At 37.8% G+C, this 121,896-nt stretch overlaps 6 protein-coding genes across 9 annotated transcripts; 2 read left to right on the forward strand and 4 right to left on the reverse strand.

Moving 5' to 3' along the window:
- Positions 1-16,465: 16,465 nt before the first annotated feature.
- On the reverse strand, positions 16,466-23,860 carry cxcl12a (chemokine (C-X-C motif) ligand 12a (stromal cell-derived factor 1)). Its single transcript, NM_001200203.1, has 4 exons — positions 23,760-23,860; positions 21,310-21,427; positions 19,207-19,290; positions 16,466-17,105 (listed from the first exon to the last, which is right to left on the reverse strand). The coding sequence occupies exons 1-4, from the start codon at positions 23,824-23,826 to the stop codon at positions 17,075-17,077; spliced, it is 300 nt and encodes a 99-aa protein (NP_001187132.1). The 5' UTR covers positions 23,827-23,860; the 3' UTR covers positions 16,466-17,074.
- A 5,272-nt stretch (positions 23,861-29,132) lies between these two features.
- Positions 29,133-75,308, forward strand: tmem72 (transmembrane protein 72). Of its 3 annotated transcripts, XM_017463224.3 has the most exons (6): positions 29,133-29,211; positions 31,670-31,792; positions 70,105-70,171; positions 71,876-71,947; positions 72,083-72,222; positions 72,972-75,308. In XM_017463224.3, exons 2-6 carry the CDS (start codon positions 31,771-31,773, stop codon positions 73,364-73,366), a joined length of 696 nt encoding a protein of 231 aa, XP_017318713.1. In that variant the 5' UTR covers positions 29,133-29,211; positions 31,670-31,770; the 3' UTR covers positions 73,367-75,308. The 3 variants fall into 3 exon arrangements, with proteins under 3 accessions (XP_017318713.1, XP_047010107.1, XP_047010110.1); XM_047154151.2 differs by lacking the exons at positions 29,133-29,211; positions 31,670-31,792 and adding an exon at positions 54,740-55,044; XM_047154154.2 differs by lacking the exons at positions 29,133-29,211; positions 31,670-31,792; positions 71,876-71,947 and adding an exon at positions 54,740-55,044.
- Positions 75,309-77,467: 2,159 nt separating this feature from the next.
- On the forward strand, positions 77,468-118,550 carry rassf4a (Ras association domain family member 4a). 2 transcript variants are annotated; one of them, XM_017464660.3, is made up of 11 exons: positions 77,468-77,687; positions 97,675-97,757; positions 97,863-97,938; positions 110,304-110,452; positions 111,416-111,492; positions 111,882-112,048; positions 113,227-113,328; positions 113,464-113,515; positions 113,601-113,722; positions 117,864-117,961; positions 118,171-118,550. In XM_017464660.3, exons 2-11 carry the CDS (start codon positions 97,702-97,704, stop codon positions 118,238-118,240), a joined length of 969 nt encoding a protein of 322 aa, XP_017320149.1. In that variant the 5' UTR covers positions 77,468-77,687; positions 97,675-97,701; the 3' UTR covers positions 118,241-118,550. The 2 variants fall into 2 exon arrangements, with proteins under 2 accessions (XP_017320149.1, XP_017320148.1); XM_017464659.3 differs by lacking the exon at positions 77,468-77,687 and adding an exon at positions 78,153-78,293.
- On the reverse strand, positions 79,597-82,228 carry cxcl18a.1 (chemokine (C-X-C motif) ligand 18a, duplicate 1). The gene is made up of 4 exons (XM_047154149.2): positions 82,071-82,228; positions 81,860-81,992; positions 81,579-81,656; positions 79,597-79,821 (listed from the first exon to the last, which is right to left on the reverse strand). The coding sequence occupies exons 1-4, from the start codon at positions 82,138-82,140 to the stop codon at positions 79,731-79,733; spliced, it is 372 nt and encodes a 123-aa protein (XP_047010105.1). The 5' UTR covers positions 82,141-82,228; the 3' UTR covers positions 79,597-79,730.
- LOC108263637 (C-X-C motif chemokine 9) lies at positions 93,685-94,882 on the reverse strand. The gene is made up of 4 exons (XM_017464663.3): positions 94,725-94,882; positions 94,413-94,542; positions 94,236-94,319; positions 93,685-94,045 (listed from the first exon to the last, which is right to left on the reverse strand). Exons 1-4 carry the CDS (start codon positions 94,786-94,788, stop codon positions 93,946-93,948), a joined length of 378 nt encoding a protein of 125 aa, XP_017320152.1. The 5' UTR covers positions 94,789-94,882; the 3' UTR covers positions 93,685-93,945.
- si:ch73-6k14.2 (DEPP1 autophagy regulator) lies at positions 106,743-107,881 on the reverse strand. Its single transcript, XM_017464661.3, has 2 exons — positions 107,724-107,881; positions 106,743-107,571 (listed from the first exon to the last, which is right to left on the reverse strand). The coding sequence occupies exon 2, from the start codon at positions 107,568-107,570 to the stop codon at positions 107,169-107,171; it is 402 nt and encodes a 133-aa protein (XP_017320150.1). The 5' UTR covers position 107,571; positions 107,724-107,881; the 3' UTR covers positions 106,743-107,168.
- Positions 118,551-121,896: the final 3,346 nt, after the last annotated feature.

The following is a 121,896-nucleotide window of genomic DNA, read 5'->3' on the forward strand; positions in this document are numbered from 1 at the left end:
TAATAAAGTGGCCAGCAAATATACACTTGTATTTGAACTTCAGAAGCTACAGCTTTAAATAATAGAATCCTTAAATGTTATCATCTGGTAAGTTATTAGCCTATGACATAAAAGAAAAAAAAACATCGTCCTCGATCTGAAGGCTGTTAAAGGTCATGTCAAAAACCGACCATCCAAATATATCCTATTCTCATTCCACCCCAAGGGAGTAAAATCTGCCAGAGAAAACAATATATGAGACACAATTCCCAAATTAAATAGATTTTTGTTTACTTAAGGACTGGAAAATAGTAGGGACTCTGCCTTGTGAGAATAAATAGCTGTACTGGCTGCTGTTTGCTCTCTTGATCCATAAGTCATTTTGACAATAACATACACAATGATCCAGCACAGTGTTTGAGAACATGCGCGCTGGACACATTTTTGGATGTTGGTGGAGGAAAGAATATATACCTGTACATTTTTTTTTACTGCCAATCATATATGACTATCCTAACCTACAATGATCCTCTTAATACTGCTTTAAAACAAACAAAAAAAACATTAATGTTGCCCCACTGCTCTTCATTATGTTGCTTCAATTCTGACTTCCATCAGATACCTAGATTTCCAGCTTCGCTGCTATTGATTGAGCTGGATCTGAATAAGGATTTCTGTTTAGACACAGACAGTGAAGTAGGCCCAATTTGTGACACAGATAAAAACGTTGAAGCCCCACTGAGCTGTATTTAAGCCAGTCTCTATTATCCTTCACACTTCCAAAACAGCACAGAGCTCTTTCAAGAAAATCTCCCTCTTAGGAAAACAAGACCCTGGTCAGAGCAGCTCGCTAAGTGTGTGAAATCCCTGAACGCTAGTGTTTTTAGAAACTCAGTCGCCCACAGCCAAAGGTCAGGAGCACTCGTCAGGGCTATACATCAAACTGCCCCAGCAATGTTTCTGAGTACCATGAAAAGTGTATAAACTTCCTCCCAATTTCTAAGTCTGTGATAAAAAAGATCCATCTGACAGACGAACAAATGGATCTTTTAGTTATAGAACACCTAATTGCTCATGTGATTTGATTTGTTTAAAATCTTATCAGTTTTACGTACTGATACAAATCTAGTTTAAAGCATTTTGCAGATAGTCATGCTTAACTTTTTAACACATTTTTAAACAATTTTCCAGACCTAGTCCATTTGAGTTTTACCTTGAATCAATTCTTTAGTTTTTATAATGTCACAATTTTGTCAAGTTACAGATGGTGTTTTCACAGGTTTTAAGGGAGCAGGGGAGATTATCTTGTTTAGGTAGCCTACACAAAATCGTCACCAACTGCATTCCAGATTTTCAGTTATTATAAGCTATTTTGTTTTTCATAACAAATAGAGCTGCAGAGAGGATTTTTGTCAACAAGATTTTGAGCAATTAATAAGACCACCTTTTATGTGACTACTCAGGAAGCAGAAAACCCATGTCTCATACTGCTTAGCATGGACATACAGCAACAGTGTTTCATCATATCCAGGGCTTCCTTTATTTGTGTCTGAGTTCTTTGACTCCTGAACCAAACTGCATCCATATTTGCTTAGTATCGTGTCAAGACTACATTTTATATTATATTTGATTATGACATTGAATATCCCCCCATGCCATTTAACTAAATATAATGATAGTGATCACATATACATTACAGCACAGTGAAATTCTTTTCTTCACATACCCCAACGTGTCAGGAAGCTGGGGTCAGAGCACAGGGTCAGCCATAATACAGCACCCCTGGAGCAGAGAAGGTTAAGGGCCTTGCTCAAGGGCCCAAAAGTGGCAGCTTGGCAGTGCTGGGGCTTGAACCCCTGACCTTCCAATCACTAACCCAGAGCCTTGACCGCCAAGCCACCATTGCCCATAAATATAAATTAACCATCCATCCATTTTCTGTACTGCTTATCCTACACAGGGTTATGGGGAGCCTGGAGTCTATCCCAGGGAACTTGGGGAACAAGGCAGGGGACACTCTAGATGGGGTGCCAACCCATCACACACACATTCACACACTATGGACAATTTGGAAATGCCAATCAGCCTACAAAATATGTCTTTGGACTGGGGAAGGAAACTGGATTGCCCGGAGGAAACCCTGAAGCATGGGGAGAACATGAAAACTTGCACACAGGAATCGAACCCCCGACCCTGGAGGTGTGAGGCAAATGAAGTCAGAAGACACAGCCTATTTAAAGACTATTTAATTGGGCTTTTACTGGATTTGTACTCTTATTCCTCTAAACATTTGTAAATACTCTCCGACCACATTTCCAGCAGGAGAATTTGAGATCCGGGCCTAGCTTTCAGACTTTGGGTTGAGTTTTATAGGGCATCATTCCTTAACATTTACAAAATCACCCAATTTGCTTTAATATTGAGCTCAGTTTTCTTGCAACACTACTTATTAAGGCTTTACTGCTCTAAAAATGGTTGCTTTGCAATACACCATGAGTAACGTTCAGAAGCAATATGGTGAGTAGCCCCCATCCTGTTAAAAAAAAAGTGTATTGATTACTCCACTCACATCCACTGAGCTCTTAGTGGGAAAGAACAAGATAAATATACATTCATCCTGACCTCCTGCTGTTCATGGTGAAATGATAACCTTCCTTTATAGCATACATACAGCAATCCAAACAAACTGGACTTTTTTGTCAGGTTCCCACTTAATTTCATACAAATACGCTCTTATTTCTGTGGAGTACAAGTTGTTAACCATTTGAGTATACCATTTGCTTAAAAAACAAATAAATTAATAGCCGACTACGCTATTATGGTTACTGATAGCTAACAGCAACCCCTGCATTACCCTGTTATTACTGTAAACACTCTTGGATGCGCCCCATTTAAAACGAAGCTCCAACACAGACCATATGGCCTTTAAATTGGATTACAGTAGGTAGCTCCATCACACTCTTTGATGTGAGAATGGGGTCTTTAGCTCAGTGAGTAGTGAGATGTTTTCCATCAGCATGTTTCTGAAGTCATGTATCATATCTGATCTCTGTAGTTCTATCTAGGCTTGATGACAAAGAACACAAACATGAACAAAGCGCTGAGTTTCTGACTAACTACAAACTTAAATAGCTTTGATGCTCTCAGTTAGGGCTCTGAATATTTTTCTCTTGGCAGAGCTCAGTGAGTTCTGTAGTCTGAAACCTGTACTCTTTTCACCAGGGTTTCTTTGGCAGCTGACCCAAAGCGCAACCCTGGCAAAGGGCAGATATTTCAGTGTTGATTTACATGTGTCCATCAACGTGACTGTGACAACCTGGGTCTATAAATATACCAGGTTGGCAGAGAGCTGCCCCATGGCCTTACCTAGGTGTCACTGCTAAGAGAGAGTTTTCAACCAGCTCTGCCACAGAGGGATCATATGTGCAGACAGAGGCAAGTGTTTCAGTGCAAGCAGGAAAATAGGTAACAAACTGCCTGTGCACAATATACATGAGGCAATGTCATAGGATCTTACCAGAATGTTATTAGTGCATCTGCATTCAGCAGGCATGTGACCTGGGTTATGAATTCTGAATGCAGTATAGCTGATGGTCCAAAATGCTCTGTTAATGCTTTCATTTAAGTCTTTGTATTGTGCCACAGTGAAACCTTTCATGACCACCTCTATGCGAAAGAGTATTTGGTCCTGTGACTCACCATACAGTCCTTTGACTCACCAAGATGACTGTCATGGCTTGTTCAGAGGCTGCCAGTGGTGCATGAAAGCTGACATAAGCAGGTCTGGCTGCCATTGAATACATTGCACTGTTAGCCTTCTTCTCCCTGAAGAAGCCATAGACATAGCAGAAAGACTGATCCACAGGCTGTAAGGAGATCTCTGATGAAGGACATATGCACTGACTACAGATGGCTTCAGCTGAGCTATATCTGATGTCAGGTCTGAAAAGAGACTTGGATAGCTTTCTTGGCTTCTTGGTCTGCTATGCAGTCAACAGTAAATACAGGAGATCAGAGTCTTCTTCCTTAAGATGGTGAATACTGTGGTACTGAGCACGTAATGGTTCTCATCTTCGGCAATTCAGCTAATGTAGCTGGCTAACCCTGGGAAGTTGCCCAGACCCTGAAGCAGCAAAGCATCCCCATACCATCCCCACCCCATACGTGTTTGGTCTATGCCAGATGTAATTTGACCCCTGTCTTCCAAACAGTTCCACTTTTGACTCATCAGTCCACAGAACATTCTCCCAAAAGGTTTGAGGATCATTAAGGTGTGTTTTGGCAAAATTCCGATGAGCCTTAATGTTCTTCTCGGTTAGCAGTGGTTTTCACCTCGCCACTCTTCCATGGAAGCCATTTTTGCCCAGTGTCTTTCTGATAGTGGACATGAACAGTGACCTTTACTGATGTAAGAGAGCCCTGTAGGCCCTTTGAAGTTGTCCTTGGCTCTTTTGTGACTTCCTGGATGAGTCGTTGCTGTGCTATTGGAGGAATTTTGGAAGGTCGGCCACTTCTGGGAAGGTTCACTACTGTGCTGAGTTTGGAGTCCCAAAGCCTTTTAAATAGCTTTGAAACCCTTCACAGACTGATGTATTTCAATCACCTTCTTCCTAATTATTTCTGGAATTTCTTTCAATTTTGGCATAGTGTGTTACTGGTTAAGACATTTTAACCAACTTCATGCTGTTGAAAAATTTCTATTTAAGTGTTGATTTGATTGAACAGGGTTTGCAGTAATCAGGCCTGGTTGTGTCTAGTCCAGCTGAACCCCATTATGAATGCAGTTTCATAGATTTGGGAAATTAGTAACTATGGGGGCAAATACATTTTCACACAGGCCCAGTTGGTATTGGATAACTTTTTTGCTTCAATAAATAACACTATCATTTAAAAACTATATTTTGTGTTTACTCAGGTTGCCTTTGTTTTATCTTAGACTTTGTTTTAATTATTGAAACAGTTTAGTACTAGACACACACAAAAACTGAAGACATCTGGACTGTATGTATGAGACAAGAAAAGGAAAAGGAAAGATGTCTGGTATGACAGTTTATCTGTTGCAAATACTGTGTGACATATCGTCTTGGGACTTTGTTAAAGGTTGTATCATGCATACACATGCACACAAGACCCGTGCACAAACATGCAGGTAGATTGGAAGGATAAAATAGAACTGCATATTACCAAAAGAATAAAACAATACAAAAAACTACTGTAATTAACTTTCAATCTGTAGAACATATAGCAGACAAACAAAACTGATGTACAAATGTCTTATTTAACAAAACATACACGTCATAAAAATTGTTTTTTAAAAAGCAGAATTGGTTTCAACTGTGTAGTTTGTTTCTGCAACATAAATATTTATGTATTGCACAGTGTCTGTGATAGCAGAGTTGTGTCTGTCTGTTGAGCTAAGCAAATGTCTTAAAAATCCACATACATAACTTAACTTAAATGTCTATAACAAAAGTGAAACCACATCAGAAACCTATTTAATTTGCAAAGCTTATTCCTTAAAGCCTTTTTTTTTTCATATCATACACTATAATTAATACACAGTAGTAAGATTGGCTATTGCACCAAAAAACAATAATCTGAGTTTGGTCTCATGGGTTTGTAATTACACAGAAACTAATATCCCTATAATTTCCCAGGGTCACAATGAACTGCATGCTTCTCACCTTTACAATAACAGACAAAGCAGAGGTGTGAGGTGCTCCTTCGTGGTGTTGTTTCTACTTTTCAAACTGGTCCGTTTTGGACACAAGTTTCAATTTAAAACCCTGAAGCAGCTTTGCTGTCCCTATATCAAATGTTATCTAATAATTACTTATACAAAATTCATTATTGAAATATTGTCATAGATTTTTTTTATTGAGATATTGTGTATTGAATAATCTATAGCATCATTAGCCTTTGCTGCTCATACAAATGTATGCCTTCCTAAATGGGCAAACGCCTCTGAAATAGTTTAGATTTCTTCCAGATGACAACTCATTACAGCCTTTGCAGTCTGGGTCTGGAATCATACTAAAAGAATACATATTCTTTGATTAATATAATCACATCACTTATCTTTTGGCAATTTGTAGTCTGGAAGAGAAGTAATATCAGTCAGAGGCTTCATGTAAAGAATTAAATCATACCTAACTGGCTGAGCTTGTGCTACCATATGGACATCATCAAATTCTCACTTGCCTCTCCTTTTCTTCGTTTATTCTTAAAGTCGTATACAAGATTGTAAAGTCGGATACAAGGATACAAATTCATTGAGAAGTTTTAAATTGCAACAGCACAATGTAGAATTTCAAGCAGATACAGGCCAAGAGCTTCAGTTAATGTTCTCATCAAACATCAGAGTGTGGAAAAAATGCCAGACAGCCATGTTTGAGAGTATTTCAGAAACTGCTGATATATTGGAATTTTCATACAAAACAATCTCTTGAGTTTACACAGAATTGTCAGGAAAACAAAAAAACAAACATTGGCAGAAATGTCTTGTTGGTCACATAATCAGTATTTACAACTGTGGTGAGGAGAAAAGCATCTCCGAAAGTACAACATGCTGAACCCTGAGAAAGATGGGAAAACAAAATGTAATACAAAAGCAACCTCAATAAACACAAGGTACAATTTTCATTTTTTTAATTGAAGCAAAAAAAAGGTTATCCAACATTATTACCAATGTGAAAAACTAATTGCCGCCTTAAACATAAAATCTGGTTGTGCCACCTTTAGCAGCAATAACTGCAAACAAACGCTTCAGATAACTTCTTTCAATTACTTCTAGGACTAGGATTTACTCCTATACTTTGGATCATTGTCTTGCTGCATAATCCAGTTCCTCTTGAGTTTCAATTTACGGACTGAAGACCGGACATTCTCCTGTTTCCTTCAATTATGCAAGTTTCGCAGGCCCTGAAGCAGCAAAGCATCTCCACACCATCACACTACCACCAGTGTTTGGCTGAATAAGTATTCTCTCCTGGGGAAGATGAGGGTGTGTATCTGTATGGGATCTGTTATGCAAATATATTTTTGTGTATTTTGATTAATAATTCTATGTTTGTCAGGAAGACCATTGTATTTGAATTAATATGTCCTAGTGTCAAAGAGCAACAGAAATTGTCTTACAGAGCATTTCCTGTTCCCTACAGTGATCGTCAATATGACTCACTTGTGAACCTGATGGTGTGTTTCTTTGGAGGAAGTAGTTCTCAGAGATTAAAAATAATGATGTACTGACTATTAATTGAACTTACTATTGGTTATGGCTGTGGTTCTTACACAGTTTGGCCTTAAAAGTTTGAAAACCTTTATGATTTAAATGTGAAAGTGAAAAAGAGCTATATATATATTTCTAAACAACAGTCATATCATACAAATCAGTTGCTTGAAATCATGCTCTCTTGGTTATGTGAATGATTGATGACTATGGCCATTTATTACTTTATGCATTGTACTTTATTCCTTGCATCATATGTTGTCTCATCCTAGCTGTGTTAGTGTGGTTCTTGTCATTCATTAAGTCGTATCTGGCATTGTGGTTTGGCTTCAGTTAAAGGTTTTGCTTAATTCTTTTTCACGAAACTCCCTCAGAACATTGTGCAATAAGAATTTCCCCAGAGCATGCTGACATTTGATGACATAGAGAAACAATTTAAAGTTTATTTTCATGTTCTTTCAAGTGTTAGCTTTCACAGTGCATGTGTTGTGTGTTAGAATATGACCACTTGCTTTGATTTATTATTTACACAGTATAGTAGCTGTTTTTCTAAGAATGTACTGCAGGGTGTTTTCTGTATGCTTCAGGGTGTTTCTGAATTAAGGAAGATCTTGATTCTTGTATATGTGGATTACTTGGTTAACCTTAATAAAGCCACTTGGGGAGATGGCATATGAACTTTGACCTGGTATGAGTTACCTCTGCATCTCCACTAGTGGAAAGTTCACCCAGGTCATTTGGAGGGCTCTGAGACTATTTGGGTCAGTTACTTGTGTCCACACACTTCTTGGACACATATAGGCTGTGGCTGGCTTCTGTGTGTTACTAGTGGTGGTTTATGGATGTTGATAGATTTATTGCCCATGGAAGAATCCAGCTGCAGTTTATACACAGCTAAAAATGCCAAGCGTGAAACTTGTGTCAGCTTTCAGTTCCAGTAGGACTACTATAATTTTGATAATCCATGGCAGTGAATTATGGGAAGTCTGATCAACATGACATGAGAGCAGTATAATCCTTCGGGCCTTCTCAGATTAAATAAAAAAAAATTTAAAAAAAAAAAAAAAAAAGGACAGTGAAAAGTCATTTGTATCAGAATGACATGCAGTGGTCTGTGTGTGTGAGTGTGTGTTTGTGTGTGTATATACATAGTTTCTTTTCTACAAGAAAGGAATAATATATAAATTATGATTAAGGCATTAAAAAAGAGAAAGAAACAGGGTCCAAAAGAAAAACTACATCTGCAAAGCCCAGCTTATTAATAGATGACAACATATATTCTCTTTCAGGCTAGTTGTTTTTTTTCATCTCTTATACAGGGTTTTAGGATGCTGGTAGCTTATACAAATTGCAAAATGTATATATTATAAGATTTTAAAGCTAGATTTTGTAGCTTTTATACTATTATTTACTGTTTTTGAGAAGGTTTAAAAAAAAAAAAAAAAAAAATCCAGTACACGTTGCAGATTACTTTACTATGTCAGTGTGTTTGTGTAATCTCAGTCTGTGCTTCTGATTCTGCACTGGGAAACTGTAACGTTGCATTTGTCGAGATGCACTACAGAGTGTGAACGACAGCCTCCAAACCAAATGACGTAAAAGAGAGGAGAAGAATTCTGACAATTCATCCACCATTTACTTTAAAATAAATTACACTGTGGGATCGAGGCTGTGGGTTCTTGGAAATCCTCCAAGTGTAACACATTGTTGACTCAATAGCATGGCACAACAGTACATGAAACATTTTGATAAAGAGTTCAGCTTGTTGGGATCATTAGATAAGTTTCAGAGACTGTTTTGACTTTTTGTTTGCTGTTGTTTTTACACTAATGCTTCTATAAACCCAGACATTCTTAAACATGCTTTATGGTTTGTGCAAGGCATGTAAAATTTTGGTTACTTGAACTGGTGTGCTGTATTTTATTTCCAAGTACTGGCAATAGTAATGTAAGCATTTAGGCATTTCAAATAAATTGTAATTGAATATTATATTTAAACTATTTAATTCATATTTAATATCCATATACTATAATTAATGTATATGTAAATACTGTAACAATGGATATTCAGTATCCCTTACATCAATATGGGCTATGCATTGCTTATATACTAAAGCTGAAAGGATTGTTCCGAAAGGAATCTTTACTCTGATCGCTCTTGTTTTTGCTGTTACAAAGGTTGTTTTTTTTTTTTTAATTATAATTAAATGCACTCAGCCTATAAACAAAATTAACTTCATGCGGGCACACTATTTTTGTGTTGTCAGCCCTTTAAACATTTCCAGTCATTAGTGAGTTGTTTAAAGTTAGATTCAAAGGTCTGCGCCAATTATTTATCCACACTGTCTATGATTCAAGCAGAAAACTGCATGTCTGTAGCTACTCACTCACAGCTGTTAGGTATCTTTGAAAAAAAATATGGAATGACTCAAAGAGTTGCTTAAATGGATCTGTGTACACATAATGCACTCTGTTTAAATATACGCTTGGCTCAGTCGGATTCCAGTACCCCTGATTAATCAAAATGAAGAAAGCTTGACACTGGTTTGGTCAGCCAAATCATTAAAACAAAGCAACATCCTTTGGCAGTTTATTTATCATGCATTTGCATTTTGTTTCCTGTTGATTATTGGCTACAGAGGAGGATTAAATCTCAATTGTTAACATATTCTCTGTGTTTCTGAGATAGAAACCAAGTCCAATAGTAGTGTGGGAGGATTGTCAGAATGTTCAGGAATAAGTGTAGGAATAATCATTAATTCATTCATTCATTCAACTAGAATACACCCTGGATGGGATGTTAGTCCATCAGAGGGCACCAGTCACACATTCATTCACACCTAGGGGCAATTCATTGACCTTATCCACCTACTGGCATGTTTTTGGGAGGTGGGAGGAAACCAGTGAACCCAGAGCAAACCCGCAGAAACTCTACTCTGGAACATCCCCCATGATTTTGGGGTTGGGGTACTGATACATTTCCTCACTCCATAGCAGAGGGAAGCTCTATCACAATAAGTCTAAGTCTCCAACAGAGACTAATGCCATTTATTCTCCTGGGAAACTTAATTTAATTGATTTTTGGATAGTTCTCCTTAGAAATCATATTGCATTTAGATCATGTTGAAAAGCATTACGCACACAATTAAGAACACAATTATTCAATATAAATAAAGGTTAAGTGGCTTAGACGCCACTTGCTTGTGTCCACAGATTTGTTCAGTCTAAACCTAGAGATCTTTACACTTCATGAGACGTGAGAAATGTGGAGCCTACATGCTGTGCATACTGAATCACTCTAAAGTGATGTTATAAGAAGGATTAGACAAAGGAATGTGGGCCCAGACAAGAGGAGCAGCAAGAATTAGTGCACTTATTCAAGATCTATAAATCTTACTTGGTTCTCCCAGTTTCTGTTTTTATTACCAATATAGACATGTGTGCCATGATGTCAGTTGTTTCTCTGTGAAGGGCACATGAACCAGTTCTGCATTGGTCACTGCCCTCTTCGTAGCTTTAAGAAAAAATAAACCACAGTCACTAGAGGGGGGAAAAACTGGCATGATTTTGAATAGAAAGGCCCACTCCATTTGAGGCTAAATAGTGGAAAAAAGATTCAAACCTTCTTAGGCTTTGCCTTGGAGCTAAACCCCATGCTGCCCATGCTGCCCTGGGTGGGCCCTTGTTGAAGTCTATAGATGAATAATCCTTGGATGTTCATGTCCTCTAATAACCTCCTTCTCATATTAACACATGAAAGCTAAAGCAGCCATTGGGGGCCATTTTCTGTGATCGTTCAAATCCTGAAGGCCCCAATAAATCTGTTATGCACTTCTACTCTGTTCATCTTCCCAAAAAATTGATTCTTACAGGTCTTCTGAGACATTCGACCATATTTTGCTCTAAAACAGATTTATGTTTCATTTGGTTGGGAGCACAATTAAAGACATTAAATGACCATTTTAACTCTGCGTAATCAGTGAAACTTTCAAACACAACCATTTTGCAATCATTACTGCCATTTCACAGAAAGTATGTGAACTTTCTCTATTGTGCAAGGTCATCAGATACAGGAACCTTTTGTGAATGTGGCATGATTATCCAGAGGATGCTAGCTGTGTTCCACAAACTCCCCCATGCTTTGACCACATGTTTGCAATATGGAAATAAGCTAAATAACCATGTGCTAAATCACAAAATGCTAGTGACATGGTGCTGAAAAAGTGCAGCAGTCCTTGTTCTGTTTGATCTTTAGAGATGCATTTATAGGAGATTATCTGAAAGATATGATTCATATATGGCTTGAAGCAAGTTAAGATAAATGCATTTAAATGGAATCAAATGGAATTAAATCAATTATTTATATACAGGCATTCTGGCAACATTTTATATCATTATAGTGTTGACATTTTTTAATCACCCTGTATATGTGTACACTGTCTAGCCTTGCCTAACGCCCAACATTTTGACCCACATATTTTGATTACATGCTAATGGATCCCCTGGGCCCTTACACAGTGCTCCAACTTCCCAATGCTCAAAAAAGGACACACACACACACACAAACACACACACACACACACACACACACACACACATACATACATACATACATGTGAGTGGACTGCGTTCTTATATAATAATAAAGCACAGTCTACTACATAATGTATTTGAATTAGATTGCAGAAAGGTCAAGTGCTCAAACATTAAAATGAGGTAATGTGAGAGATGTCGGATATATTTGTCAAGTTGTGTAACTAGTACGTTTGGTCGAAATGAATTTTACGTTGTCTATAATGTTTATAAAGTATAAAGTGTTTTCTGAAGTGTTACAGCCTTAGCATATGTTGTAATTTCCCCTTGGCTCCACATCTCATTTGAAATACAACTCAATGTTCTTTAAACACTTCATTACCTAATGAGTAATTCTAAACAGTTTTCACTGGGTAGTAACAGCCATACAGCAATAATTTGCAGGAAAAAAGCACTGATCAAAAAGCATGTACAAAGCATACAATAATGGTGGCTAAATTACAATGGATATAAAAAGTCTACACCCCTGTTAAAATGGCAGGCTTTTGTGAAGTAAAAGAATGACAATAAGATAAATGATGTCAGAACGTTTCACACCTTTAATGTGAAATTGTATCGTATACAGATACAGTGAAAAATGATCAGAATCTTTTTAGGGAGAAAAAGAATAATAACAAATTTGTAATAACCTAGTTGCAGTAAGTGTGCACACCCGTAAACTGATACTTTGATGAAGAACCTTGTGATTTTATTACACCACTCAGTCGTTTTGGGTAAGAGTATCACATCAGTGGCACATCTTGACTTAGCAATATTTTCCCACTCTTTCTTCCAGAAACATTCCAGACCCATCAAATTGTAAGGGCATCTCCTGTACACAGCCCACTTCAGGTCATCCCACAGATTTTTAGCTGGATTCAGGTCTGGGCTCTGGCTAGGTCATTCAAAAACATTTATCTTCTTTTGGTTACGCCATACATTTGTTGATTTGGATGTAGGCTTTGGGTCACTGTTGCACGGAAAGGTGAAATTCATTTTCATCTTCAGTTTACTATCAGATGACTGAACATTTTGCACTAAAATTGACTGGTATTTGTAGCTATTCATGATTCAGGAAAAGTACTCCTAAAGCATGATGCTGCCACCACCATGCTTCACTGTGGTTATGGTGTTCTTTTTGGTGATTTTTTTGCACCAAATATACCTTTTGGAATTATGGAATTATTATACTTTTTGGAATTGTTTTCATCAGACCATAACACATTTTGCCACATGGTTTGGGGTGACTTAGTTGAGCTTGGACGTTTTTTGTGAGAAGGGGCTTCTATCTAGCCACCCTAGCCCATAGCCCAGACATGTGAAGAATATGAAAGATTGTTGTCATGTGCAGAGAGTAATCAGTAATTGTCAGATATTCCTGCAGCTACTTTAATGTTACTGTAGGTCTCTTGATAGCCCTCCTGGTAAATTTTTGTCTTTTGTCATTTTTGGAGGGGGTGTCCTAGTCTTGGTAATGTCACTGTGGTGCACACTGGGGTGTGTAGAATTTTTATATCCACTGTATATGTGTATCTAATACACAGGTAATATCTAATACACAGGGTGTATTTTCGCCTTAATGCCCAGTGGTCCCAGTATAGCCTCTGGATCCACCATGTCCCCGACCACGATAAAGCAGTTACTGAAAATGAGTGGGTGAGTAAATGACCACTTTTTTCCCTCTGTTCATAGCTTTTCTTTGTACAATATACCTAAATATGTCAATAAGATCATGAAATAAAATTTATCAAGTGGCACTACATGTGGACAATGTTATAGTATTGTAGTGTCATGCTACACCACATTATTGACCTTATTCAAAACTTTTGAAACTATTATACAGGTTATTTACTCAACAGTTCATGGGAATGTGGCATCAAGGGGGCCAAACAGTGGCTAAAAATAATAAAACTGTCCTTAGTGAAATGAGTGAGGTAGATCCTGAATAGAAAGTTGCACTTTTCCCTATTCTTTACCTTCTGTCAATTTGCCATAATTTTACATTAGGATTAAGACTATAGTAGAACACATGATGTCCTGAGGTTGTGTATTCACATTAAGTATAATGTCATCCATGGTGAAGTGTAAACTGTGTCTAATAAAACTCGCTTGTCGGCTGTTAGATCATTCTAACCCATATATATTGAAAGATGTGTGACTTGGTGGTATATGAAGGTGCTGGAATGTACCTCATGTGGTCATGTGGAATTGTCTGACAACATGTCTATCACTATGCATTAAAGAAACATTTCAGACAGAGTTCATACATCCAAGATGATTTATTTTTAAAATAACCAGTTTATAAATGAAATTAAACATGGGTACAGATACAAAATATGTAATAGAAAAAGCTGCCATCTATAAAGTAATGTCCTTCACATTATTTGGGAGGTATGAGGGGAAAATGTACATATTATCAAATGCCTCAATCACATGTTGATGACTATAGCATCTTATTTTATAAAGTGATAGATCAACACACAGATCTCATCTGTTTACAGAAAGTGCCATGGCTAGGTGTAGTGTTTATTCTTTAAATAACAAAAAAAAAAAGCCCATTAATGTTAAGATGGTAAAGTATTATTCGAATGTGTGGTCAACTGATTGCTACTGATAATTTTCATTATCGTTATCATTTTGAGACACTCCCCATAATTTTGTTATTCTGTTTCTCTCATTGTTAGTTGGGTAAACATTTTTGTCTAGCAAGTATAATAACCCTTGTAATGGGCAGGATTTACTGACATCTTCCTTTACATATCCAGTACGTAACCTCCCAGTGTTGCTTCATTCAAGTTAAATTGATCCTGAATTTGATGTTGCATAGTTCATGCTATTCACTGACACTACAGAAATGTATTGTTAATGCCCAATAAGTGAGATAATCAAGTTATAAGTTATCAAGCTCACTGTTTAGATTTTCTTGTATAAGCACAAGTATTTTCTCGATATGTATGCTCTTAGTCAGTATGAACCAGGGGTGGAAATGGGTAATTAATCATTAGGGTCTGTTAGATTTTTACTTCTTTTTTTTCACCTCACTGTATGAAATGGAGTGTAACTGTTGGCCTAACCCCCACAACATTGCCTACAGCCTTCCTCCCTAATGCTGATTGGGCATTATGTTTCCTGGCCTGTGTGCCTGCAGGCTGCCAGTGTAAAAGAGGCCTGGCTGCTTTAATGACTGCTTTAAATCGCTTGACAAGATCATTTTGGCAGTCATGTTACTGACAAATTTCATATACTAATTTCCTTCAGAGGTGTCTGGCTGACAGAAATATAGGTTAGTTTTATAGTACACTGAATGTTTTTTACTCGTCAGAATAGCTGTACACACTGCTGTGAAACAATATTTTTCTATTTGGAATCGCTGTGTAAAATTAATTGTTATAAGGGCTTGTTTTCCCAAAATCAAAAGTACATTTGTCCAATCTAACTACTGCTTAACCAAAGAAAAGTGAACTATTTGCTGTGGATGGTATTCCTTATAATAGATCAGCTCCCTTTTTACAACAGGACACAGTAAATAAAGTGCATTATTATACCATTAATGAAAGGTATTAAGTATTTTAGTACAGTAATTTAAAATTTCTACCTCTACCTCTTTTTAATCAATCTCATTGTATTGTGTGTAACAATATTCTAATCTAGTTAGCACATTAGTATGATTTCTGTAGAAGCTTGTTTCCCTGACATTGAGAACATATTATACAGATTTATCTCATAATTGCGAGTTAATATTACACAATTACAACTTCTTATCTTGCAGGCGAGAGATATCATGCAATTGAGACTTTTTATCCTGCAATTGAGATTTTAGATCACAAAATTGAGACTTTTTATCCTGCCGTTGAGATTTTAGATCACAAAATTGAGACTTTTTATCCTGCAATTGCAAGTTAATATCTCACAGTTGTGAGCTGACTTCATGCTTCCGCTTATTAAGTTGTCCCCCTACCCCTAACCAAGCCACAGCAACACCACAGGCACGCTATACTGTTCAGCCTAAGAAATGGAGTGGAGAGAGATCAAAAGTCACAGATGTGATTTATCTTAAAATTATGAGACAAATAGAGTATGATATTAACTCACAATTGTGAGAATGATTGTGTGGCAGCCAGTTCTGAAATTTAAAAAAAGTAATTGCAATTACTTTCACGCAACTACAACTTTTCTTTCTCAGGGTTCCATGATATTTATTAACTCACATCTGTTTGGTAAAAGCTGCCATTGCAAGAAAAAAAATTGCATGTTTTCTTTTTTATACATGGTGGAAAAAAACTTCCGTATATTTCATATCTTCTGTGTCGACTGTTTATTTTTATATCGTGTTTAATTTTATGTGCATTTAATGAAATTATTCTGGTTAATTCGAAATAATTTGGGTTAATTCTCAATGATTCTGCTTGCATGTGAATCTGTTTTATGTTTTTTTTGCCTTCTATACACTGCCTGCTCAATTAAGTTAGTTTGACTCCAGATGTTTCTTTGCTTACACAATGATAAAAATGAGAAAAAAGAGCATTCCTTTCCATTTCTTTTCTCACAAACTGTTTCAAGGGGAGTATGTTCCTTGAAGGAATTCAGATTGCTTAGGTTGATCTAAGTTCAAGGTTTTTTTTTGGTTTACGTTTGTATAAAATAACACCCTGTTAGTCATAGAACAAAAACACAAGCAAGTTTTCACTTTTCGTGTATATATACATGTAATATTACATTCACATGCAATATGCAGTGTTACATTTTTTTTTAAAGATATGGGTTAATTAAATATGATTATTAAATGAGTGGAGAAAGTTGACTCCCTTCCTATTTGTTCTCCTGTCAGGTATTCTGCCATTGGGACTCAGCTCTGCACCAGTGTGTGATTCCTACTTTACTATTTCCTATTGTATGATATAGTGTAAGAATACTGTAAGTTTGCAGAGTTTCGGATGTTTGCTCCAAAATCATCAGTACTACATTCAGGTCTACCTAACTCTGTAACAGACAGGCAAGGAGCAAACACAACTCCAAAAATATCTCTTTACTGTTTAACGTTGATATAAAAAAACATTTTATATACATCTCATACGTATAAAAACACACTCATACATATATATAATTGCACATTGTGCTAACACAGGAGGTGCCTATAGCGGCGGCAGACGTGGTGATGATGACGTGGCGAATCATTGAGAGGCAAGCAAGGTTTGCAGGTTAAGTGCTGGTTCAGCAAGCATGCCAGAGCAGTATATGGTACAGGTACATATCTGTGGTGGTGGCTCACAAATGGGCTTGCCATCCAGCTGCTTCCTTAGTTGCCCTGTTGCTTGGCCTTCTTCATTCTGAAAAAGAGACAAAGAAAAAAATCCCATTAATATAACATTGAACTTGCATGTACATATATTTTCCACTACATCCTACCAAAATTACGAAGACCTAAGTAAGCACTTTAGGTAGTGAGCAGCACCATGATATTAATAGCCAGTTGTTAATATTGAGTGCTAAAGCAATGTGACAGTGAATGGAAACAGGACCATTTCATAGTCTGCCAAACTCTGAACAGGGAAAGCACTTAGAACATGGAGCCAGTGATGTTGGCCATGCTGCACAGCAGACATGTCAATGGGTTTTACAAGCAGTTTATACTTGTAAACTGTAACTACATAGTTAGCGAAAGGTTTTGGCTTTCCCCATGAGAACCTGTCTGCGTCCAAATATCCCTACTACCTTACTATACTGTAGGCGAAAAGCAGTACGCCAAAGAAGTAGTATATCTGAATTCTCAGTATTCATAAAACTGGACGTTTCAAAATACCCGGATGACCAACTGCTTCCACTGAGAGTCTGCAGTATGAAACTCATGGACATTGCACTATACCAAAAGACAATCGGACTGGTGCGGAAGAGCTGTCCAAATCAAAATGGCAGAAGGCAAAACGTCGGCCCTTTTTTTGTTAACTTGTTGAAAAACAGCTGCAGTGCAGGTTCTCTAATCTCTTAAAGTTTTTGCGGTTATGATGGCGTCGTAGGTTACATGACAATGCCAACACGGCGGACGTCATATGTACGGATTGTATTGTTACTACACACATATACTGATCAGTACGCACTGTATCAACAGCCGAGGACTAGGTGCTGAATTGAATGCAGTACATACTGTCACAGTATGTGATTTCCGATGCAGCCACTATCATGACAGTGATCTACCTATTAAAACATTGACCCACAATTCAGCAGTCAGTTCAACAGCAAATCTAATAAATCTGAAAACTATAATACAAATGTGGTACATCTCACATATCTAATATATCAGGAGTATGCCAACTTCAGTTCCCTTTATTTAAGGCAAATGTACAACTTCCCCTCTCTCTGAATGAACACTGGTCCTGATTGCACAGTATGAGCTCATCAGCACCTAGCAGCTTTTCAGAGGAACTTGTGTCCATTGTCCACTGGACATCTAGGACTGTTTTGTTGTGCAGACTAGACTGTTCACACCTTTTACATAGTGTTTATATCAGATGCCCAGTGGACACTTTTAAAATGTGTGTGTCATCTGTGGATGTAGTAGTATACAAACATTCTTTTACCTAGAAGGATCCCTGGCAAAATATGATTAACAATTGTTTGTGTTAGAAAAAAAATCAGGACTGACAGTGTAGTGTGCACTTAGGAAAATTTAGTGCTGTACAGTAACTTAAATGAGGCCTTCCTGGGACACACAGAAAAAATGTATGCCTTTTCAACTTTCCTGTATTTTCCTGAACTGTATTTCATAAAAATCTAAATATCAAGTATATATAACTTCATGTGGTTTAAGGTAAGTATACACTAATTTCAGCATGCCATTATCTTGATGCTATTTGGTGGTTTAGAAAGGCATCCAACTGGAAATCCTAATCCTTCACTGCTTGCTAGCTATGCTCATGTTGTAGTTCCCAGAAATCCTATAAAACCTACATTTGGACACCAAGCATGTCTTGTCTGATTAAAAATATCTGCAGTAAGTGAAAAATCTGTATAAATGTGAATTTTCCTTGAACGAGGCCATGACATGAGAGCATGTTTTGCATTAGGACTGTAGACATGGGCTGGTAAGCATTAAAATTATGTTCAGCAACCAAAGGTATACATATTTCACAGCTGCTTTTGAAGTATGAAACCAGGTTTCATGACTAAAAAACACATGGACAAGGGCATTTGTGGAAATGTGAGAAACAGGAAAGCATGAAATATCACTGTATCTTCAGTTACCTGTTTTAATGCGAGTACTATGCATACCGTATATTTAGGAAAAACTGAGGGTGTGTTTATAGATCTGGTTGATCACGATGTAGACATGCTGATCATGTTTGGCAAGTCTGATTGGCAATATGTTAAAAGACGTGAAAAAAGTGCAGTATTTCAGTATTTCTTTCCTCATGCAAAAGATTTCCTACTTACTTTTCAAGGGCTTTGTCAAGGTACTGCTGTAGCCATTTTGTCTCCGGATTGAGGCACACCTCTTTATTGCTCTTCAGTTTGGCACTGTGGGGGAAAAAATACATAAAATAATTCAACTATATTTATTCAATCATACTTATTCATCCGTACAACTCATCCATGTAATTATTGCATGTCTTTTAAAGCATTAAAGCATTTGGTCCATTGTAAAGAAGGTTTGAATGCAACACAATAGATATGCCATAGTCAGCATTAGCTATACAAAGGCACACATAAACAAGGGCTGAAGCAGCCGAAAAGCTCACTGCCGCTCACTGAAGCAGTTATTTTCTCTTCTAGTAAGTGATATACCGTGGCAGGCTTTTATTGTCTGTTATTGTTTTTCTTTGTCTCCTTTCCACATCCACTTTCCCATCTTGGCAGACTGTCTTACAGATCACCTTTCAAGCCTTCAACAAGGACTGCTAAAGCTTTGTCAGATTCATGTGTGCTCTAGTAAGCAAGCACAAAGTTATGGATGCAAACAAACTACCAAACTGTGTATCTATATTTAGTTTATATTTTGAATTCCTTTTTTATATATAAAGGGTGCTCTAGTTTCTCAAGATATGTAGGATTATGGTTAATATTTTATTACACATAATTACCAATGATCAATAATCAAACATCCTACTTAACCCTCCTATTTTGTTCGGGGGAAAAAAGTTACATCCATTATGTTACGGATCAAGGTGACTTCCACAGTTTAAATACAAACCTAAAAAAAACATTTAAAAAAAAACCCATCTTAAAACAGTAAACCTTTTTATGGCTTGTCCAAGACATATTTGCATAAGTTCATGACCCTAAAAGAGGAAAATTATTCCTCAATGATTGAAAGAGAGATTAACCAGTATTTCAGACATCTCAAATGTGGAAATGGGTTAACCACATACATTAAGTATAAAACTTCCACTGAAGGTCACACATTCAGGACAGAAGCATTTCTAACCCCTTGAGGATCCAGAACCGACTGGCAGATCCATACGTACATTTCTGCCTCTCAAAATCACATATTTTCCCAGACTTCCCACCTTAGTTGAATTATCTTATCACTTAGCACTTTGTCATACTGCTGTATCATCATGCCGTGCACTCTTAACAGAAGCTATAGGTATCTTTGCTGATATTTTCTGTTTATAGGAGTGCATCAGAGACTGGTATTTGAAGGTGTGTCTAGATTTTACTAAGAGGAGTTATGCATGTCAGGTCTCTGGACAGCAGGTAGTAATTACTTCACAGCAAGTGACGGCCAATAAAAAACTGTGGCATATAATGTTACCAGTTTCACTCATCAGGACAGTTTTATGGTATAAAGGATCCCTGGGTTTTGAGTACTGCTTCTGATCTGTCCTCTGGGGATTTCACGATAAGTCCTGTGTCAGTTACATAGATCCATGTATCTGTCCATGTGTGCACAGCTGTTTTGTTTATCCTTGCATTGCTGACTTGGTTTGAATGCTATAGATTTTTTTTTTTGAAGTTGTAGATTGGAGACATGTCATAATATATTACAGTTAAATTTTACAGTGTTGTTGTGTTTGTTTGGTAACTATATTGAACCTCCAAAGAATGTGCTTTATTCCTAAATGTTTTATTTGAGCACCGTTTAAGGTAAGTTTTAGGTGACTGGTTGGTAATTGCTGGATGTTTTAAGTGTTTCCTGTCAACTGAGATGGAAACAAAAGATTATAGAAGATTCTCATCAGCATGCAATAATATGGCATGTGAGAAGGATTTTCAGGCACAATAGATGAGAAAATCCTTCAAGTGGAACCCTGTGACATCTTCCTGTACGAAACAAAACTACATCGATGTCTAGAAGACCCCCCCCATGCACACATACATAACATTTCCTCTGCATGTGTGCAATTGTGAGAGCGTGACCCACAGCATAATGCCAGAAAGGGGAAGCCTATTCCGTCTCCATTCACTGCTCCTTCAGCAGCAGGAGATTGATGGTGTGAAATGATGGGTCGAGGGGTTCCGTAAGACACCCCCCAAGAAGCAGTGCTGCATCAGGATCAGTGGGTGTGTGAGAAAGGCAACAAGGTTGATACTCACATGACTTGGAAAGGACAGTTGGGTGTGTGGACGAACTTTAGTTCACGGATGTTTCTCTGTGGGATTGTGCTGACTGTAGAACGGCACCAACACCTCTCGACCAGGCTGATAGGCTTGGCTGTACAGTGTTAAATAGTAAAATAAAGACGCATTTAAAAACCCACCTTTAAATTTACTGTGTATAATACCCACCAAAGCTAAAACAGAAATCACAGCTTGAACAAAACCAATATTTCAACATCTTTGTGCATTATAACAATTCTAAGGAAGTTAAGTGCATTCCTGATTTATTAGATCGTGAAACATATATGAAATATTACCACTTTGAATTTGTATAATCCCATGTTATTGGTGGAGAATATATATATATTTTTTTTAAATAAAAATATAAAAAGCACAAATACATCACAATATTCTGATACCAGTGTTGGTTGGCGAACAATACTATTTCCTTATTCTAATGTAACCTAACATTTGTAGCAGAGGAATATTTTAACACAATTTGTAGGTGTTCACAAAATGTTTATAGAACATTCATCTATAAATTTAGCACAAATTACACCATGTACAATGTAGCCACCTCTTAGTCATTGACATTCAGCTCTAGTGAGAGCTTCTGCATTGCAAGACATTTGAAAGTGTGTTAGTAACATAGACTGATAATTATTAGCCTACATTTTCATTTTTGTTTCTACAGTATTCTTTTTTTTTTTCAGGTTTTGGGTTGTTTTTTTGTTTTGCTTTTTTTTTGTTTTTTTTTTGCTCCTCAGACATGTTTGGAGACCTGCAACACTAATTACTGAGTTTTACAGAGGTATTTGGCCTTTTGCTTTTAAAGTGTGATGCAAAACAGATGTGCTCAATCACAGAAAATCATAATGATGTTTCAAAATCTTCGCTGCAGGTAGTTAGGTTGAATAATGAAAAAATATCATATCGCACCTTTCCAGCATCATAATTAGTTATGCAAGGTAAGACTTCTTAAATTCCTATAAAGCCTTTCAGTTTGCTCGTTAAAAGTTCTTCACTGCTGTGAGACATTAAAATGAGGAAAACAACTTAATGTTATAAAAAAAAAAAAAGCAGCTTTGTTGGGAAGTAAATAAATAAATGACCGGCAAGCAGTTTTTTAATGGTGTTTGTTTGTGCAGGCGCTTTGACTTTGGATTTGATGTGTAGATGTTTATTGTCCAATCCACATGTTCTGGGAATGGAATTTTTTTATTTGCACAAATAGGAAAATGTGTGATTGGACCTTAAAACAGTGGGGGAAACGATGACAGGTTCAACTAATTACAACGATTTCCCACGGTGTAGTAGAAATAGCATAATTGTTATGTCAGCACTGCAAGGTGTTGATTCATCACATGCTTTTTTGGCAATATTTCCCTCACATTCATGCTGAATGGATTTTTTAAGCAATTTTATTGAGCTCCTAGAGGGAGCTTGGTGCCCCAGTTGCAAACGTGCGCGCATAATAAACAATGATTACTTTTGATTATAGGCTACACAGTCATGGCGCAATATACGTCAGTGGAAAACATGGACAATGCGCACTAAGACAATGTATGCATCCAAACTCCTAGCACGATGTGAGCCCTTAGGGTGTTAAATTAACTCTTGCAGTGTTCGTTTGTCCCTATACAAACACTGTAGGTGTGAACTGAACACAGGGATTTTTTTTATTTTATTTTATTTTTTTAATATTGTTTTACTACGTGCAGGAGGAGGCGCACGTAGCCCAAACGGACATTGCCCACTCTCACAGAGGCTCAAGGGTGAGAATTACCTGCACTGAATCGACTGCTTTAAGATATGCAAACACCATTCCAGGTAATCTGTCAGCATTGTTATGCTAAAGAGAGATGGATAGAGCCCCTGAGCTTTTGTTCCACTTAAGTGCAGTCTGGCTCTATCTCTCACTTTCTCCCTCTCTGCTGTTTATGTCCTGGTCCCTCATTTGTGGGTAATTAAAGGAAAACAAAGAGAGTGACAAATACACATATTAATCAACCACATGTTGCATGTGCAGGCTGTTCCGCAACACGTTGGGTGCGTTGGAATATGATGCGGGAGGATTTATGTACAAATAAATTGCACTGAACTATTTTGGGAACTATTTATGAGTCGGACAAGAAATAAAAGTGAAAGAGTTTATACTGATTGAAAAGACAAGCTGGATTTAATAATAGCATGTTTGCATTCATTACAGTCGCAAAAAAATAATGGTATAATCTGACAGACTATTTAGACTTTTCCAAATTTTGCGTTTATGCACAGGATTACGCATATCAGCAGCCGCCAGATTAAATGAAAGGATTAGGATTATTTTACTTTAAATTATGATTAGGATTATTTTACTTTAAATTCAACATGTTTGATGGCAAAGTATCCTTATGAATAAGAATTTGCGCATGAATTATTTCTATAAATAAGCATGGGTAACTTACCGTCTGAAACAGATCCGTAGATAGTCACCGTTACCAGAACTGCCACTAAGATCACTCTCACATCCATGTTGCGTGTGAAGAAGAGAACCGCACTGCAGAATCCCGCAATGAGGAGAGAAGTGACCGCGTGCGCGTGTTAAACTCATCCATAGCCTCTCTACACCCCTATCCTGCCCCCTTTTCACCGACAGAGTAGGCGTTCACTCTGTGATTTACCGCCTCCTGGCATCCTCCACACTATTAAACATTTTTTGGCTTTGCTTATTGATCTTGGCTTTGCTTACTTATTATGAACCGTGACGTTAGATTTTTATTCTCATTTTTATATCTTGCTATGCACCCCTGACTGTAAACCAGATCCCAGCTCTGTCATTGCATTATTTCATTATTTGAATTTTTCCCATCACAATGTTTTTTTTTTCATGTTCACTTTCCAAAGAAGAACAAGGGTTGCCAAACAGCTCTGCATCCTTCAGAGGAATAAATAAAAGCAGGAAAGCTTATTCATCACCCCCCCACCACCACCACCACATTTAGTCTGTACATCAAATAAGATTTGTCACTTAATGTTGTGCTTTACTGAAATTCACTTGCTTTACTGAAACTTAACTTGCTGTGGTAAACCATGTCAGTGTTCAAACATGTTTTTGCAAACACGTGTGAGAGAAGTCCTGTGGTTTCTTTTTTTTTTTCTTTTTAAAAAAAATAACAATTAGATTTTCACTGGGCTAGAACTTTCCATTAAGTTATCCAGCCTAATCTCTGATGAGGTGGAATGAAGCAGTATGGGTATATTAGGATGTGCTGCATAACAGGACACAGATGTGAGCTCGGTTTCCAGGAGTATGACTCGAGCGTGCCAAGTCACTCACCTAAAATAAAGCTGAAGAGAAGAAAAGAGAGACCAGAACAACACAACCGTGCATTACCCATAGAAAAACCAGCATTTCATGCGGCTCAGTCTTTACACAGCCTTCTCAGAGTGCTTGCATGAATTACCAGCTTTTAGAGGTTGATGAGGCAAACACAGTGCTTTTTTTTTGCATACAGATCTATCCAAAGTGAACCATTGGTCTGATTACAGTTTGCACCTTAATGCCATTCAGAGTTTCTAATTAACCAACAGTTTTCATCGAAAATTCTAAATGGCTGTCTGTAAATGTTTTTGCATCTCCTTCATTTGTATGTGTTGATGGTTTACCATCACTTCATTGCCTTTAAAGTACTTTGAGTTATTAGCTTTCCTCTCTTCAAAAGCCAGGCACTGAATGGAGATTTCATTTTACAAGGTGGCACTAGTGGGAGAGTTCACACCCGCTCTGAGATTCTGCAGACCCGTTCCCAGTTGGCCCTGGCTAACGAGAGCGAGTCAGAATGGGAAGAAAATGAGACGAGGAGGCACAACTGTGGGTGGAAAGCACTAGGAGTAATTCATCAGATCCCAATTATTAAAGAGACAGAGCGAGAGACAAGGCTCAATGTTCTGGCGCTGCACAGTGTGTACATTCGCTTATCTGTGAATTAGCCCTGAAGGCTGGCAGATCAGCACCTCTGGTGGTTTAAAAGCCTGGCCATATGCTGACCCAGACAAAAGAAGCTGTCTATTATCACACCAAAGCACACCACAAACTCACTAGTAAGGATTTCATTTTTAGCTGTTTTCCAATTTATGTTTATTTGTGTGTTTGTTTCTTTGCCAATAATGTTATTCTTGTGCAGTATAGTTCTCAGGGGTCATATGTAAAACAACCCCAAGCATGTATGTAACCATGACTAATAAACACCATGGATTACGCAGCCCAATCTTTCATCTAAGCATATTTTTTATCTGAAATGTTAGAATGCAGCAGATTTGCTGTGATAACCTGGCAGCCACACTAATAAGTAGTTTGATGGAGATGATGAAAAGTCATAACTCTTGTGATTTTTCTTATCCAAACATAACTTTGAAAGCTAATACACATATTAAACTGGCCCAGTCTGAAACCACTGCTTCATTTTCAAATGGCAAATTCCTTTACTCTTTACATGGCTTCAAACAGCCCAGTGTTTTAATGTTAGAGATTTGCTTTGTGATTCAAATAAGCTGAGTTTACTTTGTAGAGGGGAAGTTAGATTTAACATAATGTGGAGATGGAAACCATTTAAAATGGACAATACACTGGATCGAGTAACTGTATAAAGTTTTGGTTTATGGTTTAGTCTTTCAGTGGCATGACCTAACAACATTTCTGTTTTCCTTTCAAAGTCTTTTAGATCAGCAACGCATTTCAAATGACTTTGGAAGGAACGTCATTATGGTAATGTGGTATTTATCAGGAATTTCTGGATTAAAGCTCATTAACTATTCTGCCTATCATCTACTTGTAATGAGGGAAATGCCATTTACAATGAAGTGTGAGGTCAGTCTTTGATTACCCTCTCTCCCTGTAAGTCCTGCATATGAAGATGAGTCTTGCTGAGCAACACTCCTGAGATAAGTAAACACGGGGCCAAAGGGAGTATAGGAGTTGAAGGTGTTATCACTGACGCTGGCATGGCCTGTTGGGATTTTGCTGAGCCCCGCTGACTCCAAGTATCCTGAGATCCTGTAGAGTGATGGAGCTCTGCTCAGACCGCAGGGCAGCAAGCCCAGGCTCCTTCGAAATAAAACAATCAACCCCCGTGCCCACTGTAAGGAACTGACAAAGTAAATCAAGAGTTTATATTATACCATTCCTGTTTGCAATAAAAAAAATGAGCTAAACAGATGCGTGTCATTCTCCAATCAGTGCATTCAAAATATGAAAAATCTACTTTTCAGACACTGCTTCAAAACTGGATACATGTGTCTAGCTAAAAAAAACAAAAAAACATTAAATATATATTCCGGAAGAAATTGTAGTGCAAGACAATTAAGAACAGGCTGTGTAAAAGGTCTGTCTCCAGTCAGTGAATGCTCCTTATAGTGACATTCTTTGTATTTTTTTGCTGAATGATTGATGATTTCATTAATTGGCAATGATGGTAGATTGTTTTCTTTTTTAAAAAAAAAAAAAACATACTGAGACAGTCTTTCTCGTAACGCAAGGGTTTATTTTTTTATTTTTGTTTGCCTGTTTTTTAAACAACGCTTGTCAGAAAGATTCACATGACATGGTGAGTGGTCACATATGAAGCTCTCAGGACAGAAATACATTAACATGAGCTCTTTTACAGTGTTTATTCTATCATCCTTAATAACTGCCTGGTCAGGGTCATGGTGGTTGGCTGCCAGTTTATTTATATTTTGTCAACTACAACTAACTAAATTTGTAAGAAATGTCACAAGTGGGAACAAACAAAAGTAATAACTTTGTGAGGGGGGGGGCAGTCCCACAATCATCTATTGCTTAATCCGTCCAGTTTAGGTCACACACACTACAGATTTAAATACGAATATAGAGTCCAGTATATACAGATATTTGGAGGACTAAACAAATTTAGATACAGATTGCTTGGCATTTCATTACACAGATGATTTAAACGGGTTAGAGATTTTCTCAGATTTATTCATTATATCTATATGTATCACATAGATCATTTTAAGTTTTAAAAATTGTGGTATGAATGTCATCCCCAATTAAATATATTTACCCCTTCCACTGGCAGATGAGAGAATGCAAATGTGGTTGCTTTAGTATGAATTGTATTTTCATAGCAAGTCAGGAGTGTAAATGCCTCTTTAATAGGTTCCCCACAGGAAGCCTCTATGCTGTTTGTCCTGTACATTTTGCGCTGTAATCATCGACCGACACTCTGACTGAGATGGAAATGAGGGTCCGACTGCAGTTAAGCCCCGACGAGGGTGCTCAGAGGGGGCAGGGGTTGCTGATGGCCCAAAGTTGAGCGGCAGGCATGTTCACTCAGTGGACAACATCTAACATGCATGCCACAGGTTTCAATATCACAGGGTTTAATTTTGAGTGCAAAGGAAGTAATAAATAATTGTGAAGACAGTGTAAACATGCACTTATGTTTATTTTTAGTGTGTTGATCCTTTCTTAATTGTACCCCCACTGCCTCCCTTAATCATTTCACTTTTATTAGAGGTTTATTGATTGGTTTGTCTGATCCTTGATTCTTCTTGTGGCCTTGTGCAGCTGTTGAGACATTGTGTGGGGTTGTGTGCATGACAACTGCTATTGCTCTTTTTTTCCAAATGAAGAATCCATTTTTTTTGGTCAATGCCTCTATGGCAACTACAGTTTGACTATGATGATTCTTGGGGGAGTGAAATCAATTGAACCAGAGATCAAGAGCAAACTGAAAGAACTAAAAGCACCACACATATTTACTTATCTCACAGCCCGAGAAGAGGCCATGTTTGTGCAGCCGATCGTCTGCAGAAAATCACATGCATGAGAGAATGGCCACGTCACTTTGCCAGAAGGCATCGTATGTGACACAGATCAAAGCGGGCTTTGATTACTAGGACAAATAGAACACTTTCTTTCCACCTTAACATCCCTGATAAGTTTCATATCTTAGACTGAGCTCACCCTGAGTCCCATTTTTGTAAATCAGTGTGCATCTTATATCTACTGGCCTGAAGTCAGAAACTTGACTTAGTTAAAGTCGGCCTTGGTTCTCACTGTTAGATTGATATAGCTAATTCAGGCTGTATGTGTGCTGAAAGGAGACAACCCTTACGGAAAAATCACATACAAATTCATGTGATCATACGTTTTTCACATGTGAAACACCTGTGAAGGTGCATTTCACTATGCATGACTATGCATGTGAATTCAAGAGAATATGTGACATCGTGTGAAAAATGTGATCAAACATGCAAAAGAATCACCTTCGAAAAATTGAAACCACACACCCCACATATGAAAAATGTGAAAATAAAGTATACTGTGAAAAAATCATGTGTGTGTGTATGGGGGGGTGGCTGATTATGTGAACATAAATGAATCATGTAAAATCACATTAAAAAATGACTCATAAAAGAAATTGTGAATAAAGAAACCATGTGCAATACATGTGAAAAGGTAACGTGAAAATGAATGCACCATGTGGTAAAATATATATATATATATATATATATATATATATATATATATATATATATATATATATATATATATATATATATATATATTAAACAAATAAAAACATACACGACATTTGAAAAATGTGTGAAACATAACAGTGTCTAAAACCCATGTGTATATTTCTTTTGTGAATCATGCAATTATTCATGTGAAACATTTCTGTAAGATTTCAGCAGTGCTGTCTCACACCACCTTGTAGGGATTAAATACAGAGTAGAGGGTCCATATGTTCAGTCTGGAATGTCATCAGATTGTGTATGAAACTATTGTGGTCACCATGAATGGCAGATGATGTGAGAGCCTGACTGAGTTACTCAGTTACTCTGTGTGAAAATGTTTCTGTCATGTGGGAGACGGCGCAGTTCTCAGAAAGGGTAAGGACTCTTTTCTTTTGCTTTGTTCTTATTTTTTAATGGTGAATATAAAGAGGTATTTTGTCTTAGATGAGGACTGACCCAGTAAGGAATATTTCCTGGTTTCTTCTGTTTCATATATCAGATGTTAGGAAAGATGTTGAGGTCATAAACTATACATCAACCAGATCTCCAGAATTTCTCTAAAAAGTGGTTACATGATCATATTTATTAAGGTTAAGTTTTAAGTTTGAATCATTTTAAAGCCACCATATGGGATACCTTGGCACATCACATAGAATTGCAAATGAATGTGTGAAGAATTTTATCTAATCTCATATCTTTTGTCAGATAAAAAGGTGAAGTATGATAGGGTCTGTTATTTTTGTTTGCAGATTGAAGCCAGTGTTACGAGTGTGTTACTTTAATGTCTACACTACTATAATACTTTTTTCACTATTAAATTATTGAATTTCAAATTGATGTATACGTGCATGAAGATTTTTTTTTTTTAAATATTATTTGGATCGGGCGCACGTTAGCACGTTAGTGGTTAGCACGTTCGCCTCACACCTCCAAGGTTGGGGGTTTGATTCCCACCGCTGCTCTGTGTGCGGAGTTTACATGTTCTCCCCGTGCTGCGGGGGTTTCCTCCGGGTACTGCGGTTTCCTCCCTCAGTCTAAAGACATGCATGGTAGGCTGATTGGCATGTCTAAAGTGTCCGTAGTGTATGAATGGGTGTGTGAATGTGTGTGTGATTGTGTCCTGCAATGGATTGGCACCCTGTCCAGGGTGTACCCCGCCTTGCGCCCGATGCTCCCGGGGATATGCTCCAGGTTCCCCGTGACTCTGAAAAGGATAAGCAGTATAGAAGATGTATGGATGGATGGATAATTGGATTTCCCTAAGCACTGATAAAATTTTGCTATGCAAATTAGGTTATGCAAGCTATTTTGGCACAACAATTTGGAATCTGTTATCAGTGTTCTGTCTTAACAAGTCTACTGTATTCATGGTACAGTGCAAAAAAAAGAAACATGGTGTTCTTCGTTGTCAGTAACTGCTCTTTTTAAGCGTTTCATATTCTGATCGCTTTCTCTCAGGCGTTTCAGTGACGTTAAAAAAAACGTCAGCAGGATCTGCATCCCGTTTATACAGCAACAAAGTAAGAAGTGTTAGTCTTGAACATTGCACAATTGACATTGAGATCTGTATATAATGCCACCACCAGACTTTTTGGACCCAGTGCCAACTGTAGTTACATAACCTCCTGAATTAGGAGACAGTTTATAGTAGAACACACAAGAAGCTTATTATACTGGAGTACAATGTTTACCAGACACGAATGAATTCCTAACTCTGTTTTGTGTGAATTTATTTATCTGAACTTGTGAATACTAGCCTGTTGCTAATCTATCATTTCATTCTGACTGTTGCGTGGCAGTGTTTCAAAGCTTTAGCAGAAAGACCAATGGGAGGTTTGATATAGTAGACCTGTTATTCTTCTGAGGATTTGTTGCACTTCTCTCGAGGACACTGACGTCTTTCGCTCTTCTGCATATACATTAACCTAGAGGGGAGACGAAACATTTACAGTTCACCTTAATCATTCACAACTGTTACACCACACTCGAATATATGTCTGACTTATAAATCTACACCGTTGGAAAGGATTGTAACTCCAAACCTTGACTTCACTAAGCAATTTGATCATAATGTGCTCAGATTTATTTGCCCTGCTTACATACTGAAGGATATTCTTAGTAGTTCTTTGTTAAAAAAAAAAAAGAAAAAAAAAAAAAAGTATATGTAAAATTATAGTCTCTATATGAACAATGTTTAGACGAGCACATGACACAGCTTGGCACTGTGGTTCAGTAGCATCTGAATGGTGGTACACATAATAAGAGGGAAGTCTTCTGGGCTCAGATAAAGGCCCACATGTAAGGTTCACCCTGGGGAGAGGGCGGCACTGAAGTATCAGACCCAGCGGGGATGACTACCGCTGGCTTATTGTGGATCTGAAGTGGCGAGAATTGCGCCTTTGTGCTTCTTCCTTTACTTCCTCTGCTCCAACGCAAGCTTTTCCTACATGTGTTACCAGATGGGCTAATCAACAGATGGTACAGCACTTCACTGATTGAGGAAAAGGGTTCTTTCATGGTTGAGGCAGTGAAAGCACAAGACAATGCACAGTTGCACAAGGTCTTGACTTCAGTAACGCATGGGGGGAAGAGAGTGATTGAGCTTCTTATTGAGTGCAGACAACAAGTAAAATCTACATATAGAAACCAAATGCTGTTGGTTACTGAATCCAGGAATCCAAGAGTTAAAAATGATTACTGTGTTTTGTTATGTGTTGCTGCTTCAATTCCCAATTCCTTTAGATGTTATACTTTCACTTTATGAACAGCTCATTCTTCAAATAAGCTGGAGGGCTAATGTGCTTTTCTTTCTGACTTTCTTCTGAAATCATAGGCCAGCGACCTCTGTTGTGAAATAAGAATTCCTGGAAATTCCGAAAGACCTGAAATGTACTGGTGTTTGCTGGGAAGAGGACGTCACAATTAACTCATGTCATGTCTCAGCATAAAACACAAAGTAAGTCATGAACCCTTACAGTAAAGATATACAAAGCTTTGCAAGTGAATAATCACATGTGGAATTTACACAACATAATACATTATTTAAATAACTTCACACGTTAGGGTTTACACATTTTTCACATATATAGGGTATCGCAAAAGTCCCCATATATACAGGATTATGTTTGCCAGCACCGCGTCAGTTTTGTCTTCGTAAGATGATGTTCCCTGACGTCCACTTCTCAGCTGGTCCGCAACATATATGTGTGTGTGTGTGTGTATATATATATATATATATATATATATATATATATATATATATATATATATATATATATATATACAGTACTGTGCAAAAGTCTTAGGCACATGCAAATAAATGATGTACAGCAAAGATGCCTTCTAAAATAAATAAATAAAATTGTTCTACATTTCAGTAATAAACAATAATAAATGAAACAAAGTCACTATTTAGTTTGACAACCCTTTCTTTAAAAAAATATTTAGTAGTCTCAGGTACACTTTCTGCATTTTTATAAGGAAATGAGCTGTAAGTTTTTTTGAGCATCTTGCAGAACTAGCCACGGTTCTTCTGGAGATTTTGACTGTCAAACTTGCTTCTTATTTTTGCAGCAAAATCCAGCAGCCTTCATTGTGGTTTTTTCTTCTGAAAAGTGTCTCTTACTTAATATACTGCTTTCTTTACTGACATACAAACATTTTTCTGTAACATTTAACTTTGTGCTGGAAAATTTGAAATCTAAAATGTTTTTGTACTGACTCGATAATGTAGAAGTCATAAAATAAAAAATCTGTAACAAAGTTTGTACTAAAAAAATAGGGTGCCTAAAACTTTTGCACAATACAGTACAGAGTGTGTATATATAAGTATGAAAAATTTTGGAAGACATTTTGCTAAAAAGTGTTAATTTCCCCTATGTATGAGTCTTTTGGGACCTCATGTAGTGCATGTGATTTAAAAAAAAAAAAAAAAAAAAACCTGATTCACGTCAGATTTTTGCCATGATTTATTTATTTTTATGTCTTTTTTTTTCACATTTTAATTCTTCACATGTAAGACATGTGGTTTTATTTATCAGCTTATTTGCATGATATCATGTGTTCACATGATTACACATTACGTTCACATGTGTAATTTCAAGGCACAGCATGTTTACACATTTTCACATGACCATTCACAGTCACATATGAAATGAATGTGATTTATATCCATAAAGGAAATCTGATTTTTTTTTTTTTTTTAAAAGTAGCTATATATATATTTCCTTGTCAAATAAACTCTGAACATTATTTTCCTTAGAAAACACATCATAGTGCAGGACGTAATTGAATTCTGTTTTTCTGTGTGTGTGCCCTGTCAACTGATAATGATAAGCTCATTTCCTATAGGCTTTGATGTATTTGTTGCTCAAATCAAAGAAATTGAGTGTTGACATAAACAGTGTTTACATCGGTGTGATGACAACATGCTAAGTGTAGACTGATCTGTTGAAAGTAGCAGTCAACATGGTATAGGAGTTCTGTGTTGTGAGTGCCTTTTCTGAGCGTAAAACAGGACTAAATGTTTGCTTGAACAAATCAGTCAGTAGTATCAGTCCCTAAAGGCTTACCGAAAACACTGACCAGCTCATTGGAATGGATGTCAGTCAGCTCCAGTCATTAAGTCGGGTTATATCCTGCTGTAAGAGAACAACGTCCTCCTTCCTTTCCTGAGGCCAGTGAGAATGATATCAATAATTCAACACCGCAGAGGTTGTGCTGAACAAATGTTAATCATATTAACAAATTATAACCTATGAAGAGTTCAACGAATTCAATTCTGATTCATTCATTTGTCATATTCATTTCTTAACTAGGCAGTGATGGGCTTGAGAGGGAAGGTGGGATACTTGTGGGCTGTGATCATTCTTTATTCAACATAAAAATTTAAAAAAGAGAGAAACAGTGGTCAGACAAGAAACACAAACATTTTGCTTCTGAAGCATAAACAGTTTAACTGTTCAGACAATGTTCAAACTATAGTTTGTAGCAGAAATTTAAAACCCATACCACAACAGACTGCATCAGGCATAAAATCAGACCACAGCATTCCTCCTCCTAACACTATCCATTAACTCTTTCGGTTTGGGATTACTGTGGACAGCACCGGTGCGAGATTGGTTTAGTCAGATTGCAGGAAAGCTTGTGGAACGTCATTCACTGAGCTCTGAGAGGGAAAGCAGTCAAGCATGGCCAGGACAAGTATGGAACATATATAGACTGGGTGTCACAAAATGGTGGCCAACAGTTAAGTGGCTTTCCTCATGCCTTCCAGAATCATAAGGAGCACACAACAATCCTGACTATTTAATTCTCCAAGGAAAAAAAAAATCACAAGCAGCTGTCGTTTAAAACCCTTTGACTCACAGGTTTGAGTTGCTTCCTGCTGGAAACGTGTAATACTCTTATTTGCTTTAATCAGTTAATGGACTCCCTCATCTGGCACAACATTAGAGAAAATGTGTCTTTTATCCTTTTTCTTTCGTTTTACTGTAGATAATTATGATCAGGCAAAGGAAATCAGAGCCCGGTAATTTAGAGGAAGTCAAACATTGATTTTATCTTAATATATATCAATATAAATCCATTTTACAAATGCCTTTAAAGACATTGTTGAACATTTCTTTTCATTATTTGCCTTTGCTTTTACAGCTTCTTATGCTGCTTTATTGGCTGGTTTTATTACAGCAGCTTGTTTCATTAATACTTGCTTTATCAGTTTTTACTCCTTCGTGCATTTTAATTGTAAAAAGTTAATTGGAAAATGGAAATTTTTATCTTAAAATGTGTGTGTGTGGGGGGGGGTAATTAAAGCTGTAATTAAAGTCTTCGAGCTTTGAGATCAGCGTAGACTAATTTCGGTTAAGATCACAGGTAAAGCAGCATGGCTGATCCCTCTGACAGACCTTGTTGACACAGTTGATGGGCTCTGCATGTGTCAGTGAAAGTGCATAGGTAAAGCTTTTTCTCTCAGAGAACATTACAGAGTCTTTTTCAGGGTTGTGTGTTGCTGTCCATCACACCTTTTTTTTCTCAGAGCTGACACTCAGGCTTTAGTGCTGTGTGCTCCATAAACTGGCATCTGTTAACACTTTACAGCACTATTTGGCATCATCATAAAGAATAAAAGAGTTTATGAGTGTATTATAGGTGCATCTGTATCTAGGCAGTAGCTGTCCATCAAGACAGTAGATAAGAGCACTCAGCTTTTTTCCATTTTCTTCAGTTCTTCCATTTTTTGCATGAATTTGCTGTATTTACAAACTAGAAGCATTAAATTTTCCCCATTTTTTTAAATGAAAATTTCTTAATTGGTTACTGGACAAACTGTTGTTGCTTTTATATACAATTTATAGAACTCTGCTTCAGTGTGTGCTGGGAGCAGGCTGCTTTATAAAATGATTTGAACTTCTCAGGACACCACTCCATTTTTCTGAATTTGCCTCTGCGTCATAGAGCACTTTGGGCAATGCCAACAGTCATTTTGGGCAGCGCTGTTTACCCAAAATGGCTTCATTGTTTAATTTGACTTGATTGTTTTTGCTCCAGTTTTGTGTGGTTCCTAATTTTGCATGCATAACAGGCTTCTGCGTTTAAAAACATGGAAGTGTTGCAAAGTTGTGGTAGTTTCTCTGCTCATTCCTCTACCGTGGAGCCGAGCACTCTGGTTACTTCACCAAATGCCAGACCATCCAGACTCAACTCCATAGAGAGAGACTGCGAGAGAGAGTGTGTGTGAGAGAGAGAGATAGAGACAAAGAAAGGAGAGAGGAATGAGGGTAAACGGAGGTTGTCTCCAGTGTTTCCAGAGCTGTGTTTGATTAGCCGCTCATGGCCATGCTCTGTTCTCAATTAACTCCGCTGCCTTAATGCATTACTCCAATGACTTTTCACTTTTTTTTTCTTTTTTTTATTTTAAGTCACCATTCTGGGTGGGTTAGGAAAATGCATGAGATTTCATCAGCCATGTCATTTACATCCTGAGAGAGATAGAAAACGTGTAATTGCCTCAATGGTGTATACACATATGTATTCACATTTCTCAATGTGTTATTCTATGATTTATCAGCAGATCATTATTATTAGTACAGAAAACAAAAGCTATCACATTTCATTTTGTTTGGAAAATGATTCCACAAATAAAGTTTCCAAAATCACCATTAGTACCATTAGTACCATGTGTAGTACCATTCCATTCCTGTGACACAGATTCCTTTAGTCTGCAATATTTCGGTATGTATTAGATAATTAATCACAATGTTTATATGACCCACATTCATTCTTAAATCATTTTATTAGGGAAAAAATTATTACTTTTTAAAAGCCACTTCACTTCAATATTCACGTAATTTGCATTTAAACAACCATCACTGCTCATTGTATAATATCACTGTTATAACATTGGCCATTTGGTAGAGGCAGATGAGAAAGAAAAACGGTTTGGCTGTCAAGGTCCAGGTGATGTGGTATGACTATATAGCTGGCACGACTCTGATGTTTAGGCAGCTGTGCATGTTAGGTATGCGAGAATGCACTTCAGCATGAATCAGCAATCTGGTATGGTTGAAGCCCCCTGCTCCTGTGTGGTGGCCTCCATAAAATCCCATCCAGATTTCCTCATGTTCTTATCATGATGGAGAGGGCAGGAATCCACAGGAGGTTCTCCACTTAACACCAATTTGCATCCCTGCATGTGCTCTTTGATGTAGCTATTGTAGAAGAGAGGGGGAGGCTTAAATATGTGCACTTTTCAACTTGCCCCTCTGCTGCGCAGGCACAGGGACCAGACCTGGCAACATTTCCGATCCAGAGGTCATAAACCAACCAGACAAGACAACCAGGCACCACCAACCACCAACAGCCTCAGTACACACAGTTCTACATTAAATTCAGCCTTATATCGTAATCCGAGTTATACAGTAAAATATGTACAATTCATCAAATGTTTAATAATCCATATTGTTTAGCTAATATTCATTTGTTTTTTACCTGATGAGTTCAGTTTATTATGTATTTTAACAATAATTGTTATCTTGTCTGAATTATTATTTCAGGAAGCAAAAGAAAGAAAACAAATTTTAATATTTCAAATAATAGTTAGATCTTAGTCAACGTTTTTCAAAATCATTATTAATCAAATGTTTCATAATCACCTACATTATTTTGCAAATATTACTTTATTCATTATCTGCTGAGTTCAGTATACAATATCTCAGAGTGTATATCACTCAAAACAAATCCAAAAGAAAGACCATAGTGTCTAAGCCAAAGTACGTTTTATGAGCAATTTAAAAATTTTGTCATGTAGCCATATCCTGAAAAGATGATGATGCCAACTGGCAGCCAGAAGGTGTTGACAGTGCCCACTCCTCTCACACAGCAAGAGCTCTGACCAGAGCAACGAAGATCCTTGACCTGGTACTGCAATGCAAACTTGAATTATGCAGCGCTGACAAGGCAGTACAAAGAAAAGCAGACTGTTGTGGGAAGTACAGAATATATGGTTTGCATGGTTAGAGTGTAAATACATCAATCAATATTGTGGGCAGGCACTTTTTGTGGGAGGAATTTACAACAAGTGTCTATTCCTCAAAATCATTCCCATCTTTTCCCAGTGCTTCCATGCTGATAAATAACAAACAGAGAGTAGATGATGGCCTTTGGATGTTCAGAGAGCTGGGGAAATCCATCTGGCTGGCAAGGTTTTGTTCAAAAGAGTGTCGATGTTGCCCTGTTGCACACAAAAAGGGGCCTTCTTGTTAGGCCTCAAAGACGAACACAAGAATGAAATGCTTGGAGACCACTTCAGTGGATGGAGAAGGGTCGTCTCCGGATACTGACAGAATTCTGTTAACCCCTGACTTACAACACAAAAGCTGTCATTGTAGCAGCGGGCTGGATGTGCATTTTTGGGGCGCTGTGAGTGAATGTAAAATAAGGCTTTCTTCCTTTTTGGCATTTTCTTTCACTCTCCTGCTTTTATTTCAGACAAATGTAAGGAAAAGCCATTTATTTCAAATTCAGCCCCATTAAAACAAATTATAATAGTCCAGAAAGCCTGCTGGGAAAATAATCTGCTGTTTTCAGTAATGGGCCTGTCTTTGAAGCACAGGCCTGTGAAAGCCTGGGTTTCAGCTGTTGTTCTCTGACTTGAATCCCATTAACACAACACGGGGAATAAACCTGTTTGCAGAGGGTCACAGGCCTTGAGTGAACTCCTGCTTTTCTTCCCCCACTGCAGGCTGCCCAGTGACACAATGCAATTTACTGGGGAACAAAAAAGAACGGCTTGGCAATGCTCTAAATGAAACAGAATTCAGCTTTTATCAAGCACAGGCAGGCTGTGGCTCCATGTGGTATGAATTACAGCATGGTGAGAACCAACAGGCTGTGCTGCGGATGGTGGAAGTGGCCTCTGCAATGTCATTGCAGCATTTTAACTGGCCAGTAATCTGTAACACAAGCAGCCAGCGTTGATGGAGAACGCTTTATATTGTGGAGTGCCATTGTGAGAATCGTATTAAAACCATCTGTACTGAGGATCACCTCCAGCACCTCGGATTGCTTCTACAAACGTAACAGAATGCCACAGGAAGCACAAGAAATGTCTCTCAGTGACCTCAGTCCAGGTGTTAGATTCAGCCGCGACAGGAGTGACTTCGATAAATGCCTGAAATCAGAAAATCGGTAATGAGAGAGATGTATAAATCTAATATAGAAACCTTTGTTGTAATTTTATCTGTAATGAGATAAATGATACATAATTTTCAATCAATAGAATGTTACCATACGTAAAGTATGTATTAAATGACACACATTTATTCAGGCACAGTACAGATCCACTTGTTAAGGAGAATTCCCTACTCTCTCAGTGTGTGGCACACATTTAAGTGTAGTTAGGGACTGCGTTATGTAAGCATGTTCTCACAACGTGTGGTGTGTGGATGCAATGCTGAAGGAGCTGTTTTCAATAATGCAGTCGTGATTTGGCAAACGTTTTTGAATCTGGAGCAAGTTATATTTACTAAACAATGCCAGTTTTCTGTTACAGAGACAATAGCACATCTCCCAAGCACTGTAATTTAAATGAATGTTTTAAGAGGATGTTTTTGATGATTGATGGTGGTAAACCAAATCTATATACTTTGGAAAAGTGATTTGGTACTTAGATAAAATGTCCATATTTTTTATGCTGTTGTTGATTCAATCCTTATTCCCTGCTGGTAATGTTCTTTTAAGAGTGAAATGGTCCCATCCCCAGCATTAATGAGCTCTTTATTGTGCAGCTGTTTTCTAGCCTGGGACTTGTGTAGCTGTTTGCATCTATCTGCTTGTCTGATTCCCTGCTGTTCTGTGGCTGTGGGAGCAAACAAACCTCAGTATGCTTTCTCGCACTGGACAGTGGGCTCTGCTGAGCAACCATAAGCCCTATTTCCAGGATCAATCTCAGATAAAGCGGGATACCAGGTGACAGACCACAGATCTGCGGTTTGTGAAGCCCTTTGTTTATGTGTGCCTCTTCAGAAACGACTCTTGATGATGGGTCAGTGAGGAGATAAGCACTCCTGGTGAAAGGGGGAAAGTGGCAGGGGAAGAGGCTATGATCATTACATGAGACATAAAGCCATAAACTAAGTGAGTGACAACATAAAAGGTCTGTTTAACCTCACATTCCACAACAGTTGTTTAGACATGAAAACTCATGTTTGCACGAAGAAGGCTTGTGGTGGAAACACAAAACAGGAAAATGGTCGTTGTTTACTCACCCATGTTTTATAACTCTGATGAGTTGCTCTGTACTCATGTAATAAGCTCAGGTGTTAAATGTGATTCATTTGGTTTCCTGTTTCACTCTATAGTCTCGTTTGAAACATACATTATCACTGCAATTCCTGTTCTTTGTGAATGATTCCATGGGAATTCAACATCAAGAGTTACATGTTGATATAAATAGCACAGATATCCATGAATAAATTTGTTCTCCATAAAACTAAATATATCTCTGTTAGTCATTTATAACTGCCATGTCTGTATCCAAGAAAAACATGCTTTTCTATTTTCCTAATACCCCTTTAATTTTCTGTTGAAAAGCATACTAAATTAACATCCAACTTTTTTCGAAAGCGCTTCCGAGAACACACATTGAAAGTAAACCTCTGGCTGGACGAGGACTCCTCAGCCATTGACACTGCGCTTGCACAAGAATTGAAATACATATTCCCTTTGGGTCGACCAATTCATATTTGTGCAGCTGGTGGAATGAAGATGGGACATGCTAAAGGTGTTTACAAAACTAAGCAAATATAACGAAAGATCTATTAACATTCCATGGTGGCAAAGGTTATGTCAGAATGTTCTGACATCTCACATATGCAAAAAGGGGTTTAAACCATTTTCTCTTCTGAACCAGAACTATAATGGCGCTTTAGGAGTGGAGAAACTTTACTTAAGTAAACATATGTGTACTGTGTCATAAGCGTACTGAATTAAAGGTATGGAGGCAAAAATCTATTTGAGTGAAAGTCAAATTGTATCTACACTTAAATATAATCAAGTATTCAAGGTGTTCCCTTTGCTATAGAGGTGTATGGTGTCATCATGCCAAGATCTAAAGAGTTCTATAAGGCTTTCAAAAAAAAGGTTGTGGATGCCTATGAGTCTGGCAAGGGATTTAAAAAGATCTCCAGATTATTTGAAAAACCTCATTCTACTGTAAGGAAAAATAATCTACTAGTGGTGCAGATTTCAAACGATTGACAATTTGTCCATGACTGGCCGTCCCAGCAAATTCAGCCCAAGAGCAGACCGTCTGATGCAAAATAAGTCTCCAAGAACCACAAAATTTCATCCCAGGATCTGCTAGTACGTCAAAGTGCATGCTTTTACAATCAGAAAGAGATTGTACAAATTTGACCTGCATGGGAGGCGTGCCAGGAAAAAGCATTTGCTGTCTAATAAGAACATTAGAGTAAGACTACAGTTTGCCAATGTGCATATAGGCAAAGACCGGTCCTTTTGGAATAATGTGTTCTGGACAGATGTATCAAAGATAGAGTTGTTTTGCCACAGTAACAGCAGACATGTTTGGCGCAGACCAAAGATAGCTTTTCAGGTGAAGCACCTCACACTAACTGTGAAGCACGGTGGTGGAAATGTTATGGTTTGGGGCTGCTTCACTGCCTCAGGGACTGGACAGTGTCACGTACCGTGAGGAGCACGGAAGCAGAAGCGGGCGGCAGGATCAGTACGTAAGTCCAAGGCTGTTCAAAGTTCGTGGTCGTAAGGCGGGCAGAGGTCAGGCGATCGGGCGAACAAAACAATAAAGGGCAAGGCAGAATGTGTGGTCGGGAACGTGAGCAAAGGTCAAGGAAACTAAGCGAACAAACACTAGAAACAACGGCTTGGAATATCGACAGAGAACAAGTCTACTGAACGTATTCTTCGCAAAGTGAGATGCGTTCAAGGTCTCTAAATAGTTGTGGTGCGAGAGTGACGTGAGTGGCTGCAGGTGTGTGTGATTAGAACTCCGGGGAAGGTGAGCGCATGCGTGTGTGTGGGGGGGTGCTTCTTGGGAAACTGAGTCATGGCTGGACTGGGATATGACAGACAGCTTGCATTCATTGATTCAGCTATGAATTCTGCATCATATCAAAGAGTACTTGAAGATAGTGTATCGGAAGTGGACCTTTCAACAGGATAATGATCCTAAGCACACTAGCAAATCCAACTGAAATAGCTATTTTTCCATGTGGTTTGTTCAAGTATATCAGCTTTATTAATAGTCACTGTTTCAAAGATGATCAAATGTTTGCTTGTCCAAATATGTCAAAAAAGCCATATTTTTTTATTTTTCACATGACTAGGTGTTTATGGAAGTAATTAATGTTAGGTTTGAGTAATGAAATCCCTGACTGTTAATTGCACAAAGAAACTACTTGGTTCCTTAACTGGTGTTAGGCTTCAATTTCCTCTGTAAACCATGGCGCTCTTAGCTGTCCACATGGTTCCCTATTAAACCACATTAAAGAGCGAGGAATGCTGCAACTCTGAGGGATGTTAACATTCCCCTCTAGCTGATGAGGGGAAGATAGGGCACAGCCTGATTGTTTTACTGCCCTGTGAATGAGGGTGGCTTTTAAGAGACCCAGAGGACAGAAGCTTTACTTAGTGTCCTGTCAGTCAGTGAACCCAAACATGAAGGTTCATCTCACCATTCATTGTTTATCACTGTTTGCTTTACTGCTAAGCATTTCTGACAGTGTTTTGTCTTGATAACCATGCAGATAAAATGTTATAAGCTTTTCTGCTTATATAAAGGAGTGCACAAGTTAATCTCTTACAATGACAAATCCATCTACACTCGCAAATCAGAACCTTAACACTTAACAGAAGAGACCGTTTTTAACCTAAAGGATCAAAGAGCTTCACATCTCTCAGCGTAGATGTCAGTCAAAGAAGTGGAGTGTTTTATGTGTTGTGTTTAGGGGCCTCCAGGAGCTTATAGGGTTTCAGGGCATAGAGTCTTGGGCCAGGAAATGCGCACCATAGGCACAGGTTTCAGCACTTTAGTACATGAGGGAGGCATGATGGGTTTGTCTGCTGCTTGGTGTTTTATAGCCGTATAAAAACCACATGGATAAATAAACCTTATCCTTATCAGTACTAATGTCACTTTGCACCATGTGTTGAGGTTTAAGGAGACTGTTTCTTATAAACTTTTCATATAGTTATTTTCCCTTGTCCTTGTGTTGTTGTTCTTCTAACCCTTATATACTGTATGTATATTGTATGTATATTTTATATATATATATATATATATATATATATATATATATATATATATATATATATATATATATATACACACACACACACACACACACACACACACACACACACACACACACACACACACGCACACACACCTTGGTCCACATTATAAGGCATGTCATGAATGCAGCAAAAACATTAAATAAAGTTTTGTGTGGATCATGAGATGAGATCATGCTCTTAAATCATGCCAGGATATGTTTGTGCTTTACTCCAATGTCTGAGTATTAGTGTATTGTATTGAATACCCAACTTCACAAAAACCTACACTATTGTTATAAAGGAATTATCATTCCATCAATACATTATCCAATAACAGTAAAAATTCAATAACAAATAGCAATTTCTTTCTTTCTTTCTTTCTTTCTTTACATTTCTTTCATTCTTTACATTCAGACTACTACCACCAACAGCTGCTTGCTTTATGTGTCTTGAAGGAGACTCAGTAAGTGGTGAGTGATTAAGTGACTACCATTACATAGAGAGGAGATGTGGAAATATTTAATTTTCTTTAAAAAAATTAGCCATGATTTATATTTTACCACGTAAGATCTAAAAAGAGCTTCAGACTGTGGTAATTTTAAATATTTAAACAGAAGAAAAGCCAGTAGACAATCCCAGTAGATGTTTGGCTTGAAATGTTCTCACTGTGTAATATCAACCACTGGAACTAAAACAACACTATATCATGTTTGTACACAGCCTAAAGACAACTGAACCCTGGCCAGAAAATATGCCGCAAAATGAGTAGTGTGACCTGTCAATCAGAGACTGAGTGGCTCTTCTGTTCTTATATTCCCTCAGCGTGTGAGACTGATTATCACACTCTAGCAGGATTCACTGCATATGTCTGAGCAGCATTTCTCATGTAAGTAAAGAAAGGCCATATAATGTCTGATTTCTCAGAGAAATATCTGGTCTTATAGAAAAATGTGTCCACAGTTATCCTGGAAAGATGGATGGAAAATTGTCAGGATTTAAAAAATTTTGACAGCAAGCTGGCAGCGAATATGAACTTTGTAAGAATGTTGTATATTATACTCATTATATTATTATATATTATATTTAATTAGCACTTTAAAGTGGTTTGTAGCATAATCAAAAGTTGGATATAGCATTAATACTCAATTCTTCAAAAAAATCTGTAATGATAATTTGAAGACAACTAGTTATCAGGGGTGTGGCTGCAGATGCCATCCTTTAAATAAGTTCTGCCACCCCAACTCTAACCTCAAATCACATTTCTCAGAGATTTATTACTTTGGTGCAATTCATGCACATTTAATTGAGAATATCTAGCTCAGGTTTTTTGACATAATCACTCAGTACGTTTACATGGACAACAATAATTTGATATTAACCGGATGAAGACAATACTCTAATTAAGAAACTACCATGTAAGCAGCGATTTCTGATGACCTTAATCCGACTAAAGTCATACTTGAAGTAATCACTAATCGAATTAAGACATGTGGAGTATTCCTATTGTAGTCGCATTATTGAAGTGCATTATAGACATATAAAGACCTTAATCACACTATTAACATCGTGTGGGAGTTTTCGCTGCATTTGCGACAGGACACATACACACACAGCAGTGCTCAACCGTTTGACGGCAAACAAGAGAGCACGGCTGCGTCCGAAACTGCGTACTTACCTGCTATATAGTAGGTGAAATACATGTATATCGGCTACTATATAGTAGGTAAGTATATGGTTTTGGACGCAACCCACGGCTTCAAGCAGTCGTCTATTTGCACATATAGCATAACAAATAATTAACTGCACTTGAAGCTTTCATAAAATTAAAAATGAAACACCCAAAACTGTATACCATAATGAAGACGAACTGTATGTTGATATATGATATTGTGGAGGGAAAATCGGAAGGCATGGCGCGGTGACGTAATGACGTGTGCTGTTAATCATTCTATGTTCTACAACATGTAAAACAGGAACATGAAAGGAATATTCTAAAAGCAACTCGTGTAAAGACCTTAATCACAATATTGTCTTATTCAGAATAAGGTCAATAATTAGATTACTGCTGTCCATGTAAACATAGTCAATGTAGTGTTGTAGGAATTGTAAACACATCTCTCAAGGTGGCCTCTCACTTGCTTCTCTAATCCCCTTTTAACGCAGTCACTGGCTTTGGTGGACAGCCTGCTCTAGGCCAAGTCGTGATTGTGTTGTTTTTTGTTTGTTTGTTTTTAAATAATGTATTTAATGGTACGCTAGGGCATGAGTAATGTTTATGCTATTTTTTAAATAGCCAAACACTGATTGTTACTTTCCAGAACTTTCCTAGACTTGTTTTGATAGTTCTTTGGTCTTCATGATGCTATTTGTTTTGTTGTTGTTGTTTGCCTTCTTGGAACAGGTGTATTTATACTGAGATCACATGACATAATTGCACTGAAATCACATGACATAAATGACTTAATTGCACTCAAGGTGTACTCCATTCAACTAATCACATAAAAGTTACAAAAGACGCTTAAACATCACAGTCATATGTGGGTTTTTCCCAAATGGTTGCCACAAAGTTAAAAGCACACAGTTGTCTTTGTATGCTTTAGCATTATGCTTTCCTGTCACTGGAAAGAAGCACAAAGCTATTTTATCATGACGCTGTTCACAATGCAAGGTATATAAATACATGGTTTGCCAAGGTTGAGTGGAAGAACTCGCTTGGCCTGCACAGAGCCCTGACCTCAACCCCACTGAGCACCTTTCGGGTTAATTGGAACACTAACTACGTGCCATGACTCTTTGTCCAACAATAGTGCCTGACTTCACTAATGCTCTTGTGGCTGAATGGGCAAATCCCCACAGCCATGTTCCAAAATCTAGTGGAAAGCCTTCCCAGAACAGTGGTGATTATTATAACAGTAAAGAGTGGGATTAACTCTTGAATGGGATGTTCAACAAGCACAAATGATTGCAATTTTAAATAATAATTTATTTAACATCTGATTAGCACATTAACTAATTTAAGCGTTTTCCATTACCTTTACCATTACCTTTTTTTGTGAATAACTTTGCAAATAATATCGTTTTTCTTCCCTCCACATACAACATTGTAAGTTATTTTGTGCAGATTCATGGCACCTAATCCCAATTAAGTCCACTTCTATTCCAGGTTGTAACTTTACAAAATGTGGAAACATTCAAGGGGATACTTATGCAAAGCACTGTATAAAGCAATACAATTGTGTTGACCTTTGACCGTTAATTTTGCACCAAAGAACAAATCAGATATTCTGCAAATGTCACCTTTTCCTGCATAATTTGGTAGACATGCCTTGATCGTAAATGAACAATGCAAAAATATATTGACACTCAAACTCAAAGGTCATAAATAATTGCATATAATAATCTGGTTATCAACCAGTACATGTCGATTTACACCTGACTAGACGGTTTAATCTTACTCAGAACTAAATGGTTCTGTTGTCCTCTTGACATGACCACACAGGAAATGAATTTTTTTAAAAAAAGGTTCTGTTAAAATCTGTAATCTACAGCAAACCACCAGCAGTCTGACATCAAGTGAGCATGGCCTATGTTTTATTTATCTTGCATGTAATAACAGGCTGGCTGTCCTGTACAGAAGAACTCCACTTTATCCTGTTCAGGCTGGTGTTGCACAAGTGTGAGAGATGAGCGGTGGAGAACCGTAGTGCACCCTCAGCTCCACATGCTCCTGATCGCCTGTTTATTTCTCTTGGCTCCCTATATACGTATTTCATCCATTCATATTATTTTAGCCTGCATAATGCTAGAACAAATGCTTGCATGTCAGTGAATCTCCACTGTGCATTCACCATATGGATTCAATTACGTCGGACTCTTTCTGCATTCCTTAAAATATAATTGGTTGATAAACTACCAATATGAAAACTCTAAAAGCAATGCAAACAAGGCTCTTGGATTATTTTCTGAGACACAGATGGTCAAATTTGTGGCTTTTTGTTATGGAATACTGGTTTACATTAATCTTTGTGTGGACCTCAGGGTTTTGTTGTTCCTGGTCTCCAGGGCTGTGACATTTCTTTATTTAATGGTTAAAATGTTGGTCTTACTATGAACACATAGTGAAACAAGGATTTCTGTGATCACACCCTAAAGCAAATATTATCCCAGTATGTTAATGCTTTGTAATATGTAAGTGCTTTGTTTCGCCTGAACTTAATTTCCACACCTGAAGGCAAGGTTCACTGCCACACTGGGATTGGAAACCTGCCAGTACCAATAGGTTATTCCCCTGCAGGTTTTTATATTAAGCTGAACATTTTTTATTATTATAAATTATTATTAATCCATTCATTTACATTTTTTGTGGATTTTTTTTTCGTGATGTCAAAGTCAGTTTTGAAGTTATCTAATCCATTAAATTCCAGGATTTCTCTTCTGTTTTTGCCCATAACTCTTCAAACACAGTATGAAGTTGACAAGATGTGTCAGATTTTCAGTTTACTACAATTTTATGAGGATCATATGCTCTCAGTGATCCAGGAAAGAATATGCAAGCCCTCAAACCGAAATATAATCCATGTTTATATGGAAGCCCAGTGGTTAACTGCATCCAGTGAGCCTCTGTTGGGTCACTGAGCAAGCCTTAATCAAGCCATAAAGTACTAGAAATTTGCAGAAATTCCTCTAATGCTCTGCAGAATGCAACCCTTAAAAATATCTAGCTATTGTCAGATTTCATATGGTGTGTCTTGCTTGGCAAACTAGAGTTTCTAGTTCTACAGCACTGTTTACCTAATGTCTGAATGTAAGCAATAACTACTATTTATATCATCAGTATATTTTCATTTATAAACAGAGTGTCAGAGTGGTGCTGGCGTAAGACCTGCCAAGAAAAACTCACTTTAGAAAAGCAGACATCACAACTAATTAAATCAGCAGTTTGTAACTACCAAGAAAGCAATCAGAACAATATGGGGTGAGCAGCACTCAAGGAGACTATGGAGATTTGGTTTCCAGAACCTTTCCTCAGATCAGAGCTTTGTGTGAAAAGGGCAAAATGTTCCTTGGTGTGTGAGGTATAAATATTTATTTTCAACACTTTCTCTCTAGAAACAGAAACAACGAAGGCCTTGAATTGTTATTTGCAATAGCTGTAGACAAGGAATTCATTTTGTAATACGTCACATTTATTTTTGACAGAGTCTGTATTAGGCACCACATGTTCAGTTGTGACATCTGAATTTCCAAAAGCTTTCCAGCAGTAAAAGCAAAAGAGGAAGAAAGTGAGAGTGGGAGGAAATTTTGTTTAAATTGTGGCCATGACCCCTGTGTCTACCACCCTCTGTGAGGTTAAACTGGGAGGTCACTGATAGTCATCTATGCTCCGGCAGAGGTGATCAATAAATATGACTGTGTCAGGTCTGTTTTAGCCGACCACAGGTGTGGTTAGCACGCTGATGACCTTTACAGCCTGATGAGCACTTTCTTGTCCTAACAGCCACTTTAACAAGTTTTACAAATTTGCATCATGCAACCATGATTGAATTGAGGGTCACTGCATATTCTGTGGCACATAAAGTCAAGCTCGACTTTATACCAGCGATTGAATGTGAAGAGATGTTTTCCTCTTAGAGGATGAAATAACATGTAAAATAACACAAATTACATAATTTTGCCCATTCTAATATCACTTTATTAAACTTTTTATTAAATATACTGAAACACTTACAAAATATGATTTACTGTCATCTGGACTTGTCTATCATGTGCACATGTCATTTTAAATAACATGGCTGGATTGAATTGAAAGGATTGGGAAAGGGAATTTACATGACAGACATCATGACAAGTTTGGCACTTTGCCAAAGGCTTGTGCAAGCACTAAGGACTCCTTTAGTGCTTGTTTAACTCTTTATGAGGTACTTAATTTTCCAGTCTGACTCTGAGCCTTTGCGTGTTACGCTCAGTTCCAACACTCTCTGTTCACATGTTACGGCCAGTGTAAGGCTCTTAAATGCTATTTGATTAAAATTATGCAAAGGAAGCATGTTAACAAGTCCATTGATATGAATATAGCACAATTCACTTAGACACTTTGTAAATTAAAACACTAATCAGTAATTCATTAAGCCTTTGGTATCACTGCTGTACCATAAGTAAATCATGATGGAATGCAGGACCTTAGTTCAGAATCGTTTGTCCTCTGAAGATGATGATACAGGGAAAGTAACAGTGCTGAGAGTTCTCAGCTGCTGCTGACTTCGACTGCCTCCACACACACACACACACACACACACACACACACACACACACACACACACACACACATACACACACACACACACTTAAAAAAACTCACAGTTTCAAGCCAAATGCACTGGACAAAACAATATATTTGAAACTGCCTCATGCTTTTTTTTCAACTAAAGAATACATTCCAAGGCTTTATGAGGTACAAATCTCTTGGCACTTTGCCGCAGCACTTTGCTGTATTTCAATATTTTACTCTATAATGTATTTCGGTCTTATATACCTGACACATCTATGATATACACATCTAAGTGCTAGTGTAAATTTCAGGCTTAATGTGTTTTTCTGGGAAAACCCTAGTCTCAAGGGAATCTGGTTGCTCACAGAAACCACTGTTACATTAAAATAGCAAATCCTAATAAGAGGTGATCCTATTATATGTGGGGGGAAATAAGCTCTGGATGAATTAAATGTCCCTATTAAGGAAATCATTGGCAGAGGGAGTGAGAGATCTAGAGCTCCTAGAGTTCTTTTGTTCTGTATGTCTTTTCCATTCACTAGTAAAGAGGAGAATAAGTATATAAATGTAGAAGCTAGGAATTTTTTTTTAGCCTATTTCCAGTCTTCAACTGACCAGTTTTGGTGAGTCTGTGCCCACTGTAGCCTCAGCTTTCTGTTCTTGGCTGACGCTGAATGAAACCCGTTGTGGTCTTCTTAAGGTTTGATGTGTTGTGTATTCTGAGATGCATTTCTGATCACCACAATTGTACAGAGTGGTTATCTGAGTCTCCGTCTCGCCATTCTCCATTGACCGCTCTCATCAACAAGGCATTTCCATCCACAGAACTGTAGCTCACTGGATGTTTCTTCTTTATTGCACCTTTCTGAGTAAACTCTAGAGACTGTTGTGCGTGAAAATCCCAGGAGATCAGCAGTTATAGAAATACTCAAGCCTCATGCCATGGTCTACATCACTGAGATCACATTTTTTCCCCATTCTTATGGGTTGATGTGAACATTACCTAAAGCTGCTGGGCCATATCTGCATGATTGTATGCATTGCACTGCTGCCAAATGATTGGCTGATTAGATAATTGCATGAATGTGTAGGTGTACAGCTGTTTCTTATAAAGTGTTACATGAGTGTATATTAGAGCAGGATATCACCAAGATCGCCAATCCTCCAGGACTGACTGTTCAAACTCTAAAAATAGTTTTTATTAATTTATAACAGCAATAACATGGCATGGTGACACAGTGTATAGAGTCCCATTGGGCTACTGATCGGAACATCATGAGTTCCCAGCACCGCCAGGCTGCCACTGTTGGGCCCTTGAGCAAGGCCCTTAACCTTCAACTGCTCAGACATATAAATGAGATAAATGTAAGTCACTCTGGATAAGGGCCTCTGCCAAATGGCATAAATGTAATGTAATGTAATGTCCCAGGTCCCCAGTTCAATCCTGAGCTCAGGTTACTTGCTGGAGTTTCTGTGCATGTTCTTTCTTTGTCTGCAGTGGGGGTTTTTTGGGTTCGCTGGTTTCCTCCCACCTTCCAAAAAACATGTCAGTAGGTGGATTGGCTGTGTTGAATTGCCTCAAGGTGTGAATGTGTGTGTGCACGGTATCCTGTGATGCATTGGCATCCCATTCAGAGTCTATTACACTCTCGGACCAAGGGTTCCTAGGATTGGTTTCAGATCCACCACAACCCTGACCGGGATAAAACAGTTACTGAAGATAAATAATTAAATGAATGAATGAATTTGGTGAATGTTTTTGAGCTCTTTATGTAGCAGTAGTAGCTTCATTTAATATTTGTAAGACATAAGATATAAAGTGTAATTTGGCATTATGTATGTTCTCATTAGTACAAACTGAAATGTGATGATTCCGGTATTGGCGAACTCAAGCAGTTTACACAATACTCAATCAATCTCCCTTAAGCCTTTTGTTCTCTCACCTGGTTTGAATAAAAGCTCATTTCTTGAAGCCACATAATGTATTTAAGACTTCAAAAGATAAACACACTTGATGAATATTTGGCCAATTATTATATCCCCAATTTACCCCCGACTGAAATTTCAGCAGCTACTCTTGATCATGTTAACAGATGCAAGGCTGCTCTGACTGATGCTGCTATGTGATATTCAGCCTTCATTAAAAATGCATTGACATTTTCCTTTGGGGATTCTTTGTCCAGTACATTCTAAATCATGTTTCTTGTCTGTAAAAACATTGCTTGAGAAGTGAGCATAGTGGATAATGGCAGCAGAGGCAAATGCTTGTATTCCATTCATCCTCGCTGACAGTGTTGTCTGCACCAGGTTTATTCACTCTCATTCATTTCCCTGACAAATCAACCCTGTGATTGCAGACCGGGTCATTAGAGCTTCTTCTTTTCACCATGTCCTTGACTGCAACTCTGGACATAATCCAACACATGATTATGTAATTTGTCACTGATATCTTAACTAAACATGACTGGAACAAGACACAAAGAGACTAAACATACATATCCTCAGATGAACATGGATTCAATTTAAACAAATCAGTTATGAACAGGTTCCAATTCAAGGAGGTTTAAAAATACGTTTGCAAAATTGTATTCTAAGGGTAAATGTAAAACCAAATCAATGCCTTTTAGCTCCTTGCAGTTAACATTGATATTGTTTCTGAAAAATGTTTTAAACCTCAGTTACAAAGTATAACGTAGTACCTGTAATAAGGTGTTTTTTTTTTAATGAGCTGAGAGTTAAAGATAGAAATGCAAATATCAAGCAAATGTTCAACCAAGAATGTACATGCAAACTCTAATAAAAACAAAAATCTGTGAATAATACAAAGATCCAATAGTTATTGTAGCCATACTTGATCTGATTATTTCATAATGTATTTTATAATCATATATGATGTTCTTAAGTTCAAAAATATGTTCATATTTTATAAAATGAGCAATATACTAGTTTACCAATGAAGAGAAAAGGAATTAAAATAAAAATCTTTAAATATCAATAAATGCAACTTACTAGGTCAAAAAGTCACCGATTATCATCTATATAATATATTACATAATACATTTGAATGGGTGATATTTATTCAAGTTCATTCTTTTGTGCAAATCAATTTTAGAAAAATAGTTCTTCAGTATATTAACATGTATTTAATATATTTTAAATCTTGCAATTCTTTAACAAAGTGACATTTCTTTGGGTTGTTTTTTTAGAAACATTTTAGGTTCAGATTATATGGGTGATATATCACATATTGGAGATAACGCCACTCCATCTGCTGTGCATATTTCATACACTTCAATGTCTACAACAGCGCTTCTCTAATAATATTTACAGTCTCTGGCAGGAGTTAAACCTCTTAAACTGTCTGCAGGTCCACTCCATTATATATTTATACAGTGCCCTCCACTGTACGGTCAACAAATTCACAAAAATACTCTGCTCTCATGTATATCAAACAATTGCAAACAAAGCACAGGTTTATCAAAAAAGAAATATCTTTGTTAAATATAGGAGTGCAACAATTATTGGCACCCTTTCAGGCAATACTTTGTGCTACCACCCTTTGCCAAGATAACAGCTCAGAGTCTTCTCGTACAATACCTGATGCGGTTGGAGAATACAAGGCAAGGGATCTGAGACCATTCCTCCATACAGAATCTCTCCAGATCCTTCAAATTTCGAGGTCCACGCTGGTGAACTCTCCTCTTTAGTTCATTCCACAGGTTTTCCATGGGTTTCAAGTCAGGGGTCTGGGATGGCCATGGCAGGACCTTGATTTTGTGGTCAGTAAACTATTTTTGTGTTGATTTTGATGTATGTTTTGGATCATTGTCCTGATGGAAGATCCAACCATGGCCCATTTTAAACTTTCTGGCAGAGGCAGTCAGGTTTTCATTTAATATCTGTTAATATCTGTTAATATTTGATATTATATTTTATATATATTTAATATATATTATTATATATTATTATATTATTATGATGTTTGAGTCTATGATTCCATGTATCCTAACAAAATGTCCAGGTCCTCTTGAAGAAAACCAGCCCCAAAACATTACAGAGCCACCACCATATTTAACCATGACCATGAGGTACTTTTTCATATGACTACCTCTCTGTGTGTGCCAAAACCACCTCTGGTGTTTATTGCCAAAAAGCTCCACTTTGGTTTCAAAAACATCAAAATCAAAAGGTTAAACAATAAAGACATTTTTTCACTGCCTTCTTTGCTCATATTTACCAAGGGTGCCAATATTAGTGGAGGGCACTGTATCTGTAAATTTACAATGCTGCAGATATAGGAATTGTAGCTTGCACTGGGGGGTTTCAAATAAAACAAATTTCATGCAAAAAAAAAAAAAAAAAAAATCTAAAATGGCCAGGATTACTAGTTTGTTATGAAACAGTATTGGCAAATTTACCAAAAAATGTATGCAGTTTAATTAAACTCAATTCAATGCCTTGTTTTAAATGTGTGTGTGTGTGTGTGTGTGTGTGTGTGTGTGTGTGTGTGTGTGTGTGTGTATATATATATATATACATACATATATATATATATATATATATATATATATATATATATATATATCCAAGTTTATGTAAGTTGGACCCAGAGGAAGTAACCTGCAATGGATGGTGGAAAGAGTGTTTGTGGGTCTTACACATTGCTCCATGTAGAATAGTATCAGCATGAACCATGTTTTTATAACTTGCACCAGTAATTTGGAACTTAGAAAAAAGTTTTTTCTAAGTAGAAAAATTATTTTCCACATTTGTATAGCATTGTTAACTGTATAATGCATTTATGTTTATGTATAATGTTAAATGTATAATGCATTATCAAAAACGTAGCAGATTTAAAAATATAAACAGTTTTATCTCTTTCATATTTTTGCTGACTTTGCTTCTGAAATCTTGAAAGCTAGATTATAGCCAGAGTGACAGAGCACTGACATGGTGAAATTCAATACTCAAATGAAGATAGTACTAAACATTAAGTATGTACTCATAACTTAAATCAGACTTAAAATCACAGGGTGTCTAGGTGGTGGATTATTTATGTATTTATTTATTTATTTTTTACCCATTCAATGGCAGAAAATGTCCAATAAATCCAACCAGGTTCAGTCTCCCATATGCCTTCACTGTTTGAGAATAAGTTATCCATTATAAAGTCAAGAGGCAAATGACAATAGTCTGGTATCAAGACCATGCTAAATACAGGTTGCCCTTAAATGATCATTTTGTTGTTTCTGCTGGCTACAACATTAAACCCTTCCAGTCATTTATGTACTAACATTTTTACTGAAAAATTAGTTTAAAAAAAGTTTTAACCCTCCGTGTGATTAATTTCTCCTGAAGTATCCAGACATTTGTATGGCAGTAATAGCTTATTTGTTCAGTGTGTTCCCATGCTCATTGCCCTCAAATTCATTTCCCAACTTCAGTAGAAGCTGACTCATCAGATAAGCTATCCTGAAATCCCCATTTTCAACCCTCATGAGAAAAGTTTCTCGTTAACTCATCAGTAGCCAAACGTTTTTATTTCCAGGCAAAAAGACAGCATGAACATATTCCATCACTTTATTGCACTCCTTTCTTTTGGGAACAGTTTTCTTCTTACAAATAAAATAACTAAAAATACTAGGCCAGTCTGGATTTGCTTCTGTCATTCAAGCTTTTCCTGTCATTCATGATGAAGGCTGGTGCTTCCTGAATTGACAGTATTGCCTTACCTAGGTATTTTTTTTGGCAGAGGGTAGGAGGACCTTGACCCTGGGTATATGCAGTCATTTGATCTGGTGTACACTTTTAGAGAAGGGACTTTCAGCGCATTCTTCGTAAAGTTATGGCTTCCTAGCTCAAAGGGTTCTAGATTTGACCTTTTTCTAAGAATGTACTGATTGAAGAACTGCTGGACCTGATAAAGATTTTGTATAGCAAATTTAAAAACAGCTGTGCACTAGGTTGGAGGTTTGTATTTCTGTGATTTTGTGCTGTGGTGGGTCTGGCTTGGTATTAAACACCAGACAGCTGCCTCATCTAAAAGACTCCACATGCAGCCTCAGGCCTGTCATCAGCTATGCCACTGCTCATTTGTCATAATTCATCCTCCATAGCTGAAATCTCAGGTCAGTCCTATTACTGTACCTTCACTGTGTGAGGTGCTTTTATATTAGGTTTTTGGCTGCCGCTTGCAGACTCTTGATTATGAGGTTACATCATGAGATTATTACTTTAAAGTAATTTAACAGCCATTATATAAAGCTATTAAATTAGATACATATGTTATTTTTTATTATACCACGGCCCTGTTGAATGTGTGACTCTGATTGGTCAGAAGGTGTTGCTTAGTTTTCTATAACAGCATCTTTGGGAGTAGTTCTGGCTGTAATTCAATTGATAGGTTTACATTAATGTGCTCATTCAAATACATTTTTGTTTCTATAGTAACAACTTTTTCACTGGGACACTCACAGGCAGATGCTCTACATACTCTAAGGCTAATAATAAACTAATTTAAAACATGTTTTTATTGAACAATGAAAAAAGCATCATCTTTGATATGGTAACCAATCAGAATTCGTTAACATTTAGAGAATAAGTCTCCAGAGTTTTGTAATGGTCAGTATGTTTTTTTTTCTACCACAGGAAAGACTTATTAACTTCAGGAAAAAAGGGAGGTTGGTGAGGTATGGACTGTTTAACTGGTATAACAAAAATGAACCTGTCTTGCAGACATTCCACAACATTACATTTTAAGGATGAATGGTTAAAAAGCACAATGTTGTTGAGTTCATAAGGGTTGTTGTGGTATAAGAGGAATAAAACATTTTGAAATGTGCTGTTAATTCCGAGAGGAAATGGCCCAGCACAAAGCATCACACCAGTGTGTCATTGATCATTGTCATATAACAAAACCCCACAAATTATTTACTCTAGAGCATAATGACATGATTGTGATACCAAAAATTATCAGTAATTTGTTTTTATTGTAGTGTATATTATTGTATCTTCCCATTATGTAACTGGAAGATTGCATCAGGTGAGATGTTTATGCAGCCAGAAGTTTTTTGTTTGTAATGTAATAATGATTGAGCGGCTGTGGCTCAGGTGATAGAGCGGGTTGTCCACTAATCGTAGGGTTGGCGGTTCGATTCCCGGCCCACATGACTCCACATGCCGAAGTGTCCTTGGGAAAGACACTGAACCCCAAGTTGCTCCCGATGGCAATTTAGCGCCTTGCATGGCAGCTACCATTGGTGTGTGAGTGTGTGTGTGTGAATGGGTGAATGAGACACAGTGTAAAGCGCTTTGGATAAAAGCGCTATATAAAGTGCGCCATTTACCATGAATTAAATACAGGTTTGGCTGTGATGAATCACAGATCCATAGGAGAAATTGGATTAAAGGTGGGAGTAACTGTAAAGTGCAACTTTAATTTGGCTATGGAAAGAGTTGAAAACAAAAACTAAAGTTCCTTCATGACCTTTGGGGTTCTGTTGTTATAAACTTGCTGAAGACATGCCTAATCATGTCCCTGCAGCTGAAACTATAAAAGGAAATCCAGAATGATGTAATATGATATGGTTCCTTGCAATTATATATTTTTTCCTTCTTTCATTTTCATAATGCACAGTTTGAGGTTGTATTGTCTGATCCAGTTACCTTGCTTTTTTTTAGCTCACTATGGATCCTGTGCTGCAACTCATTTCCAATTTATATTTCAGTACTGAGCAAGACCCCTTCAACATGTGGTCATTAACACAACTGCACTGTTACTTGTTTGATTAAATATAAGATTGTCGTACCACTCGTGGAAATGATGAACTTAAATGACCCATTTTACTGAGATCACATTAGCAGTCTGTCTCTACTTTACTACTCTGTTTTATTTAACTCTGCAGCCTGTGTGGCAGTAAGATTAATGTCTTCAGTGTCATAAGCGTTTTGTGCACCTCATCATAGATAAGGCTCTCTCAGGGGGTTGAGGAAAATGCCAATTTCATGCATCATCATTCATATCTTAACGTTTATATAAGAATAGACTGTCTAAATAAAGAGATTTTATTTAAAAATGTATACAAATTATAATAACATTATACTTATAATTGCATGGATGGAGAAGGGGATGCATTTGCAGGCAAAATAAAATGCAATACAATAAAATGTATTTTTTTTATTGTATGTAGATATTCAGTTAAGCCGGGTGCACACTGTGCGATTTTTAACAGTCCTTTTTTAGCTGTTGCTTGTCAGACTGTACAAACACGATCCCCACTGTAAGCCATGTCACACTGTAGGATCTCCGTTGTCATTAATGTCAGACTGTACGACAGTCAAGACGGGGCAAACAGACTCACGTAAGATGACTCATACAGAGTAGGAAAAGCCACACTACAGGACTGTGCCTCAAATCTTCTGACATGGCCAGAATTTAATCAGAGGAAAAATTTGATCGCAACGGCCATTAATCGGCTATCGGGGAACACGTCAAACTACCGATCAAAGACTACAGATTTTGGCCTAGGATTATAGGAATCTTTTAGGATTCTCAAATTTGTCTCAGATGACCAAATTGTGGCCAGAATTGTACAGTGTGAACCCGCTTTAGTGAAATAAGTAAAGATAAACATTTCGACATTTAGCTAGATAACTCCCTAACCTTCCTGAACAAATAAAATATATAGCAGACATACACTCACTGAGCACTTTATTAGGAACATCTGTAAACCTACTCATTTATGCAGGGCTGGTTTTTCATGTGCAATAGTCTAGAGTTTACTCAGAATGGTGCAATAAAGAATTAAATATCCAGTGGATAGTTCTGCGGATGGAAATACCTTGTAGATGAGAGAGGTCACCGGAGAATGGCCGGACTGGTACGAGCTGACAGAACGGCCACAGTAGCCTGTTTCAGAGTAGATAACTACTCTGTACAATTGTGGTGAGCAGGAAAGCATCTCAGAATGCACAATATGTCAAACCTTGAGGCGCATCGGGTTCCACTTCTGTCAGCCATTAACAGAAAGCCTCACCAAAACTGGAAGTTGAAGACTGGAAAAACGTAGCCTGGTCTGATGAATCTCAGTTTCTGTTGAGGCACACAGATGGTCGGGTCAGAATTTGGTGCCAACAGCATGAATCTATGGACCCAACCTGCCTTGTGTCAACAGTCCAGGCCGTGTAATTTTGGAGGTGGTGTTATTTGGGGAATGTTTTCTTGGTACACTTTGGGACTCTTAATACCAATCAATCATCGCTTGAATGCCACAACCTATTTGAGTATTGTTACTGACCATGTGCTCCCTTCATGGCCACAATTTACCCATCATCCAATGGCTTCTTCCAGCATGATAATGCACCATGTCACAAAGCAAAAGATGTCTCAAACTGGTTTCATGAACATGACAATGAGTTCAGAGTTCTTCAGTGTTCTTCCCAGTCACCGGATCTGAATCCAATAGGACACTTTTGGGATGTGGTAGAACGGGAGATTCACAGCATAACAGTGCACCTCAAAAATCTGCAGGACCAAGTAACATGGACCAGTATCACAAAGTAATATTTCCAAAGTCTTGTGGAATCCATGCCACAAAGAATTGAGGCTGTTTTGAGAGCAAATGGGGTACTACCCAGTATTAATATAGTGTTCCTAATAAAGTGCTCTGTGAGTGTATATCTCCTGGAGAACTACTAACTACCAATCAATGACTCACATCAGCATGTCAAATGCTGTATTACCTACCAATTAAATAAGTACTAGCTGATGCATGTAGCCTATTCCTGCTCTTTAGTAACTACAATATTAATGTTTATATTATTTATTATTACAAACATAACCATTTATTCTCAGAGGAGACACATTGCATTTTCACCACTGTACCTTCAGATTATTTGCACATTGGCCAACAAGCTACAACACTAGTGTCTAGTAGAATAGATTTCATACCTCACACCCTTCTTTTCTGCAGCAGTAAGTGTGTCAGTGTTTCTTCTGGATAATAACCAATCACAATCACACAAGAGATGGCTCACATAAATACAGGTCTGTGTCTTACTTCCATAAACATTGAGATATCTTTTCCAAATGTGTAAGTAATTTGTATGTTGGATACTGATTGAAGTATTACTGTGTCTATCTAGCAGTGCTCCAGGAGATACTGTATATTTGAGCTTTGAGTTGTTTATGCTTCATCAAATAGTGTGCAATTTACATACTTAAATTAAGCTAAATTAAACGGCATGAACATGCTGTTTGAATATTCTATGTTGTATTTTCCTCTTTTCAAATAAGAAATTGCGAATGTGAATATACCTCACAGATTGGAGTATTATATCCTGTATTCTCCATACCAAAATATCCCAGCCATATGCGATTATATAGTATATCCCAAAGACCTCTGTCCTTGCTTTTGTCTTTAGACCAACAGAAATGATGGTCCACTGAACTGATATCAATAAAGAACAAACAGACAGGGTTCTCAGCTGGAGATGTTGGCGGAGGACCAAAGACTTGCTCTGGGTGGGAGAGCGAGTGAACCTCATCTGACTCACATTGACACCAGATTCAGGAGAGAAAATCCAAAAAGTCTGGGTGCCTGTGTGCTCTGCCAAGTATTTCTAAAAACAAATTTCATAGGATAAAACATAGGTAGAAAATGAATTGCTTACAACGTGACTTACTGATTTTTGTGACAAATTGAAATGGTCAAGGTGTCTTTTCCATATTATGTAGTGAAGATAAAATCCTTGGCATTGGTGTAGTTCAGTGTTTGTTAAATTAATCCTAGTGGACAGCATACAGGCTGCATTTTTACTTTCTCCCAGGTTCCAGTACATTTGCATTGGACTGTGTTCAGGATTGCTTAGTTAATGTGTTGGAAGAGGGTAAAGAGGAAAAATATGGACTGGCTCAAGGTCACTAAGGGACAGTTTGGAAACCACTGGATCTAGTTAGTATTCTACACTTGTTTATGGCTGGTTCAGATGCCTGCTGTTTGGGTTAGGAAAACTCACACACGCATATAGACACATACTTACATACCTGAAGTAATAAAGCATGTCTTGAAACCAGGCTGAAAACAAAGCTAGCCTTGTGTGCATACAGAGATTTACATTTTTCCTCTCAACAGGAGTCTAGATACCAACCATAAACTGAAAGAGTTTTTTCCAGGCCAATTCAACACTGCTTTAACTGTCTTTACCTTTACCTCATATTGTGGTTTCCAAGAGGCCTCTTCAGGTTACTTGCGCAAAGGTTTGTAGGTTTTTGAGTACACAGCATTTCCACATGCTAAGTAAAGTCTAAACCCATTTACTCATATATAATAATTACACTATATACATACTGAAGTACATTTAATTCATTCATTCATTAATCTTCAGTAAGTGCTTTACCTCCTTCGGGGTCACTGTGGAACCAGAGCCACTGGTAACACTGGATACAAGGAAAGAGACTTCACCTAGGATGGGGTTCCAGTCAATTTCAGGGCACCATGCATACACACATTCACACACTCATTCACACTGTGGGGCAATTTAGTGTAGCCAATCCACCTACCTGCATGTTTTGGACAGTGGGAGGAAACCAGAGAACCTTGAGGAAATTCACATAAACATGGGAAGAACATATGAAACGCCACACAAATAGTAACCCAAGCTCAGAATCCGACAGAAACCACACAGCAATGCTTACCTTTGTGCTTCCTGAGGGAAATTTTGTAATATCAATTCCATATAGCCCATTAACTTTTGATATATATATATATATATATATATATATATATATATATATATATATATATATATATATATATATATATCAACACATAATTTGCACATATGTTGCACTAATACCGTACACAAGTCGATAGAAACTCTGTGTAGCAGTATGACCATGACAACATTTAATGTCAATTAACAGTATTTTATTTGTTATTATTTATCTTTTATTTAAAATCTACTGCAGCATCCATGAGAATGTGCGAACTAAGAATATCATTGTAGAAGAAATCTTGCACATGACAATGAAGTTCTTGAATCTTGAATGTGGAATTACATTGTTCATATTGTACTGTAGCCTTTTTTGGTCTAATCATGCTGTAATGGTTTTAATCTTTCATAATATGCTGTGAAGGAGAGAGGGTGTGCATGTGTGACCTCTGACACAGGCATCCATACGCTGCTAGATATGGTGTCTGAGCGTCTGCCTCATGTCAGAACTGGTGTCTTTACATGTTTGTATGTATGGCAGTCCTGCTTCGCCTACCATTAATCATTTCACTTAGTCCAGCTTATCAGCGAGACATGTTAGGGTCTCTCACTGCACATCCTGTTCAGGGGAACTACAACTGCTACTTTGGCATGAGCATTTTTGATTAATAGCTTAGATTTGTGCAAGGTCACTTATCCCTCAACAGCTCTGGAACAAACTATTTCTTATATAGGGAAAATACCTTACTGCACTCTTTGTGTTTTTGTGATTTATCATTAAGACAGAGCGTGGTCTTACCCACAATTCTGGCTAACACAAAAAAATAATCCTCAGCTATTTTTCCAGACTTTTATCCCTCACCTTGAAAGAAAGTGGAATGTATGTGAAACCAGCAGGCGTGGTCGGTGTGAATGTTTTAGCTATTTATTAGGCAGATTAGCAGGGAAAAGCTTTCCCTTGTCGCCATTTTATGGCACCCTAAGGCTGAAAGATTATCAGACATGAGCCCATGCTGCCATGGTTATGCAACCTATACACACAGCCACAGCTTTGTGCTCCTTTTACCTGTGGAATAGTATTACTCCAATTGATATGTTAAAGGAATACTAAAACGGAGCACGACTTTGGATATGGCAGTGGGTAGCTCAGTTTTGTGGGTTGTGGTGGAGCATGCATGCAGAATTCTTGGCATCTCTACTGCTGCAGGTAGGATTAATGGAATAATACATCGAATACAAAAAGCACTTTGTTATGCTGCCCATCTTTGAAGTACTCAACAGTTCATTATGGAGTATAACTAGATGTGATTTTCAGTTCAGTAGATTTGTAATTTTCTTATCAAAAAGCAAAGACTTTCTCACACAGATTCCATTATGGGCAGTGTGCGCCCAATTAAGGAACCATACACACATTCTTTAAACACATAGTTAGCTGTGAATTTGAGTTTACCGCATGTTGCTCTTCCACTGACATTATCTTTTCATTACACCTCTTCTACAAAAATGACACTACCTAAATGGCTACCTTAAACCATGAAGAGGAACGCATGTCTCCCAAAACTATCTCACAGGAGAGTTCATTGTTTAACTGTTCCCTGAGGAGGACATGATTTAAATGCTCCTGCCAAATGATCTCAAACATGTTTGAAGAAACATATTGTGTGACTAAACTTTTTATGACCATTAGCAGTCATAAATCAGTTCATTAAAAAATCTATTAGAAAACTAGTGCTGTTATTAAAGTTGTTACAATTTAATTGATTGGCTACTATTCAGGGATGTCTATTCAAACAGATTTTATTCTATTTTATTCTGTTTTGACTTATGTATGGTGTATTTGCCACCTTTTTATTTTAAGAGATGGGTTAGTTGCTTATTTTCCCAATAGAGACTCAGGAATGAGTTTTTCCTGTGTAGGTTTTTCCCTGTTATGCACTCATTGTATGCTTGTAGATTTAGCTGTGTTATTGCTTCATTTCCAGCATACTGTAGTGAAAACTACTTTACATGCTGATTGAGCTTGCTTTTTCTTAAGAGTACTTAAGAGTACTGCTGGTGAAGATGGTAGGATTGGAGGTAATGTGTGTAATGGGTGTTGGAGTCTCCTACACCTATTACACATACCCTGGGGTAGGAGTTATAGTTACAAGTTGCAACATAGGATTATGTGCATTTTAAAAGTCACCTGCTGTATAAAATGTTCAGGCTTGGGGATTAATGGAATACATGTTTATGTAATCAGAATACAAAAAAGTAGTAACTGTAATCCAAAAAACAAAGTCATCAGATTACAGGTACATTTTGTAAAAAAAAAAAAATAAATAAATAAATAAAATAATAATAATAAAAAAAAGGAATACTATCAGGATTACAATTTTTTTCATTAAAAAAATTAAAACCATTAAAACCAAAGAAAGGAATCTTTTGACAAAACACAATATAGACAGCTGCTCAATTATAGTTCTGGTTCTATACCTCCTGGTGCATGTGCAAGTACATTTTCTGCAAAGTTACTTTGGTAGAAATTAACACAAATTGTTCTCTGAAATCCTTTTGTTAGGGTGACAACATGTCTTCTTTTTCAGAGCTTAAAAAAGCATCTGGCCGGGATTTCTAAATTTGAGAAAATGTCCCTGATTCAGCTTTAGTTTCATTATGATGTGCTTATGGTCTAATACTGCATCATGTGTGCGCATGTTTGCATTGCTTTAACCCTTCTCTGTAATTCCCACCTTCTCGTACACCAATTGATTGATTATAAAAGGCTTGCAGCAACTATTGGCCAGATTCCTGCCTTTCAACCATTAGCCTACTCTCAGTGAACACACGTAGGTGAAGCGCTGTTGTGTACAGCTTCAAACAGTTGCTTGACAATAGCAGCAAATGACAGCTGTCCTGAGTCGAAAAAATACGCATGGCCATATAAGGTCATTTTTAATTTCATGTTATCACATTGCTTCATATATCGGCCATTCAAATGTGTAAATGATGGCAGAAGGTACACTCGTGGCATCTTATACTTTATTTTATTCCATGGACATTCAAAAGAATATAGGAAAAAATGTAAAACGTGGGCAGAGTGAAACCAATTTTATTTATATATCTTTATATGATGCCAATAGTGTGTCTTTTTCAGTGTATTAAAGTCTGCATTCATAGTAATACTGCTTTAAAGGCTACTAATATACACCCTAGATGGGATGATAGTCCATTGCAGGCACCATGCATACAGACATCCGCACACTCGTTCATAGTTAGATGCAGTTTAGCGTAACCAATACACCTACCGCCATATTTTTGGGAGATGTGGAAAACATGTGAAACTAGGTTTCACACACAGGGACAATATTCAGGATTGAACCAGGGTCAAGCTGTGGAGCTGGAGTTGTGAAGCGGCAATGCTACCTGCTGCATCAGAACCACACCTCCTCCTAATTTAACCCATTTATCTCGGTACCTACTACTCTTGATAAATATTATGAATTGAGGAAAACCAAATCTATAGTTTGCACAAAACTCAAAAGCAAATATAAATTGCCCACACAGCAGTGTAACATTATTTGGTAGGTGCAACACTGATGCATCACTTAGCTGCATGGTTGAGTAGGAAACTACTGTCCAATGAGAGTTTTAGTCAGGATGTTTTTCCAAAAATCATTTTGCCTTTATTACAATTTCCAGTTATTCTGTCCAACATAAATATAATTCATGGGGCCACAGACCTTGACTTTCTGATAGTGTGATCCCAAAACACCTGTAACTTGTGGCACTGCAGCCTTTTCCGCCATCTTCCTGTGCAACAAGCTCCCTTAACAGCTATGTACATTGTGTACTGCATTCCAACAATAATACATTGGATTCAGTCCTGTTCAATCCTGATCTTATATTGCTTGAGTTGCTGTAATGAAGATAAATTAATGGTTATGAAAAGATCATGTGAGGGCAAGATCTGCATATTGTGCCAAGGCATGATGGTGCAGAGTGTACAGGTTGTAATATAGTCATTGGTTGTGACACAGAATATCAGCTACCTTACTCTTGGTCTAAAATCTGCAGGCCTGATGGTCAATGCAGTGGGCCTATTATTGTAATGCAAAATAACATGGCATCATGTAGAGCGAGGTAATGGCATTCTATAGGTCTCCTGCACAAACAGCATTCTCAGGATTATACTATTCTTTTAGCAAATACAGAACCATTCTCACCCTAATTTGGTCTTGACAGTTCCTACTCATTAACAAATCACATGAAAGCTACCAACCAGGGAGGGTGAGCTATTACATGCTAACTCCAAGACATGTGAAACCAGCTACCACATCTTTTCAAACTGCTGTTCATGCTGTGTCACAGGGCAGTATACCAGTAGCAAGAGAACACACTCAAAGTAAACTGCTATCTACCCTCTTCTGCATACATGAGCTCACAGACACCTGTGATTGGCTAGTGTCACTCTGTTTGACAGGACAGAGAGACTACTGCTGCATTTGACCTCAGAAATTGAAACTTAGAACTTAGCATTATGTCATTTTCCACCTCTGTGCATTTGAGCTACAAAGTGGGAAAAACATGTTCATCAACAAGTTGGCTGGCTAAGTGTGATGACTGATGTATATTTGCCTCCTCAAAACAGTGAAATGTATAATCGGTGTTATTGGTTTAAGAAGAACATGTCTTTGTCAGTTGATCTGTATGAATTGAGTCTACTGCTATTTTGATATTTTATTTGCCCCTATTTGATAAGGAAGATTCTATTGTTTGAATACACAATTTTGGCATCTCCTTTGCTTGTTTTTTCCCGCCTTTTTCCTAACTCTGTGTTATAGCAACACCTGTCCCATCCGTAATGTAGCCAATCCACCTAGCGGCGCAGTGGTAGCGCGCATACCTCTGAGCACAGAGATTCAAAAAACACCCAAGCCCTTCCTTAAACCTTCATCTTACATATAAACCGTGTTTGCACATTTATTTATAAGCATGCAGGGGTTTACTCTGCAATTGGGTCAACACTGAACTGTCCCATAACAACTAGTGCAACATAATGCTACTTTGTTTATTGTTGATGCTGTGAGCAGTCATGTTGATTTAATGTCAGTTGCTGAACTTGGGGTTGAGGAGACCTTCCTGCCCAGAGAGCAGTGCCAGTTTTGCTCTCTTGACTGTGGCATCTTCACGATTTATACAGATTTTTGGTTCTCCTGCTATTGTTTCTAAATAGTTTATGTATCCAATAGATACAGTCTAAATGTACTGGAGCAGCAAGGCCAATTCTATCATTTTTCCTACATATTGAAGACATTTGGGTTTGAGATCAAAAGCTGAATATCATACAATAGATCTGCCAACCAAAATGTCTTGCTTTTCTCCCACAGACAATTCTCTGGTCTTCATGATGGTTTATTCTTTTTAACAACGAATGCAGTGTTCACAGGTGAAACTAGGTCTCAAACCACGAGTAGACATTCAGAACTATTAATTCTTTAACAATCAGTTTAACATGGCACACCCAGGTGGCAAGAAACACCTATCAGTCACATATTCCAATATTTTTGATTACTTAAAAAAAAAAAAGAAAAAGAAATGGGTGTATTCAAACAAAAGGTGCCATGCTTTAAGTTGTTTAACACATCTAGATGTAAATTTCAAAAAATTAAAGCTGAAATTCTGATTTTAAATTTCATGAAATGATTAAAAAGAGCAAAGGAGGAAGAAAGAGGAAAGGAAAGGCATTGTGGAGCAGATAAGTGCTCAAAAAAGATAGAGATTCATTTCGAGTATGCAGACTGTCTAGATCACAAGTATTTACATCATGTTGCAAATTTGGAGGAAAAAGGATATGCCACTGGTTTTGCTCCATAGCATAGCCTATTGCACCCTCTAGCTGTTACATATCCTATCTACAGTCAAGTGCTTTCTACTAAAGCCCAAGTTTGTAATGTAATGCAGAGTCTTACGTAATGTAGAGATGCATGACAAAACAATGACCTTACAAAGTAATAATAATTAGTTATCAGGTCTGCCACTCTATGTAGATAAATATACACTCATTTTTGATTCTACATGATTATACATTGTATTTATCCTGGTATGTCTTGATTACAGGAGCACACATCATGGAATATACAGCACAATCTTTTGCTCTGTCCAGATATTTCCACATTTCATCTAAACAACAAAATCCCAGATAAGCCATCCCTAAAGTGAATGACTGAAACAGAAAATGTCTGACATACAGTGAAGGAACCCATCCACTTTACTGCTCAGTGTGTCTTGCATTTTAATACCAGATTCAATTTTAAAGGCCTGAGATAGTGTATTTATGAAAGGAGGCATGTAGGCATGGAAACATACCATGGGGTCCAAAGGTCCAAGACCACTAGTGAAAATTCTTCAATTTTGCATTCTTTTCTGATTTAATACAACAATTTTCATTACAAATTATATTACTGACAACACCTTGGGTGAAAATTAGAATCTTTGAAATACTTTCAAGCATTTCAGAGTTTCTCAGTATTTGATATGTCCCCTTTTTTGCTTTAATGCCACTTGAGTGCGCACTCAAGCTGGCATTCACTTCACAAGTTTGTGCAAAACCTTATGATCCATTTTAGATCAAATCCATCAGTGTCGTTGAACACATGCTTCAATAGACAAGATTAGGTATGAAGAAAATCTTACCTTTTGTATAAAGCATTTAACATGGTCAATATCACACATTTAAAATATTTCAAAATTCAAAAACCTTCTGTTTATTTCCAGAAGGGTTTTAGTGTGGTCTTAGACTTTTGGACCACAATGTACGTCAGAAAAGTGAGAAAAGCAAGTCTCAGAGATCGTAGTAAAGTTCTATTTTCTCAGAACTAGAAGACCAGGCATCTGCTTTGGGTGGTAATTAATTTCAGTTCAGAAAAAAAGAAGCAAATCCTGGAATATGTACTTGAGGCAAAGAAAGCAACTGATCCATACAGCCATAGAGGAGACAAACTTTAAATTACTTACAATATAGTCAGGAAACTTTAGCTTAGACCATGGTAGTTTTATTAAGACGATATTTACACCATTGCTAGAGAGAAGAACAGTTCTGAATGAATGTGCCAATTGTGTGACTTTGCAGAAACAATTGATAAATCTTTCCATGATCTTTCCAAGATTGATAAATCCTGGGAGAGATTGAAGATCTATTTGAATGGGTATAACATCAGGCTAGTTAGTCATGTAGTAAATCTCTGAAGAGCCTGAAAACATGGAGTTGGTGGAAAAACTGAAAAAGTTGCAAAAGCAAAAGTTGATCTATATGTAAAATCTGCCAAATGCACTGATATCTCATGCTGCTGTCCTGATAATTATATTTTTGTAATACATACAGGTTACTCCTGACATTGTCTGTTAAACAAGATCCCTGTGGGACCCTGAAATCAGTAGAAACCTTGAATACTCAGAGGGGAGAATGAAACTTTCCTATTTTAGTCTAAAAATGTCATTATAGAAAAGGTGGCAAAAGGTAATGAATTGCTCTTCTGTAGGAGGCTCTTTTTACAGTGAGAATTTGAGTGATAAGGAGGTGTTTATTAATATAAATTACTGAAATGCAAGTATCCAAGTATTTCTTTTCTGCAAACTTTCTTTTCTGCAAGCTCAATTAGTTTCAATAGCATTACTTTGAAAATGGTGTGTGTGCTCCATATGTATCCCCTTTCTCTCCAAGTGTTTCACCATTACTCTTGAGTTTATATTGTGTATCACTTTTGGACTTCCTGTGCTCCTCCTCCTCTGTCATCACACTCACATTCCTTCCTTGACATTTGGAGGGTCAGAAAAGAAATGCTGCTCATTTTATTAGCTCCTCTTTTTGGCAACCGAACAAAGACTTGTTTAAAATTTTTATTTAAACTTAAACATCTGTTTTCATGTGGTGTCTGATGACATACAGCAGATGTGGCAGATATAACCATGTGATCTGATCACTGAGCCCAGTGAATTAGTATAAAGAGAAAACAAGTGTAATAAATAAATAAATAAATAAATAAATAAATAAATAAAACCTAGATTTTCAGTGTGGTCTCAGATTTTGGACCCCACTGCAGCTGAAATCATTTAGTGGCCATTGCATTTTTTTTCTTTTATTTGTCACATGAAATATAAATTTGCGTTTATTTTTGCAGCATTTATATAATATTTTAGTATAACTGTAATGTCTAGGGGGAGCATGGTGGTCCAGAGTTTAAGATTAAACATAACAGCTCCAGGGTCCCTTGTTCAACCCTGAGCCATTTTTGCGAAGGTTTTACATGTTCATGGATTTCCGCCAGATTCTTTGGTTTCTTCCCACTGTCCAAAACCATGCCAGTAGGTGGATTTGCAATTTTCCCAGAGACTGTAGCATAGCATTGTCAAGATGGTTGCGGCTACTTCCATTTTTTCAGAAAAATGTTTAAGTTTCGTCCTCCCGGTACCGGGACCATGAAACAACAAACAAGGAAAACAATAAAATTCATGCCTTACTCATCTCATCCAACTAGCCAACTCCGTTTACTATAACAAGTGCCGGAGGAACCCGGGTGTAAGCTCCTCCACGATCACTTGATTGCTGCTGAATCTGTAAGTTGGATCGATCTGGTCCAAGCTCCTTTATCCTGTGTTCTTCTTCATCTGAATGCCTTGAGAAAGGGTTCTTTGTAAAGATAAAATCGAATTTTCTTTCATCTGGAACAAATATTGTGCCTTTTACGCCGTTAACGATCTCTTGCAGTAGCAGGAAAGAGAGTCGTTGAGAACGGTCCAATCACGTGAGGTCAAAAAATATAAAAACAATATTTATTTGCTAACAACAAAAGTGGGAGTGTCTGGGGCACAATGTGCTGCACCCGGAGGACAATCTGAAGCAAGCCAATTAGAGAGCAGCCTCAAGTCAACTGCTTTTCAGAAGTTTAAGGACCTACATACACATTCATTTGGCCGGTGCCCTGAACACAGATATGATTGAAATGCAATTTTGATTTTTTAAATAAATGCTAACATGACTACCACGCGAATAGTATGACTAAAAATTTTTATTTAATAATTATTTTGCTATATATATATATATATATATATATATATATATATATATATATATATATATATATATATATATATATATTTAACTTATGTTTAACATGTTTAAGTAACCTTCTTCTCTGGATAACTTGAAGGGGCAGTGTCCCAGCGCCCCCTATTGACCAGCTGCCACTGCTACCTCATATTGTACACATTACATAAATTTAAATTTTATCTCCAGAACTGATATATTTCTATAATGCTGTTTTGTGACAATATCCATTGTTAAAAGTGTTGTACAAAAAAATGTGTTAAAGCTGACATTTACTGTATAAGTGAGAAGTATTTACCAGCACTACATACATAAATATACACAACAGCAAATGCAGAAGTAACCACATTAATGTTTGTGTGAGCATTGACTTGGAATCTCCTCATCTCAGTGTTGTGTGCTGTGGGAGTGGAAACACTGTATCAGACAGACTTCTACAGCCTGGCTGTCTACCTGCTGTAAGTATTCCCATTGATTTAATTAGCATGACCACGTTCTGCACAAACTACTTATTTACAAGATGTTTACCACACCAGTATAAACAGTTTTTTGTCCAGACAAGTGACAAATTAAAGGAACATAAAGTGTTTTCATAAGGTGTTGGTTCACCACAAGCCTCTGGCGCAGCATTGCTGCACCTTGGCATAGATTTTACAAGTCTCTGGAACTGTAATGGAAAAATGAACACCATTTTCCCAAAAGATATCCCCCTAGTTGGTGTTTTGATGAAAGGTGCTCAGCTGGTTTGAGATCTGCTGCCTGTGGATTGAGTAGATTGGTCATAAGGCAATAAGCATATGATTTACATAATTTTCTTATCAAACCATTCAGTGAGCCCTTGTGCACTCTGGACTGGGATGTGTCATCCTGGAAGAGACCGTTCCCATCAGGATATAAATGTTTCATAAAAAGACAAAGATCAGTAAGCATAGGACAATTCCACAGATATTTCAATCTTACCATGGAAAAATTAAGCGGTGAGGACAGGAAAACTACTTTTAAAATGTTCACCCACCTATTTAATCAACTCTACAATAATGCTTTTTGCAAGTATGTAAAAAATGTGTAGTCTTTCACAAAAGTTTGTTTAAAGTCACATCCATAAATTGCTATGTATTCGATTAATGTGAATGAATACATGCATTTTTAAGATTTGTCTGCATTGTTGCCCAATATATTTGCATTTGCAAAGATCCTCTTTCTGAGGGGACAAATGGACCTATATCTGTCACCAAAATTCCCCTTAAACAAAACAGAACCACTGGACTCCCTCACTGTATGGGGCTTTCCTTTCATTTGTCACCAGACTATATGTCACATCCAGAGTCTATGAATGTAGTATATGGATTATTTATATATGTGTATGTTCATATTGGTGTGTGTATTTTTTTTTTCATGAGGCAACTATTCACTACCACAAACACTTTTAACAACTAGGCATAATGTACCCTGGGTTTGGCTCAGATTTCTGAGCAACCGGTTTTTCCATGCATTTCATTTTGCCTTCAGGGTGTGGAATATGCTGGGATCCTTGTCTTAACACATATGAAAAGATAGAACACCAAAACCAGCATTAGACTATAAAAGTTTATATTGTTCATGTCTATCTAATGTATTATTGTATGCTAAGGGAGCAGGGGGAAACATAATATAGTTAGTGGCAAACACCTTCAGAGTTAATCTAGACTTGTTGTCTAATTATCATTTTGTACATGTCGCTATTTAAAAATGAAATGAGTCTCAGTCTTATTTTGTCACCTTGTTTTGTAACCATGCCATATCGTTTGTGCTGAAACAGAATACCTTAAAAACCTGATTATGTCATTTGTCTGATCTTGCCTTGAAAACTGAAAGGTTCTGCATGAATGAACAGGAGAAATATTTGAGAACCACAAAGCATGAATGCTGGAACATGTCCGCTTTAGACCAGAAAGAACATAGACATTATTGCTGAATTGATAAGGCTTTATGCTTAGACACATGAATGAATAGGTTATAAAGTCTAGTATATTATGAAGCTTGAAATATTCCTCTTTGCTACTTTTGTACAAGTGACGTTATATCTCTACATTGCTAATATATATATATATATATATATATATATATATATATATATATATATATATATATATATATATTATTGTGGTTCTTGCTTTCTAAAGGGTCTCATCAGCTGGAATGATGCTTTTTGAAATGACATATTTCATTGATGCTTTTTTGGTGACATGGCTTCCGTAAGTTCCAAATTATACAGTAATAGCAAAAACAATTTCACTTATGTATTATGTTACTATAATAATATACTAATTACTCTATATACTTTATTGCTATTGACTTTTCTCTGAAATGTAATGTTCAATTTATTACAGGTATCCGGTTACATCAAAATTCTTTGTCATTTGGAAAAAGATGGCTAATGTTGGAGGCTTCCAAAAATTCCTCTACTACACCATTATGTCAGCGATGTGTTTTTTGCATCCAGTGTTAGTCTGGCATGCTGTCATACCAGGTACAGTGTATACTCATTCACTTTCGGAGCCACTGGACTTGTGTTTGTGGTTCTTTAAAATGATTTGCCAGTCTGATCACGGAGTATTCAGGACAGTAATAATATCCAAGTACTCAAAATTATACTACAAATCCTATCACTTTGACATACTACTACTAGACAATTCTACTTCCTAAATAGCTAAAATCATTTGATTACTTCACCACACAGTGCATATTTACTAACCATTTAAAACTGTAGCACTTAGATTGGTCGTTAAGTTTTTTTTCTTTACAATTCAGTGTTATTTCTAAAATGCTTTACACAATAGGTATTGTCAGACAGCAGCTTCATAGGAGTCCAGTTATAAACTTAGATTCCTAATGAGCAAACCAGAATTGACAGTAGCAAGGAAAAACTGCCTCAGACGACATGAGGAAGAAACTTTTGAGGAACCAAAACTCATTAGGCAGCAAGTGAACCATTAGTCTCAAAGATTATGTGTTGGAAGCAGGAAAAATGGGTAAGCATAAGGATCTGAGCGACTTTGAAAAAGGCCAGACTCACAAGGGAACCCATACTCTGACACCAGATAGTGGGATTATGTCATTTCTGGTACACCATTTTAGACATGTAAAGTCAAACATTACTCAGTGTGCCGAACGGATGTAGAGAACAGACGGAGCAGAGAACTACAGTCTTTATGATTACAGCAAATTGTAGCTGGTTCACTATCATGAAAATACATTGAAGTCTTTCTCACACTTTAGGGACTATGCTGCTGCTGACAGGACTGCTGAACTTCATTTTGAGCAAAAGGGAAAAGTCAAGTCCTCCCAAACAATCCATTGAATCTTCTGGTGACTCAACTGTGTCCATCGCTGAATCGGAGGAACCTGAGCAAACATTTTCCTTCTTCCACATCATCTCTGGGAAGAGAGCCTCTTACCTACCCAACAACATCAGATTGAAGAACACTGCTGACTCCTCTCAGGTTATGCTCGGACCAAATCATTCCACACAGCACATTTACAATCCACTGAGCGAAGCTGACAAAAGAAACGTGCACTTCACAAAGCGTTTTAAAGATGACACTGAGATGGAGGAGTTTGACATGGATCCAGAGGAGACCACCTCAGATAAAGCACCAATGATAAGAATGTGAGGGGGAGGCTGTGGGAAAGGGAACATCACTGTGTAAATTCTAAAAAAAATTTTTTTTTTTTTTTTTTTTTTTCCCCCAATAAGAGTCATGCAATTACAAAAGCGTTTATCAGTACTCCATGTGGAATGTGATTTTTTTTTTTTTTTTTTTTTAAAGATCAGTGGAATCTGCTGTGAACTCCCAAGAACGTCCAGTTTGTTTGCTTTCATATGTAGATACACTCACATACATTCTATTAAGAAATATTTACAGCTTGCATGGACATGAGGAGTACTGATATTTCAAAGATGCCATTGAAGACTCAAGATTGAACTGGAGTTTTCAGATATGTCGTATAGCAATTCACGATATAATCAGCAGTCGTTCTATATATTTAAATTATGTACATTATGTTTTAAGCAAAGAAGATTAAGTCTAAAGTTTTTCGAAATGATCAGCCTCGTGTTGCCTCTAGAATTAAAGCATCCTTCATAAAAATAAGCAAAACCTGCAGTAGGAAATAAATATTACACACAATAATTCTCCACTTAAACAATAAGAGAAAGTATTTATCTTAATCGTTATTTAAACTATCTTTGTTCGAATGTTTTTTAATAATAGTGCCAAAATTGTTGACACCCCTAAGGAAAATGTTTAGGATTATTTTAAATAAAGGCAGATGCTCATTCTTAGGAGAACTACTTGTTGGGCATGCATACCATTAGCATCCAGTTTGACAGCACAAGGAGACTGCATACAAGGAAAAGTATCTGATGCCCCACTATAAATTATGGTAGTGTATTAGTGATGTTTTGGGGTTGTTTTGTGACTGGGGGCTCAAGGGCTATTTTGAAGATTGATGGTATCTTGAATTCTGCTAAATACCATGTTATTCCAGCCCAAACCTTAGGTACTTCTGGCAGGAGGGTCAGACTTGGAGGTTTCAATAGATAGAGTTTTCAATAAGAAAATGACCCAAACATACTTCAAACACAGAAGTGGAAGACACACAATCATTGTTTTTCACTGATCGAGTCTGTATTTGAACCCTATTAAAAACCTGTGATATGAATTGAAGAAGAAAGCCAAGGGAGGAGTTTAAAATTGCATGTAGGAGTGGACCAAGATCCTTCAACCTGTGTTTTCAACCTTGTTAGACATTAGAAAGCGATTCAATACTGTTATTCATTTCAAGGCAGACATCACAGAATATTAATGATAAGGGTGCTGATAAATTTAAATCACTGTTGTGTAGAAATAAGTATAAATGTTTGAAGAAGAAAAAAAAAAAGATGTTTGAATAAAATAGAAGGTAATGTTTCTGCCTCACAGCTCCAGGGTTTGATTCTGAGCTCAGGATGCTGTCAGTGTGGAGTTTCCTTGCATGTTTTCTCCCTGTCCATTTCCTCTGGGTTCTCCCATTTTCTCCCACTGTCCAAAAACAATCCAGTAGGTGGCTGTGCTAAATTGCCCCTTGATGGCAGTTCATCCAGGGTGTATTCCCTCCACATAACCAGTGTTCCTGAGATAGTCTCCAGATCTACTGTGACCCTGAAGAGGATAAAACTATTACTGAGATGAATGAATGAATGAATGAATGAATGAATGAATGAATGGGGAAAGAAATGAATGAAAACTGCTCATTTTCATAAAGTTTACGAATAATTCTAGAGGGTATATTATATATGCTAAATACATATTTCACATTTCTACTAATCTATCCTATTTAACTATTCTCTTTTCAAGCCAAGATCCTTTTTAAAAAAAGTCAACATTACATCAATCTAATCTCTCCAATTTACATGAACCATATTATATGAGTAACTGTTACTATCAGCTGTGTGTTCTTTGTTTTGAGAGCTGAGCCTTAGAGAGATGAACCATGGTGATGGAGGTGTGGTTCTGACTGCAAGCACACAACCTCATCTGATTTTTTACCAGTTGAAAAGCTCCCCTAATAGACTGATGTATACAAGCATAGGGGTGAGGAGTGAACTGCTTTAAAATAATATCACTCACTGAAAGCAGTTCACCCCTCACATCTATGGTTGTACATATCAGTCCATTAGGGGAGCTTTGCCTTAAGACAGTATCACCTACATTGAGGCTCCAAAAATCAATAACGTCTAAGTGTCCATTCATCATCCTGCTTCTTGCTAGTCAGATACAGACAAGATTATCTTCCATCACAATTGGATGTCTGCAATCCTCTTGTGGTTAGCAGTCTTCTCACAGTCTATCCTTCACAGACATTCTCCTATAAACCTCCTGCCAATGTCATCAAAGGATTGTACATTTCTCTCTGAATTCAGTGTTTGTTTTACGCCAGATGTAACGGGATCTCTGTCTTCCAAACAGTCCCACTTTTGACTCGTCAGTCCACAGAACATTCTCCCAAAAGGTTTGAGAATCATCAAGGTGTGTTTTGGCAAAATTCAGATGAGCCTTAATGTTCTTCTGGGTTAGCAGTGGTTTTCACCTCACCACTCTTCCATGGAAGCCATTTTTGCCCAGTGTCTTTCTGATAGTGGACATGAACAGTGACCTTTATTGATGCAAGAGAGGCCTGTAGGTCCTTTTATGTTGTCCTTGGCTCTGTTGTGATTTGCTGTAGGAGTCTTTGCTGTGCTTCTGGAGGAATTTTGGAAGGTCGGCCACTTCTGAGTTCACTACTGTGCTTAGTTTATCCATTTGTAGATAATGGGTATCACTGTAGATCTTTGCAGTCCCAGAGCCTTTGAAATAGCTTTGTAACCCTTCCCAAACTGATGTATTTCAATCACCTTCTTTCTCATCATTTCTGGAATTTCTTTCAATTTCAGCATAGTGTGTTACTGGGTAAGACCTTTTAACCAACTTCATACTGTTGAAAACGTTCTATGTGAATGTTGATTTGATTGAACAGGGTTTGCAGTAATCAGGCCTGGTTGCGTCTAGTTCAGCTGAACCCCATAGATTTGGGAAATTAGTAACTACGGGGCAAATACATTTCCACACACGACCAGTTAGTATTCAATAACGTTTTTCAATAAATCAATAAATAACATTATCATTTAAAAACTGCATTTTGTGTTTATTCAGGTTGCCTTTATTTTATCTTAGATTTTGTTTTAATTTGGAAACAATTTAGTATGAGATAAAAAAATAAAATAAAATAAAAAACAATAAAAAAAAACAGAAGAAATCAGGCAAATACTTTTTCACAGCACTGTAATTTCATGGTCAATAGACAAGTAAATATGTAAGCTTAAAAAAACCCTGCTTCTATATTGTCCAGCAACAAATAGGAATCTGATAGTGGACACTTCTAGAGTACAGTTGGCTAATTAAAACAAACATTAGTAGTCTCTAATAATAATGTAGTTAAAATTAAAGCTCTCTGAATGGAGAATGAAAGAGCGAATAAATTCCTGATCTGACAACAAGCTCTTGTTTTTGATATTTTCATATTTTGAATTATGTACCTTCTTTAGTGCTCTCATTGTAATACTCATATCCTTTTTGACAAAACTGGCTTCCTGCTGGGGAAGTGTCTTGGCAGCTCAAAACTCCAGCTTCCTCAGACATAAGTTCTTGTGGTGTCACATGTTTCTAGCTGGTATTCTCAGACCAGGCTCAAAAACAGGATGCTCAACACCAATTCCGTCACAGCTCCAGAGATACAGATGTATACAAACAAATGATAATTTAAAGGGGAAAGTATTGACACTTATGATCAGCTCATTTTGCTAGCCTGTGTCCACACATAGATGGAAGGGCCACAGCAATGGGTCACCTTTGCAGCAACACACACACACACACACACACACACACACACACACACACACACACACACACACACACACACACACACATCCTTCTGGTCCTATAGTACAGAATAACTACTTTAGTACAAATTGCTGAAAAAGTTAATGCTGGTTATGATAGAAAGGGGTCAGAACACATGGTGCATCGCAGCTTGCTGACAGATGAGAGTATCCATGCTGACCCTGTCCACCACCCAAAGCGCCTATAATGGCCACATGAGTATCAGAACTAGACAATGGAGCAATGAAAGAAGGTGTATCACAGATGAATCACATTTTCTTTTACATCATGTGGACGGCCGTGTGCATGTGTGTCGTTTACCTGGGGACGAGATTGCACCAGGATGCAATAAAGGACGAAAGCAAGCCAGCAGAGGCAGTATGATGCTCTGGGCAATGTTCTGCTGGGAAACCTTAAGTCCTGGCATTCATGTGGATGTTACTTTGACACGTACAACCTACCTAAACATTGATCAGAATGGTCTTGTGGCGTCCATGTCTCAATGGTGGCAAAAGGGGGACCTACACAATATTAGGTAGGTGGTTTTCATTTTATGGTGTTTTGTGTGTGTGTGTGTGTGTGTGTGTGTGTGTGTGTGTGTGTGTGTGTGTGTGTAAAGAACACACATCGATTAGGGAAGAAGAAACTGCATAATCAGCTCTTAACCAAACGCGTCCTGTATTTGCCGGAAAAGCTTTATTTTTCTTTGTTTAATAATTAAATAAAACACGATAGAAATTAAATTTAGAATATTTAAAGTTAGTTAGTCATACAATAGTATTTTGAGTCGGGTTTTTTTCACAGTTTTTAAAAAAAAAAAAAAAATACTGGAAAATATACGCCATTAGCGGAACCGCGTCCCGCGGATTGGAAAGCCCTGATCTAGCGTTTCCGTGGTAACCGAAAAGAACCCGCCTTCAGGCGTATTTCATTGGCTATTTTTGTCACACGTTTTATTCTGATTGGTTCGCAAAGCCGTCACTTACTGTAAGTTATTTTGACCAAAGCGGCTGCCTGATCTTGAGCGGTTATGTAGAGTACTACAGAGAGGCTGGAAGATAAAGACTGCAGGAAATCCTACCCATCTTACCGTGATTTCTTTGTTGGCGACGGAAAAAAAGGCGCGACGTGTGATGAGATGGTAAGGTTAAAACCCGAATAACCTAATAGTCTGACAGAACTGTTTTCTGATTGTGAAACGCGATCGCTGAAGTGAGAGAGAAACCGGGTGGTTGGTCATATTTCCCACTGTTTAATACCTCTGCAGGTAAACGCTCCAGTTATCTGAGTTCCCTGCTCACTAAACTCATTCAGATTGAAACATGGGGCGAGTATTCAGTATTCAGCACTAAACTGCTGGACCTGAAGTTAGACTGGACGTGTAACGTTGTGTCTCTGTAAGCAGGCCTTACTCCATTCATGCCAGTTACATTAGAAGGAAGTTTTCCTGCTGTGGGCATTAACTCGACACAGTCACTTGTTTTTGTGTGTCTGATCTGTTTTGCAGAACTTCTGCAAAATAGCTTCATATCCACTGACTAACTCTGATAAAGGGATATGCTGTGAACTCGTACTCCTGCACATATCCTGTAAGATCTAGCACTCCTTCATCTTCACTAACGCTCCATCTTGCTCGGGTTCATGGTGAAACCAGAATCCATTCCAGGAACACTGAATACACCTTGAATGGGATACCAGTTCATTGCAGTGCAACATACACACATACATACACACATACATACACACATACATACATATACACATGCATACACATGCATACACGCACACACAAACACATGCATACACATACATACATACATATACCCACACACACACACATGCGCACACACATGCACACACACGCACACACACACACACATACATACAGACAGACAGACACATTCATTCACACCTAAAGGCAATTTAGCATAGCCAATCAAATTACAGGTTTGTTGTTGGACAGTGGGAGGACCCAGAAGAAACCCACACATGCACACATGCAGAAACTGTAAAAGATCGAATCGGGACTCAGGTGCCATGAGCTGGTAGCAGCATCTGATGTCCCACTGTGCCTCCTAACACAGCTTTTAGATAACAGTAATTTAGTTTAGAAATAGGGTTGAACTCTGATTTAAACTGAAATCCAGTCTTTGAATTGACTGGTTTAACTTGGTTCAAGGAACAGCGAAACTTCCTTTTGTCTGGAACGGACAGGTTTGTTCATATTTGATATGGCAGCCATTTACTGTCTTTTCTCAAGATCGGCCTGACTGATTTAATCATTTATGGCCGTAGGTAGAGTTGGGGTCATCAGAATATTCAGGTTCCTGGTAAAATAAGGACTTCTGTAAATAAATAATTCTTAAAGCAGTATCAGTCAGGCTGAAATAGCTGTTTTTCTTCTTCTGGCATTTCTTTTCAGGGAATATTCACTCCATTTGCAGTTTACATCTTTTAAACGTATCATTTTAATGTTACAAAATAAACACAAAACAGGTTTTACAAAGCAGTATAAGAAAACTGATACAAAAATAAAGCATTATATAAAGGGACAGTTGACAAAGAACAGAGTCTTTGACTAGGGTTGCGGTGTTTTTGTTTTTTTTGGTCTCCGTTTGGCTTTTCCTGTCTGCAGACAACGCTTCTTCTTCCCTTCATTGAAGTTAATCCTACAGAAATCAAAAGGTTAAATGGGTTCATTACTCAGTGTTCAATCTGTTAAGAACCACAGAAGCGCTGAATTTATTTAGCTCTAGAGTCTTACATGGTCCTAACCATGGTACTCGTTACAGGTTAGGTAACGTTAGTCTAATTCAAGCACTGCTGAGGTTGTCTGTGCAGAATGGCACAAGTAGTATCTTCTACAACACAAGCAATTACCTGTAGTAAGCAGTACCACAAGACAGTTACATTCCTTGTAAATTTTCTTGTAGCACATAGCATTAGTAAATCTTTGTGCTTATCATTTAAAAATTAATTTCTAACCACGTAACAAACATTTCCAATTAAATGTGTTGTGCTCATAGACACAATGCTATATTTCTTTGCTTTGGAACCCTTTTGTACCGTTTGCTGTTTTCCGTAACTGCTTTGCTGTTACATGTTTCTCCATTCAACAGTTTTTCCACGTAAGTTGTTTGATAGTGTAACTGTAATATAGAGTCTACAGTTTGGAGAAAATAGTTTGCAGTGGTTTCTAATGATATGCTGCTGTAACCACATAATCCATGCAAAATCTTTCTGTTGTCCCATTTAGTTAGCGTGCACTGTTCTGTGTATTTATTGTCCTGTGTATTTATTTTTGTATACAAGTCTTATAGAGACAATAAACCTAAGATTGAATTCAATCTTCTCTGCAAAGGGCTCCAGGTTTTCATTCCAGTAAAATAATGTACGCTGAGTCTGACCAGATCACTGGAACCAGGTGTTGCTTCTGCTTGGTTGGATTAAAAACCTGCAGTCACTCTGACTGCTTTGTGAATCCAATTGAAGTCCCCTGGTCTAGGGCAGGTTTTGAGAAACGGGTGCATGCAGATTTTTTACTCTAACACTAGGTGACAGTGTTCACCAAATTCAATTGTTGATGCATTCACTTGAAGGGTTATTAGTTTTATGACAAGACTAGTAGTATTATTCCTATACGGAAAGAAGTCTTCTATGTATGTATGTATAAATAGGAGAAACGTGCGATTTCTACAGAAAAATCTATATTTATATAATCACTTACAAAACATATTATATCATTATTACATCCTACTAGGTTTTGTTTTTAACATTCACTTTGATATTGAATGAGGACGGTTATTCTTATATTATGATTGTTAAAAGCTAACAGCAGGATTGGAAGTATTAGATCTGAACACTGAAGAAGGGAAACAATGATTATCGCAAACTGCTTGTGGTAAAATCACAACCTATTGTCTCTTACTAATCTCAGCATTTGCCGTGCCTGATACAGTCACACTAGTGCAACACACTCTAAAAGATTTACAGCTTATAACCCCACTAATATTTGGTCAGTGGTGTTTCTATGGTGGTCTCTTTCCACTGATGAAGTGACATTCAAGGGGGAATGACATTCTGCATAGCTAAAATGTACACTTGGCATGCAGGATATATGGTACACCTGATGAAATGACAAATGACTGTAGCTTCAGTGTTGGGTACCTGATGTGTAACTGTACACAGTATATGATGTCTCAAAAACATGCCAATATAGGACATGCCTGAACATTTAATTGGCAATTTATGTTTTTTCATGACCTAAATAATATACGTTAAAAATTTTTTTTAGTAATGTAAGATACACAATAATTACGTATTTTCACATCTGTGATGGACTCTTTGACCATTTTATTTATATTTATGGTGAAAATGGTTGAAAAATGTACTTCTTTAGAGAAATGTCTTCGTAAAGTTTACGTACCGCTTCCAACATTGCTGCAGCCACTTCCCTTGTTTGGAATCTGTAGCCAGACAAACAGATGTACTCCCCATTTTGATGCTAGGATTGAGATCATCAGATTATCAGGAAAAAAACCAAAGTGATCAGTTAAGGTTTGGCTTGTTAATCATTAAATTTCTGTGGGGGTAATTTAGTGAGAGCTTATCAAGAATGCTCTTTCAGTACAAACCAGAACTTATCGTTACTGTATAGTGCATGCACATTGGTAACATGGCATCCTTTTAACAATGGGGCGTACTTACATGATCTGAACTTTATAGCAATGAGGCCCGGCATCAATCACGTTGAAGTCTGTCATGCGTCTCCATAATACAGCATTACTCGCTCTGATGCACATACATTTCTCCCGAATGTTTACTGCTCCAGTCTTCTTATCTAGAAACAAAAAGAGAAACAATGTAGGATTAACCAAACTTGTGAAGTGTTTATAGAAATGCACAGAGAATACTGTACCTTTGAGGAGGTTTATGCAAAGGAGAAACAGCAGCGGAGTTAAAGTCTTTTGCCCTCTCCTGAAAGCCATGTCAGTTGCAGTACAGAACTATTTGTGCGTGGTTTTTCTGTGAGAGGAATGTTTCTCTCTTTGCTATTCCTTCTCTTTTTTTTTTCCTGCTTGCCCATATTTAGCTAGAACAGGGTCACATGATTTCTAGTTTTCACCTCCTCCTCCTGCTCCTGCTCCTGAAATCTTTCTTGAGAAACATGAAATCACTGTTAGCTTGTTAAATATTAACCCATCGAAAGCAGTCCTTCTTGAAAAGGAAATCATTGCCTGGGCAAAACAGAAATGACAAAAATAAAGATGGTTCACATTAAAGTGCACCTATTATGGTTTTGAAACGTGCCCAATTTTGTTTTAAATGTCTCATCCTATAGATTTACATGCATCCAAGTTCCAAAAAACATTTTAATGTGCTCATAATTTAAATTGCAGCATTACCTTTTCTCCCCCCAGTGTCACAAACGACTCGTTAAATGATCCGTTCTAAATTATTCGTTCTAAACTCCTCCTTTCAGAGAGCATACTCTGCTTTGATTGGTCAGATGTCCCAATCTGTTATGATTGGTCTACTGCTGTCACTGTGTGTCGAAAAGGAAATGTCCTCTACCATAACGAGTTTCGGCTCCATCTGAAAAAAAATTAAGACCAGAGGCGGGGCTTTTTGTTTCAAACCTACATAGGTTTGTTTAGGAAGTTCAGGAAATTTTGGACCACTTCAGTCTGCACTGACCCTGCTAGCTCACAAACTTAAACTATGAACTTTATTAAGCAAATCTGACTTGTATTTTTGTAGAAATAACATAGCAGAACTCACGGAGACTGGATTCAGAAGAAGCAGGTTTACTCAGCAGTCAGCAAGACAGCAAAATGAACCCAGCTGGGCCCAGGGTTACACGCCTCACTCAAAGTGAAACATGCAACAACATACAATCGTTTGCAATGTGTGTTATATACAATTATAGCATCCATGTACCTGTAGGGAGTGCCCTTATCACAATTCTGCACACCTGTCTTTTTTCCTCTACTGTGTTCTGGGCGGATGCTTTATATGTTTCATTTTTAATGTCTTTTAATGTTATCCTTGCATCTAAATGTATGATCCAAAACCATCTACCCTGGTTCTTCTAGGCAGAACCCTGGACCTCCCATTAAGAGGAAAAAGATAAATACTTTTTCCCAAACATACTTTACTGTGCCTTTCATAAAGAAAAGATACGCTTTTATCATATGGTACACAGCCTCCCAGTAGCCCCTGGAGAGTGAACTATAGAATTATGTATCCCCCAAGGTCTTGTGTAAAACCCATGATTGTTAAAAAGTAATACTATAAGGGCTTTTATTTAACTACACAAAGTTTTCAAAACTCTTTTTCTGTGTGCGTGTGTGTGAGCATGTCTATTTTACATACGCACAAATTTTCTTATCTATCCCTGCAGGCTCACCTCATAAAACAATTAACTATGTACAGGGGTGAGCAAAAAAACCCTCTCGTTTATTCAACTTAATGATGGAAAAATTCTCACCCTGTCAGCTATTAATGTTCGACAGTGTATTTCTCCACCTGGACTGATTACATACAGTATCTCACAAAAGTGAGTACACCCCTCACATTTTTGTAAATATTTTATATCTTCTCATGTGACAACACTGAAGAAATGACACTTGGCTACAATGTAAAGTAGTGAGTGTACAGCATGTGTAACAGTGTAAATTTGCTGTCCCCTCAAAATAACTCAACACACAGCCATTAACGTCTAAACCGCTGGCAACAAAAGACAGCACTTAACGCCGATTATGTTTGCTATATATACCGCTCGCCTCCCAATACACAGTATTAGAATAGATTAGTTCATTTAGTCCACGCTGGTTCTTCCAGTCCCAGTTTATAGTACTAGTTCATGTTTCTTGTTTTGTGTTTTGACCCTGTTTTCTGCGACCGCGACTTCGATTCCTGCTTTGCCCCGTTTATGCCGATCGCCCGACCCTTTGCCTGTCTTGACTACGTTTTTGGATTACGATTTGGATTTGTCTGCCTGCCCTTAAATAAAAATAAACGTCCTTACCTGCACGTGCTTCCATTCTCAACTCCCTTACGTCTGGCGACGTGACACATGGGTACACTTTGCTTGCGTTTTGGATTTTCCTAACGATTTTACTGTTACATCAAATGTTAATCTCATTGTTACTACTGTTGTAGCTATTATTAATAGAGTTGCTAAGGTTACGGGTACCTTATTCATTGCTTGACTTTATCTTTGGTTCTATGTTACTTAGTTTTTTATACTCCCTGTTTATTTGCTCTTTGGATTGCTTCTATTCTTAGCCTCTTGTAGCATTGTTCTTGCTCTGGTTCTAGTGGCTGGTCCACCAATTATGTCTTCCTGTTCAGCAGTTAATTCTGCTCTTGACCTGGGTCGCTCCTCGAGTGGTTCATTTAGTAGTTCTCTTCTGATGGTCCTTCTACCACTGTTGGTTCTTCTTCTGTCTGGGTTTCCTCTGCCAGTTTTTTCAGTTTTTCCGGAAGTGGACTTCGGGTGTGTGCAGTGATTGAGATGATACCACCCGTTTTTACTTATTATCTGGACTGCTGTAGGTGTGGCCAATATTACCTGATGTGGCCCTGTTCTTCTCACCTCGTTCCACTTCCTTTTGAAGGTCTTTATGTACACCCACTCTCCTGGTCCTACCTGCTGGAGATTGTTGTTAGGTTTGATAGTCCTTGCTTCTGTGGCCCATTTTACCTGTTGGGACAAAGCTCGGTACATTTTGGTTAGATGTGTTGCATTGCATGCAAGTTCTCCTTCCAGCTATTGAAGTGAGGACCCTTCGTAGGGTCCTCTCAGGTATGGCACCGGCATCGGTCGGCCTGTAAGCATCTAATGTGGGGTTAGATGTGTAATACAGTTCGTTTGCATACGCATGCTCATTAAGGCCAATGGCAATGCTTGTACGCAAGTCAATTTAGTATCTGTGCAGATTTTAGCCAATTTTGCTTTCAGTGTCCCATTAGCTCTTTCCACCATTCCCTGTGATTGCAGGTGATACACACATCTAAACCTATAGTTCATCTGTAGTACCTGCGACACTTTCTGAGCTACCTTGTTCAGAAAATGTGCACCGTTGTCTGAAGTAAGTTTATCTGTAATTCCAAACCGAGGTATGACTTCTCTACGCAGAAACTTTACTACTGTATCTGCATCAGCATGTACTGCAGGGTGCATTTCCACCCATCTACTGAACCTGTCCACTACCACCAAGATATACCTTTTTCTTTCCCTCCTCTCTGCCATATCCACAAAATCAATGATCAGGTGTCTAAATGGTCCGTCTGACTGTGGAATGTGTCCTATTGGAGCGATCAAACTTCTCCTAATGTTATGTTGTGCACATATTTCACAACTTGCCAACATGTGATCAATCATGGTTCATCAGGGTTCAAAACTGGAATCCACCAGTCCCTTTTGAGTCTTTTTACCACTTCTCCCCTTGCGCAATGGTCTAAACCATACGCAGTCCTAATTAAAATGGGAAGTAAGGACAGAGGTGCTACAAAATGCCCTCCTGGCCCACGCCAGAGTCTGGATTTAATATGCTTCCCTGCTCACATTTCTTCCCAACGCGTGATTTCCTGGAGTGAGGCTGCGTTTTGCGTTTCTGCTAAGGACGCAAAATTTTATTCTGGTGGAGGCGTTTCTTCTGGTACCAAGGCTGGCATAATGTCAGTACACTGCAGCGCTGCTCGCTTAGAAGCGTCATCCGCTGCTGTGTTCCCGTTAGCGACAAATGAGCCATCCGCTTTATGTGCAGTACATTCAATAACCAATTCGGATGGTATGTTATAGCATGTAATAGCTCTGAAATGGCTTGAATATGAGTTACAGGCGAGCCATCTGCTCAATTAAAACCATGCTCCGCCCAAATTGGTCCGTATAAATGGCACACCCCATATGCATATGCTGAGTCAGTATAAATAGTACAGGATTTCCGTTTTGTTAATATACAGGCTGCTGTTAAAGCCTTAAGCTCTGCCAACTGGGCAGAGGAGCGTTGACTGACAGACATGGCTTGAACAACACAGAGTGAAGAAAGATCTGGATTTGGAGCCATGGTGCATAACCTGCCAAGTTTCCGTCCGTCCCTCTAAAAAACAACCCATCTACAAATAACGTCAAAGACGACTGCGGAAATGGTTGATTTTCAAGGTCTTGTAGTGCCTTCAAGTACTTATTAGAAACTATACCACAATCATGCGGCTCACTCTCAAACGGAGTTACCATCCTATCTGCCGGATTTACTGTCTGACACCTTTGAATAGTTAACTCAGGTGCAGAGAGTATTAGATCATATCCTGTCTTACATGCATGAGTTATTACAAATGCTGGGCTTGTCAAAAGTGTGTGTAGGGCGTGGGTGGTGTATGAAATAGTTGGGTGACCCATAGTAATTGCAGATCCCTTTTGATACGCAAAAGCTGCTGCTGCTGCTAATCCACGATAACATGAAGGCATTCCCTGTTCCACATTATCAAGGGTCGTGCTAAAGTAGGCAATGGGCTGTTTCCCTGGACCTTGCTGCTGAGTTAACATAGCATTAGCAAATCCCTATTTTTCAGAGACATACAAATGGAAAGGCTTACTATAATCAGGCCCAGCCAAAGCTGGCGCAGAACAAAGATCACTTTTTAACTTTTCAAATGCTGGCATCGCCTGTGGTGTCCAATCAAGGAATGCATTTTCTTTATCTTGTCTTGCTGCTCACATTAAACCTCGCAAGGGAACCGTTTTGAGTGCAAAGTCACAGATCCATTGTCTACTAGAGCCCACTACCCCCCCCCCCCCCCCCCCCCAAGACCCCTGCTGCAGCCTCAACCTCTTCCTTTGGTCTCTGCTCTGGATTTCAGCACTTCTAGCAGACTGACCATGACGCCAGTCTCATCTTTTTCTGCGTTGACCTCAAGCTAACTCTTCTTCCTCTGCTGTTGTTTCTGCTGTACGGCATTCTCTTTGGCAGCCTTTGCTCTCTTTGAATATTTGTTGCATAAGTGAAAGTCTTTGTTGTAGGTAGACAGCCACAGTACAGGTTCAGGGCATAAGCTTTCAGAAGGTAGCTTTCATGCCATAAGTCCATTCAATCTCAGGTTTTTTCTTAGGACTTCCAGCTCTCAGGATTTTTTATCAGAAACTGCTTAGAATTTGTTGTGTGGTATGGGGTGGAGAATGACCCCAATGATGTCCTGTTGGCCTTGGAAGCGTGAGAAATTCGAGGGAGTCTCTGACCACAGAGGAGAAGATCGCAGGGAGTCCAGACCCCTGAGGGAGACGCACCCAGGCGTATTGTTGATTTTGGAATGCTAAGTTGAACAATGGCCTTGTGCTTTCTCATGCAGGCTAACACAAGTTAACAACAGAACTAATGGAATTATGGGGATGACTAATTAATTGATTTTAGAAATTCTGTGTAAGATGCTATCCTCTTACACCAGTCTTAAACACTGATTAATAGGTGTGTTATAATTATATTGGAATTATTAACACAGTCACACCTTTCTGAACTAATGCTTGAATAACTGGGCGTATTCCTTCCTCCCTTTCTGAGGATGGATGGTATTGTTTACTATGACTATGAGTATGTTTCAATTTAGCTTAATGCGGTGTAAATTTTACCTGTACCATCCATATAGCCCATAATGTGCCAGATATGTTAGCGAGTTCAGTATGAGGGATGCCACCATTGCTGTCAGATTTGAATACAGGAGACAGACAACTGGGAACACACAACTTCAAAGCCCATCATTAGTGTGAGTGACATGCTCACTTTATGTATCAGATCAAAGCCCAGTAAATTAAATGGTAAATAATCATCAGGTGATTTACTGTAACATGCAGTGGGGGTACACATGGATACTGAACTGGAACCCCATCAATTCCCACAGATTTAATATATTAGTTCTGTGGCTGCTCCTTTATACTGGCTACAGCATGACTTACACTCACTTCACTCACTTCTTCAAGATTGCTAAATCTGTTATATTATCTGTTATATTAGATTGCTAAATCTGTTATGTTATACTCTGTCTTTTGTTTCTGTGATTAAAGGAGATCTTTGCCATAATAAATCCTCATATTGATTCTATCTCCAAAAATGTGTTATTATTCCCTTTCATTCGCCTTTATAGTCCAACTTTATCCACTTAAATTCTGAACCTCTTACCTGCTCCTTACTTGCACCTAAACCACCAGACAATCAAGTTGCCTGTTCTACACTCAAAAAAGAACTCAGACCCTTCATAAACATGACACAAACATGATTTAAATTTTTGTTCAGTTTCTGTAAATATATCAATCTCAGGATTATTTAACTCTCTTCCAGTTACTTCTTTACCTTTCATATCCCAGTTGTAGGTAAGCGTTTACATGTACTCCTATTGGTATCATTACCCAATGTAATTGATCTGACTCTGCTAGTTTCACAAGTGCGTTACCCAGAAAGGACTTTTCCAGTTTCTTCTCACTATAGCCTCCCATTTAACATATGATCACTATATACTCACCTCCTTTAAGTTAGTGAGTTGTGTTATGCTTTGTAAATAATTACTTCTTCCTTTTCTTCAGTTAAAGAAGCATTTTCATAATTATCCTCATACCAGCTCTCCCTAAAAATGCATTCTTGTCCCTCTTGCTTCTACAATTAATTTATGCTCCCCGAAATTTATGTCTACCCCTCTTCTTAGGAAGCATTCCACTAGCCTACCAATAGGCAGCCTAACACCGCATACTGAGGAAAACTGGTACAAGACTCATCCAGTCAGGACTCCAATAGCCTAGATCTATTCTGCAGTTTACTCCTACAACCCAATTCCAATTTACGTATACTCTTCTTACATTTCTGCTATATTCTGTAATCTAGATATTTACACCAGGGACTTGTTATTTTTCCACTCTGTTAGCTACTGTCTTATCTTTCCCTCATCTATATAGATTCTCTCTTTCCAACAATGATTATTAATTCATTGATTTTAATCCTTATAATTTAATATGCTTCTGAAATCAAAAGAAAAGCAGCTGTCATTCAATTGATATCTTGTTTACTCATATATGCTCAAGTAGCAATAATGATTTCTAAACTGATATCCACAAAAGTAAAGATCCAATCTGCAAATTTTAATTATTTCCTTTTTTAATAGCTTTTCTGAACATTCCTGAACATTTAATGAATAATAATCCCAATAATGTGGAACTAAAATATAAAATGTGTGTGAGGGTGAGAATTCGCCATTTATTCTACAGATTGCTTATCCAGGACCAAGTCTCTGCATCTGGGTCACAGCAGCTACAAATAAGAGCATATCCTACTAACACGCAAAACCAAATTTTATAGATATTCCTATTACTGGCTACGCTCTCAGAATCAACAATCTCTGTTTTGCTATTGGATTTAGCAACGAAACACACTTTTATAACCACACATTTACTCATACACTTTTTATAGGATCGCTTTTCAAAATCCTTTTAAATTTTATAGCAAATCTTTAAGAGTGCTAAACTGGCTTATTGAACTTGTACACTTAGGATTTATTCAAATAATGTGCTGAGCTAGATTAATTCGATTACTTTATTATTAACCGTGAACCTATCTTCCACTATCACATTTCAACTTAGCTTTTTCCACTTTAATTCCGCCTAAGTATCTAATTCCTTATATGAAGTCAAATAAGCATGTATTCTTAGATCTAAACTGGGATCACCTTGTAAAAACATTACACATTAAAGAGATATATAAATTATTTTATTACCGCAGTTCTGGCATATGATTAGTCAGGACACTGGTGGCTTTCTCTGTGTGTTCAACCGGTGGATGGGAAAGGGGCGGGGTTAGAGCTCCCAAAACTCTTTTTTTTTTTCTTTTTTTTTTGTCTTGTTTTTTCTTGTTTTTGATATTTGTATAAACAGACTTGTATACAGACTTGTATACAGACTTGTATAAACGTTTACTACCTTACATTCCCTACATAGACGAAAATCCAGTTTGCTCCCGGTTTTATAAATCATGCACATTTCCATCGGTGTATACAGTCTATCAGCTTTGTAAAGAAAACAAATGCAAAGTTCCAGATTTAGTCACAAATGGCCTCTTCAAAATGTTTTAAGTGTTTTGGTATCCCACGCTTCTGGGATTTAGTAATTAGCCATGAACTGAACTGAGACACATTCTTAAAAAACTAACCTGCTTTGGCTATGCTGAACAACTCGCCTCCTAAATTTTAATCGGACAGTCTAACTTGATTGTCACCCACATGGAACAGTTGAAGATACCACTGGCCATGATTGACCATTCAGAGGCTGAGAAAATCAAATGAGTAATCATCACAGCCAACCTTTTTCCTGCAAAACTTTATACAATAAAACTTTATTTTCATGTTTGGCAGTTTTTCTAATCGCTAGTTTTCTTCTGGTTCGTTTTATTAGCGTCTTATAGCGGCGGCGTGCCCCTGAAAAAGCCTGACTGTGTCACAGCTTCTGGAGGAGTTATTTCGGAGCGGCTATTTTTCCCTAAATATATTACCCTTATGTGGCAAGGGAAAACATAAACTGACAATCATTACAGCTTTGAGTGTCTACTTTTATATAAGCCATTAACCACCACTGTGAAGTGTGACATCGCAAACAAACTTCCATACTGAACTAGGGCACCACCAAAACAGGCAAAAATTAAATTTTTGTCTACTGGAACAAAGAGTTAAACTAATTTCTGCTTTTTTCCTCATAGGGTGCTTTGTATCATAGAAAATAAAAAAACAAAGTCTGTGTCAGCCATAGCGCACACATACATACAGATACACTCCACTGCTTCTCTCTTATCTTCACACATACAGACACATGTAGACACTTCCGAAACCAACATTAAAACCTCACAATACTCACAACTCCATTTTTCGGAGTACTATACTCTAAACACTGTATCCAAAGCACAATACTCAGACACTACATTCGTTCATAATACTATGCTCAGAACACCCTGCTCGAAACACAATATTCCTGGCATGATATTCGTAACTTCAATATTCATAAATTCCATATTCATAACACATTCATTGTGTGACCCACCCGTGCAGTCCCGAATCAATCAACTACTAACTAATAATTAATTACCGATTATCATTTAATAATTAATAACAATTCAGCGGTATCCGTGGGCTTTCCCAAAATACTTAGGTAATTCCCCCTGTTCACCCGTGCAGTCTCCAAACAATCAATTATCAATTAATAACTAATTACCAATTATCACTTAATAATTAATAACAATTCAGAGGTATCCATAGACTGGGTTTTCCCAAAATACTTTTATTATATAATTCCTCTTGTCTACCCGTGCAGTCCCGAATCAATCAATTATTAATTAATAACTATCCATCAATTATCACTTAATAGTTAATAGCAATTCAGTGGTATCCATAGACGGAATTTACTTTCTACTCACCCGTAACAGTCCCTTTCTTCCTTATTTTATATTTTATTTGATAATTTTATAAGGGCAAAAGACGGTATCCAAGTTATTAAACATAGATGTGCACATAAACTTCATTACAATGTACCCATCTATGCTTTTCACAGACACGTTTGCAATTGTTTATACCTTCATCCTAATCCAGTCTTAATATCATGCAAACACACTTTTTTAACTTCCAAATTTCTAATTTACTAGGTTCTTTTTAAGAAGGTCATGGAACTGATCCGTCCCAAAGCGGGGCCTTCCCCGCCTTCACAGATCATACAAAACTACTGCAGAGACTTTGATTTAACAGGTGTCTTCTTACCTTGTTCTGTAGTTGGCCAAAGTTGTCTGGTCTGGATGGCGCAGCCGGTCCCCCCCATCGGGATTTGGAGCTCCCGTTGAACCTCCTGGCTGGGGCTCGCCAATTCAATGCAGGAAATTTTGGGCCACTTCAGCCTGCACTGGCCCTGCTAGCTCACAAACTTAAACTATAACCTTAATTAAGCAAATCTGACTTGTATTTTTGTAGAAATAACATAGCAGAACTCACGGAGACTGGATTCAGAAGAAGCAGGTTTACTCAGCAGTCAGCAAGACAGCAAAATGAACCCAGCTGGGCCCAGGGTTACACGCCTCACTCAAAGTGAAACATGCAACAACATTCAATCGTTTGCAATGTGTGTTATATACAATTATAGCATCCATGTACCTGTAGGGAGTGCCCTTATCACAATTCTGCACACCTGTCTTTTTTCCTCTACTGTGTTCTGGGCGGATGCTTTATATGTTTCATTTTTAATGTCTTTTAATGTTATCCTTGCATCTAAATGTATGATCCAAAACCATCTACCCTGGTTCTTCTAGGCAGAACCCTGGACCTCCCATTAAGAGGAAAAAGATAAATACTTTTTCCCAAACATACTTTACTGTGCCTTTCATAAAGAAAAGATACGCTTTTATCATATGGTACACAGCCTCCCAGTAGCCCCTGGAGAGTGAACTATAAAATGATGTATCCCCCAAGATCTTGTGTAAAACCCATGATTGTTAAAAAGTAATTATTTTATGTGTTTTTATTTAACTACACAAAGTTTACAAAATTCTTTTTCTGTGTGCATTTGAGTGTGTGTGGGCATGTCTACACACAAATTTTCTTATCTATCCCTGCAGGCTCACCTTGCTCGGGCCCCTTCGACATTTAGTTTTTTCAGGTCTAGAAAAGGAGGTTTTTCCTTTTTAATTTCCCTATTTTCCATTTCCATATAATTTCCAAACAGAAGTAAGTCTGGAATTACTGACGACTCGTTTCAGCTGTTCAGAATCGCTTCCTTCAATAACTCAATAACTATAATAAGTCAGTAACTCAGTTTGTCGTGTGCTTAGATTTTTTAAACTTTGCAGTCTTTCTTACATTCACAAACAGCTATATAACACATTACATGAAAGGTATTATTTGAAAAACCATAATAGGTTTAAGGTACTTTAAGGTAACTAAATCACAGTTACATAGTCTGCTATATCTAGTATATCCTGTTGTGTCATGCTGTTAGAGATGAAATATTTTTTTCAAGTCAGTTTTCAAAACACCAGGCAGCAATAACAAAAGCAGTAAAATGATGGCAAAATTACTGTGACCCAGAAAATAGAATTGTGGAGAGTGAGACAGCTTCTCTGGTCAGTGTATGAGCAGTTTGTCTTCCCAAAGTCATGTCAATAGGTTACTCTAAATTGCCAGAATGTGTGAACATATGTGTGATGCCCTGCGATAGACTAGAGTCCCTTCCAGGGTGTAATACACTACAAGTGTATTACAACCTTTGAACAAGTCCGACCTGGATAAATCCGTAACTTAAAATGAATACATCAATGAATTAACTAACAGTACTATGGTCTGAGCTTTCAGAAGCTGGAAGATTATTACATTATAACCAGTTCTTCACGCACTGTTGATTATTTGTTGTGAAATGCATGCATTAATAATGAAGTTAGAAAAAATAAACAAGACTCTTTTGCTTAAGTTTTTACATTTATTATAAAACTTAGTGAAAAAAATCTAATAACATTATTTAAAAAAAAAAGTATAAACAATGTGCAAAATATGTTTGACTGCTTTCATAAATCCTACTAAAACTGATAATGAAACACGACCTTTTCACTGGATTATGCAGCAAAGACAGTGATCCAATGCATAGGAGTAAATCTTAGGAGTGCTGCTACATGGTAACCTAGTTATGAATGGGGCCAGCCCTTCATATACACTCTGTCAACAGCCACACTGCTACAAATAGCTTGTACAAACTGCTGAATCTGTCGAAGGTCCTGGTGTGGCACTGTTTATCTTTTGACTGTCTTTGATTTGGCACGCTGGTTCTTCTGACGCCGTGGTCTGAGTCTTCCCATGCATGTCTTCCCATTTTTACCCTCTGCCACTTTTCTTTAAAAGAAATCAAGGCAATGAATCACTTAAATAAAAGAGCATGGAAAGTACAAAATATCTTTGCACAAGGATTCGTGTCCTGAGCTTGTGTTCCACAATTTACAGGTTATAACACTACAAAATGTAGAGAGGTTTATGAAGGGTGAATACTTATGCAAGGCGCTGTGTTTACTTTGTGTACACTTACCTGTGCCAGCATTTCAACAGTCTTTTGCCTTGACGTCCATGAGGACTTAGACACACTTTTCGGTTGTCTTTCTTCAGAATCACTCTACATTACAAAACACAGATTTTAAGATACAGAGGAGCACTAAATAGGTAATCTGAGCAAACGTTAGATTAATCTCGGGTCAATGTTACTCACATGATCTCATCTCTCATACAGCCAGGTCTTTTTAAGGTGACCGTAAAATCTGAAAATGGTCCCCAGATTCCATTGCTGGACTTTAGACAGACGCAGCGGTTCGGAACATACTGACTCTCTGCCCTCTGAACTGCATTAAAGAAACATGCCATAATTACATTTCTTATAGCTTTTGGTCTTTTCTGAAATAGCTATAATCAATATAATGAATATTTTAATTCATTACAAGTGGATTGGTTACATATTTACAAGATATCCTAAAAGCCTTTTTCTTAATATAATATAAGTTTCAAAAAGCTGTGTGAAACTCACCTGTGAAATGGATACAGATTCCCAGAACCAGAAGAGCAGGGAAAGTGTGTAGTGTGGACTTCATTGTAACACTGCCATAATTTTGCTCTCTTGCTTTTAAATACTGCAAATGGGATTTCCCAGCACTTTTGCCACTCCCTGGAAATTCCTTCACTATTCAGATAAACCACAGGGATTTATAAGAAATGGGATTGTTCTAGGCAGCCTTGAAAACGGGAGCAATGACATCTATATTTAAAAGAGGCCTATGTCTATAGACTATGAGAATCTAGATTAGAGCTGCAAAACATTTATATTTTTATTATCAGTTATTCATAAGAATGAATCAAGGAATAATATTTTAATCTACTCAAATGGCAGAGATAAGTTGCCCGTGACTATGCTAGAGCCATATCTCCCTGCTGTTCTTGTGTGATTTCCCAATGAAGCGAAGCACTGTTGAGCCTGGCCAGTACCTGGATGGGAGACCACCTGGGGAAAACTAAGGTTACTGCTGGAAGTGGTATTAGTGAGGTCAGCAGGGGGTGCTCACCCTGTGGTCTGTGTGGGGTCTAATTCCCCAGTATAGTGATGGGGACACCATACTGTAAAAACAGCACCGTCTTTCTACTCTATTCACTCTCTATTCTATTCACTAATTCATTAATTCTACTCTATTCACAGCTCACATTTTACCTGACAGACACACAAACAAACCAACAATAACTCAGAGTAGGTTCAAATTTCCTCTTTGTTTCGTTTGGGAACATACAGAGGCAGCACGGCTGACAACACTGAGGAGTTGCTGCCTAAAAAATTCAACATCAGATATATGGAACTATTGGATTTTACCCAACTGTCACGGCACACACAACAGCCGTTTGCAAAATAATGCAAAGGCAAGATGGGTACATTCAGGAAACATGACCAACTTGTATAACCACCAAGAAAGCACCCCAGAGAGTGTGTTGGTATCCAGATAACATGCGCTAAAGTAAGCAAATGTGTTTGTAAAAAGCACTAGTGTTAATTCTATTCATGCTGGAAAGACATCACTGATGCGTTGACATTGTACCATACCAAGGCTATAATACCTTTCGAAACGATCGAAAAAGTGTTGTTTTAACTGACTTCTAAAAATAGTTGATTGAACAGAAGTCCAGAAAGGCTTTCTTTCCTTTTTTTCTGATCTCAAGATAACAGAGGTGGTTTTCTCAAGATAACGACTTATTTTTCTTGGGATCTCATGATAACAAAAGTTGTTTTCTCAAGATCACGACTTGATGTCGGAAAATTGTCTAAATGCATTACTGGGCATATATATAAAATACATCAGGGAGCACCTTAACAAAAAGTAGCTGGTACAGTGGTAGAATTATGGCCTTATAGCTTTGAGGTTCTGGGTTTGATCCTGAGCTCAGGTGACTGTGTGATGTTCAACTATATTTTTCCCAAATTTCCCCTTAGGGATCAAAAACAAACAACGAACTAAGTAACTATGGATGCAGACTAGTCAAATTGACTGGCAGTGAAACTGAGCACCTGTTCAGGATCACTATAGTGTTCACTACCTTCTCAAGTGGCTGACCCCAATTTGTAAAAATAAGACTGGGAAATTTAGGAAAAAATATAGTCAATCGCCACACAGTCACCTGAACACATGATCAAACCTGCATCCTCAAGGCTGTGATGTCGGAATTCTACCACTGTTCTTTCTCTTAAGGTGCTCACTGGTATAGTATTTATGCCTAATAATGCATTTTCTCATATATAATAAGTCATAATCTTGAAAAAACAACTTTTTTTATCTTGAGAGCACAAGAAGAAAAAAAGTTGCATGGCCTTTCTGGACTTCCGTATGATCCGGACTTACTGTCATTTCTCAGGTGTACACAGAACGTTACAGAGAAGTACAGTAAAAACCAAAACAATGAAACATGAATAGCTTATTTTTAAATGCTGAATGAAAATGTAACTCATGTATTCAGTATTTATATATCAAATATTCACTCATCTGTCAATCACTTTTACATTTATTGCACTTTTAAATACGGAACACATTAGTAGTCATGGTGATGTGCATTTTATGTACTTGATTTATTTGCTTAATCTGCTAGAGTGTTTTATTTTAGAACTAACGGTTTACGTTTGGTTGGGAAGTGTACTTTATTTCAAATTAGTTTGAAAAGGTACTTTGGCTGAAGTGGTCTCTGTTGTACTATGCTATTTGCTTTGAGTTTCCTTGTAAAGCTTTATATTTTCATCAGTAGGGAATTTAATTCATTTGTTCTGTTCAGTAACTTGCAAAATAGGCTTAAAAAAAAGACTGAAAAATGATCACGATAATACCAGGAAGCGTATTAATCTTTTTTCTTTCTTCATTTATTCCTTTTTTTTTCTTTTTTTTTTCTTGTGTCGTATCTGTCACCTTCACATGAACTAGAAATAACATAAAACATTTTTTCTTACTAAGTTCATTCTGACTGCTCCATTTTCTAAGCAAGAATCATGTGAAATCAGTTGATCTGTTTTTTGTTTTTTTTGGTGTGTGTGTGTGTGTGTGTGTGTGTGTGTTCTGCATTAAGAATGTTGGGCCTGAAAACAGGTTTGTGACACAATGCTGCTCCACTTAACTGATTATTCTGACTAATCTTTGCAGCTATAATCTAGACCTTTTTGTATTTGGATGAGTGATCTTGGAGATCAGTTAAAAAAAATAAAAAAACAACCTCTGAGATGAGATGTCAAGACATGCCTGTTCAAGCTTGCTTTTTGTGACATGACTAAAGGTGTGAACTCCAAGAGGTTTTTTTCCCCTCCCTAATCTCTGGCATTTACTTTCACTTGATCCAGCTCCTGACGCCACTGAATGGAACACCACGGCAGTGTTTTAGCTAAACAATGAATCTTTGTTGTCTTTGTTTTTTCTATGTTTTGATTAAATGATCTCTCTCTCACTCACTCCATCTAGTTGAGAAGATAACGGAAATCTCCCATCATGAATCCTGCTCAGATCCCCTTTGTCAGAGTGAATGAAGAGAAAGTCATTTCAAAGTGAGTTCAACTCTGAGTTCAGATCTTCATTTTGAGCATCTCTGTTGTGCTGTCCTAAATTCAGACTGCTTGTTTATTTGTTTTTTTTTTTTATCCTTATTTAAGGTCAGAGCTGTTGTCCCTTTTAAAAACCTATAACTGCTACCATGAAGGAAAGAGTTTTCAGCTCCGCCTCCGAGAGGTATGTGCAAACTCGTATACCAAAAGGTCAATCCAGTTATCAAGTTAATGATTACTGTCTTGGACTTGTGTTCGAGATCTGTGGAAAAGGCTTTGAAAGGCTATTTGTGATTAAGTTTCAGGAAGTAGTTTAGCTCATACAATGGATACAAAAAAAAATCTACTCCCTGTTAAAACAGCAGGTTATTGTGATGTAAAAAATATCCACCTTTTAATGTTAAAATTACAACCCGTGCACTGCCATTGAAAACCAAACTGACACATTTCAGAGAAAAGAAAAACTTAGAATAACCTAATTGCTTAAGTGTTCACACCACTGAATGAATGGCTCTTGAATGAATGAATCCTACAAGAACAGCTGAGATTTATTTGGAGTTAATAGTCACTTCAGTTGAAGACAGGTGTGTACTAACTATTATTTCACATGAGCTTGATTGGTTGATTCTTAACACACCCACATACACAGTTATAAAAGGGTGTGCACACTTAAACTTACCTTTACACTAAAGGTTATTCTAAGTTATTTATTTATTTGTTTGTTTGTTTTTGTTGTGTTTTTTTTTTTATCTTTTTTTTCTCTGAAAGGTTTTACAATACAATATTACAATACAATGAAATTAGTGACAGGTTGTAATTTTTACATTAAAGATGGAAATGTTCTGATATGTTTTATCTTTGTTTTACAGTGTTATACTGTGTTATAACAACTAGCCTTATACATTACAACTGGCCGTGTACAGTAATATGCCTCAAATTATTACATTTTGTGTAGTTTGTGAAATGTCAAAATGTTAGCCACAGTATATTACTCAAGATTCTCAAGATTATATTTGTAAAACGTGTTGCTAACCTCAGCGATAGTATTATCAAGGTCTTTTTAGCTGAACGTTGAAGTGGAGCAGATTCTTGATCTTGACATGACCCTATTGTGGACTTTGCAGTTTATTCTTTCTTCCCAATGGCTTAATAATGCTTTATATTTGGATCATTAACAGCACTATGCTCAGGGAGACAGCAAATGTTGTTCAATACTGCACACAGCAAGTAAATCCACTGGAACAAACATGCTCAAACATGCTATAGCATGATTAAACTCCTGTGTGCAAAGCAATGTTCATGAAGACAAGGTTTGCCAAGGTTGATGTGGAAGACCTCGAGCCCCCACCTCAACCCCACTGAACACCTTTGAAATGATTTGGTATATTGATTATGGCTCAGGTCTCTTTGCCCCACATCAGTGCTCGAACCCACTAATGTTCTTGTGGCTGAATGAGCACAAATCCTTACAGCCACACTGAGTTTATTATACCAGCAAAAGGGGGACAAACTCTGAAATGTGATATTCAATAAGCACATATGATTGGGATAGTTAGGTGTCCACATATTTTTGGCCATATACTGTATTTGTGTACTGTGTACACTTTTTGTGCTGTAAAAAAAGATCTGCAGTGGTCTACACTCTGCACAACAGGTATATTTACTCTGATAATATGGCTCATATGAATGTCAGTCTCTGAAAGGCTTTTTAAAAAGATTTCATTTTAAAGGAAAAATCAATGCCCCAGGGAGAGTTTCAGTATCATGGTTTGGTTCATTCTTTTGTTCAGTGTTTTTTTTTTTTCTTCTTCTTCTGGTTAGTTTGTATTTTAGGGGGTTTTGGTTCACTTGTTATTCATGGAAAATAGAGACACAATTGTGTCTCTGATTGTGAAAGTTTGAATGATAAATACTGTCCTGTTGTTTGGATTTGCTGTATTAGGTCAGTCTTGTAGGCAATTCCCAGCAGTCAGAGCTGCTTCAGGAAGGATGACCGATGACAAATGAGTGACAGTGAGCTAATCACAGAAAGTGCTTTTCCACTGACCTGACCTTGAAACTGCTGTTTACAGTTGATGAAGTCAACTGAACTTCATTTAATGAAGTATTATGATTAGTGTTCAAGAAGCATTATGATTAAAGTTGGATCTCCCTTACTAACAACCATGTGCAGGTTATACTGATCAAATCCATATGTTTGTAAGATGTTTGTTGCAGTGATATTACTTAACAACAGACTTAGAGTGTATATGTGCTTGAGCAGGATGTGAGTCAGATGAAGTAAACAAAGGGTGTGTTCATTAATGCTGAATTTGCTGCCGTGTGTGTGTGTGTGTGTGTGTGTGTGTGTGTGTGTGTGTGTTTGTGTGTTTGTGTGTGTTTGTGTGTGTGTGTAAATAAGAAACAAATACTGGCTGGCTATTGCTTATCTAACTTGACTGCTGAACCTACAGTGGTGCTTGAAAGTTTGTGAACCCTTTAAAAGTTTACATGTTTCTGCATAAATATGACCTAAACCATCATCAGATTTTCACAAAAAATTCTAAAAGTAGACAAAGAGATCCATATTAAACAAATGAGACAAAAATATTATACTTGGTCATTAATTTATTAAGGGAAATGATCCAATATTTTAGATCTGTGAGTTGGCAAAAGTATGTGAACCTCTAGGGTTAGCAGTTAATTTGAAGCTGAAATTAGAGTCAGGTGTTTTCAATTAGTGGGATGACAATCAGGTGTGAGTGAGAGCCCTGTTTTATTTAAAGAACATCTGATCTTCACAACACATGTTTGTGGAAATGTATTGTGGAAACAAACACATGAGATTTCTGAGGACTTTAGAAAAAGAGTTGTTGATGCTCATCAGGCTGGAAAAGGTTACAAACCCATCTCTAAAGAGTTTGGACTCCACCAATCCACAGTCAGATTGTGTACAAAAGGAGGAAATTCAACACCATTGTTACACTCTCAATGAGTTGTCGACCAATAAAGATCACGCCAAGAGCAGCATGTAATAATCCGTGAGGTCACAAAGGAGCCAGGGTAACTTCTAAGCAACTAAAGGCCTCTCCCACATTGGTTAATATTAATGTTCATGAGTCCACCATCAGGAGAACACTGAGGAAGAATGCTGTGCATAGCAGGTTGCAAAAAGAAAGCCACTGCTCTCCAGAAAGAACATTGCTGCCCGTCTGCAGTTCGCTAAAGATCACATGGACAAGCCAGAAGGCTATTGGAAAAAATGTTTTGTGGTTAGATGAGACCAAAATAGAATTTTTGGTTTAAATGAGAAGGTTTATTTTTGGAGAAAGGAAAACTGCATTCTAGCATAAGAACCTTATCCCTTCTGCTGCATCTGGGCCTGGACAATTTACCATAATTGATGGCCATAATTGGTGGAACAATGAATTCTGAATTATAACAGTGAATTCTAAAGGAAAATGTCAGGACATCTGTCCATCTGTCCCAAGAGAAAGTGTGTCATGCAGCAAAACAAGGACCCTCAGCACACAAGTCGCTCTACCAAAGAATGATTAAAGAAGAACAAAAGTTAATATTTTGGAACGGCCAAGTCAAAGTCCTGACCTTAATCCAATAGTAATGTTGTGGAAGGACCTGAAGCAAGCAGTTTATGTGAGGAAACCCATCAACATCCCAGAGTTGAAGGTGTTCTGTACTGAGGAATGGGCGAAAATCCCTCCAAGCCGGTGTGCAGGACTGATCAACAGTTACCGGAAATGTTCAGTTTCAGTTATTGCTGCAAAGGGACGGGGGGTATACCAGATACTGAAAGCAAAGGTTTGCATACTTTTTGCCACTCATTAAATAAGTGACCAAGTATAATATTTGTATCTCATTTGTTTAATTAGGTTCTCTTTATCTACTTTTAGGACTTCTGATGATGTTTTAGGTTATATTTATGCAGAAATGTAGAAAATTCTAAACACAAGCTTTCAAGCACTACTGTATACTCCTTCTGAGACATGTATGTGAAGCAGTAGTAATACTCAAGTAATTAACAGTCACAAATGTTGAAGCGGCCTTGTATTAAAGCACATAGTGCATAGTGTACATAGTGGTAATGTATAAATCGAGCAACTTTGAGGAAAAAGAAAAGCTGTGAACCGTTGTAATGGACTTTGTCTTCACATGTGGTATCTTTGTGTAGATGTGATTAGAATGAATGATTTGTTATACTCCATAACCATGTCATCAACTCTTAGGCTCTTATTTACTGAGTGCAGGCTTCTACGCTTGAATACGAATCTGTCTACACTTTTTTTTTTTGGTCTGGTCTTTCAATACTTGCATGCAAATAAGGAAGAAGTTGCAACATGTGGTTGAGGGGGTACTGAATAAATAAGACGTAAAGATCTTTGAAAACTGGGGGGTGAATAGAATGCAAGATATCCTGCCTTTTCTGAGGGGAACAAAAGAGGACAAAAGACTAGTTATGAGTATCAGGACTGGGATCCAGTGGGAAGCAACTAAAAAAAAAAAGTCATGCGAGTGAGAGGTTTCATGTAGGAATGAACAGTGAGATATGAAGTAAAGTAAGACCACATTTTTCATGAATTTTCCTGTGTTCTTGCAATCATCTTTAGTAACTGTCTGGTCAGGGTCACAGTGGTTTAAATTAAGTATTAGTGTGCTTATAGTTATAAATAGAACTAAATTCATTAGAAAATATTGTGGGCAGGTACAAACAAAAATAATATCAGCATGAGAGGGATTACAGAAAAACATGCTACGTTCAATTCTAGTTGAGAACAGTTATGATCTAGGGTGATGTAACTGATGTAGCTGAGGAACTGTCAGAGCCAGAATTTGCAGACCATGCTGATACCGCTGCATTTCCACTTATGTTTTTAACGGGTTGTCCAGTGTTTCCAAGAGCATAGTGGTTCAAATTAAATTAAGAACAAAAACCCCTTCTGGCTTAGGTCATGGTCACTTTGGGTGTAAATTGGAAAACGGATATATGTTTGGAGTTCTTCTTCTTCTTCTTCTTCTTGAAAACACCATGATTCATACATTGTACTCATAAGGCACACATCTTTTTGGAATATACATGAACTTATTAGTTTATTAGCTTGTGCAAAAATACTCCTATAAAAAGCACACTGTAGCACATCTACAGGTTGTCCTAAAAGTCTTCATACATAGGGGATATGAACAATTTTTAGCTAAATGTAACTGTATTTAAAAACATCCTTTATACGATTGCCATTTTTTTGTAAACGCACCGAGTCATCTCTCCCACTCGTGATGAGCTCGTGTTAACAACATAACACATCCGGTATTATGCGTGTAATTGCATGTCCTTGCACAACTTTACGACAGATTCCCGATCCAGCCATGAGAATGATTTCAAAACATTCTTCTTTTGTCAAAGGCATTCTTAAAGGCTATCTGAAAAAAAAGAAAGAAAGAAAGAAAGAATATAAATATAAATATATATATATATATATATATATATATATATATATATATATATATACACACACACACACTCTCTGAGCACTTTATTAGGAACACTATATTAATACTGAGCCTCACTTTGCTTTCAAAACAGCCTCAATTTTTCCTGGGATGGGTTCAACCAGATGGTGGAAACATTCCTTTGAGATTCTGGTCCATGCTGACATCATTGCATCATACAATTCCTGCAGATTTTTCAGGTACTCTTTCATGCTGTGAATCTCCCATTCTAGCACATCCCAGAGATGTTCATTTGGATTCAGATCTGGTGACTGGGAAGAACACTGAAGAACATTGAACTCATTGTTATGTTCATGAAACCAGCGTGAGACGACTTTTGCTTTGTGACATGGTGCACTATCATGCTGGAGGCCCAAAGTGTACACAGAAAACATTCCCCACACCATTACAACACCTCCACCAGCCTGGACTGTTGACGGAAGGCTGATTGGGTCCATAGGCTGCGTCCGAAATCGCATACTGTGACAGTACGTGCTGCATTTCATGCAGTATGTACTGCACGGCTGTTGAAACAGTACGTACTAATCAGTATGTGTGTATTATGACTACAGTCCTGGATATACTACAGCTGCCATGTTAGCATTGTCATTGACAATTTACCAGAATTTATTCTGGTATTATTAAACAAGTCTTGTTTAACCAAGGATTAATACTTAAAAAGAGCCGATGCTGTCTTCCACGATTTTTTTCCGCACTAGTCCAATTGCCTACTGCAAAATCCCGCCGGAAGCAGTATGTCATCCGGGTATTTCTCACCTACTGTTTCTCGCCTACTGAGAATTCAAACATACTACCCCTCTGGCATACTGCTTTTCACCTACTGTGTAGTAGGGTAGTATGCGATTTCAGGTGCAGTTATAGATTCATGCTGTTGGTGCCAAATTCTGACCCTACCATCTGTGTGCCTCGGCAGAAATCAAGATTCATCAGACCAGACTTTTTCCAGTCTTCAACTGTCCAGTTTTGGTGAGCCTATGCCCATTGCAGCCTCAGCTTTCTGTTATTGGCTGACAGAAGTGGAACACAATGTGGTCTTCTGCTGTTGTAGCCCATCTGCCTCAAGATTCAACATGTTGTTCATTCTAAGATGCTTTTCTGCTCACCACAGTTGTACAGAGTGGCTATCTGAGTTACTGAAGCCTTTCTGTCAGCTCCAACCACTCTGGCTATTTGCCATTGACCTCTCTCATCAACAAGGTATTTCTGTCCGCAGAACTGCCACTCACTGGATTTTCAACAATTTTTTGCATTATTCTGAGTAACTCTAGAGACTTTTGTGTGAAAATCTCAGGAGATCAGCAGTTATAGAAATACTCAAACCAGCCCATCTGACACCACAGTCAAGCCACAGTCAAAATCACTTTTTTTGACTTCACATTTTTCCCCATTCTGATTGTTGATGTGAACATTACTTGAAGCTGCTGGCCTGTACCTACATGATTTAATGCACTGCACTGCTGCCACACGATTGGCTGATTAGATAATCGCATGAATGAGTTGGTGTACAGCTGTTCCTAAAAAAGTGTTCGTTGAGTATCTTACAGTAGAAATGGTTCGGTATATCATCGACGTATTGTCTGCACTTACACGTTGACGTGTTGCAGAAATTTTAGATTTCAATAGAATTATTTGCTTTAAAAAAACAAGATCTTAGTGAAAAACAGGGGGGTTATGGAGTGGATAATATCACAAATGCGTCAGAAATACATGTAAAATAATTGTTTGTTTGCACAAAGGTTAGATTCAATAGATAGTAGTCTATAGCATCAGTGTTGTGTGATAGTCTCTTGACTTAATTTTGTTTGAGGCTATGTTGTTATTAATGTCATCCTGCCCCACTAAAATCTGTGGTCACAAGCTACTGCTGGAATTGAGGGATGATTGCATTCTCTGCTTGAGGTTGAAGCATTTTGAACACATTCTGCAGTGTGGGCTTTCAACCAGCAGAAGGAGCCTGCTGAATGCTAATAATCTGCAGTCCCCTCAAAGTATTGGAAATGCCAATTCTTTTGTTTTTTATATACACTGAAGACAGTTGTGTATTAAATTTTTTATTAGATTAAAAATTAGATTACCCAATTTTTCAGGCCATGAATAATATAGGAACAGGTGTTTCTTGTTGTCCAGGTCTGCACTGTTAGATTGATTGTTTAAACAAGTAATAGCTCTGAATTAATAACTAAGATGTATTTACTGTATTGAAAAGACACTTTAAGGTGTATTTATAGGCATAAAAAAGTAAACATGATGTTTGATTATTTTGACAATCTGTACCCCATTTTAAAAACTGAAGTCACCTATGGCAGTAAATCATAGGGTTCCACAAATGCGGTGTTGTTAGTACTGTTTATTTTTGTTTCAGTGTAGAAGCTTTTTGCTATCACAAAATAATTTATAGATGACTCACACGAGTCTGTTTGGTTCCATCATTCTCAAATGATCTCAATTTCACATGAACAGTTGCGCTTTGGTGCTGGAGCTATGGTTGCTGTTATGGCCTTAGGACTGCAATTACCACATACAATTTTGCACTCAAGTCTCCTTTAGTAAACAGTGGATTAGTTCAACAAAACAGACTTCATATAAAACCATAATGAACTTTCTTTTACTTTCACACTATCCGTTGTTACTCATGTGTTACAGGGATGTGTTCCCTTCTGAGTCCGGTTCCTGTCAAGGTTTCTTCCTCATATCATCTTAGGGAGTTTTTCCTTGCCACCGTCACCACTGGCTTGCTCAATAGTGATAAATTCACACATTTAAAATCTGTATCTTCTGTTTATATGTTTCTGTAAAGCTGCTTTGAGACAATGTCCTTTGTTAAAAGTGCTATACAAATGAAATTAAATTGAAAATTGAATTTCAAGTTATTGTTGTGTTGCGTGCTGGGCACGAAGATTCAGGTCTTCTCAATTCTATCAGCGTCGTGTAGATACCTCACGTACTATTTCACACTGTTTTCATTACATAATGCACAAATTAACTATTTTATTAGACACTGAAATATAAACAAGTGTATATAGTCGGATAAACATTTATGAGGAGGCCTGTACAGAACTTATTTACTAGGTTAATTATTTCCAAATAAGCTGTTATATTCTATGATATTTTGTTCATGATGCACAACTATAGATGTTTATACCAGATGTATAGGCATCTATAAGGGTGGTTTATAGATACCATTATAGAGATTTTGTTATAGGTCAGGAAGAAGTGCTCTTTAGCTCATGTCAAATATTATGTATAAATTAAGATGTAGGGCTTTGGATCTTAATTTGGTGCTGGTTAAATAGTGATGGTAGCAAATATGTCTTTCTGAGTAAATGAGTGCGGCAGAGCTTTTTTTCATGCATTTTCAGTCAAATTGCTAAATAAAAATAATCATAACATATTTAACATGTTTGTGTAGTCACAGATCTAGATGTAGCTTGATGCGAATATTAACATAAAATTAGACATACTCTCAGATTCATGGTCTCAGAATGGTAGCTTTTTTTGTCTGTATAATTTTCTTTAAAACTCATTTCAGGTACAGTCATGATCCTTAAGGTTTAAAATGGGTTTTAAAGGTTTACAGTTTACCAAAGCTGTTTCAAAATGTTCAATTGACCCTACAATAACCACTCTGACTGACTGTGTTTTCAATATGTGCTATTGCTTCCTGTTTGCACTATATAGATTTATTTAAAGGATCATCATAAGATATTTAAAAATAGCTTTAAAATGACCACATTTCCAAATTGTTTAACTTTATTTAAAAATATACAGTGTAACTAAATACAAACACACACACACACACACACACACACACACACACACAAATAAATTAAGCTATTACTAAGTCCACATCCAACATCATCCAGTGTATCGTTTCTCAGTCCAGTGCAACACAGTTCCATTGTGTGTAGTTTATTACAGTAACCTCAGGGCAGCTGGTGCACTGTCAGTCCTGTGCAGCTCATCTCGAGGTGCAGGTAACTGTGTCTGTGCAAAGAGCCAGTCCACTGGGTCTCGGTGGCTGCTGAGTGTGAGCTCGTCTAGACTCAGTGTGGCTACACGTGACCGTGGGGTCCTGTAGGAGCAGCGAAGTGGGCTGCTACTTCCCAAGTGTTTGTCCAGAGGCTTAGAAAAGAGACAAGGCCTCAGAGTCCGTACAACCCGCACAGGGCCATATGCAGGCTGGGCCAGCTTTTTAATGGAGTCGATATATTCCTCCATAGACTGCGAGGAGCATCCCGTCTGTGAGGCATCCTCGTGTGTCTCTGTTATTGTGGGCAAAGGAGCCACGGATAACAGCAGTCTTCTCGGCTTCATGCTGGAGAGGCATAAAAAAGTTTGAGTGAGCTACTTCTGGATGCTTTAATTTTAACGAAAAACAAACAAGAAGCAGTGCACACACTGCAGAGGTACTCTTTTTAAGTGAAATGAAACTTCTGAAAGACTTTCCAAATGAAAGCAAATACTCACCTGTAGTAAATAGATTCTCGAGTCTTGTGAGATACACGGTGGTCCTGATACTGCTCTGGGTCAGAGAGCTACTGCGTGGCTTAGTCTGTGAGGTGGGTCTGATCTACTATTCAGGGAAAGCCTTTTATACTGTTACTGGGTGTAAGCCAGGCTCATGACACTAAATATAGCCATGCATTGACCTCGCTCTCTCTGGAGGAAGTGTGTGTGTGCTGGGCTGAGAGCATGGAGGAAGCTGTGGCGTGGCAGATGACCATGCTTCTCTGCTGCAGCTGCCCTGATTGTTTATATTTCGGACACAATGAGGCCTTGGGAGCACTTGGCCCTCCACCTAGCTCACACAGGAGAACACGTACACTCGACCTCACTCAGTCTGCTGCCAGCAGCACATCAACCGCTTCATCCTCTTTTATACTTACAGGGCCTCAGGGATCCATGTGGGAATGGGTTTGGAAGGCTTCAACTTCTCACTCATCTGCTTTATTGTTAGTGTGGTGAATGATTATTTCAGGACTGACAAATGTTTTAGGGAAAAGCAATACAGCATTCGGCTTTTTTTTTTTTCTTCAAAAGTAGTTAAACATGAGTGGAAATGTCGAGTGTAATTATACTCAAGTCAAAGTACAGGTATTGTGTGAAGTATAAGGAAATATTAAGAGTCCACACTTATACATACATATTTTTTTAACCCACATTGCAAATGCATATCAAGTCAGATCATATGAAAGGTGGAAGATTGAAGTTAAGGTTTAGAGTTGATACCTTTTGATAAACCTTGATTCATGAAATCAAAGATTAGCCACATCACCTTTATTTACAAAGAGGGTTATGAAAGGAACTCACAATCCTCATTTGCTGTATATATAAATGTACTGCTAGTTCCTTGACAACATCGAGTGACTGACTCAGTGTAACAACTGAAAACAAACATGAAAGTATGTGGAAAATATGTATTGAAGATGGATTTACAGTCCTGATGACAAATACAGCCAAAATACAGCGACAACACGATACCCAGAAATGTCTTTCTGTGCCATGAACATGATGGTCCCTTTACAAGGTGTGTAGTTATGTTACATGTTACTGATATGATAAAATGTTCAAACGTTACACTAATAACTAAATTATGAATCTGGAATAAACATGCAGGCTGGTCAAGGCTTGGGGCTGCAGACAATTCATAACGTCCATTGAGGTTTGTTTGCTTAAAAAGTTTGGAAACCCTTGATTTAATGTATGAAGAGCAATTGAGAGTAATATGGAGTTCCTGCTCAAAACTGATGGCTGTGGTTTGCACAGAAAGTATGATAAGTAACTGGGCAAAAAAAAAGTCTAAATGTAAATAAACCTACTTTAAGACTTGCATTTCTTTCCTTATGGAAATGTAATTGAGTAAGAGTAATTAAAGTATAATTAAACATGAATAAATACAAATCCCATTAAATGGTACTTTATTGTATGTAATGAAGTATAATGAATTATTAATTGAATAAAGGGTGGGTAAATTAAGTAAATTAAATAAGCTACTATAATTAAGTAATTTCTACTACAAATATAATTAATGACTGTAAATCCTCTCAGCTGTTTTGTTGTAAGAAGGCTATAAACTTGAACTTATTGTATCGGTTGTTACTGATTCAGTCCAGGCCCAGAACCTGGAAACATGCTTTCTACTGTAATACTGTCCTTTGCCAGATATCCTGCACAAACAAGATTAAATTAAGTGGACTAAGTTCTATTTATTTAGTGAATTATTTCTCTGATCGGTGTACTAGACATTAAACCATATTAGATTATCATTAAGCAATAGTGAAAGTATTAATTTAATGTTGGTATAAAATGTATTATAGCCGTTTGTTTTCCATATGCTTACCAGTGAGCATTGCTAGCCAGGATTTAGGACACCATGTTCAAGGCAGCTATATCTGGCGTTCAATTTTAATCTGATGCTTTTTGGCCATGTCAAGTGCAGTGCTCACAGGAGGAGGATTGTCGGAGGATTATCCAGCTAGTTCCTGAAAGGATTAGACATGTGTTCACATGGCACGTTTTTGCTCTCAGCTGCTATACTGCACTTTGTAGTTGTACATGACCTGATGTGACTCCCTGAAACTACTGGAAGTGGACATTCAAAGATGCAGAATTTTATTTATATATATATATATATATATATATATATATATATATATATATATATATATATATGAACAGTGATATTGGTTGAAAACACTTTAATTATTGGGGGTACTTTCTGATATATGAATCTAGGCTGGAGTTCAGAATATCGTCCATATGCATTTCATGTTTTACAAAAACAAAAGAATGTGGACGTGACTTAATACAGCGCTGTGTCATGATTCAGTATCACACTCCAAGAAATTATCTAAGGTAGATTGTCTGAAGCGGATACCTCCCAATGTGACTTTCCACTGCTCGAGAGTCTCAGAACAGGAGTGTTGGGCCCCTGACTGCCTTCTAGCACGTAGACTTGAAACAGAGCTGGGCTGAACATGAGCCAACAGGATTTCCTCTGTCCAATAGAAGAATTAACGATTATTATTATTTCTTGTGTCACTGCAGGAAGGGGGCGAGTTGATTATGGAGGGTTTACTCAACATCTCCTGGGGTCTGAGGAGGCCAATCAGACTGCAGATGCAGGATGACCACGAGCGCTTCCATTTTGCCAATGCAGGATTCTGGAAGCCAGAGAGCCCAGGGAGAGACCATGGGTGGGTGGGACTGAGCTACACCCACTTTTTAGCTTTTGCCTTCATTAAAGTAAAATCTGAATCTTTTATTCCTTTCATCGTCTCAGTGCATTTGTCATTTAATACACATGAAATTGCTGAGCAAGCACAGGTTGAGTGCAGTCATAATCCCCTGTGACACTCCCTCCTCGTTCTCACGTGTAACACCCTCTTACACAAGGGAATATTAAAGTTCCATAAGCATAAGTCTAACACTCTAGTGACTTTGTCACACTGTGTGGTTGCTGGAAGTGCTGCATCAAGACATGCACCAATCAGCCATAACATTAAAACCACCTAATATTGTGTAGGTCCCCCTTGTGCTGCCATAACAGCTCTGAGCTATCAAGGCACGGACTCCAAAAGACCTCTTAACATGTGCTGTGGTATCTGGTACCCAAGATGTTAGCAGCAGATCCTTTAATTCCTGCAAGTTGTGAGGTGGGGTCTTCATGGATCGGTTTATTTGTCCAACACATCCCACAGATGCTCGATCGGATTGAGATCTGGGGAATTTGGAGACCAAGTCAACACCTTGAACTCTTTGTCATCTTCCTCAAACCGTTCCTGAACAATTTATGCAGTGTAGCAGGGCGCATTATCCTGCTGAAAGAGACCTCTGCCATTAGGGAACACTGTTGGCATGAAGGGGTGTACTTGTACTAACATCCACATGAATGCCAGGACCCAAGGTTTCCCAGCAGAATACAAATACCTTATAGGATACAAATGGGAGAATTTGTATCTGTATACAGTACATCGTCTTTAGTAACTGCCTGGTCAGTGTTGCAGTGGTTTAAATTAGGCTACTTATTTGTTTATGTTTTGGGATTAGAACCAACTAAATGTGTTAGAAAATGTCACAGGCACATTAATTAAACAGAGTTATGTTTTATAATTAAAGTGCACTAAATCTTCTGTGCTATACATTCTCTGTGCTGACAGGAATGAAAACCAACAGAGTCCCATTCAGTTTTCATTTGAGTCCAACAACAATGAAGTTACTGTACCAGCAAAAAACAGTAAGTTCAAAAATACTCTCTAGCTTTTTGTTTTCTCTGCTTACCAATGACGGACAGATCAAACTACGACAAAACCTTTTCTATTTGTGCACTGGCAGTGATGGTGTATTGTTTATATTTCTGTATTGTTTATTTTTAGCCATGTTGTTTTTGTAGATCGCTTATCCATGACGGAGCATTTCCGCTATGTACACGGAATTCGGAATACACCGAATACACTAGCCACTGTTCCTCCAGGTGTTCATGGAGCGAGCGTAGTTTAGCATTTTGCTGGAATTTTCACAAGTGTGTTTAATTTGTGATGGTGAATTTGTACACAAAAACATTTTTCAAAGCGTGAAAGTGCTATAATAAGAATGTGTTCATTGGGTTTGTCCTGTCTTCTGTAGGTTTTGATGGTCTTAGCTCAGAAGAGGAAACTCCTCAACTTCCAAGAACCAGAAGTGATGCCAGCTTCATGAACGTCCAAAGAAGGTCCAAACAGCGATCCTCAGGAGACTTACAAAGGGTTAAAAGGCATCGCTTCTCCATCAATGGGCACTTTTACAACCACAAGGTGACATGTTATCTTAAGAAACATTTATAATTTCAATATCCCATATTGCAGAGTTTGCATGTTCTCCCCGTGCTGCGGGGGTTTCCTCCGGGTACTCCGGTTTCCTTCCCCAGTCCAACGACATGCATAGTAGGTTGATTGGCATGTCTAAAGTGTCCGTAGTGTATGAATGGTTGTGTGAATGTGTATGTGAGTGTGCCCTGCGATAGTCTGGCACCCTGTCCAGGGTGTACCCTGCCTTGTGCCTGATGCTCCCTGGGATAGGCCCCAGGTTCCCCATGACCCTGAAAAGGAGTAAGCGGTAGAAGATGGATGGATGGATATCCCATATTGGTAATCTGCTTAAATGTTACTTCTAACAGAGAAGAAACTCGCATAATGGATCTCTAAAGGAACATCAGCAAAAATGAACACAGCACAATAGTGTTTGTCAGGAACTATCACACCCTGTGGCTGGTAAAGGGCCCTTAAGCTGTCACTAATGACTGTAGCAGCATGTGTAAAGGGAAGTGTTGGTGGTGGTGTGAGTCCTGTGGGTCAGAGAGCTGTGATAGATGGATGCAGGTGTTGAGAGGGAGTATTTTCCTGTGCAGGCGTTCCTCTGGCAGCAACATGCGTTTCACAAAGGCCTGTCACCTGCTTTTCTCATCAGCACTCTTCAAGGTTAGGGATCAGCCTGGTCATGAAGGTCTTTCTGCAGATGTGGAGAAACTGGAAAGGAAGTTGTGTGTTTAAACGATTCGTCTTCGGGGCGGATGATGATGGTGGATTGGTATGCTGCCCTCAAGAGTGTAAAAGTAAACTAATGAACAGGAAATAAAAGAATCACACATGAATACAATATATGTGTACGTTGGCAATTTTTATGAGCTACATGACAAGACATGAAATAAAAAAGTAGGGCAACATGCTGTAAGTCGCTGTATTTTCTTGTGCTGATGAACAGTTTGTTTTGGATTGCAAAATAGAGAAGTGATATAAGTTTGCTCTCTGTGTAGGATAATGATGGAGATCTCATGGACAGGATTAGATCAGCATTTAGGAGTGAATGCAACACTGCTGCTTTACCTTGTGTGTCTTTTTTAAATAGTGATTGAATAAAAAAAAAAAAAAGATATTATTCATTGTAGGTTCTTTATGTGGCAATAGCTACAGTAATTAACTGTTTGCATTTTCAGACATCGATCTTCACCCCAGCTTATGGGTCAGTAACTAATGTTCGTGTGAGCAGTTCAATGACAACACAACAAGTGCTCAGTCTGCTACTAAATAAATTTCGGGTATGTCATTTTGTAATATTTTGACAGGACTTTGAGAATATTACCTGAGTGACCCCTCTCATATGGGAAACCCTTAATAATACTTCATGTCTTCAACCCTGAAGCTATACACTTTATCATACTGTGTTTCTACAGGTGGAAAATAAAGCGGACGAATTTGCACTTTATATCGTCCATGAATCAGGAGGTCATTTTTTATCTCTTTGACTTTTAATTACTGCCAGTCTGGTGTGTATTTCTGTATAATATTTGTAATATTTTTTACCATTCAGAAAGGACGAAGATTAAAGACACTGAATATCCCTTGGTGTTGCGTGTGCTGCATGGCCCATGTGAAAAAATTGCCAAACTATTTATTATGGAAAAGGATCTGGGTGAAGAGGTTACTTATGATGTGAGTCTTTCTGCCGGTATCATTAAACACGTGTATTCAGTCTAGTGGTCACGATGATGCGTATACATGTGTGGCGGTCTGAGAAAAAGCATCTGATGTTGTTGGAGCTGAAATCTTGAAAACCAAATCATCCAAAATGATAAGTGTACGTGATGTTTCTGCCAGTAATGTACTTTGACATGCCTACATGAATAAACACTCACAGGCCACTTTATTGGGAACACCTGTATGTCTGCACATTTATGCAGTTATCCAATCAGCCAATCATGTGGAATCAAAACAATGCATAAAATCATGCAGATACAGGTAAAGAGCTTCAGTTAATGTTCATATGAAACATCAGAATAAGGAGAAAAATGTGATCTGTGAGTTTGATCGTGGCATGGATGTTTGGCTGGTTTTAGTTTACTTGGAGTGGTGCAACAAACAAAAAGCATCCTGTGAGCAGAATGTCTGCATGCGGTCTCCCTCTCCCGCCCTCTCACACTCTCCCTCTCCCGCCCTCTCACACTCTCCCTCTCCCACCTTCTCCCACTCTCGCTCTCTCCCTCTCCTGCAACTCTCACACTCTCGCGGTCTCCCCCTCCTGCCCTCTCACTCTCTCCCTCTCCTGCCCTTTCACTCTCTCCCTCTCCCGCCCTCTCACACTCTCGCTCTCTCCTTCTCACTCTCTCCCTCTCCCGCCCACTCACTCTCTCCCTCTTGCGCCTTCCCTCACACACACACACACACTCTCCCTCACACACACAAGTGCTTGCTCTCTCACGGTCACCCTCTGGCAGTCTGAGAACTAGGGATAATAAAGCAGTGTGACAATAAATCACATGCCATAAGTCAGGTTGCTTTTGTCAGAACAACAGCCCCTGAACCCATACAGCTGCTATCAAAATTATTCAACCCCCATTGCAAATCAGGTTTATTGTCAAAATTTACAGACTTTCAGCTAAATCGTACCGACAATAAAAAAAGATGCCGTCTCGGCGGATGTGTGTAGTGCAGCAGGTGGTGGCATTCAGAACGAGTCGTGGCACTATGGTTGCATCATCAAGATGCGACAAACCACATGAATTGTTTAAACATGCATACCAATTTGTTTCCAAGAGAGTATAAAAACCCTGTCTGCTTGTCACAGGTGCTCAGGCTAATGGTCAATCCCAGTACTGAATAATATTGGAGAACACTGAGTATTGTGAGAATTATTACACCATTTATATCACATTACTCAACAGAGTTGTACAGATGATTCACAATACTTCTGTTTCTTTCTGATGTCTGTATAATTACCATTTGAATCTGAGGACAGTGTGTGTGTGTGTGTGTGTGTGTGTGTGTGTGTGTGTGTGTGTGTGTGTGCGCGCGCACGCAATCACACCATTCACACCATTCACATCCTGCCTCATTAATCCTGTCTGAGCCGCTTCAGTGGGTTGTTTTTTTTTACTGCAGGAGCTGGACAACCTGTCCACTGAATACACTGTAACACCTCTACATGTACATGCAGCATGCACATGTGCACATGCACACACACCACACAAAACCAGAAAAACATTCAGCCATTTACTCCAACAAGCAGCAAACATTGAATAAACAGAAGCCAAAGCAACAAAGTCGTGAGGTTAAGATGCTACAGTGATTGATGCCTCCTCCTCTCGCCCTTTCTCGCTCTGTTTCTGCCGAGTGGAATATTTACACAAAAATTAGGCTTTCACTTCGCACTGAACCTGTTGCTTAGTTACTTACTTATAAAGAATTTCACACATGGCAAAAAGTCACATGAAGATTGGAAGGACAGAGCGGTAAGAGTGTACCAGGGCAACACAAATCGAATAATTAAGCAACTGTTTTATTGTGGTGGCTGCTCTTTAATAAAAGCTGAAACGACATTAAAATTGTGACACAGAAAATCCTGAGGTCAATTTAAAGCAATAAAAGAAAATCAGATTCGTTTCGGTAGATTATTTATGATGTCAGTATGGATGTAGCAAAAATAAATTTCAAGAAACAGCTATTTTCATTATATTTTTGACAGGCCAGCTGGTGCAACATCAATCCTATACAATGTTAAGGTTTTGATGAGAGCTGAGCAATGTCTGGGCATCTTGAACTATTCTGGCCATTTTCCTCTGACCTCTCTTATCAACAAGTTGTTTCCACCCACAGAACTGTCGCTCACTCAATCGGGTTTTTTTTTCTCTACCATGCAATGTAAACTATAGAGACTGTTGTGTGTGTAAATCCCAGGAGATAAGCAGTTTCTGAAAAACTCAAACCAGCCCATCTCGTACCAACAACCATGCCACGTTCAAAGTCATAGAAATCACATCTTTTCTTCATTCTGATGTTTGATGAGAACGTTAACTGAAGCTCTTGACCTGTATCTGCATGTTTGCATTACGCTGCTGTCACATGATTGGCTGATTGCATAACTGCATGAATTCTTTCGACATCTCAAAGACGTGTTTAACAAACTATCAGAGAGCAGTAAAAGTAGAGAAGTTTTTCTCTAAAGTAATTGCTGATAATCCACCATCGACCAAAAGTATTGTTTAATACAATCGACTCTGTTTTAAGCCCTAGGAGAGATGCTTTTTTTTGGATGTTACCCAAGAGACCTGTGATGAATTTGTAAACGTTTTTACTCACAAAAGTGAACAGATCAAAGGTGCTGTTTACTCACCATTTGACCAAGCATTCATACCTTCTCCATCTAGCTCTCTGACTCAATTTCAACCAGTTTCATCAGCACAGTTGGCAGATGTTGTCTCAAAGATGAAGTGTTCCAATTATAAGCTGGATATTCTTCTTCCACATCTTTTCAAATACATTTTTATAACTGTTCGCTCCAGTGTGGCATATATAATTAATAGCTTCTTAGCAAATGGAGTTGTTCCAAGCAATGTTTTAAACATGCAACTCTACATCCCTCGTTCAAAAAAAAAAAAAAATACTCTCTTGGATCTGACAACACACAGTAATTATAGACCACTAGATCACTAAATTTCCTTTTTATGTCCAAGATTCTGGAGAGAGTTGTCTATTCACAGCTCTGTTCCTATAAAAATGCAGTCAACATTCTTGATACATTTTAGTCGGGCTTTAGACCTTTGCACAGCACCGTATCTGCGTTGTTGAAGGTCACTATTAACATTTTGCTCTCAGTGAATTCTGGCTCACATGTTGTTTTAGTTTTATTAGATCTCAGTGTGCATTCAACACTATCGACCATAACATTCTTATCAATTGTCTCGAGTGTTTGGTTTGCATCCAGGGAATGGCCCTTCAGTGGTTTGCCTGAAAGACGGGACATTCTCTGTTAACTTAGGGCAATTGGCATTGGCTTCCTGTGAAATTCAGGGTGGATTTTAAAATTCTGCTCTATGTCTATAAAACACGCTCTAGTCTTGCACCCAAATATCAGTGATCTTAATCATTACTCCCACACAAGAGCTTTCAGATCGTCTGATCAGCTTCTTTTGAGAAATCAAAGATCGTGCCCTTTCTGTGGTCCTAAACTCTGGACCTCTGTGAGGTCAAGGAATTTTCTTTCAACTTCTGTTGTTTTAAATGTACTCTATAAATAAAGATTGACGACTTGAATGTGCAAATATACTGTATGTTCCTAATAAAGTGGACAGTGAGTGTAGTTTACCAAAACGATGATTGCCTTTGCTTTCTGCCATTGAGAAAGGAGCCAGTTTAGTAAATGTATTTAGTCTGCCTAAAGATGCCAAGTGCAATTTCCTTACATAGTGAATGTCAGGCTTTGATCAAGTTGATTGATGTTTACATTTAATATAGCCAAATTGACATAAACCTAATCGGTTCTATTTGTGATTAGACGTTGGCTGTCCAGTTGTCTGCACATCATCGTGAGATGCATGCATGCATGCATGCATGCAATAAAAAAAAAAAAAAAAAAAAGCATATTTCAGATCAGGAAAACCTATAGATTTCCAAACTATGTTTAGTAGAAAATGTCCAAATTTGACCATGTGAAGGGTTTTCCCAGACTTCCACACTTATAGTAAATAGATAAAGGTTCTGTCTAAACTCAAAATTAAACTACAGGATACCACAAGTCTTTCTTGAAGTTTAGGATGTTAATACCACAATAGACGAGTGTTGTTGTTTTTCTCCCCAGGTTGCACAGTACATAAAGTTTGAGATGCCTGTGTTGGATAGCTTTGTCACAAAACTGAGGGAAGAAGAGGAGAGAGAGATTTCAAAACTGACAGAAAAGTATGTCATAGCATACATATGATATCATTCTTATTACTGTTCTTATTCTACAAATGACATCTACTGCAAATGCAATATCCTTTACTGTGTTTGTTTCTACTCTATGCTACAATAATGAGTTTAATGCTAGATAAAGTAATTATTTTCACAAGGACAATAAAGCCTGAAAGCTTCACTAACTCTAACATTATTTACATTCTCTTTTATAGGTATGGTGTACTGAAATCAGTGATACAACAACAGCTAAAGGATATTTCTGAAAGTGCAGACTGTGTGTGAAGATATAGATTTCTTACTTGTTTTTGACTGAGGACATACTAGATGCAATATGATTTATACTTAGGAGTTTGGAAGTACCAGTAACTGATTTCACATAGAATACTCAGGAGTGACACACAATGACAGATGCTACTGTTAAAATACTTTATAAAGCACTTAAATATTTTTAAATGCTGAGGGTTGTTTTTTTATTTTTATTTTTAAAGTTAGTGACACTTCTTAAACTACATATCATAACTAAACACTGAATGTATTTAGTTGAACACAATACACTTTTTAAGAATGTATAATAAAACATTTTTTTTTTTTTTTACAGATGTTCAGTCTATCTATTTCCATGTGGTTCGTGGTATTTCTAGTAAAATGCATTAATTGTAAGGTATGTTTCAGATATATTTGATTCCACAAACCTGCAAAAGGAGGCACTCCAGACATACATAAGTGCAAAGAGCAGCAGAAAATCAAAAAGCACAACAACCAGACCAAAAGCTCAAACGCAAATTCAGAAACACATCAGTGTCACTTGAGAAACATTGGCCCGTACTGACATCACATGCTCACTACTGCTTTTCAGTCCGTTATCTAGTTAGCCTCGTGAACACTATGTTATTATAGGGATTAGTAATGCATTCTTGTGAATAACCTGGCCTCCTTTTTCAGTGCTCACACGCTCATAATGCTGAGAAAAGTTGACTGCATATGTAAATAACATTATATGAATGCCCTTGATGATAGTTTTTTTTTTTTAAGGAATTAATAAAAACATGAGTAGATTCATTTAAACTCATGTTTCCTGCACTCTCAGTGTAAACATCCTCTATTTTTGAAGGTCTTCTCTATTTTTGAAGATTGACGTACACTGTAACCAATCAGCAGCGAGCATGTGACGTTCAACAAGGACCTGCCCTTTCTATTTCTACTTAAAGTTGCTATGTTTTCTAATTTTCTGCTGTAATTTTGCTTTGTTCATGTGTTTTGAATTTTCAGGTCCACCATAGAAACAAAATAGATCATCCATCAGGCCTACAATGAATTTGGTTTCCAGTTTTCAAATCACTACTACAGATAAATATTATATCTTTTCTTTGCTCTGCTCCCAAACCTCACTTTTATATACATGTTGTTATTATACTACATGATCTCATTATCTCAATTCATTGTAAGGGTTGCTTTCCTTGAGAAGAAAAAAGTAATTTGCTGTTTCCTGCATCCTCACAATGAGTCCTGCAGAGTTACTCATTGTTCTGTGAGTGAGCTATGGAGTGTAGCAGTTCCCACGAGCTATTCCAGGAGCTGTTTTGATGAGAATATGACAAGTAATCAGTGTCTGCTGATAGGAGTGCCAGTCTTACACGGTGGCATCATGGGAAACAATGTAGAGCCAATTTCTCACGTTGGTGATTTGGGCCTTCTCATCACACACAACTAGAACGAGTAATAGCCCTTGTTGCGAAACAGCTCTCCCATTTTCAAAACCACCTAGGTTTTGAATGGGAATATGAGTGCAGTCAATTGCTCGTGTAACTCCTGGAAAACCAACTCTTCTATAAAATCCAGTAGATGTTTCTCCTGTTGGGCCAAATCTTATAAACTGATTTTTCAAGGCTGCAATTGCCCCCGATACTCTTCCAACAATTCTGCTTACTGTTGATTTATTTACTGCAAAGAGGTTTCCACCCACCATTTGGAAACAACCAGTAGCGTAAAAGCGCAAGGCTATTAAAAGCTGGAGCATGGGTGGTATGGCTGCATTTCGGTCACTGCCATGTCTAATTGCGGGTTCAATTTTTTGATCTGATGTAATGACAGTTTCCTTGCTGAATCTGTTTGAAAATTCAGGACCATCATAAAACTCAACAGGTTTGAGACGGTCCGTTATTTTTTTGCAATGAACTTTCATTTTCTCCAATCCACCAAATAGGTGCTGCCATTTTGACATTTCGAACCTTAAATTTAATCTCTAACTGAAATTTAAATCTGAGTTTAAAGTGGTGGAGTAACAAGATTATAGTTAATCCAGGTTTATTGTGAAATGAAATCCAGGATTAAAGTAATGATTTAAATGTAAGCTTGCTTATATTTAAACAAAGTTTAAAGTTTGGTGCAACAGAATTATTAGATAAACCTTGATTTAATCTAAATTTAAGATTAATCCTTATTGGTGCAACCCAGCCAGTTAGTATGTTATGATTCATTATTAGAGTGTTGTTGGTTTTTTTACATAGCATGTTTACTGGAGTGGCACACGTTTTTTTTTTTTTTTTTTTTTTTTTTTTTTTTTTTTGGGGGGGGGGGGGGGGGGGGGTGTTCAGGGCCCCCTTATTATTAATATTTTGCTGTATAATAAAAAAAATAGTGGCAGTAAATGCAACCGCAAACATGAACAGACACACATGTATCTATTCAACAGTCTGAATAGGCAAACCAAAACAGTGTAGGCTAGGCTTAAGTATTGTGTCCAGCAATCTTTCAAATCACACACGTAGTACATACAAACGGTCAGTATCGTGGGTTTATTGTTTACAAAAACAATACATTCCATTTTGGGTCAAAATAGTTCACACACACAAAAAAAAAAAACACAAGGCGTTCAGCAACGATTAGGCCTACGTTAGAGCAAAACACAACAGTGCAGTATTACCAACTACAAACAAACAGATAACTTAAAAATCCACTGACCGCTCCAACCTGTTATGTTATCCAACCTAAACAATCAGACAGTCTGATTAAGAAAAATGAGCAACTGAATGAAATCATTAAGCACGTTCAAATGGGGGAAAGTTTTTCAAATGAGAACAATGCATTACTGAACCAGGTTATAGGCAACACAACAAACACCATTTAGGCTATTTAAAGCTTCATCTTCCTCGCCTTTTCTTTGGCAAATCTGGCGACTACCTTGTTCTTGATAATGTCAATTTCCCTTTCAATGCAGAGCAGTGATAAATTTAACCACTGCAACTGACCCATGCTTGACCGCAAGTAACTTTTGGTGAGTTTCAGACGGCTATAAGTCCTTTCTGCCAATTACTGTTCTAAAGGGAAATGACGCATATGTAAACAAATTGCAACACACTATTATTTTAGGCCTCCTATTCTAATAATCCATCTAACTGGGTGCATGGTGGCTTAGTGGTTAGCATGTTCGCCTCACACCTCCAGGGTTGGGGGTTCGAATTCCCGCTGCTACCCCAGTAGGGAGTTTGCATGTTCTCCCCATGCTGCAGGGCTTTCCTCCAGGTACTCCGGTCCAAAGACATGCATTGTTGGCTGCCCAGTCCAAAGACATGCATTGTTGGCTGATTGGCATGTCGAAAGTGTCTGTAGTGTATGAAAGGGTGTGTGAATATGTGTGTGATTGTGCAATGGCCAGACACCCTGCCCGGACTGGACATGTCCCCTGGGGTAGGCTTCAGGTTCCCTGTGACCTTGAAGGACAAGCAGTGTAGAAAATGGATGGATGTGTACTAATTCTTTTATTGCCTGCTCTGTTTTATACCACCCAAATAATTGGTGTTTTTGTGGATTAATGAAACACAGTACAGAGAAAATTTACATGTGAAATTAGGTATATCCTGGACCCTGTATTTATTCAAAACATTCATTTAAAATCAATGGCCATGATAGGTCTACAATAAATGTATTGCCATTTCCAC

This window comes from Ictalurus punctatus, chromosome 3 (assembly GCF_001660625.3).
Source record: "Ictalurus punctatus breed USDA103 chromosome 3, Coco_2.0, whole genome shotgun sequence".
Lineage (NCBI taxonomy): Eukaryota > Metazoa > Chordata > Actinopteri > Siluriformes > Ictaluridae > Ictalurus > Ictalurus punctatus.

What these genes read in the sequence shown, in the direction of transcription:
- rassf4a (XM_017464660.3), top strand. Translation starts at nt 97,702, where the DNA reads ATGAATCCTGCTCAGATCCCCTTTGTCAGAGTGAATGAAGAGAAAGTC. An exon ending in TACTGTACCAGCAAAAAACA is followed by an intron (nt 111,493 to 111,881) that starts GTAAGTTCAAAA and finishes TGTCTTCTGTAG; the next exon opens with GTTTTGATGGTCTTAGCTCA. An exon ending in ATTTCAAAACTGACAGAAAA is followed by an intron (nt 117,962 to 118,170) that starts GTATGTCATAGC and finishes TCTCTTTTATAG; the next exon opens with GTATGGTGTACTGAAATCAG.
- LOC108263637 (XM_017464663.3), bottom strand. Translation starts at nt 94,788, where the DNA reads ATGAAGTCCACACTACACACTTTCCCTGCTCTTCTGGTTCTGGGAATC. An exon ending in AATCTGTATCCATTTCACAG is followed by an intron (nt 94,543 to 94,724) that starts GTGAGTTTCACA and finishes TCTTTAATGCAG; the next exon opens with TTCAGAGGGCAGAGAGTCAG. An exon ending in CTGTTGAAATGCTGGCACAG is followed by an intron (nt 94,046 to 94,235) that starts GTAAGTGTACAC and finishes TTTCTTTTAAAG; the next exon opens with AAAAGTGGCAGAGGGTAAAA.
- si:ch73-6k14.2 (XM_017464661.3), bottom strand. Translation starts at nt 107,570, where the DNA reads ATGAAGCCGAGAAGACTGCTGTTATCCGTGGCTCCTTTGCCCACAATA.
- cxcl18a.1 (XM_047154149.2), bottom strand. Translation starts at nt 82,140, where the DNA reads ATGGCTTTCAGGAGAGGGCAAAAGACTTTAACTCCGCTGCTGTTTCTC. An exon ending in TGCTATAAAGTTCAGATCAT is followed by an intron (nt 81,657 to 81,859) that starts GTAAGTACGCCC and finishes TCTCAATCCTAG; the next exon opens with CATCAAAATGGGGAGTACAT. An exon ending in CTGCAGCAATGTTGGAAGCG is followed by an intron (nt 79,822 to 81,578) that starts GTACGTAAACTT and finishes TGATTTCTGTAG; the next exon opens with GATTAACTTCAATGAAGGGA.
- tmem72 (XM_047154151.2), top strand. Translation starts at nt 54,996, where the DNA reads ATGCCACTGCTCATTTGTCATAATTCATCCTCCATAGCTGAAATCTCA. An exon ending in AGCCTGGCTGTCTACCTGCT is followed by an intron (nt 70,172 to 71,875) that starts GTAAGTATTCCC and finishes TGCTTTCTAAAG; the next exon opens with GGTCTCATCAGCTGGAATGA. An exon ending in TTTTTGGTGACATGGCTTCC is followed by an intron (nt 71,948 to 72,082) that starts GTAAGTTCCAAA and finishes AATTTATTACAG; the next exon opens with GTATCCGGTTACATCAAAAT.
- cxcl12a (NM_001200203.1), bottom strand. Translation starts at nt 23,826, where the DNA reads ATGGATGTGAGAGTGATCTTAGTGGCAGTTCTGGTAACGGTGACTATC. An exon ending in CTACGGATCTGTTTCAGACG is followed by an intron (nt 21,428 to 23,759) that starts GTAAGTTACCCA and finishes AACACTGTACAG; the next exon opens with CCAAGCCTATCAGCCTGGTC. An exon ending in AACTGTCCTTTCCAAGTCAT is followed by an intron (nt 19,291 to 21,309) that starts GTGAGTATCAAC and finishes TTTCCCCCACAG; the next exon opens with TGCCAAACTGAAGAGCAATA.